The 144,179-nt window shown below is 36.6% G+C and overlaps 1 pseudogene; it reads right to left on the bottom strand.

Annotated features, from left to right (window-relative positions):
- Nucleotides 1–34,566: 34,566 nt before the first annotated feature.
- On the bottom strand, nucleotides 34,567–127,050 carry LOC124959198 (zinc finger protein 708-like; annotated as a pseudogene).
- Nucleotides 127,051–144,179: the final 17,129 nt, after the last annotated feature.

Raw genomic sequence — 144,179 nt, 5'->3', positions numbered from 1 at the left:
TTTTGGTCACATCGTTGGTGAAGAGGTTGATTAACATAAGCATACCCAGGTGATTTATCATTGGCCATATCCAATTAAGTCCATGCACACAACATGTGCACAGGTGTTCCCAAGTGCTCCTGATCATGCCTGCTCATTTTGACCTTTGCCATGATTGGGCAGCTAGCTCCTCTCCTAATCTTCATATAATTGGCATCAGCCCTACCCTTCACCTCCTGGAGGGGATATAAGTGGCTCTCCTCGAGCACTGGGGTTCGGAGTTTGGAGTTCAGAGTTCAAGTTCGAGTTTGAGTTTGAGGTTGGAGGTCCCAACTTCCAGGTTCCAGGTTCCAGGTTGGAAAGCCAGGGTTCCTGAGTTTCCTGATTCAACAATAAACCGTTCCAAATTCAAGAGCCTCACTACTCATTTGTCCCCTGCACCAAATTGATGCTGTTGGATGGTGTCAATTTATATTTCTTTTTTTGAGAAATATCTTTAATTTATTTGCCCATTTATTAATAAGCTTATTTGGTTTTGGGGTGTAAAGTTTTGGTGTAAGTTTTTTTTTTTTTTTTTAGTGTAAAGTCTTTAAATATTCTAGATATTAATTAACAGAAGAGTAACTAGCAAAGATTTTCACCCATTCTTTAGTTCTCTTTTCACATCCCTAATTGTTTCCTTTGCTGGGCAGAAGACTTTTAATTTGATGCTGTCCTATTTATTAACTCTTGGCATTATTTCCTGAGCTTTTGGGGTTCTATTTAGAAAGTCATTGCCTGTGCCTATAAGCTGTAGTGTTGACTCTGTTTTATTCTAGGAGTTGCATAGTTTTTTGAACACACAGCCCTTTTAACATGTGCCATGCCACTAGCTACACCACTCTACCCCAATTTTGTTGAGGAATTTGTTGTTGAATTTCGTTTTTGTTCTCATGAAACTGGTCTAGTTTTCCTTTGTTGTAAAATCTAACTTGGGTATTTTGCTGATGCTTTCCTCAAAGGATGAGTTTGGAAGCATTCCCTCTGCTTCTGTTTCTTGGTAGACATTGTATAAATTGATATTTCTTTATTGAATATTTAATAGAACTCACCAGTAAAACCATCTGAATTTGATGTTTTCTTTTTGGAAGATACTGTTATTTCACTGTCTTTAACATACATGTACAGGTCTATTTAGGTTATTTCTTCTTGTATGCATTTAAGGTAGATTGTGTCTTTTAAAGAATCAATCTAAATTAAATTTGTAGACATAGTGCTGTGTGTGGTATTCTTATTTTTACTGTAAATGTCCATGAGATCATTAGTTTTGAGTCCTGTTTTATTTGTGATGTAATTTGTGACTCCTCTCTTCTTGGTTAGTGTGGTGACAGGTTTTTCAACTTTTATTGATCTTGAAAAAGAAGTTTTGGGTTTCATTTTTTTTCTTTCATCTGTTGGTTTTCCATTTCATTGATTTCCCTTTTTAAAATTTTTATATTTTATAGTTGTAGATGAACAGAATGCCTTTATTTTATTTTGTTTTATTATTTTTATGTGGTGCTAAGTTTTGAACCCAGTACTTCACACATGCCAGGCAAGTGCTCTGCTACTGAGCTACAGCCCCAGCCTCATTTCATTGGTTTCTGATCTTTTAATTCTATCTACTTGGTGTAGGTTTATTTTGTCCTTCTATAGTTTCTCAAAGTAGAAGTTTAGATTTTGATTTTATATCTTTTTAAATTGATGCATTTATTGCTAAAAATGGTCCACATCCTTGCTTTCATGGCACCTCTCCAGTTTTGGAAAGTTGTATTTTTATTTTTATTTAATTCAAAGTATTTTTAATTTCTCTTGAAACTTCTTTTTTGACATGTTATTGATGCTCAATTTCCAAATAGTTTGGATTTTTTCCAGTGAATATTTTTGTTAATGATTTCAAGTTTAATTCCATTTTGATTTGCATGTTTTCTATTCTTTTAAGTGACCTCTTTTTCTTTTTTATGTGATGCAGGATAGCAAACCCAAGGGCCTTATGCTTGCTAGCCAAGTGCTCTACCATTGAACCATAACACGGGCCCTAGCACATAGTCTTTCTTAGTAAATATTCCATGTAAGCTTCTGAAGAATGTGTATTTTACTCTTGATGTATGAAGTGGTCTATAAAACTTATTTATCTTACTCTAGATTTCATTGTAAAATTACCATTTGGTTCTTTTTTATAATTGCTTCTTTACTGAGAATGTCTGTTTTCACTTAAGAGTGTCTGTCCTTACTTCTTGGAATATTGTCATAATATCTTCTTTAAAGTCTGTTTTGACACATGAGTCATTTGATAACCTCTCCCTCCTCTGGTCAAAGAGAATTGTTTTGCGACTTTGGTATGTGTGTGCCATTGGCAGTTCTACTTCATTGAACCATTGTAATCCCAGGCTGGGATATAGGAGAGACAGAAAAAAATTCCACATGGATGTCACACCAGATTTCCCATCTGGTTCTAAGACACCTAAGTCTGCTATATTTTTCCACATTTCAGAGCTTCTTACAGACTTGCTCTGCATAGTTCAGTCCAGGCATCTTGTAGGTTTGGGGAGAGAAAGGCTGAAGTGTGCTTATTATATTTTTCCAGAAGTCCAAGTCTGCACTTTCTTGTAAAACAGGTTATGTGATCCTTTTTGTAAGTCAGTGTTTTTATAAGAAATAGCAACTTTTTTATTTTAAATAATTTATTTTTAATTTTTTCAGACTGCATTTTGATTCATTGTGCACAAATGGGTACATCATTTCATTTCTATGGTTGTACATGACGTAGATTCCCTACCATTCATGTATTCATACATGTACATAGGATAATAATGTCTGTCACATTGTATCATTTTTATATCCCCCTCCCTGTCAAAACATAAAGTCTACATAAACTAAAGTTCCATTATTCTCTCATTCCCCCCTATGACCTCTATTATATATCATTTTCCACTTGTCAGGGGAAACATTTGACCTTTGGTTTTTTGGGATTGACTTATTTCACTTAGCATGATATTCTCCAATTCCATTCACTTATTTGCATATGCCATAATATATTATTCTTTATGACTGAATAGTATTCCATTGTGTATATATACCACAATTTCTTTTTCCATTCATCTGTTGAAGGGCATCTAGGTTGTTTCCACAATCTAGCTATTGTGAATTGAGCTACTATGAACATTGATGTGGCTGTGTTACTGTAGTATCCTAATTTTAAGTCCTTTGGGTATAGACCAAGGAGTGGGAAAACTGGGTCAAAAATGGGGTCCATTCCAATTTTCTGAGAATTCTCCACACTGCTTTCCAGAGTGGCTACACCAATTGGCAACTCAATCAGCAGTGTAAAAGTGTGCCTTTTTCCCCACATCCACATCCACATCTATTATTGTTTGTGTTCTTGATAATAGTCATTCTAATTGGAGTAAGATGAAATCTTAGATTTGTTTTAATTTGCATTTATCTAATTACTAGAGATGTTGAACACTTTTTCATATATTTATTAATCACCTATATGTCTTCCTCTGGGAAGTGTCTGTCCAGTTCGTTGGCCCATTTATTGATTGGGTTCTTTGTGTTTTTGTTGTAACTTTTTATAAGTTCTTTATAAATTTTGGAGATAAGTGCTGTATCTGAAGTACGTGTAGAAAAGATTTTCTCCCATTCTGTAGGCTCTCTTTTCACATTATTGATTGTATCCTTTGCTGAGAAAAATTGTTTTAGTTTGATCACACTCCATTTATTGATTCTTTCTTTGATTTCTTGTGCTTTGGGAGTCTTGTTAAGGAAGTCTGATCCTAAGCCAACATGATGAAGATTTGGGTCTACATTGTCTTCTATTTGGTGCAGCATCTCTGGTCTAATTCCTAAGTCCTTGATCCATTTTGAATTGAGTTTTGTGCAGGATGAGATAAGATGTTTAATTTCATTTTACTGCTTATGGATTTATAGTTTTGCCAGCACCATTTGTTGATCAGGCTACCTTTTTTCCATCGTATGTTTTTACCTTTTTTGTCTAGTATGAGGTGACTGCATTTACATGGGTTTATCTCTGTGTCTTCTCTACCATTGGTCTGCCTATCTATTTTGTTGCCAATAACATTCCATTTTTGTTACTATTGCTTTGTGATGTAGTTTAAGGTCTGGTATTGTGATAGCTCCTTTTTTGTGGTGCTGGAGAATAGAAACCTGGGCCTTGTGCATGTGAGGTATAAGTCAGTATTTAATGGCATAATATTTTGTTTCTTCCTCTGTGGAGAAATCCCAGAGTGAGGAAATAACTAGCACAACTGACAGTGTGTATACAGGTGGGACTGACGTGACTGCAGCATTTTTCTGTAAATCTGAATAACCTGATTCTATTACCAAACCTATTAGTTCATCATCTGTTTCCTCTGGAACTGTGAACAATCCTGTAGATTTGTCTACTAGAAAGAAACTTGATACAGAATCTACAAACCAAGGTGAAACTTAATGTGTGTCTATAATCATGTATTACATAAAAGTACACCTGTATGTTTGAGAAGATAGATTTTAAAGATATGAAGGGGCATAAGATATCAGCAATACTAAGAAGGAAAGTCATACTGCCTTACCAACAAAGAAAATAAACAAGTATCTTTATTGTTAGACCTGTGGTTAAAGGGATTGCACAGTATTGTGACTCTTGACTTGTTTCCCTGAACATAAAAGATGAGAGTTTACTTACATGGTGACTCTCTTCATGATAATATTTTTTAGTATGGTTTAATAGTATTGCTCAAGATTTTATTCCTTTTTTATAAGCCTAAATGCTTGCTAAATTATTCAATTATAGTAACTAATGTTTGATATTGCTTTCTTCCCATTTTTTCATTCTAATTATTTATTTTTTTGAGGTGGAAGAAGTGTCTCTTAAAATTGTATTACTTTATAATATATGATACATAAGTTTTTCCCCAAAAGGAGGTCTAAATAAGTCACAAATATTGCATTTATAGACACTTTAGAGTTTTACTATGGTAAAAGAGGAAGGTAATTGCACACCTAAAATCTCTACATTTTCAAATTAGTAAGGCATAGTGATTTCAGAGATCATATAGAATTCAGATAACCCCAAACTTGTGATCAATTGAAATGAGACATTTGGTTTTTGTGAGATTTTTATAATACAGAACAAAAAACATTTTTATACAGATGTTTTCTAAAATCCTCCCCTCCATTTCTTGATTTAGCAAATTTTCATAACATACTTTACAAAGAAGAAACTGAATGATTGTGTAATTTAGTTTAATAGTTCACCACCTCATTATTTTTTTGGCATGCATTTGGTGTATTATTGTATTCATTGTGAATAGTACCTGTAAACATGATGTTACTTAAGAAGCTCAAAATTGGATGTAAAATTTACCAAAATATACAACTTATGAAAATATAGAAGCTAAACCTTCTTACCCTTTAGTATGAAAAGTCTTGTCCTTTTTTCAGTCCTGAGGTAATCTTTTATGCTTAGAGCATCTTAAGTGAAAGAGTAAATTGTTCTTTTTCTTTTGTCAGTGGAAAGTAAAACAGTTTCATTTGGATTTGGAAGTGGTAGAGGACTGTCATTTGCAGATTTGGCTTCCAGTAATTCTGGGGATTTTGCTTTTGGTCCTAAAGGTAAGATTAAGAAGTTATTTTAATCATCATGTTAACAGAACAAGATGCAACTTAAAGAACCAGTCCTTTGTTACAGTGTTGTCACTAAAGTAACATGGCCACATTCATTAAGTATTCTCATAATGAAGGACTTCTCTGATTGATTGATTGTACTGTAGATTAAACCCAGGGGTCCTCTATCACTAAGTGTACATTGCCCACCCCTTTATAAAATTTTATTTTGAGACAGGGTTTTATTAAGTTGCTGAGTCTGTCCTTAAACCTGTAATTCTCCTGCCTCAGCATTCCCAATCACTGGGATTACAGATCTGCAAGACCACACCCTGATTAATTATATTATTAATAATAAAACCATAAGAATTTTTAAAATTTTGTATAAATTATTCTAACGATCTTCCCTGTCCTTAAATGTAGAACTATCTTTCACTTTTTGAATAATTCTGACTTTGGTAATGTTATTCTTTTAACTATGTGTACTTTTAGATTTGATTTGTTGATATTTTAAGAAGTAGGAATCTACTTTTTTTCCCCCTTCTTAGAGGTGCTAGGGACTGACCCCAGGACCTCACACATGGTAGTCAAGCCCTCTACCACTAAATTATATCTCCATCCCTGAATCTCCATTTTTTTTTTTTTGGTGTGGGAAAAAAATATTTATTAAATTCATACAAAAATGCCTTCTATTATAGGATATATCATGATGTTTGCTAGTACTATTAAGAACTCTATTAATGGTAATGTATTTTTCACTGTATTTTTAGTTGTTTCATGGACTAATATACAACCATCCCAAAATATTTTTATGCACAAAAAAACAAAACTATACTGTTTTACTTTTAACAATAGGGTTATTCACATTTTTTTATACAACTCATTTTTTCTTTTGCCTTTAGCAGTATATAGTAAAAATCTATTTTGCAAGTGTGTGCATATATTTACTTTTTTAACTTATTTTTATTGTACACAGATGGGATACATAATGTTTCTCTGTGCATGAAGTAAACGCATACCATTTGTGTAGTCACACATTTATATAGGGTAATGGTGTTTGATTCATTATGTTCTTTTTTTCCTTCCCTCCCATCCCTCTTTTCCTACTATAGAGTCCCTCCCTCCTGGATTCTACATCCCTCTCACTCCCCACTATGTGTCATCATCCGAATAGCAGTGAGATTATTCATCCTTTGGTTTTTGAGATTGGCTTATCTCACTTAGCATGATATTCTCCAATTTCATCCATTTCCCTGCAAATGCCATAGTTTTATTATTCTTTATACTTGAGTAATATTCCATTATATACATATACCACAGTTTTTCTTATCCATTCATCAATTGAAGGGCATCTAGGTTGGTTCCACAGTCTGACTATTGAGCAGCAATGAACAATGATGTGGCTGTATCTCTGTAGTATGCTGATTGTAAGTCCATTGGATATAGGCCAAGGAGTGGGATACCTGGGTCAAATGGTGCTTCCATTTCATGTTTTCTAAGGAATCTCCACACTGCTTTCCAGAGTGGGTGCACTAATTTGCACCTCCACCAGCAATGTATGAGTGTACCTATTTCCCCACATCCTCACCAACACCTATTGTTACATGTATTCTTGATGATCACCATCAAGATGGAATCTTATGGTGGTTTTGATTTGCATTTCTCTTATTACTAGAGATGTTGAACATTTTTTCATATATCTCTTCATTGTTTGTAGCTCTTCTTCTATAAAGTTTCTATTCATTTCCTGAGCCCATTTGTTGATTGGATTATTTGTATTCTTGGTGTAGAGTGTTTTGTGTTCTTTATATATTCTGGAAATTAGTGCTCTATCTGAAGTATGTGGGCAAAAATTTTCTCCCACACAATGGAATATTAATCAGCCATAAAAATAATAAAATTATGGCATTTGCAGACAATTTGATGAAATTGGAGAATATCATGCTAAGATAAGCCAATCCTAAAAAAACAAAGGACAAATGATCTCGCTGCTAAGTGGATGATGACACATAATGGGCAGTGGGAGGGGGCAAGAATCGAGGAAGGAGGGACTGTATAGAGGGAAGCGAGGGTTGGGAGGGGGGGGAAGAAAAAATAACAATGAATCAAACACCAATATCCTATGTAGATGTATGATTACACAAATGGTATGCCTTTACATCATGTGCAACCACAGAAACAACATGTATCTCATTTGTTTACAATAAAAATAAAAAAAATCTGAAGGTAAGTTTTGCTGTATATAAGATTCTTGGTTGCCATCCATTTTCTTTCAGGGTTTGAAAAATGTTCCATGACATTCTAGCTTTTAGAGTCTAGATTGAAAAATGTGTTGATATCCATATTGGTTTCCCCCTGAATGTAATTTGATTCTTTTCTCTTGCAGCTTATAAAATTCTGTCTTCATTTTGTATATTAGGTATTTTCATTAAAATGTTCCTTGGTGTGGGTCTGTTGTAATTTTGTGTATTTGGAGTCCTATAATCCCCTTGCACTAGATTTTCATTTTCATTCTTCAGATTTGGGACATTTTCTGATATTATTTCATTGAATAGATTGTTCATCCTTTGTTATGTTTCTCTGTGCCTTCCTCAATCCCAATAATTCTTAAATTTGACCTTTCCTTGATATCCCAAAATTCTTGTAGATTCTTTTCATGATTTCTTACCATCTTCTCTGTTTGGTCAACTTTGTTTTCAAGATTAAATATTTTTTCTTCAATATCTGTGGTTCTGTGTTCCAGGTGTTCTCTCCTATTGGTTACGCTTTCTATGGAGTTTTTAATTTGGCTTATTGTTTACTTCATTTCAAGGATTTATGTTTGATTTTTTTTAATATCTCTAACTCTTTATTGAAATGTACTTTTGCTTCCCATATTTGCTCTTTTAACTGTTGAGTGGTGTGATCACTCAATGCCTGCATTTGCTCTTTCATCTCCTCGTTTGCTTCCCTTATCATTTTAATCATGTACATTCTGAGCTCCCTTTCTGACATTTCTTCTGCCATGCTTTTATGGGATTTTATCGATGTAACATCTAGATTTTTTGGGACATTTTCTTCCCTTGTTTTCTCATAATGATCAGATATCAGTGGAATGCTGTCATATTGCAGATTTCCTCTATTGGCTTATAGTGTCCCTGAAGACTTCCAGTGTATCTCCTCCTAGACTTCAGTATCCTGAAATCTTGGAGGAACTTGATAATTCAGTGCTCCATGAGGAAGCTGCCTCTCTAGGGGTGATGGCCTTCAGGTGGGGAATATTCCCTACTAGTGGGCAGAAGCACCTCCACTTGTTGACCAATGGCCAACCAAAGGGGAACTACACTGCGGGCAGAGGCTCGGCTTGTTTGGGCCTGTGTCTCTTGTTCTACTGCCTTTGTGGGAAAGCCTCACCCAGCAGCGAATATTCATCTGGTGGGGATGTCTTGCTGGTGAACTCTCCTCCTAGAAGTTCCCCACAATCCAGAACTACTGCCTGGGATAGGAAGCCCTCCTCTGCACTGTTCCCAGGGGCTTGGACCTACCTTCTGGGTCCAGGAGCCTTGCCCTGCACCAAAGCTTCTCTTTGGGTGCACCCTCCTCATAGAATCTGCCCACAGTCCTGGAACATTTGTTCCACCCCTAAGCATCTGTGCAGTTCTTCCTCCGAGCAGCTGCCTAACCTCCTGGGGTCCTTCACTCCAAGTCCAAGCATCTCGCTGTGTGGTTTCTCCTCTGAGAAGTCACCTAAAATCACAGGAATTTCACTCTTTGCCCAAGCATCTTGCTGAGCGGCCCTCCTCTACAATGCTCCAGGTTGTCCAAGTTCACCGCTCCAGCAGGGGTGGCAGGGAGTGTCTCATTGGGCAACTCTATTTCACAACGTTCCCTGCATTCCAGTACTACTGCCCATCTGGGATGCCTCCCCAATGAGAGAGACTCACCAGCAGCTTTAAGTTGGTTCCGAGTCTCTCAAAACCTCATTGTCTTTAATCCTGAGTCCTGGAGTGACTTGAAATGCAGTCACCCTCTAGTCTTTCATCTTGAAACTCCCTCTAATGGATTTCAATGACTTTCTGGGGAGCAGATCCTTTGCATGGTTCCTCTTTGTTCCCAAGAGCTGCTGCTTTTATCTTGAAGTGCTCTCTTGTGCCACCAGTTTGTGTATTGTTCTTGTACTATTGTTAATGTGCACATTAATAAGAGCTGAGTAATAAGAGCTTAAAAGTTTTGCAGAGGAGCAGGGTCATCAAACAGCTTTCACTAGGAGGTTATAATTCGGTTGTCAATGACAGTATGTTGGTTTGCATTTGGATGAATAAGCAAAAAATGTAAATGTTTTCCAGCAACAGAAGAAACATTCCATTCAAACTGTATTATTGACACTGGGAGCATATTCTCAGAAGAATTTTGCAGTAGAAGAGTTTCTTAAATTGCTTTACAAATGGGTTTCAATGAGATGTTGTGAATTTATTATGCTTACAATCCCAGTGTGTTCTCAGATACTAGTCCTCCTATCTATGAGACCTCTTTTATTAGAGTAGTTTGTGTAATAGGAATTAGCTGATGTTTGAAGATACTGGCTGAAAACAGCTTACAAGAATTGAGGAGGAGTAGATCCACAAAGTAGCTTCAATGTAGAAGTTCTCACTATTCTCAATGTGTACCTTGTGTTTTGCATTGGAATCAATATCTCAAATTTTAACTGCTTACCAGAAAAGTCAGAGATTTTTTTTTTTCAAAACTCTCCTACCATTGTTAACTGGAAATGTCATCCAAAAAGGAAATTGTAGTTGAAGAGTGTTGCTAAAAATGTTTCAGTAATGAATGTTAATGATTCTTTTGGTAACAGATGCAGTGCATATTTCCACTTTACCTCAAAGGTGCTTTCCAGGAACAGAAGAATCCTTTCAATTCAAAGTGTGTAATGTGAAACTGAGAATTTATTCCCAGCAGAAATCTGTTGTTAAAGAATATCTAAAAAAATGTTTTACAAATGGATTTCAACTAGATCTTGTACATTTGATCATCCTTAGAGTCCTACTTTGCTTCCAGAGGATGGTGTGCATGTCTATGAGAACTTTCTCATTAGCCTAGATTGGATATAAGTATAGAACTGTGGTTTTAATGTGCTTTCTCAAAACAGGTTAGAAGTGCTGAAGAGCAGGAGTTGCAGCAACAGGATTCAACGTACACATACTCACTGTGTTCTCTATAAGAATATGATGTTTTGTGTCTGGATGAATTATCACAAAACATAAGTGCTTATCTTCAAGGAAAGTAAAGGTTTCAAATCACTTTCTGTGTACCAGTGGTAAATGAACATATATTCCAAAAGGGAAACTGCAGTTGAATAATGATGGCATAAAAAAATTACTACTGTATTTCAATGATTACTTGAGAAAACTGTACATCTTGCCTGGCTCCAAGATGATTTCAGTGACTGATCCTTGTAATTTCAAGAGCTTATTTGTTCTACCAGTTTGTGTATTACTAGTGAGCAGTGGTGTAAATGTGTATTCTAAAAAGAGCATAGAAGGAATGCAGAGGAGGAGAGTCAGTCAACAGCTTCAAACTGGAGGCATTAACTCTGTTCTCAATGAGAAAAGTTGGTTTACATTTGGAAAAATACATAGTTTGATTGTGCTTCCTCAAAACAACTTAGAAGTGCTGAAGAGCAGCAGATGCAGCAACTAGTTCCAATGTACACATACTCACTGTGTTCTCTATTTTAATATGATACTTTGGATAAGGAGGAATTATCAAAAAGCATATGCACTTACCAGCAAGTAAATGAAACATTTCCATTTACTGCCTTGTACCAGCAGTATCTTGCAGTACAGTCTATAGGGACAACTGAAGTTGAAAAGCGATTGCTAAAAATGTTTCATGAATGGATTCCAATGACCCCTTGGGGAACAGTTCTTCTTCATGGTCCAACTTTGATCCTAGGGTTTTGTGCTTTTACATATTAGAGCTCTCTTGTTCTACCAGTTTGTGTATTATTCATAAACTGTGGTTAATATGAACATTTGGAAGAATAAGTATAAAATGTAAGTGCTTTGGAGCAACAGAAAAAACAGTTTCAATTGAAAATGTATCATTGAAACTCGGAGTTAATTCCCTGCAGACAAATCCTGTTAAAGAATTTCTTACAAATGTTTCACAACTGGATTTCAATGAGATCTTGTGGATTTGTTCATTCTTGCAGTCCTAATTTGCTCCCAGAGGATGGGGCTCTTCTATAAGAGAGCTCTCTTGTTATCCCAGTTTGTGTATTTTCACAGAAATGTGTTTTGAATGTGCTGTCTCAAAATAGCATAGAAGTGCTAAGGAAGAGTAGTTTCAGCAAGTTGCTTCAATGTACAATACTCACTGTTTTCTTTGTTAGTATATGACAGTTTTTATTTGTATGAAATATCACAAAGCATAAGTGCTTATCATCAAGTAAGGAAAGGTTTCCAATCACTGCCTTTGTGGTAACCAGCAGTAAATTTAAATGGGCAATTGCAGTTGAAGAGTGAGTGCTGAAACTATAACAAATAAATTCCAATAAATCCTTGGGGAACAGATCCTCCACATGGCCCCAATTTTATCCCAGGGCTTGGTGCTTGTAGCTGCAAAAGCTCTCTTGGTATAGAGTTTGTGTATTTTTTATGAACTGTGGTTAAAATGTACACTGGGAAGGACTTAGAAGGTCTGCAGATGAGCAGGGTCAGGAAACAGCTTGAACTTGAAGGAACTCACTCTGTTCTCAGTGAGAATATCTTGGTGTGCATTTGTACGAATAAGCACTAAATGTAAGAGCTTTCCAGCAACAGAAGAAATGGTTTCAATTCAAACTGCATTATTGAAATCAGCACATTCCCAGAAGAAAACTTCAGTGGAAGAGTTTTCCTCAAATTTTCCCAAACGTATTTCAATGAAACTTTGTGAGTTTTATCACCCTTAGAGTCCCACGTGGCTCCCACAGGTCAATGCTCCTATCTACAAGAACTCTCTTTGTCAGACTCTCTTGTACAATAGGACTGAACTGATGTTTGGATGTGTGGACTCAAGACAGCTTTCAAGTGCTGAGAAGGAGCAGATCCAGCAAGTAGTTTCAATGCAAAGTCATTCACTCTTCTCAATGAGTACCTTGTGTTTTCCATTTGGATCAATTAGCTCAAAGCTTAGTTCCTTACCAGCAAGTTAAGAAAAACCCTCTGGCCAGAGCCTTCATACCATTGTAATCTGTAGCGTGTTCCAAAAGGGCAACTGCAGTTGTGAATATTTCAGAAATGGATTTCAATGACTCTTTGGGGAAAAAATCTTATGCAAGTTAAAACTTTGCAACATAAGTTATTTCCAGCAATAGAAGAAACCTTCATTTCAAATTTATCATTTGAACCTGGGAGTTCATTCCCAGAAGACAACTGCTTTAAAGAGTTTCTTAAAAAATTATTTCATAAAGGGTTTCAAGGACATCTTCTGAATTTGATCATCATTGCAGTCCCACTTGGCTCACAGAGGATGGGGTTCCTGTCTATGAGAGCTTTCTTGTTAGCCCAGTTTTTGTATTAGCACAGAATTATGTTTTGAATGTGCCTCAAAACAACTTAGAAGAGCTGATGAAAAGCAATTCCAGAAAAGTGCTTCAACATACATATTCACTGTGTTCTTTAGGAATGTATGATAATTTGTATTTGGATGAATATATCACAAAGAAGAGTTTTCCTAATTTGTTTCAAAAATAGATTTCAATGTGACTTTTGAATTTGATTATCATCCTTCTAGTCCCACTTGGAGCCCACATGTAAGTGCTCCTAAGTGCATGTAAGTGTACCAGTGCTCTCCTGTTTGACTATTGTGTGTAATAGGACTGAACTGATATTTGAATGTGCTGGGTGAAAAGAGCTTACAAGTGCTGTGATGCTTCAAGGTAGAAAACCTCACTGTACTCAATGAGTACCTTGTTTTCTCCATTCAGATCAATTAACAAAAAACTTCATTGTCCACCAGGAAGTTAAAAATTGTTTCCTGTCAGAGCCACCCTCAATTTGTTAACCATCATTATAATCCAAAAGGGCAACTGCACTTGAAGAGTGATTGCTGAAAATGTATCACTAATGGACTTCAAAGACTCTTTGGGGAACAGATCCTATGCATCATCCCAGGTAAACACTTACATGCTTTCCAGCTACAAAAAAAAAAAAAAAAAAAAAAAAAAAAAACTTTAAAAAGTGTATCCTTTGAAAGCAGGATTTCATTCCCAGCAGACAAATACTTATTATAGAATTACTTAAAAAGGGTTTTGAAATGGATTTCAAGAAGTTCTTTTGGATTTGATCATCTTTACCATCCCTCTTTCCCCCCAGATAATGGAGTTTCTATCAAGGGAAATTTCTTGTTAGTCCACTGTGCATATTTGCATGGAATGGCAGTTTCAATGTGCTGTCTCAAAATAGCATAGAAGTTCAGAGGAAGAGAGACTCTAGCACACTGCTTCAAACTACACCCTCAAAGGGTTTTTTACAAGTACATGGTAGCTTGTATAAGGATGAATTGTCACAAAGCATAAGAGCTTTCCAGCACAGAAAGAAAAGGTTTCCATTCAATGGTTTTATACTAGTAGGCACTGGAGATACATTTCCAATGGGTAACTGTAGTTGAATAGTGATGGCTGAAACAATTTTGTTAATGGATTTCAATCATTCCTTGGGAAGCCAGTTCCTATGCCTAAACCAATGTTGATCCCAGTGGTTAATGCTTGAAATTTCAAGAGCTTTATTTTTCCACCACTATGTGTATTTTCAGGAGCTGTGGTTTTAATGAGTAGTCTAAAAGAGTTTGAGGACTGCAGAGGAGCAAGGTCAGCAAAAACTTTAACCTAGAGGCCCCTACTCACTCAATTCTCAGAGAGATGTTCATTTCCATTTGAATGAATAAGCAGGAACTTTAACTGCTTTCCAGCAACAGAAAAAATGCTGATCCAATGGAAAAGCTGACCCCATCCAGGTGGCAGGTGATTCTGGAGGTAGAGAAAAAAATGACATTTGTCCTTCCTGCTCCCAAGTGAAAAGATTGGTTGAGAGTATTACAAGGAGTTCATTTTTTTGTCTATGACCATATGTAAATAAATGAGAAAACAGGCCTCAGATGAACATTTTAGACCACCTCTCAGCTGGACTCTCTCTCCAGAAAGCTGTCTATATACACACACTGCCACATTTTCACAGTATCATAAATAATCAAAGGGTTCTCCTCCAGGTGTCTGTTTTGTGGCACCAAGGATTCTTAAGAACTGGTTTCCTTTAAGTAGCAATGATGAGCTTTAGCAAATCCCAAGGCAGAATGAAAAAGAAAAAGCCCATTTTTACAAAATAGTTACTTAATCCTCTCTCATCAGGCACATTTTGATAACTTGTGAAAGGTTCTTGACATTCGACATTTAAAAAATTCTAAAATGCCAAAGCTTTAGAGTGAGCAGAAAACTATCCCAAGTATGTTTCAACTTGAATGTTTTTGTTTTTAAGACTAATGTATGTCAAAAGTTTTATTTCAAAATAAATGAATAAAGGGGGTTTCAAGATGGTGGACTACAGGGTGGCTGCATTTCATGTTGCTCCAGGACTCAGGATTCAAAAGAGGAGATATTGAGAGACTTGGAAACAATTAAAAGCTGCCGGGTGAGTCTCTCCCATTGGGGAGCTGTCCTGGATGGGGCGGTAGTCCTGGAATGCAGAGAACTTTGTGAAGTAGAGCTGCCCAATGAGACACCCCTCCCCCTGCTGGAGCAGTGAACTTGGACAACTGGGAGCATTGTAAAGGTGGCAGCTCAGCACAGTGCTTGGACTCGGAGCAACCACTGGAGCTCCAGGTGGCTGCCCAGAGGAGGAGCTGCATGGTGAGCTGTTTGGACTCAGAGCAACCACTCCTGAACACGAGGGGGCTACCCAGAGGAGGAGGAGGAGCATGGCGGGTCGCTTGGACTTGGAAGGACTGCACCAGAGCTTCAGGCAGCTGCCAGGAGGAGGAGGTGTGCGGCCGGTCCCTTGGACTCAGAGGGACTGCTTCTGAACACCCAGGGGGCTGCCTGGAGGAGGAAGAGGAGTACAGTGGGTCACTTGGACTCAGAGTAACTGCCCAGGGCTATGGGCAGTTGTCAGGGAGGAGGAGGCACACAGTGAGTTGCTTGGACTCCTAGCAACCGCACCAGAACACTGGGTGGATGCCCAGAGGAAGAGGTGTGTGGTGTGTTGCTGGGACTCGGAGCAATTGTACAGGGCTCCAGGTGGCTGCTCAGAGGAGGGGCTGAATAGCCAGGTTATTAGGTGCAGAGCAGGGTCCCAGGACCTAGGAGGCTTCTTGGTGGAAGAGTCGTACAGAGATATGCTTAGGGGTGGAGCGAAGGTTCCAGGACTGCAGGTAGATTCTCTGAGGAGAGGCAGCCTAAGGAGACTTGTCTGTGAAGGATGAGGCTCCCAGGCCCAGAAGGTATGTCCAGGACCCTGGGAACATTGCAGAGGAAGGCAGCCCAGCCCAGGTGGTAGTTGTGGATTGAGGAGAACCTTTAGGAGGGGAACTGAGTAGCGAGACCTCCAGACTCGGTGAGTCTTCCCTGCCGGGTGAGGTTTTCCCACAAGGATGGTAAAACCAAAGACACAGGCCCAAACAGGCCTTGCCTCAGTCCGCAGCCTAGTTCCCCTTTGCATGACCATTGGTCAACAAGTGGAGTTACCTCTGCCCACTAGTGGGGAATATACCCCACCTGAAGGCCACCAACACTAGAGAGGCAGCTTCCTTGTGGAGCACCACATTATCAACTTCCTCTAAGACTTCAGGCTACTGAAGGCTAAGAGGGGATACACTAGAAATCTTCAGGGACATTATAAGTCATTAGAGGAAATCTGCAAAAGCTTAGCGGTCCACGGATACCTGAACAATATGAGAAAACAAGGGAAGAAAATGCCCCAAACAAATCTAGATGTTACATCAATAAAATCCAATGACAGCATGGCAGAAGAAATGTCAGAAAGGGAGTTCAGAATGTACATAATTAAAATGATCAGGGAAGCAAACGATGAGATGAAAGAGCAAATGCAGGCATTGAATGAGGAGATGAAAGAGCAAATGCAGGCATTGAATGATCACACCAATTGACAGTTAAAAGAGCAAATACAGGAAGCAAAAGATCCTTTCAATAAAGAGTTAGAGATATTGAATAAAAAACCAAACAGAAATCCTTCAAATGAAGGAAACAATAAACCAAATTAAGAACTCCATAGAAAGCATAACCAATAGGATAGAACACCTGGAAGACAGAACCTCAGATATTGAAGACAAAATATTTAACCTTGAAAACAAAGTTGATTAAACAGAGAAGATGGTAAAAAATCATGAACAGAATCTCCAAGAACTATGGGATATCATGAAAAGGCCAAATTTAAGAATTATTGGGATTGAGGAAGGCTTAGAGAAACAAACCAAAGGATGAACAATCTATTTAATGTAATAATATCAGAAAATTTCCCAAATCTGAAGAATGAAATGGAAAATCAAGTTCAAGAGGCTTATAGGAATCCAAATACACAAAATTACAATGGACCCACACCAAGGAACATTATAATGAAAATACCTAACATACAAAATAAAGACAGAATTTTAAAGGTTGTGAGAGAAAAGAACCAAATTACATTCAGGGGGAAACCAATACGGATATCAGCACATTTTTCAATCCAGACCCTAAAAGACAGAAGGGCCTGGAACAACATTTTTCAAGCCCTGAAAGAAAATGGACGCCAACCAAGAATCTTATGCCCAGCAAAACTTACCTTCAAATTTGATGATGAAATAAAATCCTTCCATGATAAACAAAAGCTAAAAGAATTTACAAAAAGAAAGCTGGCAACACAGAATATTCTCAGCAAAATATTCCATGAGGAAGAGATGAAAAACAAAAAGCAAATCAGCAAAGGGAGGAATTATCCTAAAGGAATTGTCAAATAAAGGAGGAACCAAGTTGAGTCAAAAAAAAAAAAAAAAGAAAAAGAACCAAATGACCAGGAATACAAATCATATCTCAATAATAACCCTGAATGTTAATGGCCTGAATTCATCATTCAAAAGACATAGACTGGCAGATTGGATTAAAAAAAAATCCAACAATATGTTGCCTGCAAGAGACTCACCTCTGGAGAAAGATACCCATAGACTAAAGGTGAAAGGATGGGGAAAAGCATACCATGCACGTGGACTCAGCAAAAAAGCTGGAGTATTCAATCACATTTCAGATAATGTGCACTGCAAGCCAAAGTTAGAAGGGATAAAGAAGGACATTTCATACTGCTTAAGGGAAGCATAAATCAGCAAGAAATAACAATTGTAACATCTATGCCCCAAACAGTGGCTCATCCATGTATGTCAAACAAATCCTTCTCAATTTCAGAAACAAATTAGACCATAACACAATAATACTAGGTGATTTTATCATGCCTCTCTCACCACTGGACAGATATTCCAAACAAAAATTGAGAAAAGAAACCATAGATCTCAATAACACAATCAATAATTTAGACTTAACTGACATTTATAGAATATACCATCCAACCAAGAGCGAATACACTTTCTTCTCAGCAGCACATGGATCCTTCTCTAAAACAGACCATATATTATGCCACAAAGCTAATGTTAGCAAATACAAGAAGATGGAGACACTACATTGTGTTCTATCAGATCATAATGGACTGAAGTTAGAAATAAATGAAAGAGTGAAAAACAGAAACTACTCCAACACCTGGAGCTTAAACAGTATGCTATTAGATGATGAATGGATAACAGAAGATATTAGGAAGGAAATTAAAAAATTCTTAGAGGTAAATGAGATCAAAGAAACATCTTATCAAAATCTCTGGGACACTATGAAAGCAGTATTTAGAGGAAAATTTATTTCATGGAAAACATTCAATAACAGAAGTAAAACTCAACAAATAAATGACCTAATATTACAGCTCAAAGTCCAAGAAAAAAAAGAACAGACCAACACCAGAAGTAGTAGAAGACAGGAAATAGTTAAACTCAGAGCTGAAATCAACAAAATTGAAACAAGAGAAACAATACAAAAAATTGACAAAATAAATAGTTGTTTCTTTGAAAAAATAAACAAAATTGATAAACCTTTAGCCACATTAACAAAGAGAAGACGAGAGAAAACCCAAATCACTAAAATTCGGAATGAACAAGGAAATACCACAACAAACACGACTGAAATACAAAACATAATTAGAAGCTATTTTGAAAATATATACTCCAAAAAAATAGAAAATTTTGTAGACATCAACAGGTTTCTAGAGACATATGAATTGCCTAAACTGAACAAGGAGGACATACAGAATGTAAATAGACCAATTTCATGTAATGAAATAGAAGAAGTCATCAAAGGCCTACCAACAAAGAAAAGTCCAAGACCAGATGGGTTCTCAGCCGAGTTCTACAAAACCTTTAAAGAAGAGCTCATTCCAATACTTCTCAAAGAATTCCATAAAATAGAATAGGAGGGAACCCTCCCAAATTCATTCTATGAAGCCAATATTACCATGATACCTAAACCAGACAGAGACACATCGAGGAAAGAAAATTTCAGACCAATATCCTTAATGAACATCGATGCAAAAATTCTAAACAAAATTTTAGCAAATCACATACAAATAAATATTAAAAAGATAGTGCACCATGAACAGGTGGGTTTCATCCCAGGGATGCAAGGTTGGTTCAACATCAGGAAATCAATAAATGTAATTCACCATATCAATAGACTTAAAGTCAAGAATCACATGATTATTTCAATAGATGCAGAAAAAGCATTTGATAAAATTCAGCACCGCTTCATGCTCAAAACACTAGAAAAAATAGGGATAGTGGGAACATTGCTTAACATTGTAAAGGCCATCTATTCTAAGCCCATGGCTAATATCATTCTAAATGGTGAAAAACTGAAAGCATTCCCCCTAAAAACTGGAACAAGGCAGGGATGTCCTCTTTCACCTCTTCTATTCAATATCGTCCTTGAAACTCTAGACAGAGCAATTACACAGACCAAAGAAATTAAATGGATATGAATAGGAAAAGAAGAACTCAAACCATCCCTATTTGCTGATGATATGATTACATACTTAGAGGAACCAGGAAATTCCACCAGAAAACTTTTAGAACTCATAAGTGAATTCAGCAAAGTAGTGGAATATAAGATCAATGCACATAAATCTAACGCATTTTTATACATAAGTGATGAATCTTTGGAAAGAAAAATTAGAAAAACTACCCCATTCACAATAGCCTTGAAAAAATAAAATACTTGGAAATCAATCTCACAAAAGAGGTGAAAGACCTCTACAATGAGAACTGTAGAACACTAAAGAAAGAATTTAAAGAAAACCTTAGAGGATGGAAAGATCTCCCATGTTCTTGAATAGGAAGACTTAATATTGTCAAAATGGCCATACTACCAAAAGTACTATACAGATTCAATGCAATTCCAATTAAAATCCCAATGGTGTACCTTACAGAAATAGAGCAAGCAGTTATGAAATTCATCTGAAAGAATAAGAAACCGAGAATAGCTAAAGCAATCCTTAGCAGAAAGAGTGAAGCAGGGGTATCGCAATACCAGATCTTCAACTCTACTACAAAGGAATAGTAACAAAAACGGCATGGTATTGGTACCAAAATAGAAAGGTAGATCAATGGCACAGAATAGAGGACACGGACACAAACCCAAATAAATACAATTTTCTCTAACTAGACAAAGGGGCCAAAATATGAAATGGAGAAAAGAGAGCATCTTCAACAATGGTGCTGGGAGAATTGGAAATCCAAATGCAACAGAATGAAACTAAACCCATATCTCTCACCATGCACAAAACTAAACTGAAAATGGATTAAGGACCTCAGAATCAGACCAGAGACCCTGCAGATTACAGAAGAAAAAGTAGGTCCAGATCTTCAACATGTCGGCTTAGGACAAGACTTCCTCAACAGGACTCCCATAGCACAAGAAATAAAAACCAGAATCAATAACTGGGATAGATTCAAACTAAAAAGCTTTCTCTCAGCAAAGGAAACTATCAGCAAAGCAAAGAAAGAACCTATAGAGTGGGAGAAAATCTTTGCCAATCTTACTTCCGATAGAGCACTAATCTCCAGAATCTATTAGAACTCAAAAAACTCTACACCAAGAATGCAAATAGTCCAGTCGACAAATGGGCTAAGGAAATGAATAGACACTTCATAGAAGAATATCTACAAACAATCCACAAACATATGGAAAAATGTTCAACATCTCTAGTAATAAGAGAATGCAAATCAAAACCACCCTAAGATTCCATCTCACCCCAATTAGAATGGTGATTATCAAGAATACAAGCAATGACAGGTGTTGGCGTGTATGTGGGGAGAAAGATACACTCATACATTGCTGGTGGGGCTGGAAATTAGTGCAGCCACTCTGGAAAGCAGTGTGGAGATTTCTTAGAAAACATGGAATGGAAGCACCATTTGACCTAGCTATCCCACTCCTTGGCCTATACCCAAAGGACTTAAAATCAGCATACTACAGAGATACAGCCACATCAATGTTCATAGCTGCTCAATTCACAATAACCAGTTTGTGGAACCAACATAGATGTCCTCCAATTGATGAATGGATAAAGAAACTGTTGTATATATATACAATGGAATATTACTCAGTCATAAAGAATGATAAAATTATGGCATTTGCCGGCAAATGGAGGAAATAGGAGAATATCATGCTAAGTGAGATAAGTCAATCTCAAAAAACCAAAGGAGGAATGATATCGCTAATAAGTGGATGATGACACATAATGGGGTTGGGAGGGGTTAATGTTAGGGTTAGAGTTAGGGTTTGGGAACGGGGCAAGAATGTAGGAAGGAAGGACTGTATAGAGGGAAAAGAAGGGTGGGAGGAGTAGGGGGAAGGGAATAATAACAATGAATCAAACAACATTACCGTATGTAAATTTATGATTACACAAATGGTATGCCTTTACATCATGTACAGAGAAACAACATGTATCCCATTTGTTTACAATAAAAAAATAAATGAAGAAAAATAAAATAAAATAAAAAGTTCCATGTCCTCATTTCTCCCAGAGTTCATTTTTATTTCTAGCCCATTTAAGCAGATGACTTCAGTACCATTCAAAAAAGAAACAATTCTTGATAAAAGGGAATATTGTCAATCTGCAACTTCCTAATTCTTTCTACAGATTCTATCAGTTCTCTTAAAGGAGACTCCAGTCCTGACATGATCACATGCTCCAGGTCAATTCTAAGGCCATAGAGAAAACTTTATGCCATAGAGAAATCTTTATGTGTTTATTTATTTGAGAGTAATACCATCAGTATTCCTGTTACAGTGTGTTTTCCAAGAGTCACAGCACTATTTAACCAGTACATTAGCTGGCAAGCACCTCCAGTTTTCCTGGCAGGCATGGTCCTTTATTTCAAATGATAAGATTTGTGTAGTAACTAATGAGCAGTCAAGGACTTCCCTGCTTTCTTCTCTTGCAGGAGTGTTTTGATGATCTGGAAGGGTAACTCATATACATCTGGAATGAAAGTCTGCTTCTGTGATCTCTGCCTAAGACCAAGCAGAGATGTGTGTGCCTGGAATCTGTAAGCAAGGTAAATAATTAGGTAAAGAAAAAAAGAAGCTCTCATTTAGGGGGGTTGCTGAAATTCCTTTTTCATTTGTATAGTTACAGAAATGCTCCTACTACCTTGGGTACCAATTCTATGAAGAGTTCTATGAGCACAATTTCTCTGATAGTTCCGACAATTCCAAACAGTGGCCGCTGGGACAGCATCCATCTTGGTCAACAGTGGGTGATGACTGCAAGTACTTCTCATCAAGTCATTAGAGAGTTCCTCAGCTGAAGTGAGCTTATCATGTGTTCATTGACACAACAAAATGATCAGTAGCTTCCTTATCTGACAAAACCCTAGACATCAGTGACCTAATAAATAAATACTTACCTCTCATTTTCTGGAAGTCCAGTGTGAATTTGGGTGCATTTCTCCATACAAAAGGCAGGTCCTAGGGTCTCTGCTGCAGGAGAAGAAAGTTGTGTAGTCAGCACCTGTCTCATAGTCCACAGGCCAGAATAAGTCACATGACCACAAAATGAATCCAGGGGTGGTTTGACTTTATTGGGTGGGAATATTAAATACTTGGTGACCATCAGTTTTCTCTGCCATAATGGGTATTAAAGTTTCACTCTTTTATGTATTTTCCAGCAGTTTTTCAACAAAACTCATGTATAGAAAATGAACTCGGAAGAAACCATGAAGTTCCTTCCTTCATGTTTTTCTTTCTTTCTTCCTTTTTCTATTTGCTGGTGCTGTACTTTAGCCCAGGATCTCACACATACTAGTAAGGACTTAAATTCTTAATTACATCTCCACACCACTACATGCTTTTTTATTGGTCCAGAAAGAAACACAGCCTTGCACAAATTATCCAGCTCAAATGTTGTGTATGGGATGGATTCTTAATTCTCCAAAGAGGTCTGTCAGAGAATGACAAATATCCTTACCCTAAAGAAAGTTACTCTACACAGCATTAAGTCTGAAAGAACACTTTTATTTGGCAAGTAACCAGAATTATTACTAGAAGTGGAAACTATGAATATATGCTAAGTAAGTTTTATTCTTGTTGGTTGTTAATTACATGTTTATTTTGTACCTGTGTTGAGGCAAGTTTGCCAGTCTCACCTGGGGGACACATAATGTCACACTGTTTCTTAGTTTATCCTCAACAAAAGGAAGATAATAGACTATTCCTCAGGTAGCAAAGAAATTGTTGAAAATAAAACAATCCTTGTACTATGGACAATTCTGTGTCTATCCATATCAAAATAAAAACAGGAAATATTTAGCAACCTCCTGAAGTCAGAAGTTTTTCTACTTCAGTAGGAAAGAAGTAGAGATATTTGAATGCTCAACTTGCTGTATCAACTTGTTTTGGATGACAAATGAGCAGGGAGGTGACATGAACACAAGTTTCAAGGTTATACAGAACCTTGGAGTAAGATGGATAGATAGGCATATTATACTTTCATCAACAAAAGTTTCAATTTACAAAAAAGAAAAAAAAGATAGAAAGAAGTAGAGGAAAAGAAATGGAGGAGAGAAAAACAGCTGGAAAAAAGGAAGGCAACAATAAAAGGGTGACCAAAAGAGAGGTAATAGGAAGAAAGGATAAAAAAAATATATTTTTTCTCACTCAGAGTGAGCAGCTTTCCAAAGCTGTGCACCGTTGTAAGGTGGTTGAACTTGTCATTAGTACCTTGGAAAATGTGTTGCCATCCAGTGCTCTAGATCCTTAGAGCATGTACAGGAGGGCCAGCAGATTTCCTGAGGTGGTATTGCAAAACTTTTTCTTCCTGTGTATGTCATGGGGAAAGGAAAGGGCTTAAAGTCTAGCACTCAGATGCCACCTGAAGTTCTTCCAAAATCTGTAGCCAAGACACTATCTTTTGTGAGTCACCAGTTTGTTGCCTGTGAGAGCCAATGCAAATTTCTGTTAACTTTTGGAGACTCACCTTCCTGGTACCCCTCTGCTCATGGTTCCACATAGTTGTTGCAATCCTTACTATATTGATATAAACATAAAATTTGACCATTCAATAATTTTCAAACAAATTCCCACAACATAAAATCTTCATGAACTTGTGTTTATGACTTGAGACCTTTGCTGAAAAATTGGGTCAGAGGCCAGCACATACAAGATAATGTCTTAAAAATCCATTTTATGAGGAGATATTATAGTTTCATGGGTAGAACTCAATGTTCTTAGATTGTCAATAATCCCTAAATTAATACACAGATTCAAGAAACTGTCAATTGAAATACTAGAGAATTATTTTTAGAAATGACATACTGATTCTAACATGCACAGGAAAATGCAAAGGGATTTCAATAGGAAAAGCATTTGAAAGAGGAAGAGAACTTAAATTGCTGTAGTTGAAGTCATGTTAGAAATCTGCAAGTAGGCAAGACAATGTAATATTGATGTAAAGAGATATGCAAATCAAAGGAAAGAATAGAATTTAGAGACAGACTCACACAGACATGTTCAGATGGTTTTGAAAATAAGCACAAAGTCAATGCAGTAGAAAGAGCTTTTCAAAAAATGGTGATGAATGACCATTAGTTATATGCAAAAGCACACTCTGATGACCATAAGCAGGGGCAGAGCCATCCAAAGCTAGAAATTCTTGCTGTAATACTGCAGAGCCAATGCAGCAAGATAAGCATACACACTCACTCTTCTTACACCCTTGCCAAGACTTGAGCCCTTACCCTCAGCCTGAAGAAAAACATTGTCTGACCTCACCATAGTTTTGAGAATGCTGTGTATGTGCCAGGACCAGAAATATGGTGGGTTGTGACCCAGGTAAACAGTGCCTGGTGCCACCCATTTCTCACTGAGGCAAGCCACTTTTTCAGGTTCCTGTGACTCCTCTCTGCTTTTTTTTTTCTGTTCTCACCTTTCCAGTGGCCCTAACTCTGCAGCTTCTTTCAGTTCCTTTAACTTTATTCCTACATTATGTGAAGCATGTCAGCTGTAAAGTGGCTCCTGCTGATGATGCTATTGTGTGAGAGATAGCCATGGTGGGATGGAACTGAACAGCTATGACCTGGAGAAAGAGGGGGAGGAACAAATGGGTCAGGTGGTCATGTTCAAGAGAGGGGATTGGAAGGACAGGTTCAGAATGGCAGACTGGATGGCAGGCTCATGATGGGCAGACAATGATCCTGAGCAAGATAGGGAAGAGAGAATAAAACATACCCCAAGCATATCATAATTCAAGATGTCTTGTTGAGGTGTTAAGAGAGGGTCAAGGCAAGATCTTGAAGAAATTTTCAGGAAAAATTTGGGGGAATTTCAGTGTTCTAACAATCAGAATCACATTTTGTTAAAGAACCCAGGTGGAGGCAAAGTTGAGCAATGACTCACCTTTTAAAGTTAATAGACATAATTTTTTTCAAAATATTTTGTTTGTGTTTTGAAGTTTTAATTACTTTTTAAAATATAAGTTAGAGTTTTGAAAGTTTTAAAGTTAAAATTTGAAAATGTAGTTTAACATTGCAAACATGATTTTGGAAGTTTCTGAAAAGTTCTTTTTTAACAGCACTTAAATTGGACATTGTGACTATTTAAAATTTTTAAATATGTGATGGTTATTTTATTAAAGATATTTTTGATACATATTGTGTATATATGTAGTCATATCATCCAAATATGAGCATACACATATGTGTGTATATATGCACACATAAATATTATTGCATATATGTGTTAAATGCACATGACCCAGCACCTGCAGCATACTTACTATGCTTTCCCTGCCTGCATGGGCAGATTCCCATTTGTACCACCAATCATGCTTGCATGCATCCCCCTGCAGTCCTAGGCACCCTTCAAGCCTAACCTATCTTAATATACTGCAGCCTCTGGCAGCCCTCACAGAGCCTGTCCACTGCTGTGTTTAGACAAAAACCCTCTTTACCTTAGGTGAACACAGGACATCCCTTACCCTCTAAAGAGATGCCCGCAGGCTCAGAGATCCTCAATAGAAATCCATATTTGCTGTAATCTGACACTATCTTACCTCTCCAGAGAATGCATGTGGGCAGATGTGTCTGTAACAACAGTAAAATGAGTGTTTGCTCAATGGGACTGAGTGATTTCTGAATTCTCAGGGCTTCTACACTTTCTAGTAATGTTCAAAGGAAAAACAGCAAGACTCAAGAATGTTTGCATGTCCACTGCATCAGTTCCATTGCTGACAACTCTGGTCGGTTGCCACATTTCTTCCTTGAGATGGTGGTAAAAGGAGCAAACTGTTGAGGTTGACACTGATGACTTCAAATGCAAAAATGAGTAAAGTGCAAGCACCTTTGGGGAACAGAAGGTCAGAAGCTGAGAAGCAAAGGGATGGGAAGCAGATAATACAAGAGTGACACTGTGCAAGCACAATGCTAAATAGTATCACTTGAGTATACTTTGTCTATTTTCAAATCTCCAAAATAAAAAAAAAAATCAAAAGGGAAGTCTTAATGCAGGTTTTTCTCCCTTCCTATGATTCTTCAACTTGTTGTGAAATGATATTCCTTCGGCAAGTGCATTGATAGTCAATTAAGCAAACTTTGTTAGCAGTTTTCTTTGTACAGCATGTGGGGATTGTTGATTTGGGCCCTTTGATTTTTGTGTATTCAACAATTTATGCATATGCTCAAATGACAGCACTCACTGTGCTTTACAAGTTACCTTTAGAGTGGTAAGTCCAGCAAGGCATGGTGGTGCATGCCTGTAATTCCAGCAGTTTGGGAGATTAAGCAGGAGAATCACAAGTTCAAAGATATTCTCAGCAACTTAGCAAGGCCCTAAGCAACTTATGGAGACCCTGTCTCAAAATAAAAAATTTAAAAAGCATTGAAGATGTTGCTCAGTGGTTAAGCATCTCTGGGTTCAAACCCTGGTACCATAAATAAACAAATGAGTAAATAAATAAGAGTTAAGCCCAGGCCCAGAGATTAGAAACTTTCAAAGGCAACACCTTTTTGCAACTTTTGAAACAGTAAATTAGGGATGCTCATGGACAAACACATGTAGTCCTCTGGGTCTATGGAAAGGTGCTGTGAATCTCCCTTAAGATTATTTAAATATTTAGGTGTTGGTTTTGCCTTGACTACATCCCATTCCTTTTTGACAACTAACTGGTAAACACAGGAAAGTTGTTAGGTGTATTAGAAATATTCTAAAAGTGGATATGGTTAGTGATTCTCAGAGTGAATGGGAAAAAAAAACTTGTTTGCCTGAATACTTAAGATTTGTATGTGGTAGGGCTGGGTTTAAAGACAGGGTAGCACATGACAGTAATTGCAGTGAGGAAGAAGAAGTGCAAGTCTGAGACTGGTATTAGCTACTTAGAAAGATTGTTTCTCAGCATAAGGACTAAAAATGTGAGAGAGGTAGCTCAGTGATATAGCAGATCTAAGTTCCATCCCCAGTACAAAAAAGAAAAGTAAAAGAAAAAAAAGATAATTTGTGCTCTTTATTTTGATACTCTTTTGCATGTTTCAAATTTGGACTTAAAAAATACCACAAATATTCTGTGTTACCCTCCTAGGTAAAATATAGATGGGATAATCACATTTACTGTTCTTTACCTGTTGTCATTTCTGCTTGGTAGCATTCCTCCTCCATCAAAAGTGAATAATGATGATAAAATTCTTATAAGCAGACAACTGGGTTCAAGACTTACCATAATGAAGGTTACTTCCTAGTTCATTTGGGAAACTAAAATTCTTCTTTATGAAAGCAAGAAAAAACAGGGGTAGCATAACAGATACAAAACATGAAGAATTTTTGTGCTTTTCTTTTTTATAAAGTGAGAGGTTTATGCTATATTACACAATCATAGTGGAGCAAATAAAGGAAATATGTGTCCTTCACATTTTTAAAAGAGATGTAACATTTTATTTCAAATATGTCATACTGACTAGAATTTATGGTGGCATTTGGGTTTATGGTGACTAAGATTGAAACAAATACCAATGGGAAAAAAAAATACAAAACCATTTGGAGAGACTGATCTGTTCCATAAAATACATAAACTTCAACCTTTATTAATTATAAAATTATAGAGATTTTAGAAATTACAAAATTTATTAAAAGGTTTCTGGTGAATTTCTATACAAATATCATCAGTTTTTAAAATTAAAGTTCTTCATAAGTATAGTCTTGGGAAATATATTTTTCTTAAAAGTGATTTTGATCTATACTTGTGCTATGTAAAAAATTATCTAAAAGGTAATTGTGTACCTAAATGTAAAACCTAAAATTATACAACTACTAAAAGAAAAGAGAGTAAACTATCTTTGTGGTCCTGTGTTATACAAAGATTTTTTGACTATGATACAAAAAGCACTGTCTTCATAATAAAAATGATAAGTGGGACTTCATCAACATTAATAATTCTTTCTTTATAAAACATGTCAAGCCACAGACTGAAAAGACATTTCTGCATAGAAAAAAATGTGGATTTCTATCCAAATATTTAATAACTCTCAAAGTGCAACAAAGCCATGATAAAATATGAAAATTATTTTAAAGAATATTTTATTTAAAAAGATGTGGACACATTTATTGAAGAAAAGATAATGTCTTCTACAAATAGTGCTGGGAAAATTGGAAATCCATATGTAGCAAACTAAAATTAAATCCCTTTATCTCAACCTGCACAAAAATAAATTCAAAGTGGATCAAAGATCTAGACACTAAAACAGAGAGCCTGTGCTTATTAGAAGAAAAAGTAAGCCCAAATCTTCATCATGTCAGTTTAGGACCTGAGTTCCTTAACAAGACTCCTAAAATGCAAAAAGTAAAATCAAGAATCAATAAATGGGACAAATTCAAACTAAAAAGCTTCATCTCAGCAAAGAAAACATAATGAGAAGAGGGAGCCTATAAAATGGCAGAAAATCTTTGCCAGCTGCATCTCACACACAGCATTAAACTCTAGGATATATAAAGAACTCAAAAAACTTAACACAAAAACAAGCCAACAAACCAATAACCCAGTCAACCAATGGTCTAAAGGAACTGAACAGACACTTCTCAGAAGATGAAATATGATCGGTCAACAAGTTTATGAAAAAGTGTGCAAAATCTCTAGCAATCAGAAGAATGCAAATAAAAACTACTCAAAGATTCCATCGAATTCCAGTCAGAATTGCAATTATCAAGAATCCAACCATTAATAAATGTTGGTGAAGATGTGGGAGAAAATCTTCACTCATACATTCTTGGTGGAACTGCAGATTGCTGCAACCATTATGGAAAACAGTATGGAGATTCCTGAGAAAACTTGTAATGGACCCACCATTTGACCCAGTTATCCTGCTCCTTGATTTATAAACCAAGGATAAAAAATCATACTATAATGATGCAGCCACATCAATATTTACAGCACCTCAATTCACAAAAGCTAAACTGTGGAACCAGATACCCTTTAACAGATAAATGGATAAGAAAGTGTGGTATATACACATAATGAAATGATTCAGTCTCAAAGAAAAATTAAATTATGGCATTTGCCAGGAAGTGGATGGAACTGAAGAATATCATGCTAAGGGAAATAAGTCAATCTCCCAAAATTAAAGGCTGAATATTTTCTCTGATATGTGAATGCTAATTGACAATAATGGAGAAGGGGCTAGGGAAGAATAGAGGTACTTTGGATTAGGCAGAAGGGAGTGAAAGAAGGGGAGGTGGTATGGGGGAGGAAGGATAGTAGAATGCATTGGATGTTATTACCCTATGCACATATATGATTACACAGCTAGTGTGCTTCTATGCTGTGTACAACCAGAATGAGATATGTATATGTATATGTATGATGTATATGTATGATTTGTCAAATGTTTCTACTGTCATTTATAACTATTTGGAACAGATTTTAAAAGAATCTCTTTAAAAATTTAATATATGGGGGGAAATAAGCACATGAAATGATGGTCAACATCATGTGACATTAGGTAAATGCAAATAAAAAAATGATGAGATGCTTATCGATGGGTGAGTTGATTAGCATATTTTTATATATGCATACAAGAAAATACTCAACAATAAAATGGAATAAGAAATTGATACATACTAAAGCAAATTAATCTCATACTAAAAACCATCAGAGTAAAACTACATGATTTTGTTTATATAAAATTGTAAAAAGTAAGTGAATGCATAATGACAAACAAAAGATGAATGATTGCTATGTGGGCAGGTGGTGCAGGATTATTTCAACTTATCTACACTTTACATATGTATAGTTTATTTTTTGTAAATTGTTCTTCAGTGAAGCTATTTGTAAATATTTATTCTAGATTTTCCTGTTCTTGAAGTCCTATTTTTGGCTTACCAACCTCCAGGAGTTCTCTTAGTTCCTCTTCACCTTGATTGTTCTGTTCTCTTATCTGAACTACAGAATTCGAGAGTCATTCCATGATAAGCAATTCTGCTCTTGCCTGGAAGTATCAGCTTGTGACTTCAGCTCAAATTTGAACATCTGACACTTATCTCTCAGAACTTTAGAAATTCTAGAGCCAAAGCATATGAATTCAGAAATCTATGTATTTTCCCACTATTAGGTGGGTGATTTAGCAAGTTGCTCATTTTTTCTACACTCACATCACCTCATTTAAAAAATGATGAAGTTGATAAAAACCCATGTTATGCAACTTGCTGTAAGGGTTAAATGAATTAAAAAGGAAAATAAGTAGCATATATGGGGCATTTGGTAAGTATTTTATATTATCTATTATTATTACTCAATGATTAAAAGCATTTTCCCATGTTGTAGCATGTATCAGTAGTGTATTTCTTTTCATGTAATCGTCTCTTAACTTTTATTCAGTTTGTCAACTGTTTATACCTAAAGAATAATTTTCTTTTGCCTAATTTAAAAATGGTATAATATACATAAGATTAATTTTAATAATAATTTTACTGTATAATTCAATGACAGTAATTAAATTTACATTGTTTTGCATTTCATTACCACTATCCATCTCCAAAACTTAATTACCCCAAACTAAAATCATGCAGAGTTCAGTTTCTAAACACTTACTTCCAATATTTCTCTTCCCCCAGTTTTTGATAACCAGCATTCTATTTTCTCTATACATAAATTTGTCTATTCCTGATATCTCATTTAATTTGAACAGATAGAGTTTGTCCTTTGGTCTCTGACTTCTTTTGCTTAGTTAAATATTTCAAGAATTAACCATGTTTAAGTTTGTATTAGGACTTTATTACTTATTAGGGTTAATAATATTAAATTTCATGGCTGGACCATGAAATGACATGTTGCCACAGGGATACCTACCAAGGGATACATAACTGTTAGTATAAGCAGTCAGAAGGCAGTATCATCAGGATCCCTCAAGTGACTAGGTATGGAAAATCCACACAGAGGTACCACCATGTGCAAAATGAGAAAGCTCCATGGGGGGGATACACATAGAGGTAAGAACATACCACTGCTAGATAAGCATCCAGACTGTAAACAAATAAAAACAGGTGATATGAAGGTGGGGGTTAGTTGCTGATCACTATTCCTCCCTGTCTTTGAGGACTGGCAGCTCCCTCCCACGAAAATGAACAAATGCCATTTTTTGCTTATGTGATTGGTGAAGATAAATAGTATCCATTTTGGTGACAGCAAAGTGAAATGTACATTATTGGAATACAATTAAGCAATATCTATCAAGTTTAAATAAAATCACCCTTAACCCAGGACATCAGTTTTATAAAAATATGATGAACACAGGATTCATGTAAAAGAATTCCCAAAGAAGTTTAGTTTACTGCTGATTCTACCTTCCCACTTCTCTCAGCTCACTTGGCATTACCTGAAGATCTGAGCAGCCATATACTCAAAGCATGACACAAAAGACCTGGCACATGGGTTTCAAACCTCAGCAGCCCTCAGTCCTTCATTTGTCCCTCACAAATGACCTCTCACTGAAAATGACCTCAAATTTCCTACTAAAAATTTACCTCTAATCCTGTCAAGTAACCTTTCTTCTTATTTCCTGGAAATATGTCATCAAATATTCTGCAGTGTTCTCACTCATTCACAAACATTTGTGGCCTCTGTCTCCAATATTGAACCCAACATGTTCCCAGTTTGATATATCACAGTATGGTATGTAGCATCATGTTGGTATCATGGGGAAGAGAAAAAATCATGTGGAGGCACAAAACCCAAGACTAGATAGGGGCATACATTTGATATTCCATCAAGGATATTCAAAGGTAACACAGGCACATGGGCAGGGAAGATCTTTAATATTTTTCTTAACTCTTTATTATTGAATCTTTCCCTCTGAACCTCATAAAGTTAAAATTCTTACAAGTAAACTGAAAAAAAAGTTTCTGTGTGTAATGACATGGAGTGGAGACAAGAATGAAAGTTGGAGCCATACACATTGAAATGAAGGAGAACAGTTGTGATGGCCACATAGTTCTCTTGCCCAAAAGTTATTATTAGATTGCAACACTTATATATCCAAATTAATTTAAATAAAATCAGTGTTGGTGGGTGTTTTTTTGACCCACAAGACTAATACATGAAGGGAATACGGGATAAGGTTTTTGTTTTTGGTGTTTGAACAGGACTTACAGTCCAGAGGTTCATTTGAATAAAACTTGTTTTTGTGTGGTGGCATGTGCTACTGTACATGTAAGACATAAAAAGGGACAGTTTTAGGTTGTAACGTCTAATAAGAACTGAGTTGTACATAAGTTTTGGGAGACCATGCCATACACTATCTGTCCTATAATCTAAAAAGTATAATAGCCCTTATAAATTATAAAGTAGAATAAAAGAGGTCTTTAAAGTCAAAATATAACTATTAAAAAATTGTGGGAGGTGTAAAAGTTTACATAATTTTGAACTTGTTTCTGGTTTGATTTTCTTGTGGGGTCTCCAAAACTGAAAAGTTCATCTTAGAGTATGCTGTTTTTCTAAATTTTTTGGAGGTAATTTTTCTCTTCAGGGGTTGCTCTTAGAGAGTTTATGAGGAATACTTGCCTTCCTCAGTCTTTTTTCTCTACCAGAATTGACAAGAGCCCGGACAGGTCAGTGTCCTGTTGACCACATCACTTCCCATGTAAATGCTGAGAATATCTCCCTCTTCAATGACTCCTTTAAACAAAATAGGCACTTAGGTTCCTTGTGTTTGTGGTGTTCATAATCCCCCTGAATGGGAGATTTTATGACTTTCCAGAATTATGCAATCTTCAGAAGTACTGTCATCCTATAAAGCAAAATGTGAAAGTTTTAATTCAGGATATAAAAATATGAGGCTTATTTTCATTATCTCTACAGCCTTCTTAAAAATGTCTTATTTCCATAAATACAAACAGAAAAAAGTATAAAGATCAGATTTATGCAAATTATACTTTCCAAATAAGATTGATAAAAATGTGCAAAATAATTGAGATATTACAGTACTATTTACCAAATAGTATGTTTTGCAGCAATATATATCTTTTTTGAGTGGAATACTATGATACTTGTGAGATAATGACATAATTCAACACATGAGAGTATTAACATATTACAATTAACACATTCACTTATACTTATTAACATATTGTATACATAATGTGAATATAGGTAAAAGTGCCCTGTAAACTGGGCATGGTGGCTCATGTCTGTAATTCCAGCAAATTGAGATGCTGAGGAAAGAGTTTCACAAGTTCAGAGTCAGTCTCAGAAACTTAAGTATGGTTTTTAGCAAATTAGCAACACTCTGTCTCAAAATTTGAAAAAGGGGGGAGGGACCCAGGGAATGTGGCTCCATGGTTAAGTATCCCTAAATTCAATCCGCAGTACAAAAAATAAAGTTTAAAACATTGCAATTTAGTAAAAAAATAAAATAAAATAAAACCTCAAAAATAGATCTCTTAGAGTTCTTTCCTCCAGTATTAAAAAATGAGAATATTTAGTAATTTTGATTTATAAGAAATGTATATTCTTCCAAAGATGAGCTATCTACACTAAGGATGTATGATTTTTATGACAATTTTGTATATATACCCCATCAATTAATATTGTTTAATAAATTTTAAGCCAAAGTTACAGGCAACTACTCATTTTCTATATTTAAATGATCTCTTTTACTTATCCTCTTATACATCAAGGTATGAGACATAGAAAAGACCTTTACTTCTTTTATATTTGTTAAGGTTTTTACTGTAAATAAAATAAGGTACTGAGTAAGGGATTATCAATTGTTGGAGATATTGTCACACCGTCATAGGTTTTTCATTTGGATAATTCTCTTTGCTACTATTTTTCTGGTTTGGAATAAATTTTGACTCATCCTTACAGTAACGGTACAATGTTCTCATTTGTCCAGCTTCTCTCCAGTATGAATTCTCTGATGCCTAATAAGGTATAATTTTTGATTAAAAACTTTGTCACATTCTTCACATTCACATGGCTTTTCTTCAGTATGAATTCTACTGTGGTAAGTAAGGCTAGTTTTTCGATTAAAAGCTTTGCCACATTCTTTACATTTGTAGGACTTCTCTATGGTATGGATTCTCTGGTGGCGAATAAGTCTTGATTTTTTATTAAAAGCTTTGTCACATTCTGTACATTTGCAGGGCTTCTGTCCTGTATGAATTCTGCTATGGTAAATAAGGCTTGATTTTTCACTAAAAACTTTGTCACATTCTTCACATTTGTAGGGCTTCTCTCCAGTATGTGTTCTCTGGTGGCGAGTAAGGCTTCATTTTTGATTAAAAGCTTTGCCACATTCTTTACATGTGTAGGGCTTCTCCCCAGTATGAATTCTCTGGTGGTCAATAAGGTGTGATTTTGCCTTAAAAGCTTTGTCACATTCTTCACATTAGTAGGGCTTCTCTCCAGTATGAATTCTGCTGTGGTGAATAAGATGTGCTTTTATACTAAAAGCTTTGTCACATTCTGTGCATTTGAAGGTCTTCTCTCCAGTATGAATTAATCTGTGGTGAATAAGGTTTGATTTTTCACTAAAAACTTTGTCACATTTTTTTACATTTGTAGGGCTTCTTGCCAGTATGTGTTCTCTGGTGGTGAGTAAGGTCTGACTTTTGATTAAAAACTTTGCCACATTCTTTACATGTGTAGGGCTTCTCCCCAGTATTAATTCTATGGTGGTCAATAAGGTGTGATTTTGCCTTAAAAGTTTTGTCACATTCTTCACATTTGTAGGGCTTCTCTCCAGTATGAATTTTGCTGTTGTGAATAAGATGTGCTTTTTTACTAGAAGCTTTGTCACATTCTGTGCATTTGCAGGTCTTCTCTCCAGTATGAATTATGCTGTGGTGAATAAGGTTTGATTTTTCACTAAAAACTTTGTCACATTTTTTATATTCATAGTGCTTCTCTCCAGTATGTGTTCTCTGGTGGCAAGTAAGGCTTGATTTTTGATTAAAAACTTTGCTACATTCTTTACATTTGTAGGGCTTCTCCCCAGTATTGATTCTCTGGTGGTCAATAATGTGTGTTTTTTTATTAAAAGCTTTGTCACATTCTTTACATTTATAGGACTTCTCCCCAGTACGAATTCTGTGGTGGTGTGTAAGGGCAGACTTTTGATAATATGATTTCTGATGTTCATTTTCAGTTGCAGTTTTCAATATTTTCCTTTGTTTTAAATAGTCAAGGTCACAATTTCCATATTTTCCATTTATCATTTTTTGAAATATATGTTATATGCCCTGGTCAGGTGAAAATTCTTGGGTATGATGAGAAGTCATGGCTGCAATAAGTCAAAATAAAAATTATTTTGCTTACTAGACTGGGATGAATTTATTTTGTCTACATTGCATACATAAAGTATGAAATCATAGCAATGTCAGGACATCATCAGGCTAGCAGTTTAGTAAATCCAAGGTCATTATTACTCCAGAAATATATAATTAATTAAAAATGTACAGAAAAATTAACATTGTAAAAATTACCCAAACTATTGTACAGATCACAGTAATCAAGATGAGTATCTTACTAATGAGAGTAATACAGTGGAGGGAAGAAAATAAGTTACTTTTATCTACCACAGACTTTTCTCCTCTGTAACATTGCATTGTTGAAAAGGAAAACTCTACCAGCTACATTCACTCTCAGTAGCATATGGGAAATAAGAAACATACACAAACAATTGTGGCTTTCTTGAAGAACATATGAAATCTGCTTACTGTCTATCATGACACAGGGACCTGAAAATAACATAGATTTTTAGATGATAATACCACATATATTCAACAAAGGTAAAGAGGCTATGGATTCTTAAGAAGATACATGGAAATTTTTTTAATTTTAAAAATGCACTTATATCCAGAAGATTCTCCATGAAAAAAAGTTTGAGAGGCAATAAAAACATTGCACAGCCTATGTCCATATTACTTGGATGAAGTCAACACATGGCAATCAAGACTAAGAATTTTTTTTATTTTCTGTGTATTATTTGCTGATTGGTTTCATTGACAAATTGAACTTTGTGTATTTACTAAGTGTATTTACTTTGTGTATTAACTTTGTGTATTTATCATGATATATATATGATGAAATAACTAAATGAAATGAATTAACACATGCATATTTCATACAATTATCAGTTTTGTGCTTATAAAGTTTTGCATTCAGTCTTTTAATATTTATCAGGAACATAATTCACTACACTCACCATGTGGTACAACAAAACCCTTGACCTTCTTTTACCCATTAATATAAAAATTTGTAGACTCTAACAAAATGCCAACAGTCAACAAAACACAGGACCTGGTGACAACAATTTTACTCCCTGAATTTCTGTCTTCCACATGTGAGTCAAATGTTCCTAATAACTGACTTTCTGTGTCTGCCTTATTTCACTTAATGCAGTCTTGCACATTCACACTATGTCAATTTAAATGATATATTTCTTTTTTAGCTAAATTTAATAGTGTCTAAATATCACAGTTTTACTCATTTGATCATTGATGAGCACACAGTTGAGTTCATATCTTGAATATTGAGAACAATGTTTGTACTGAGCACAATAGTGAATCTCTTTCTTCAACTGTGCTTATTAATCTCTTATTGATACATATTTAACACTGGCATTTCTGGATCACAAGGTCATTTTTATGTGTGGTGCTTGGGTTTAAGCCCAATGGTGCTATACCACTGAACTACAGCACAAGTCCTTTGAAAATTGTTTGAGACATGGTGTTTCAAAATTTCTGTGACTTGCCTCCAACTTGTAATCCTTTTTAATGGCCCCCAGTTAGCTGGGATTGCAAGCAAGTACCAGTGTACTTGCCATTTCATTCTTTATTTAAAAACTTCCATACTTTTTCCAGAATAACTATATAATCCACTGTTGACTGGTTTATTAATGGAAAAATCAATTAAAAATACTACAGCATAAAAAGATAAAGGAAAGCATGGCTTAATCAAAGTAATACAATGAAATATTAATAACTGAACATCAGCATAGGGGGTTACAAATTACCCAAAGAGCAATAAATAACCATTTGAAGGAAGTTTCAAGAGCTAAATTCAGACAAAAATTGTTAATATAAACAAGCAGAAATTGTTTATGTAAAGAATTTCTTAAGGAAAATTTTCTAAAAGAGGCATTCATGGTGTGCAAAACTGTAATTCAAGCAACATGGGAGAGGCTGGGCAAAGAGGATTATAAGTACCTATAGAATATATAAAGAATTGGGAGAGGAATGAAAGATTGCCACTATGAAAAGCAATGAACCACAAGTTAAAACAGTAAGCAAAGTAAGAAAAACAATTATAAGAAATACAGAATATAACTTACAACTTGGAATAGTGAGTTCACTTTCAAAACTTATTGGATTATGAATGTATTATTACAGAACACAGATCAAAACAAAAAACTTGACTAACAGAATTAAATCTAAAAGAGGGAACTACCAAGTCAATTCCAGTAGAGAGTATGGCCCTCTGGTACCTTCCAGTTCAAAGCCAGCAGATGACCTGAGAGTCATAGAGAAAGACTTTGGTCTTTGCTGTGCAGACCGCTGGAACTCCCATTGGGTCAGCCTACTGGTTTGCCCATGGTGTGAAATGTGAAGGACTGGCAAGTCTCTCCCCCTGTGTTGATGACCTAATGGAAGCATTTTTGGGGGACTTTGCCATGTGGGCTGCACCAGGATGGCACCTGGTGGCCAGTTGGAGGTTGCTTTGATCACATCAATGGTGAGGAGGTTGGTTAACATAAGCACACTCAGGTCATTTATCATTGGCCATATTCAATTAAGTCCATGCACACAATGAATGCACAGGTGTTCCTGAGTGCTCCTACTCATGCCTGCTCATTCTAACCTTTGCTGTGATAGGACAGCTGGCTCCTCACCTGATCTCAACTGGTGGCCCCACCCTCTGCCTCCTGGAGGGAATATAAGTGGGCAGTAAGCAGAGGGCAAGGAGAAGCAGCAGTAAGCAGAAGCGGCAGTAAGCAGAAGCGGCAGAAAATAGGAGCAGCTGTAAGCAGCAGCAGCTAGCAGAGAGAAGAACCAGCGGTAAGCAGAAGCAGCAGTAAGAAGCAGCTAGCAGAGAGAAGAACCAGTGGTAAGCAGAAGCAGCAGTAAGAAGAAGCAGCTAGGAGAAGTAGCCACTAGCAGAGAAAAGCAGAAGCTACCAGAGAAAGGCAGCATCTAGCAGAGAAGAAAAGCAGCTAGCAGTAAGAAGCAGTAGGCAGCAACTGAAGGCAGATCGTAGAGTGGAGAATTACGAACACACCTCTAGGTTGCACCCTTTAGTTCACAGGATGCAGGATGCACCTCTAAGAAGAAACAGATCTCTGATAAGCATAGAAAGCCTGTCTTTCTCTAAAAGTTTCTCTAAGCAAAGTTTCTCTTCCTCTAAGCAAAGTCTCTCTTCCTGATAAGCAAAGTTTCTCTTCCTCTAAGCAAAGTCTCTCTTCCTGATAAGCAATATCTCTTCCACTAAGCAAAGCCTATCTTTGTCTCAAAGTCTCTCTTCCTCTATACATTAGTGAATATAGGATAAGTAGTTTATTTCCAGTCCACCTCCGATAAATACCCATGCAATTGTTGTTGCCACAGGCAGTGACAAGCATTGACCAGTTGGACACCAGACCCAGGACTTCTGGATTGCCAAGTCTCCTGGCCCAGTCCTGCCCATCCTAACCAAAGTAGGTGCTAGAAAATGGCACCTTTGGATGGCAGGTCATGGTGTGGTGAGAAGAATGGCACTGATCAAATACATGGTGGCCAGCAGGGGATTTGAGGGCCCAAGAAGGCAAGTGAATGCTGCAAAATTTTGCCAATAAGTATAGGCTAGGGGCCTCTGTGATTGCTCTGTGCAAGCTCCTGGAGACATATTGTCCTGACAAGGCAAACAAAGAACCATCCTGGAAAGTGAGTGAAGCCCTGAGGCTGGATGAATGGAAAGGTGAGCACCCTCATGCAGTTGTTTGGTCTACCAAAGAGAGAAACTGTAAGAAAAAGTCCATCACCTTCATAAAGATTTACTGCCTAATTATAGATAAAGGCCTGTGTATATAATATGAAAAAGCTGCTCTGGAAATGACTTTGAAATGGAGCTGTTAAACCACTTCTAGTAGTAACAATTGTCCATGTTCATTCAGTGGGTTAGAGAACACAGAGAAAACTTTGTGAGAAGAAAATGTTCTGTGCCAGATTGTTTATGCACAAAACACATTTTTTAATATTATAACCATTGTTACGTGTGTGCACTTTACTCCTCACTACATTACATATACTTGACAATGCTAACTACTTTACTGAAATATCTGGACTTTCTAGATGTTTTAAAGTGCTTGATATATGCAAAAAGTAGAAGTGGTAAATTACAACACATTTGGTCATTTTTTAATTTAAATATCTATGTAATTTTTTTCATGGGGGCAGTCGCCAAACCCCCTATTGAGTAATATACACTGTGTGCTGGTCTTCTGGATCACCATATCAGTGTGCATACAATGAGGCAAGAGTAACCATTGTACCTATGTCTAAGGGTTTCATTTCATTTTGCTGTGTATTTAGTGTACATACAAGAAAAATGATCCTTAATATACATTTAGTTTTTCTAGATGTTGAGAGGTTTTCAAGAGGATGCCAGTTTATGACTAAAATATAAACTGGTAAACAAAGTTTGTAGGTTTCATGCTAAAATTCCAAGGAAGGATTGTCTTCCAAAAATTTGAGCATTATAGCACATTGCATTCATTGATGAAGGGCCAAAATGTTCATATTTTGAAGAAATTTTCAAATTATAGCTATTGTTACATATGTGCAGTTTATTCAAGACCCTCAGGTACATAGTAAACAAATTGAGTCCTTAATTGAAACATATAGTCTATCTAGATGATTAAAAATGATCAGTGTATGCTAAATGTAGAGGTTGGAAAATATTACTTCATAAGGTTGAATATTCTCTCTGATATGTGGATGCAAACACACAATATGGTGGAGAAGAGAAGAATAAAAGTTCATTGGATTAGACAAAAGAGAATAAAGGAAAGGGAGGGAGAATGGAAATAAGACAATAGAATGAATCAGACATAAATTTCTTATGTTCATATATGAATACAAAACCAGTGTAACTCCACATTGTGTGCAACCACAGAATGGGAAGTTATATTCTATGTATGGATAATATGTCAAAATACATTCTGCTGTCATGCATATCTAGAAAAGCACACAAAATATTTAAAATAGAAAAATAACAAATCTAAAAGAAATGCAACTCTATGTAATCTACAGGGAACTCTAAATATGAGGAAAAAAATAGAATGAAAACAAAAGAATGTAAGAGTATTATATACAAAAGTGAAGTGGCCAAAAGAAAGTTAGCAGGGTCAATTTTTGATACAGAAAACTATAAGGGTAAAGGTGAGCAGACTGAGAGGCAAGCACACAGGACAGCGTACAGCATGAAATGGCTTCCATGTGAGAAAGCCAGTTTTATCTTATTAGCTACTCCAGGGTTATATCAGGTTACAATAGTGTAGTTAGCTTTCCATATGTACAGGTCATATAACTTATTTGCTTCTCAGAGTCCACTAGTGCCATATGTTTTTATAATGGCTAGAGAGAGGAGTTGCAGAATGTTCCTAAGTAAGGAAAACAGAAGACTTTTATTACCTGAGGAGTGTGCTCACTCAAATGTTTATGCTTCTCTGTACTTTTCTATGGCCTGAACCTCTACAACTCCCCTTTTATGTTTTGTATGGCCTTTTGAATAGACACGATTTGTCTTTTGTTTAAGGAGGGTGGAGGAAGAAAGTAAGGCAAATAATGGCAAAAACAAGCACAACAAAATAAGACAAATACCAGTAAAAATCCTCCAATGAAAAGTTGCTCAATCCATGTAAAATTTGGTACTCATAAGGTTAACCACTCTAATAAATCTCAACCTCCATTATCTTGCACCTTCTTTACAATGTCTTTAAAATTATCCTATTCTTTCTGAATGGAGTTGTTATTATGAGTTAAATTGAAACAACACATATTATTAATTTCATGGCATCCCTTATGATATAACAATAGCAAATAATCAATAGCAACCCTATAATCAAGAACAACTTGATGGATACAAATTTGGAAGAATTAACAATTTCCAATAAGCAGACCAAATATTATAATGAGTACAAGAAGCCAAAGTGAAACAGTTTTCTGTACATTGGCACCACCAACAGGGATACAACAAAGAAATAACACAATCATAGTCATGAGAGTTGTGGAATTTTGGGTAAGTTTTGCAAACAGAACTGTAACCAAATTTTCTGGGGTACATTCTGAACACATCTGGGCTAACAATTTTTGGGCAGATGTTTTTAAACTTTTTATATTTCCCCAAGTCACTAGATGATTAGAAGTCTGGGGGCCCCTTGGGTTTCTTGTTCTTATTGACGTTTCCTTTTTTGAATTAGGATCTTCATCATCCATGATCAAATGAAAATTGAGAATCAGATTGTGAAGTCCTTGATGTCAACTGATGATGATTGACAGGACTCACACACATAGTAGGAATCCAGGAAGAACCTGTAGGAGTAAGAACAGCAGCATATCCTTTCCCCCATGTAATCAAGGGTGCAAGGGGGAAGACCTCAATAGTTTACAAATATCTGTGGTATGGTATATTAGGGGTAAAGTATCTGTTCAAGGCACAGGAACAATGATGCGTATTATCTTCATATTGTACATTAAGAGCATTCATTTTGAACCAGGTAATATTGACATGAGTGAGGCTAATTCCTATTTTTGTTTTTGCTTTAAAAGACATATTTTAAGCACACAGTGTGTACATTCAACTAAGGCCTGTCTGGTAGGATTGTGGGGAATTCCATGGGTTGGAATTATATTCCACTGATTAAAAAATTGAGCAAAGGAACTAAAAGTATAATCAGGGGTAGGCATTTTCAGTTTTTAAATGATGTGATTTACCCATGTTGGCATTGCAGAGGAAGAAATAAGAGAGACAGACTGAGACCTTCTCTGAACAATGTGCACTGGCCCATATAAGACCTGAGAATGTATCTAAGAAACATGTAAGAAATAATGAGGTGGAAGGGAGGAAAATGAGTTACATTCATATGCCAAAGAGCATTAGAATGTAAACCTCAAGGGTTTACAGTTTCCCAAGTAGGCAAACAAATCTGTGTACAATGAGAAGAACTATTAATGATTAAATGGGCCTGTTGAGAGGAAACTGTAAAGGTTTTGTTAAAAAGTGAGCATTTTGATGGAAGAAATTTTGCAATTCCACAGCATGTAAAAGAGAGAAATAGAAAAATACAGTCTTTTAGATGTATTACACATAAGGAAAAATCCTGAGGGATTAGATATAGGGTTAGGCAATCCACATTGAAGCGAACCCATCAGTTGTATAATTTCTCTTAAATCTTGTAATAATTTTTATTTCCCTGATTTCTTCCTTTATGATAAATATGGGCATATTCCATGGACTGTTAGAAGGTTCAATATGTCCCAACTGTAACTACTCTTGAATAAGGGCCTCAGCAGTTGCCACATTTTTCTTAGACAATGGCCATTGTTTCACTCAGACAGGAGTGGTGACATTCCATTTTAATGGTAAGGTGGTCAGAACTACAAAGGACCCTACAGAAAAGGTAATTCAGCAAACATTTGTAACTTGTGTAAGATGTCTCTACCCCATACAGGAAACAGAACTGCCACAATGTACTGTTGTTTGTGAGTAATAATGTGCTGTGGGTTGGAAAGTGCAGAACATCACAACCATAGACACCTTTTAGATACCTCTTCATTATTGTCTCCTATGCCCCAAACTGGGGTGGCCCTTTATAAGGGCCATGCACAACATCATATTGAAAAGGGTATAACTGTAACATCCATACTGGTGTCCAGTAACCCTGTAATTAATTGCTCATTTAAACACAGGGTTAATTTTGGTCCATTTATAGTAATAGGTAAACATGTTCCAATGACGGTAGAACCAAATCCTGCATTTTATCTTTTATTTAGGTGTTATGCAATATTATAAGGAATCACAATTATTTGAGTAATGGAGGATCTTTTGGGGTGATTCAAGGGCAAACCTGAATGTATAGTATAATAGTATACTCAGAATAAATTAATCCAGTAATTATAAATTTTCTTTCTTTAATACTGTGAGAGCAGAGCAAAATTAATCTTTGAGTAGAGGTCCTTGAATTTGGGTAACAATTTTACAAACTTCCTCAGGGAGACATATTTGAGCATCCTCAATAATAATCAAATCTATCCCAAAACTCCCTCTAGTGGCATGAAAGGATTTGTGGATGGAGCTTTTGTTGAATCAGAAACATTTGTAAAAGAGACATGCAACTGCAGGTGTAAAGGGTTCCCTGTCCTTTCATCCTGGATCAGGGGTAGACCCGTAATTAGGTTTTCTGACACATCTGTTTTAGATCTGTATTGATTTAGCCCAATGAAGTCCTTCATGACAGATTGACATTTTTTATTAGGCCACTTTTGTGTCCTTTTTTTTTTCTCTTACAAATATTTTGAAGATAAATTTATCATTGGGGGATTTAAAGCAGTGGCCAGTAAAGTCACTTGGTGAGTTTCAGTTACAACATTCTGACATGCCTTTATTAAATCAGAAAGCATAGTAGCCACTTTATGGTAAAAAGATTTCACCAGTTCTTTTCAATCTTGGTTGACATTTCCATAAGATAATTGTGTGGTTGGAATATTGGCAAACTCCAAATTGTATATTTGTCTTTTGATAGCTTTAGTCAGTCAGGTAACAAAATTAATAAAAGGCTCCTCTGAGGCTTTTGAATTACAACAAAGGACTTGGAAGAATCCTGAGTGTCTGGGATCCTTTCTCCATGCTTTACAAACTAAGGTTCTAATTTGGGCAATGGTGGCTACAGGCAACTGAGTTTGTTGTTATAATGTTCCTCTTTGACCCATGCCAAATGAGTCATCATAATAAATATTGGCATTTCCCTGAGCATTATTCTAAGTTTGAACATGGGATAAAGAAGAGGATTCTTGTGGAAACAATATTTTGGACAGGAGAAGTAACCATCTTCACCAATGCTTTCCAATCACTAGGAACCAAGGCACAACCCATTCCCAGCCCCTCTATCATACTGAGCATGAAATTACTATTAATTCCACTCTCCAACACTGTCCTTTTTAATTATTTAAACACAGTAAAAAGAAATTGTTCATATTCTGGATATTTAGCATCATTTTAATCTAATGGAACTGTCAATGTGTGAATTTCTCACTCAGCAGCTGTCTGCCTGAGACATTCAGATAAATGAGACCAGACTGGGAGAGGAGAAGGAGGAGGAAGGGGAGGAGAAGGAAAAACTTCAGTCATAGAGACTACCAGAGAAGTTGGCAGCAACTGTCAAGGCTATTTTTGAGATAGCATCATGACACAAATATGAAGCTTGTAACACGGGTATAGGAGCCCACAGTCACTCATGCAGCATTTTTACCTATATTTTACCAATATTGGGTCTTAAGGATCAGTGTTCCAAATGCTATGGACAGGAAGAATCTATTTCAGAGAGAAAGTGGCAAAATCAGCATCAGTTACAGTATGTTTAGCCTCACAAAGCAAATAAGAAAGTTCACTCCAATGTGTTGCTGCCCACAGCAACAATCCTGCGAATATTTGATACCGCCTGCAGCAACAATCTTCTGGGTATGTATCGGAGTTGGACTGGAAATAAACTACTTTTATTCCTGAGCTGCTTCCTTGCTTGCTTGCTTGTTCCCTAGCTTATAGAGGAAGAGAGGTTTGCTTGATTTTAGAGGAAGAGAGGCTTTGAGAGGAAGAAAAGGCTTTTCTTAGGAGAGAGAGAGGCTTTGCTTAGAGGAAGAGATGCTATGCTTATCAGAGAGGCTACACTTTCAGAGATGCTACTTCTTAGAGTTCTGCTGCTGCTTCTTAAGAGCTGCGTCCTGCATCCTGCATCCTAAAGGTATGTGCTAGAGGTGCATGCTAAAGGCACGTCCTAGAGGTGTGTGCTAGAGGGGCATGCTATCAGAGGTGCTTCTTAGGGGTGCATTCTTAGTTCTCCATTCTGTGATCTGCAATCTGCATCCTGTGACCTAGAGGAATTCCTTCATTCTGTGATCTGCAACCTGTGACCTAGAGGAATTCTCCTCCAAGGTGAAGAGAATGTCTTATATACCTAAGGCAGCCAATCAGCTTAAGATTAGCACAATTGAAGCATGCCCTACAGTACCAATCAAGAAAGAATGAGGAACATCTGTTGACCACTAGCACAAAGGAGACATTAACTAATTAGGTGAAGGTAGATCACGCCATGTTAACACTAATTATGCTCCACCTCTTGGCTCAACACCAGCCACCATATTAGGGCTATCCAAACATGTCTCTGCATATCCCCCTTTTTAGTTTTAAAAAGACAAAGAAAAGTAATGACTGCCTGATAGCTATCACTACATCTGGATCAACTGTGCCTGTCTTAGTTGTCCATATGTCCTACTGACATTCTTACCTGTCATCGGATAACCAAGGAGCTTATCATCTTGGCTCCTGTCTTAGGTTGATATGTCAGCCACACATGACTTTCCCGTCTTTGACTACCAGCTGTCCATTTGAGACAACCAAGCTGTTCCAGCTTCTAAGGCAGCAAGTGCATTTACAATAATCTTATCCCTTTGTTGGTGTAGGTGCATCATACACATGCACTAAAATGCTAACATAAACAGACATATGAATAAATCTAAGTTTCCCAAAACTGGGGTCATATGTAGCATCCATTTGTCATAAATGACCAGGCAAAAAGACTTTTACCAACATGAGGGACTAGAGAATGTGTTACACAGGATGAAAACAAGCAGCTTGCTTTTCTGAGGAAAAGATGAAAACTGTCTGAGTGGCCAAATCAGCCCCATGATTACCCTCATGTAAAGGATCAGGTAAGCTGGTGTAAGCTCTAATATGTCCAACAAACAAGGGCTCCCCATGTTCCCACAAAAGCCCCTGCACTTGCAAAAACAATTTGAATGCTGGAGTATAAGGGGCCACAGGTCCAGCCACTCCAATCTGGGAATTGCCTGAGCAATGCAATCGCTATCATCAAAAAAATCTGTTGCTCCTTAAACTCTACAAGGGCTATGACAACTGCTTCCATTTCCAATTGAGCCAATTTTTGAGATGTATGATAGTATCTTGGTGAATAACTACTGCAGCAGTACCATTAGAAGAAACATTCAGGGTCTTAGAAATAGGTTGTTTTTTTATGGGTAGAAAGGATTATGATGAGGAACAATCTGAATTTGACATTGTTCCCCTCTAAAGTTCTGTACATTTGCGGGCCCTGTGCTCCATTTTTTAAATGATTTTGTAAAATCTTGCCCTCAACATCAGTAACTAATCTGCACTGGTTAGCCCAATGTTTTCTTTTTCTGCACTTTGGGCAAAGACCTGGGGCATGAAGTGTAACAGATTTTACTCTAGTCATCTCTTGTCTTTTGTTAGGGCATTGTCCCTTTGCTGCTGTGTATATCTATACATACACTCCAGGATCATATTGATTTTGTGTGCTTATTGAAGCATATTGGACTTCTCCTATTAGCATTTCAACATTTCTACCAGGAAACCTTGCTACTGTGTTTCTGCAAGGAGTTTCAACAGCTATTTCCTGCCACTGAGCTCTCCAATTCAGATATTGTCCTCCAGATAACACTGCTCTGCATAGCTGTTTCCAATCAGTCTTAACTGCCTCTTTAAAGTTTTTCTAATGGTTGATGGTATCTCTATTTTGGTCCTCAAATACAGGCAGGTTCCATGAATTTTGGGGTTCTTTGTATTAGATTCAGCTCTCTCCTACCTTTTTCCCTTGTTAAGTTTTCACTACCACTCAGTTATTCCTTTTTGGGGTTCTTTGTATTAGATTTAGCTCTTTCATACTTTTTTACCTTGTTCTGAGTAATTGTTTTCTAAGTCACTATGCTCTTTTTCCCATTGTGACACCTTGAGCAGCCTTTCCTCTATAAACCCTGGGCTTATTATTACTAGAGTTTGAATATATGATTGTCCAGTGGTTTCCTTCGCTGTTGTGTCTTTTTTGACCTTTAGCAACTTTTCAATATTAACTCACTTATTTTCTAGTTCCTCCACAGTATCTCCTTCCTCCTCAGAACCTCCTTCCTGCTCTTGGCTACTCCTCCTCCTCAATCTCTCTTAGCACTTCTCCTTCTTGTAATATATTTTTATGCCTTTTTGAATTATCCTTTCAGACTGATTCTGTGATATTTCCAAACCCATCTTTTGCTGCTAAATAAGTTTGATACAGGATGAACAAAGACCACACTAACAGTAGTACAAACACACAAACAATACAAAATACATGCACTCTGGAGCTGCTTCATCGTCATGTCATTACCTTTTAATACATCTTTTTTAACCTTAAACATTTGGGTCTTTGAATTTTCCAACCCCATTTTTTCTTACTATCCCTCGCCCTTAACTGCTCTGACCAGAGACTTCCGCAAAGCTCCTACTTTCCCTCGCCATGTTTCTGCGAGGTTCCTACTTTCCCTCACCCTATTCCTGTGAGGTTCCTCAGTTTACCCACTGTGTCAATTTTCCTTTCCCTGTACGGGCCACTATTTGTTGCCACCTGCAGCAATAATCCCGCAGATATTTGTTACCACCTGCAGCAAAAATCTCGTGGGTATTTATCAGAGGTAGACTGGAAATAAACTACTACTATTCCTAAACTGCTTCCTTGCTTGCTTGCTTGTTCCCTAGTTTATAGAGGAAGAGAGGCTTGCTTGATTTTAGAGGAAGAGAGGCTTTGAGAGGAAGAAAAGGCTTTGCTTAGGAGAGAGAGAGGCTTTGCTTAGAGGAAGAGATGCTACGCTTATCAGAGAGGCTACACTTTCAGAGATGCTACTTCTTAGAGTTCTGCTGCTTCTTCTTAGAGGTGCATCCTACATCCTGCGTCCTAAAGGTGTGTGCTAGAGGTGCATTCTACCAGAGGTGCTTCTTAGGGGTGTGTTCTTAGTTCTCTGTTCTGCGATCTGCAATCTTCATCCTGTGACCTAGAGGAATTCTTTCATTCTGCGATATGCAACCTGTGACCTAGAGGAATTCTCCTTCGAGGTGAAGAGAATGACTTATATATCTAAGGCAGCCAATCAGTTTAGGATTAGCACAATTGAAGCATGCCCCACGGTACCAATCAAGAAAGAATAAGGAACATCTGTTGAGCACTAGAACAAAGGAGACATTAATTAATTAGGCAAAGGTAGATCATGCCATGTTAACACTAATTATGGGCCACCTCTTGGCTCAACACCAGCCACCATCTTAGGGCTATCCAAACATGTCTCCGCACCAATGATGACATTGAAGATCAGACAGGGAATTCCCCATAACTTACCAGTGAGATCTGTACCAGTTGATAAGAGATTCATGTCAAAGCCTATTCCAGGTGGCAAGCTACCCCTTCTCCCATCAATACATCTAGAAGCATTCCTGTTTAGGGCATGAACTGCAAGGGTAAAGGTAAGAAAATAAAGAGGCTAGCACACAGGATGACCTACAGCATAAAATGGCTCCCACATGGGAGAGCCAGTTTTGTTTCAATAGTTACTCCAGAGTTACATCAGGTTACATTGGTGCAGTTAGATATATGCATGTGTAGATCATATAACTTGTTTGCTTCTCAGAGTCAACTAGTACCAAATATTTTTATAAAGGCTAAAGGAGAGTGGAATTGCAGAATATTCCTAAGTGAGGAAAACAGAGGGCATTTATCACCCAAAAGGTGTTTTCACTTAAAGGCTTATACTTCTCCTTACTTTGTATGACCTGAACCTCTATAGAAAATAGTTTAAAACGTGAAGTTATATGAGATAAAACATATTTTAAACTCAAAAAACTTAGAAAAGAGCTGAAGTAGAATATTATATAAAGATAAATATACCTTACCTTAAAATAATTCAATAAGAATAGTCATATTTTCAACTCACATCATACTTCCCAGATATAAAAAGGTAAGTTTGAGAAAAGTAAGTACATATATAAAAAGAAATGCTATAATACTAGGAGACACCAATTCCAACTTACTGTAAAGAAAAAGTCAAACACAATGGTTATCACAAAACAAAAGATTTCAAATAATAATTTAAGCTGGGACAACTGGGATCATCGTAGAGGAGGCGGCTCAGCATAGCGCTTGGACTTGAGCAGCTGCTGGGGCTACGGGTGGCTGCCCGGGGAGGAGCTGCGTGGCGAGCTGTTTGGACCCAGAGTGACCGCTTCCGAACACCGGGGGGTTGCCCGGAGGAGGAGGAGAGGCCCGGTGGGTCGCTTGGGTCTAGGAGTGACTGCATCAGAGCCACGGGCGGTTGCCAGAGGAGGAGCTGCATGGTGAGCTGTTTGAACTCAGAGTGGGCACTCCTGAGTGCCGGGGGACTGCCCGGAGGAAGAGGAGGAGCACGGCGGGACGCTTGGTCTGGGAGTGACTGCATCAGAACCACAGGCGGTTGCCAGAAGAGGAGCTGCGAGGTGAACTGTTTGAACCCAGAGCGAGCACTACTGAGTGCCGAGAGGTTGCCCGGAGGAGGAGGAGGAGTGCGTCGTGTTGCTTGACCTGGGAGTGACTGCATCAGAGCTGCGGGCGGTTGCAAAAGGAGGAGCTGCGTGACGAGCTGTTTGAACTCGGAGCAGCTGCTCCAGAACACTGGTGGCCTGCCTGGAGGAGGAGAGCGGTGGGACGCTTAGCCTGGGAGTGACTGCATAAGAACCACAGCCGGTTGCCAGAGGAGGAGGCGAGTGGTGAGCTGATTGGACTAAAAGCAACCGCTCCTGAACACCGGTGGCCTGCCTGGAGGAGGAGCATGGTGAGTCACCTGGGCTCGGAGCCACCGTTCCTGAACACCTGGGGGGCTACCCCAAGGAGGAGGAGAAGGAACAGGGCGGGTCACTTGGACTTGGAGTGACTGCCTAGGGCTACGGGTGGTTGGCGGGAGGAGGAGACCCGAAGTGAGTTGTTTGTATTCCTAGTGACTGCGTCGGAAACCGGGCGGCTGTCCGGAGGAGGAGGTGTGTGGCGGGTCTCTGTGTCTCGGAGCTATTGTATGGGGCTCCAGGTGGTGGCTCAGTGGAGGGGCTGCATAGCCAGGCGATTGGTGCAGAGCAGGGTCCCAGGAGCTAGGTGGCTTCTTGCTGGAAGAGCCGCACAGAGACACGCCTAGGGGCGGAGCGAAGTTTCCAGGGCGGCGGGCAGATTCTCTGGGAGAGGCAGCCTAAGGAGACTCGCCTGCGAAGGGTGAGGCTCCCAGGCCCAGGACGCAGGTCCGGGCCCCTGGGATCGTTGCAGAAGAAGACAGCCCAGCCCAGGTGGTAGTTGTAGATTGAGGGGAACCTCTAGGAGGGCAACTGACTAGCGAGACGTCCCCACCGAGTGACTCTTCCCGGCCGGGGGAGGTTTTCCCACAGGGACAGTAAAGCCAGAGACATAGGCACAAACAGGCCTTGCCTCAGCCCACAGTCTACTTCCCCATTGGATGACCATTGGTCAACAAGTGGAGGCACCTCCGCCCACTAGCAGGGAATATACGCCACCTGAGGGTTACCACACCTAGAGAGGCAGCTTCTTCGTGGAGCTCTGCATTATCAACCTCCTCCAAGACTTCAGGCTACTGAAGGATAAGAGGGGATATACTAGCAATCTTCAGGGACATTATAAGTTGATAGAGGAAATCTGCAATATCTTAATGACCCACTGATCCCTGAACAATATGAGAAAACAAGGGAAGAAAATGCCCCAAACAAATATAGATGTTACATCAATAAAATCCAACGACAGCATGGCAGAAGAAATGACAGAAAGGGAGTTCAGAATGTACATAATTAAAATGATTAGGGAAGCAAACGATGAGATGAAAGAGCAAATGCAGGCATTGAACGATCGCACCAATCGACAGTTAACAGAGCAAATTCAGGAAGCAAAAGATCATTTCAATAAAGAGTTAGAGATATTGAAAAAAAAACCAAACAGAAATCCTTGAAATGAAGGAAACAATAAACCAAATTAAGAACTCCATAGAAAGCATAACCAATAGGATAGAACAGCTGGAAGACAGAACTTCAGATATTGAAGACAAAATATTTAACCTCAAAAACAAAGTTGAACAAACAGAGAAGATGGTGAGAAATCATGAACAGAATCTGCAAGAACTATGGGATATCATGAAAAGGCCAAATTTGAGAATTATTGGGATTGAGGAAGGCTTAGAGAAACAAACCAAAGGAATGAACAATTTATTTGAAGAAATAATATCAGAAAATTTCCCAAATCTGAAGAATGAAATGGAAAATCAAGTCCAAGAGGCTTATAGGACTCCAAATACACAAAATTACAACAGACCCACACCAAGGCACATTATAATGAAAATACCTAACATACAAAATAAAGACAGAATCTTAAAGGCTGTGAGAGAAAAGAACCAAATTACATTCAGAGGGAAGCCAATACGGATATCAGCAGATTTTTCAATCCAGACCCTAAAAGCTAGAAGGGCCTGGAACAACATTTTTCAAGCTCTGAAAGAAAATGGATGCCAACCAAGAATCTTATACCCAGCAAAACTTACCTTCAAATTTGACGATGAAATAAGATCATTCTACGATAAACAAAAGCTAAAAGAATTTACAAAAAGAAAGCCAGCATTACAGAACATTCTCAGCAAAATATTTCATGAGGAAGAGATAAAAAACAAAGAAGCAAATCAGCAAAGGGAGGAATTATCCTAAAGGAACTGTCAAATAAAGGAGGAACCAAGATGTGTCAAAATTTTAAATATGAACCAAATGACTGGGAATACAAATCATATCTCAATAATAACCCTGAATGTTAATGGCCTGAATTCATCAATCAAAAGACATAGACTGGCAGATTGGATTAAAAAGAAAGATCCAACAATATGTTGCCTGCAAGAGACTCACCTCATAGAAAGAGATACCCATAGAATAAAGGTGAAAGGATGGGGAAAAACATACCATGCACATGGGCTCAGCAAAAAAGCTGGAGTATCCATCCTCATTTCAGATAATGTGGACTTCAAGCCAATGTTAGTTAGAAGGGATAAAGAAGGACATTTCATACTGCTTAAGGGAAGCATAAATCAGCAAGATATAACAATCATAAACATGTATGCCCCAAACAGTGGCTCATCCATGTATGTTAAACAAATCCTTCTCAATTTTAGAAACCAAATAGACCATAACACAATAATACTAGGTGATTTTAACACGCCTCTTTCACCACTGGACAGATCTTCCAAACAAAAATTGAACAAAGAAACCATAGATCTCAATAACACAATCAATAATTTAGACTTAACAGACATTTATAGAATATACCATCCAACCAAGAGCGAATACACTTTCTTCTCAGCAGCACATGGATCCTTCTCTAAAATAGACCATATATTATGCCACAAAGCTAATGTCAGCAAATACAAGAAGATAGAGACACTACCTTGTATTCTATCAGATCATAATGGATTGAAGTTACAAATTAATGAAAGAGTAAAAAACAGAAACTACTCCAACACCTGGAGATTAAACAATATGCTACTATATGATGAATGAATAACAGAAGATATTAGGAAGGAAATTAAAAAATTCTTAGAGGTAAACGAGAACAAAGAAACAACATATCAAAATCTCTGGGACACTATGAAAGCGGTACTTAGAGGAAGATTTATTTCATGGAGCGCATTTAATAAAAGAAGTAAAACACAAAAAATAAATGACCTAACACTACAACTCAAAGCCCTAGAAAAAGAAGAACAGACCAACACCAAAAGTAGTAGAAGACAGGAAATAGTTAAACTGAGAGCTGAAATTAACGAAATTGAAACGAAAGAAACAATACAAAAAATTGACAAAATAAACAGTTGGTTCTTCAAAAAAATAAACAAAATTGATAAACCTTTAGCCACACTAACAAAGAGAAGATGAGAGAAAACCCAAATCACTAAAATTCGGAATGAACAAGGAAATATCACAACAGACACGACCGAAATACAAAACATAATTAGAAGCTATTTTGAAAATCTATACTCCAACAAAATAGAAAATTTCGAAGACATCAACAGGTTTCTAGAGACATATGAATTGCCTAAACTGAACGAGGAGGACATACACAATTTAAATAGACCAATTTCAAGTAATGAAATAGAAGAAGTCATCAAAAGCCTACCAACAAAGAAAAGTCCAGGACCAGATGGGTTCTCAGCCGAGTTCTACAAAACTTTTAAAGAAGAACTCATTCCAATACTTCTCAAAGTATTCCAGAAAATAGAAGAGGAGGGAACTCTCCCAAACTCATTCTATGAATCCAATATTACCCTGATTTCTAAACCAGACAGAGACACATCGAGGAAAGAAAATTTCAGACCAATATCCTTAATGAACATCGACGCAAAAATTCTAAACAAAATTTTAGCAAATCGCATACAAAAACATATTAAAAAGATAGTGCACCATGATCAAGTGGGTTTCATCCCAGGGATGCAAGGTTGGTTCAACATCAGAAAATCAATAAATGTCATTCACCATATCAATAGACTTAAAGTCAAGAATCACATGATTATTTCGATAGATGCAGAAAAAGCATTTGATAAAATACAGCACCCCTTCATGCTCAAAACACTAGAAAAAATAGGGATAGTGGGAACATTCCTTAACATTGTAAAGGCCATCTACGCTAAACCCATTGCTAATATCATTCTAAATGGTGAAAAACTGAAAGCATTCCCTCTAAAAACTGGAACAAGGCAGGGATGCCCTCTTTCACCACTTCTATTCAATATCATCCTTGAAACTCTAGCCAGAGCAATTAGACAGACCAAAGAAATTAAAGGGATACGAATAGGAAAAGAAGAGCTCAAACTATCCCTATTTGCTGATGATATGATGGTATACTTAGAGGAACCAGGAAATTCCACCAGAAAACTTTTAGATCTCATAAGTGAATTCAGTAAAGTAGCGGGATATAAGATCAATGCACATAAATCGAAGGCATTTTTATATATAAGCGATGAATCTTCAGAAAGAGAAATTAGGAAAACTACCCCATTCACAATAGCTTCGAAAAAAATAAAGTATTTGGGAATCAATCTCACAAAAGAGGTGAAAGACCTCTACAATGAGAACTACAGAACACTAAAGAAAGAAATTCAAGAAAACCTTAGAAGATTGAAAGATCTCCCATGTTCTTGGATAGGAAGAATTAATATTGTCAAAATGGCCATACTACCAAAAGTGCTATACAGATTCAATGCAATTCCAATTAAAATCCCAATGATGTACCTTACAGAAATAGAGCAAGCAATTATGAAATTCATCTGGAAGAATAAAAAACCCAGAATAGCTAAAGCAATCCTTGGCAGAAAGAGTGAAGCAGGGGGTATCACAATACCAGATCTTCAACTCTACTGCAAAGCAATAGTAACAAAAACGGCATGGTATTGGTACCAAAATAGAAAGGTGGATCAATGGTACAGAATAGAGGACACGGACACAAACCCAAATAAATACAATTTTCTCATACTAGACAAAGGTTCCAACAACATGCAATGGAGAAAAGATATCCTCTTCAACAAATGGTGCTGGGAGAATTGGAAATCCATATGCAACAGAATGAAACTAAACCCATATCTCTCACCATGCACAAAACTAAACTCAAAATGGATTAAGGATCTCGGAATCAGACCAGAGACCTTGCATCTTATAGAAGAAAAATTAGGTCCAGAGCTTCAACATGTCAGCTTAGGACCAGACTTCCTCAACTGGACTCCCATAGCACAAGAAATAAAAGCAAGAATTAATAACTGGGATAGATTCAAACTAAAAAGCTTTCTCTCAGCAAAGGAAACAATCAGCAATGCAAAGAAAGAGCCTACAGAGTGGGAGAAAATCTTTGCCAATCATACTTCAGATAGAGCGCTAATCTCCAGAATCTATAAAGAACTCAAAAAACTCTACACCAAGAATGTAAATAATCCAATCGACAAATGGGCTAAGGAAATGAATAGACACTTCACAGAAGAAGATATACAAGCAATCAACAAACATATGGAAAAATGTTCAACATCTCTAGTAATAAGAGAAATGCAAATCAAAACCACCCTAAGATTCCATCTCACCCCAATTAGAATGGCAATTATCAAGAATACAACCAACAACAGGTGTTGGCGAGGATGTGGGGAGAAAGGTACACTCTTACATTGCTGGTGGGGCTGCAAATTAGTGCAGCCACTCTGGAAAGCAGTGTGGAGATTCCTTAGAAAACTTGGAATGGAACCACCATTTGACCCAGCTATCCCACTCCTTGGCCTATACCCAAAGGACTTAAAATCAGCATATTACAGAGATACAGCCACATCAATGTTCATAGCTGCTCAGCTCACAATAGCCAGATTGTGGAACCAACCTAGATGTCCTTCAATTGATGAATGGATAAAGAAACTCTGGTATATATACAATGGAATATTACTCAGCCATAAAGAATGATAAAATTATGGCATTTGCAGGCAAATGGATGAAACTGGAGAATATCATGCTAAGTGAGATAAGCCAATCTCAAAAAACCAAAGGAAGAATGATATCACTAATAAGTGGATGATGACACATAATAGGGGGTGGGAAGGGTTAGTGTTGGGGTTGGAGTTGGGTTTAGGGAGGGGGGCAGGAATGGAGGAAGGAAGAACTGTATAGATGGAGGGTAAGGGTGGGAGGGGAGGGGGGGAAGGAAAAAAATGGCAGAATGAATCAAACAACATTACCCTATGTAGATTTATGATTACACAAATGGTATGCCTTTACGCCATGTACAGACAGAGAAACAACATATATCCCATTTGTTTACAATTTTATAATAAAAAATAAAAAAATAAAAAAATAAAAAAAATAAAAAAAAAAAAAAGAACTGAGCTTGGCCATCACTTTGATGTTGGCCTTGTGATATGCTGAGCAGAGAACCTTGTCACTGTGCCAGGATGCAGAACAGTAAGTTAATAAATGGTTGTTGTTTTAAAAAAATAAATAAATAAAAAAAAATAATTTAAGCCAATTTGATTTATATGCTAAATGTCCTCAGTAGCAAATGGAATATTAAACTGGACAGATTAACTGGTAAGAAACAAAACAAAGGTTTATACATATAAAAATATTTAAATTATTTTGTAAAAATTATAGAATACCAGTAGAAATCAAAAGTAGAAATGATGCTCAAAATTCCATGAATATTCTTGAACACTGTCTTGTTCCAGAATTTAATATTTTTTTTTGTAATGGGGATTGAACTCAGGGGTATTCAGTCATTGAGTCACATCCCCAGGCTTGTTTTGTATTTTATTTAGAGACAGGGTCTCACTGAGTTGCTTAGTGACTCACTTTTGATGAGAATGACTTTGAACCCATGATTCTCCAGTCTCCGCCTCCTGAGCTACTGGGATTACAGGCATGTGCCACCAAAACAAAATTAAAAGACCTTTGTAAGTTCAAAGTTATCAAGAGACTCCATGTAAATATCTATCAAACTTCCAATGTTATTTTTTGAAAAAAAAAAAAAGAAAGAAAGGAAAACATAGTCTAGCAATTTTATGGAATCTCGAAATTGTATTAATATCTCAAAAATATTCAAAATATACAATTGGGAAAGTAAACTTTCATAACTTAAAAACATTAAAATTCACAATATTCAATAGGTAATACTGACATCAAGTTAGAAAGATAGGCATATTGAATTCTGAGCATAATAAGCCCTTACATACATAGCAAATTGGGATATATTTGCACATCAATATTTGTTACAGTATTATTCAACAGAGCTGACAAGATGAATCAAATCATATATTCCTTGAAATGAGTGGAGGAGGCAATTTGGAATATAGAATCTACAGAATATTTTTAAATTAAAAGTTATACATTTTTGAAAAAAACTATATTCAATATAAATGTACAGTACAATATATTAACTGAAATAAATCTATCAAAAACAAGACCATGGCAGAATTCTAATATAAGATACATAAACAAAACAAACAAACGAAAAAAAAAAACAAACAAAAACACACAGAAAGCTTTCTGAACAGAAAGGAGAATTACATAAATGATGGGAGCAGAAATGAACCTTCATTTACACAGGAATTGATTTACTGATTTTTGAGAGGTAAACTTTCTACAGATATGTTACATAACAATTTGAATTTACATTACTGAACACTATATTTGATATGTTAGAGAAAGCAACTTTTGTGGTTTTGATCAGAATTAAAAATTTAAAACAATACAAAAAAGATAAAAAGAATTTAAAAAGTGTTTGAAAGCTACTTTAAAGGGCTATGGTTTTCACCCTATAAATGAGAACAAACTCATTAATATGTAGATAAAGGACAGGCATGTAATACCACTACTAAGAAGTCTGAGGCAGAAAGATTGCAATTTCAAGGCCATCCTCAATAACTTAGTGAGAATCTCTCTCCAAATATAAATAGAAAGGGGCTGGGGATGTAGTTTATTATTAGAGCACCTGGATTCTATCCCCATTACATTACCATATAGAAAATTTACATTACTATGTACATAGGTGGGATGAAAAACCAATCCAGAAAAAATATAAAAATCATTTAAAAAGGTGTAATATTTACACAAGTAAAACCACTTACAATTTTGACAATAGAAACACAGATCATGCATATCTTAATTTCAACGTACATTGTTCTAATTTGTGAAGTAAGGAAAATTGCCATCTAATTATAAAATATAGATTAAACTAAAACAGAATTAAGTGATGTGAGAAAACTTTCTCTACAACATGAAATTTACTCTGAAAGAAAAAGAAAAAGAAAATTTAACCAACAATTTTATATATAAAGACAGATGTATTATTTTATAAACCTTTTAACATTACTACAATTTGCAACTCTGACTATAGACCCCAAAGAGAATTCATTGTGAATCTTGAATTTTATTTCACAGAAAATGCATTGTAAGTTTTCACAAAGATTTCTGAGAAGGGAATTTTAATGAATAAATACATAAGTAATATTATAGAAAATTTTTATGATATTAATTTATTACAATGGTTTGACCTAGATTTCTCCAAAAATGTGACCAGATTTCCTAGAGACCCACAAATAATGGAAGATCTTTTGGATCATGCTGACATTCTCAAACAAAGGGGTGTTTTTGTGTTTTATTTGAATGACCAGGCACATCACTGGAGAAAAAAGGGAAACTTTAAAGACTCTGAAAACATGATAAAAATGGGGCAGTACATGTTCAATGATAATGAGAAATAAACCTAAATTGCTGAAAAATCTTTTCAGCTACATAATTTCTCCACCAACATTTTGAAGTTTGACTTTCTCCTTGACCTTTGGGTCTGTCAACTGGAACCACTGCTTTGTGTAGGCCACAATATTTCACATCACTGAATTATTTTACGCACCACTCATCTAAAGTGGAGGATATATAACACATCAAGAAAGGGAGAGATTAAAGACTAAAAGGAATGTCATTAACATTTTATCGGTACCAAAAATGCCCATTTTTCTTGAAAACACAAGTATAAAACTCATTCTTACAGAGAAGTTCCCAGAAGATATTCTGAAGGGGAAGTAAATTAAAAAAATAATAATATATCAAGAATATGTAAGGAAAGTTATGCTTACCCAGGAAGACCAAGTTTCTGTAGTTCTCTAACATCACATTTCTATGTAAATTTTTCTGAGCAGGCTCCAGGCATTCCCACTCCTCTTCAGTGGAATCAACAGTCACATCCCTGAATGTCAACAGTTCCTGAAATAGAAACAGGTAAATAAATAGCACATTGACCATATGATCACTCAGTGTTTGAAATAAGAGTTAGAAAGACCCTCATGTGGCTTGGGTAAAGGAAAAATAACAGAATGAGACAAAATTCATTACCCTATATACATGTATGATTACACAAATGGTGCGATTCTACCTTGTGTATAAACAGAGAAACAACAGTTGTATGCCATTTGTGTACAATGAATCAAAATAAATTTTAAAAAAGACCCTCATGTAGGTGATGACTTTATTAAGATATTTTTATGTAGGTGATGACTTTATTAAGATATTTTTAAGCACAGTGATATTATCTACCGAAACTGCATATATCTCTCATAGTAGAAAGTTATGGTGATTAAGAAAGGGAATTCCCAAATTTTAATTATATAACAATGAATCAGAGATTCATTAAAATGTAAAATCTGATTTAGTAGTTCTGGGATGGGGTTGGGTTTTCTGAATATGTTACAAGCTCTCTAGTGATTTCAATTCCAGTGGCATAAGATAAAATTTTGAAGTGCAATAAGGTAGACCACTAAAGGAAACATTTACTAGTGAATTTAATTCAAATATTTTGTGGTATTTTATGTATGCTATTAAAATATCAAATAGCAGCAATGATCCTGTTTGGATTTTGTTTTGTTTTGTTTTGTTTTTAATTCAAATTTATTTTCAAAATATAAAAATTACACATATTCATGCAATTAAAAGTTTTGATACATGTGTATATTATATGATCTTTATAAGAGGATAATCATACTTAGATTTTCAAAGAACTGTTTTTTTCTTAAAAATATTGGTTCTAAGTTCTACATGGCAGTAGAATTTATTTTGATAAAATTATACAAGCAACAGATATGTCTTAGTCTAATTAGGATCCTATTTTTGTAGGTGGGCATGATGGTGGGATTCACTAAGATATATTTTATATGTGTACATAGAAAAATTATGCCTGATTTATTCTCTTTCCTAATTCTGTCCCCCTTCCTCCTTTTGTTCAGCCTTGTATACTTTACTAAACTTCTCTTCTTATCCTCCCCCACTTTATGTGGTTTATCTCTCACATAATCAGCAAAAACACTCCACCTTTGGTTTTTGGGGATTGCCTTATTTCACTTAGCATATTATTCTCCAGATCCATCCTTTCCCTGCAAAAATCATAAAGTCATTCTTCCTTATGGTGGATTAATATTCCATTGTGTATATGCACCACAATTTCTTAACCATAGATCTGTTGAAGAGCACCTAGACTGGTTTCATAGCTTAACTATTGTGAATTATGCTCCTATAAACATTAATGTGACTGTTTCACTGTAGTTTGCTGATTTTAAATCCTTTGGATATATACTGAGGAGTGGGATAATTGGGTTAAATCATGGTTCCATTCTTTGAGGAATCTCCATACTGCTTTCCAGAGGAGTTGAAACAATCTGCAATCCCACCAACAATACATGACCATCCCATTTTCCTCATGAATATTGTTACTAGTATTCTTGATATTTGCCATTCTGTCTGCAGTGTGATGGAATCTCAGGGTACTTTTAATTTGTTTTTATCTAATATCTAGAGATGTTGAACATTTTTTCACATATTTGTTGATCATATTTATTCTTTTGGGAGGGGTCTCTTCAGTTTATTTTGCTACTTTTTTAATTTTTAAAAATTTTTTGTTCTTTTTTTTAGGTGTTAAGCTTTCTGAATTCTTTGCTTGTCCTAGACATTAACAACATATGCAGGTGGGAAAGATTTTCTCCCATTCTGTAGGTTCTCTCTTCATGCTATTGATCATTTCTTTTGCTGTGAAGAAAGCGGTTCCTGTGCCAATATGTTGGAATGTTAGGTCTACATTTTCTTCTAGCATGTACAGAAATTCTGGTAAAATTTCTAGGTCTTTGATCTACTGAGAGTTGATTTTTGTGTAGGGTGAGAAATAGAAATTAATTTTCATTCTATTACATGTGGACTTCCATTTTACCAGCAACATTGGTTGAAGAGGCTATCTTTTCTCCAGTGTGCATTTGAGCACTTTCGTTTAACATGAGGTAACTGTATTTATGTGAGTTTTTCTGTGTCTTCTATTAAGTTCAATTGGCTTTCTTTCCTACATTGGTGCCAATACTATTTTTTTTTTTTTTGTTACCATACCTTTGCAGTATAATATAAGGCCTGGTATTGTGATGTTTCAGGCTTTGTACTCCTTGCCAAGAATTTTTTAGCTATTCTGGGCCTCTTATTTTCACTAATAAATTTCATGACTTCCTCTTTTCTATGAAGACATCATAGAAATTTTTTTTTTTTTTTTTGTGGTCCTGGATATGGAACTCAGGGCCTTGTGCTTAAAAGGCAAGCATTCTACCAACTGAGCTGTATCTCCAGCCCTCATAGAAATTTTAATGAGGATTCCTTTGAATCGTGTATAGCACTTTTGGTAGTGAAGTCATTTTGACTATACTGATTCTCCTATCCAAGAAAATGGGAGATGTTTCCATCTTCTACACTTTTTCCCCAATTTCTTTCTTAATGTCCTGTAGTTTTTATTGTAGAGATCTCTTTTTTATTTTTTTAAATTCATTTTTATTGTAAACAAATGGGATACATGTTGTTTCTGCTTGTACATGGAGTAACAGCATACCATTTGCATAATCATACATTCACATAGGGTAATGAAGTTTGATTCATTCTGTTATTTTTTCCTTCACCCCACCCCTCCCACCCCCCCTTTTCCCTCTATATAGTACCTCCTTCCTCCATTCTTGCCCCCTTCCCACCTCCCATTATGTGTCATCATCTGCTTATCAGTGAGATTATTCATCTCTTGGATTTCTGAGATTGGCTTATCTCACTTAGCATGATATTCTCCAATTTCATCCATTTGCCTGCAAATGCCAAAATTTTATCATTCTTTATAGCTCAGTAATATTTCATTGTATATATATATATATATATATATATATATATATATATATATATCACAGTTTCTTTATCCATTCATCAATTGAAGGACATCTAGGTTGATTCCACAGTCTGGCTATTGTGAATTGAGCAGCTATGAACATTGATGTGGCTGTATCTCTGTAGTATGCTGATTTTAAGTCCTTTGGGTATAGGCCAAGGAGTGGGATAGCTGGGTCAAATGGTGGGTCCATTCCAAGTTTTCTGAGGAATCTCCACACTGCTTTCAGAGTGGCTGCACTAATTTGCAGCCCCACCAGAAGTGTATGAGTGTACCTTTTTCTCCACATCCTCGCCAACACCTATTGTTGCTTGTATTCTTGATAATCGCCATTCTAATTGTGGTGAGATGGAATCTTAGTGCAGTTTTCATTTGCATTTCTCTTATTACTAAAGATGATGAACATTTTTTCAAATGTTTGTTGATTGCTTGTAGATCTTCTTCTGTGAAGCATCTGTTTATTTCCTTAGCCCATTTGTTGATTGGATTATTTGTTTTCTTGGTGTAGAGTTTTTTGAGTTCTTTATATATTCTGGAAATTATTTCACTATCTGAAGGATGAGTGGCAAAGATTTTCTCCCACTCTGTAGACTCTCTCTTCACATTGCTGATAGTTTTCTTTACTGAGAGAAAGCTTTTTAGTTTGAATCTATCCCAGTTATTGATTCTTGCTTTTATTTCTTGTGCTATGGGAATCCTGTTAAGGAAGACTGATCCTAAGCTAACAAGTTGAAGATTTGGACCTACTTTTTCTTCTATAAGATTCAGGGTCTCTGGTCTGATTTCAAAGTCCTTGATCCATTGTGAGATGATTTTTGTGCAGGGTGAGAGATAGGGGTTTAATTTCAGTCTGTTGCATATGAATTTCCAGTTTTCCCAGCACCATTGTTTGAAACTATATTTTCTCCATTGCATATTTTTGGCACCTTTGTCTAGTATGAGAAAATTGTATTTATTTGGGTTTTTGTCTGTGTCCTCTAATCTGTACCACTGATCTACCTGTCTATTTTGGTGCCAATACCATGCCGTTTTTGTTTCTATTGCTTTGTAGTATAGTTGAAGTTCTGGTATTGCAATACCACCTGTTTTATTCTTCCTGCTAAGGATTACTTTAGCTATTCTGGGTTTCTTATTCTTCCAGATGAATTTCATGATTGCTTGCTCTATTTCTGTAAGGTACATCATTGGGATTTTACTTGGAATTTCATTGAATCTGTATAGCAGTTTTGGTAGTATGGCCATTTTGACAATATCAATTCTTCCTATCCAAGAACATGGGAGATCTTTCCATCTTCTAAGGTCTTCCTCAATTTCTTTCTTCAATGTTTTGTAGTTTTCATTGTAGAGATCTTTTACCTCTTTGGTTAGATTAATTCCCAAGTATTTTATTTTTTTTGAGGCTATTGCAAATGGAGTTGTTTTCCTCATTTCCCTTTCAAGTGTTTCATTGCTTGTGTATAAAAATGCTTTAGATTTATGCATGTTGATTTTTTAGCCTGCTATTTTGCTGAGTTCATTGATGAGGTCTAGAAGTTTTCTGGAGGAGGTTTTTGGATACTCTAAATATAGAATCATGTCATCAGCAAATAGTGAGAGCTTAAGTTCCTCTTTTCCTATTCGTATCTCTTTAATTTCTTTGGTCTGTCTAAGTGCTCTGGTGAGAGTTTCGAGGACAAATGTTGAATAGAAGTGGTGAAAGAGGACGTCCCTGTCTTGTTCCCATTTTTAAAGGGAATGGTTTCAGTTTTTCTCCATTAAGAATGATGTTGGCCATGGACTTAGCATAAATAGCCTTCACAATGTTCAGGTATGTTCCTACTATTCCTATTTTTTCTAGTGTTTTGAGCATGAAGGGGTGTTTTATTTTGTTGAACGCTTTTTCTGCGACAATTTAAATAACCATTTGATTCTTATCCTTAAGTCTACTGACATGATGGATTACGTTTATTGATTTACAGATGTTAAAACGTCCTTGCATTCCAGGACTGAATCCCACTTGATCATGGTGCACAATTTTTTAATATGTTTTTGGATACAGTTTGCCAATTTTTTGATAAGGATCTTTGCATCTATATTCATCAAGGATGTTGGTCTAAAATTTTCTTTCCTTGATGTGTCTTTGCCTGGTTTGGGTATGAGGGTGATATTAGCTTCATAGAATGATTTTGGTAGGGTACCCTCCTTTTCTATTTCCTGGAATACTTTGAGAAGTATTGGAATGAGTTCTTCTTTGAAGGTCTTGTAGAACTTGACTGAGAATCCATCTTGTCCTGGGCTTTTCTTGCATGTTAGATTTTTAATGTCTTCTTCTGTTTCATTGCTTGATATTGATCTGTTTAAATTGTATATGTCCTCCTTGTTCAGTTTGGGAGGAGCGTATGTGTCTAGAAATTTGTCAATGTCTTCGGTAGTTACTGTTTTTTTGGAATACAATTTTTCAAAGTAGCTTCTCATTCTGTTCTGTATCTCAGTGGTCTGTCATGATATTTCCTTTTTCATCATGAATTTTAGTAATTTGAGTTTTCTTTCTCATTCTCTTTGTCAGTGTGGCTAAGGGTTTGTCTATTTTGTTTACTTTCTCAAAGAACCAAGTTTTAGTTTTGCCAATTTTTTTAAATGTTTCTTTTGTTTCAATTTCATTGATTTCAGCTCTGATTTTAATTATTTCCTGTCTTCTACTAATTTTGCTATTATTCTGTTCTTTTTCTAGGGCTTTGAGCTGCAATGTTAGGTCATTTACTTGTTGACTTTTCATTCTTTTCTGGAATGCACTCCATGCAATGAATTTTCTTCTTAGTACTGCTTTCATAGTGTCCAAGAGATTTTGATATGTTGTATCATCATTCTCATCGACCTCTAAGAATTTTTTTATCTCCTCCCTGATGTTTTTTGCTATCCATGTTTCATTCAATAGCATATTATTTATTCTCCAGTGCTGGAGTAATTTCTGTTTTTTAATTTTGTCATTTATTTCTACTCTCAGTCCATTATCATCTGATAGAACACAAGGCAATATCTCTATTTTTTTGCATTTCCTAAGGGCTGCTTTGTGGCATAATTTATGGTCTGTGTTCGAGAAGGTTCCATGTGCTGCTGAGAAGAAAGTGAATCTGCTCATTGGTAGATGGAATATTCTATATATGTCTATTAAGTCTAGATTATTGATTGTGTTATTGATTTTTATGGTTTCTTTGGTTGGTTTTTGTTTGGAAGATTTATCTAGTGGTGACAGCAGTGAATTGAACTCACCGAGAATTATTGTGCTGTCATCTATGTGATTCCTGAAATTGAGAAGGATTTGTTTGATGTACAGGGATGCACCATTGTTTGGGGCATAAATATTTAGTATTGTTATGCCTTCCTGATTTATGGTTCCCTTAAGCAGTATGAAATGTCCTTCTTTACCCTTCTGACTATCTTTGGCTTGAAGTCCACTTTATCTGATATAAGGATGGAAACTCCCACTTTTTACTGAGTCCATGTGCGTGGTAGTTTATTTCCCATCCTTTCACCTTTAGTCTGTGGTTGTCTCTTTTTATGAGATGAGTCTTGGAGGCAGCATATTGTTGGGTCTTCCTTTTTATTCCATTTTGCCAGTCTATGTCTTTTGATTGATGAGTTGAGGCCATTAACATTCAGGGTTATTATTAAGATATGATTTGTATTCCCAGTCATTTGGCTTATATTTGGTTTTTAAGTTGGCTTGCTTTCTCCTTTGAGTGGTTTTTCTCTAAAGTAGTTCCTCCCTTTGCTGACTTCCATTGTTGTTTTTCATTTTCCCCTCATGGAATATTTTGTTGAGAACATTCTGTAGTGCAGGCTTTCTATTTGTAAATTCTTTTAACTTTTGTTTATCATGGAAGGATTTTATTTCATCTTCAAATCTGAAGGTTAGTCTTGCTGGGCATAGGATTCTTGGCTGGCAACCATGTTCTTTCAGAGCTTGAAATATTTTGTTCCAGGCCCTTCTAGCTTTTAGAGTCTGGGTTGAGAAGTTGGCTGTTATCTGTATTGGTCTCTCCCTATACGTAATCTGATGTTTTTCTCTCGTGACCTTCAAACTCCTATCTTTATTTTGAATGTTAGGCATTTTTATTATAATGTGCCTTGGTGTGGATCTGTTGTGATTTTGTGCATTTGGTGTCCTCCAAGTCTCTTGTATTTGATTTTCCATTTCATTCTTCAGGTTTGGGAAATTTTCTGATATCATTTCATTGAATAGGTTGTTCATTCCTTTGGTTTGTATCTCTATGCCTTCCTCATTCCCAATAATTCTTAAATTTGGTCTTTTTATGATGTCCTATAGTTCTTGGAGATTGTGTTCATGATTTCTTACCATCTTCTCTGTTTGGGCAACGTTATTTTCAAGATTACATATTTTGTCTTCATTGTCTGAGGTTCTGTTTTCCAAGTGGTCTAGTCTCTTGGTGATGCTTTCCATTGAGTTTTTTATTTGGTTTATTGTTTCCTTCATTTGAAGGATTTCCATTTTTTTTTAAGAATCTATCTCTTTGTTGAAATGATCTTTTGCTTCCTGCACTTTTTCGTTCAGCTTATTGGTATTATCTTTCATTGCCTGCATTTGCTCTCTTATCTCATCCTTTGCATCGTGAATCATCTTAATCATGTATAATCTGAAGTCCTTTTCTGACATTTAAACATACTGTCATTTGATTCTATTAATATAGAATCTAGATTTGTTTGGTTCATTTTCTTCCCTTGTTTTTTCATGTTGTTTATGTATCTTCCCCTCTAGCAGTGCAGATCTGGGGTATTGCAGTTTTCCCCTATAGGCTTATAGTGGCCCTATAAGTTTCCCAAACCCTTTATTTAAGGGGAGATCAATATTAGCAGTGCCCAATTCAGACACTATGCAATTCTATACCAAATAGCCCCTTGAACTTCAAGCCTCCAACAGGCATCTCAGGATGGGTTTTGCTCCACCTAAAGATCAGAGCTATGGCTTCCAGGATTATCTAAGATGGCCACTCTGGCTTCAAAACATGTTGTCAAATGGGGAGATGCAGCTCAGGATATGGCCGTGGTCAGCAGGAGGTCCTGGAGGTGGGATGCGGTTGGTCAGGCAGGGTTCCTGGAGTTCGGGTGGGTTTGGTGTGGTTTTTTGATCCTGGAGACTGGTTGCAATCAGTCAGTCTGGGGTTCTGGTGATAGTGCACAGTCAGTTGGTGTGGAGGTCCTGGCAGCAGGGAGCAGTGAGTCGATGTGAGGGTCCCAGAGGCAGGGAGTGATCAGTGGGGCTGAGGGATACTGGAGACTGGGCTTAGTTAGTCCAGCCAGGGGTCCTACAGGGCCTGGCTGTAGTCTCAAAATGGCAGCAGCCACGTGTAATCAAACCTGTAGGCACTGTAACAGTGTACTTTCAGGCAACAGCAGGCAGCTGGTGCTCTACTGGTGGTCGGCGATCAGTTTGCTGTCTGTTGTTGGACGATCGAGAGGTGAATCTCATGCATTGGGTGATTGATAGGTGTAAGGCAGGCGATGGACAGGTGAGAGGAAGGCAAATGGCAGATGATAGGTGTCTGACAGTGAGCAATCTGCACTCAAAAAACGTGTTGATATTCTGGAAGACTGCAGGTGATCACAGCAGACAAATGGGGTAAACTGCAGGGAATCAATAAGCAGCAATATTTGCCTTCCCAAGAAACAGATATCCTCTGCTTTAAACTGGAGTTACAGAGCAACAAGGAACGCAGTCTCCCTCTAGTCCACCATCTTGGATCCCCTAGAGATCTCTTTAATTAGGTTGATTTCTAAATTTTTCATCTTCTGGAGGCTATTCTGAATTTTAAAGTTTTTCTAATTTCTCTTAACGCTGATTAACCATTGTCATACAGAAATGCAATCAACTTAAAGTATTAATTTTGTATGCTGCTACTTTTCTAAATTTATCCATGAGTTCTATAAATTTGTTCATGGATGTTTTTGGGACTTCAACATATTGAATTATCTTATTGGCAAAAAGAGATTGTTTGAGCTTTTCTTTTCCTATTTGTATCCCTTCATTTCATTCTTTTGCTCAGGCTAAAATTTGAAGGAGTACATTGAATAGGAGTGAAAAATAGAAGTGATCCTTGTCTTGTTCCCATTTTTAAAGGGAATCATTTAGTTTTTCTGTTCAGAATAATGATTACCTTGGGTTTGTCATATATAGATTTTACAATGGTGAGGTAAGCTCATTTTATCCCTAGTTTTTTCAGTGTTCTAAACATGAGCAAACGTTGTAAATTGGCAAATGTCTTTTCTGCATCTATTGAGATAATTATGGGTTCTTGTCTTTTTTTATGATGTGTTAGATTTATTTACTTCTGTATGTTGAACCAAACTTGCATCCCTGTGATAAAACCCAGTTGACCATGGTGAACTATCTATTTAATGTGTTGTTATGTGCATTTTTCTTTTTGGGTACCAGAGATTGAACCCAGGGGCACTTAAACACTAACACATACCCAACCCTATTTTGTATTTTACTGAAATAGGGTTAACTCTGTTTCTTAGCACCTCACTTTTGCTGAGACTGGCTTTGAACTCACAATCCTCCTGCCTCAGCCTCACAAGTCACTGGATTACAGGCATGTGCCAGTGGATCCAAATATTTGCCTGTATTTTATTAAGAATTTTTTTGCATCTTTGTTCATGAAGCATACATGAAAAAATGAATGATAAAGTAACAAGCAAAAACTACTCATATGCCTGGAGACAAAATAATATGCTATTGAACAATGCAATGATAACAGAAGACATCAGAGAAGAAATTTAAAAATTATTAGAGGTAAATGAGAAAAAAGACACAACATATCAAAATCTCTGGGACACTCTGAAAGCAATACTAAGAGGAAAGCTGACTGCATTAAGCTCAAACATTAAAAATATAAAGTCAATGACTAAATCACCTAACATTACATCAAAACCCTAGAAAAAGAACAGCTCAAAACCAAAAATAGTAGAAGACAGGAAATAATTAAAATCAGAGCTGAAATCAATGAAATTGAAACAAGAGAAACAATTCAAAAATTGACAAAACAAAAAGTTTGTTTCTTGAAAAAGTAAACAAAATTGATAAACCACAAGCCACACTAGCAAAGAGGAGAGAGAAAACTCAAATTATAGAATTTATGATGAAAAAGGAAAGATCATGAGACACCATTGAAACACATGATATAATTAGAAGGTACTTTGAAAATCTATACTCCAACAAAATAAAAAATATCAAACACATTGGAAAAATTTTAGAGACATATGATCCTCCCAAACTGAATCAGGAAGATGTGCATAATTTAAACAGATCAATTTCAAGTACCAAAATAGAAGAAATCATCAGAAGCCTACCAACCAAGAAAAGCCCAGGACCAGATGGATTTACATTTGAAGTCTATAAGACCTTTAAAGAAAAACTAATACCAATACTCCTCAAAGTATTCCAGGAAATAGAAAAGAAGGGAACCCTTCCAAATTCATTCCATGAGGCTAGTATCACTCTGACACCAAAACCAGACAAAGATTCATCAAAGAAAGAAAACTTTAGACCAATATCCCTGATGAACATAGATACAAAGATCCTTAACAAAATACTGGCAAATCACCAACAAAACTATATTAAAAGGATAATGCACCATGATCAAGTGGGGTTTATCCCAGTGATGCAAGGTTGGTTAAACATTCAGAAATCAATAAATGAAATTCATCACATCAATGGACTTAAAGTTAAGAAACACATGCACATTTTAATAGAAACTGAGAAATTATTTGATAAAATACATCACCTCTTCATGCTTAAAACACTAGAAAAAATAGGAAGAGTAGGAACATACCTCAATATTGTAAAGGCTATCTATGCTAAACCCATGGTCAACATTATTCTTTTTTATTTTTTTTTTTGTGGTACTAGGGATTTGAACCCAGGGCCTTGTGCTTGCAAGGCAAGCACTCAACCAACTGAACTATATCCCCAGCCCACCAACATCATTCTTAATGGAGAAAAACTGAAAGCATTCTTTCTAAAAACTGGAAAAGAAAGGGATGCCATCTTTCACCACTTCTATTCAACATCATCCTTGAAACACTAGCCACAGCAATTAAAGCAACTCCTTACTCCCTGGCGAGTGAGCAAGATCAAGGCTCAAAGGCGGTTTCAAAGGTTCAGGATGATAAACCTGACCACCATCAGGGATTGGTTAACAACAGTTCTGCAAACGTGATCAGCTCATGCTTGCCATATAGTCCAATGGGACTCTCGCCTGCGTGAACCCCCCTGCCTTGCTGACCTTTAAGCTGATTGGTTCCTGCCTAGCCCCCACCCTACATAAAAGCTGTAGGATTTCCTCAATAAATGAGTTCCTGCTGTGATGGGTGTCTCTGATGCATCTGATTGTCCTCTGCCTGGAGGGCTGGGAGCTGGGCCATCAGTCGGCCCTACCTATCCTGATGTGACCTTGTTGGGGAGTGTCCCCTTCCCTTGCCACTGGTCGAGAAGGGCAAGGGGGCTTAAGACCCCGATATTTGGTGCCCAATATCAGGCCCCTCAAGGCTGAACCACAGCCAAAGCGAAGAGGCAGTTTTGAAACCAAAGAGGCAGTTTTGAAACTGAAAGTACCTGCAGATCGGGCCAAGCGAGTTCCGAGGTAAGGCATCCCTGAAAAGATGGGGCATACACACACCACACATGGTGACCCTGTGCACTCAGCTCTTAGACTCATGCTGAAGAGTAGGGGCCTTGAGTATTCTGATACACAGGCGGAAAAAGCCTGGGACACCTTCACTGGGGTGGCCCCTTGGCTTCCCTGCTGCTGATCTTTTTGACTGGTCCACATGGGATCGTGTGGAACAACTTGTTAGAAAGAGGAAAATCAATTTAGGGGAGGGCCCCCCATTGGGAGTCTGCCCTACATTATCTGCCCTTAAGGCCTGCTTCTCTCCAGGACCTCCCAAAGGGGGCTCCAAGTTTCCCTGCAAAGAGCCGCCGCGTAAAGAACTGCCGGCTCCTCCCATTGCATCTCCTTCCAGAAACTTGCCACATAGTAAACAACATTGGGAGACCTTTAATGAGGAACCCAATCCATCTCCATCCGCTCCTCCTGAGGTTGAGGAACGACAAGGGCAGTCAGCCTCTACACATAGGGAGGGCCCACTACCACCCTGCTGAGGCTCATTGCTGCCATCTTGTATTCTGGGGCCACATCAGACTCCAATGAAAGCCCTCACTCTCCTCCCATCACATGGTGGAAAATCTTCCCGGTGGCCATTTTGTGATACTGGGCAAGAACTCACAGTATCACAGAAGGCCCCCTCCCTGTATGGCCTTCCTGGTAAATGTTAAAATGTTAGTTTGGGAAGGAATGACTACCGATCACAAATTGGCCTGTGCAGGGATGAAAGATTGCTCCATGGGAAGGTGGATTGTGGCTACCAAAGATATTGGCACACAGCTTCCGCAAGCGAGCGGGCAGATGGAAAGGGATTCCTTATCTTCAAGTCTCTTCTTTCTTGTGCTTCTCTGCTCTTCCTGCAAACTTGAACGCCTCCTTCTTCTCCCCCTCTTAATTCCTCCTCCTCCAACTTCACCCCACCCAGCCCACCTAGTCCTCCTGCCATGAGGTCCCACATATGACAGTGTGGAGGGAGTAACCAGCCCAACCATCAGTGGCATGTCCTAGTAAGGAGTATGATATAGTAGCCCCATTCCCCACAAGTATTGGGAGATAATTGTTTCACAATTTTCTGTGTCCAAACCTGAATTGATTACTAACCAGGAATAAGGGTTAAAATACCCTAGGCATCAAGTTTCTGCTAGAACATTTTAGCCCCTTTCAGATCCAGATCTCAGTCAAGGCTTACATTGAAATGTAAATAGAGAAAGCCTGAAGGCTCAGTAGGAGACTGGTCTCAAACCCCCCCCCAAAAAAAAAAAAAGAAAAGAAAAGAGCAAAAATTCTTACCTGAACTCCAGCAAAAGTAAATTTTATGGTGCTTTTACTAAAGTAATTAACGGCCATATCATTTTTCCAGGACTCTGTTTTTTTTGAATTCTATCAGTTCAATCTCTTTTATTCAACTAGTTTTTGAACATCTGTTACATTGCAATGGAGATTCACCTATAAAGTTTCAAGGCCTTTGATTTTTTGTTATGTGTATGTCGTGCTGTCTGATGTCAGGTTTTGTCTGTATCAAAACTGAGCGCTCCTAAAATTAAAATTTAAAAATGGATCCAAATATTTTTAATTCACGTGATTTAAAGAGGTTCAATTTAAATTGGGTAAACTATTAGAAGTAAAATGTCTTGAAAATAACTCACGAGTCTCTAGGTGGTCAAACTAATAAAATGTTGATGTTTGTAAAATGTCTAACATCAATTTTTCTAGGACTTTTCTTCAACAGGAAAGAGATGGCAAATACTGTTCAGGACACCTGTCTGATATCTTGGTTTTTACAAAATAAGTGAATTAGAGTTGACATGCATGGGATTACTCAAATGTGTTTGTAGAAAAAATTGTTTTGTGTCATCACTAAACTAAAAACAAGGTTACTAAGAGTTATGTCCTAACAGGTATAATTCTATATACAAAGGGTTCTAAAGGTTTCAACTGTGTTTCAATTAGAGTAGTATAAATAACAAAATATTTAATCTTATTAAAATGGAGTAATTTATATAAATTAAGAAATTTCATAAGAGTTGTTTTAGAAGGTGAACAAAAAGGGGTCAACAGGAAAGAGAAAATAAAAGGTTCTAAATATGGAAATATATTTAGTGAAAACAAAATGTTTCTGGGTAAGAAAGTGCTTGTGTGATGAAATACATGAGGGTCTAAATAAGTGCTAAGAAAGTCTGTAAAGGGCAAGTTTCAATAAGTTTGCATGTAACTAAGTTGGTTGTATGTATGTGACACAGTTAAAGCTATTTAAGGTTTTTTCCTAAGGTGAAATACTAATGTTCTGATATAAACCAAAGTTTAATCTATATGGTAAAATGACAAGGCTTTCTTAGAAACACTAATTTACTCTTAACTTTGTGTCTATTAAGTTTTATTCTTCAGAACAATTAGTCTTAAAAATTGGGGTTTATACAATTATGGTTAAGCAACTGTTAGAGTATTGAACTACATTACAGAGTCTAAATTTTTCTTTAAAAACTAAATTTGGTAATATAAAAGTGTAATTGTGAAATGGTCACTCTTTGTATGTTGAATGTGCTCATATTTTCCAGGTATACAAGTTTTTAAAACAGGGAATTTATCAAGCTGGTATTCTACAGATTAAACTTGTCTGTAATAGTAATTTTAAACTTAAAAAGAGTAAATTTTATTGGGGATTTATTTCTATCATTTAATGTTCTATTATAGGACCTGTCATCAATAGGGTATATGTAAAATTTGATAAATGTATTTCTGAAGGTTATTGAGAGCCTGATTTGTTTAAAGGTTAAACATAAAAACATTTTGTCACTTTGCCACACAAAAGGAAAGTTAAAATCTCTCAGCATTTCTTAAATTCATGTTTAGATACAATGTTAAATTGTGTTAACTAATGTTCATATAGACTCAGGATTCAATATAAGTAAACTTCTTAAAATGACATTTAAGAGTGTAATGCGCAGTAGCAAAAATGGGACAACAGTGATTAAGATTAGGGTCTCTGACTTCATAACTTTGGACAGTGAACTTCCTTGAGAGCTACACAGAACTCCTAACATTACGCTTTGCAGCTCTACCATCTTAGATCTACAGGCTCAACTTGATTCCTTGGCCACTGTTGTCCTGCAAAATCGTCATGGTTTGGATCTTCTAAAGGTGAAGGAAGGAGGGCTTTGCCTGTTCCTTGGTGAAGAGTGCTGTTTCTCTGCCAACCGCTCTGGCATTGTACAAGATAAAATCAAAAACCTACAAGAAGATCTGGAACGTCATAGGAGCAAGCTCCACTCAAATTTCCTCTGGACTGGGTTATAGGGGTGGCTCCCCTACCTCCTCCTGCTTAGGGGACCGCTAATCACCATTATCCTTGTGTTCACCTTTGGACCTTGCATAATCAATAAGCTTATCCATTTCCTGAAAAGCCAGGCTAAGTCTGTGCAGCTCATGGTGGTCTGACAGCATTATACCACCCTTCATAATGATGATTGGGAGCCCTATAGATCATGGATCACTCATATCAAGACACTGGGGTCTAAGTGTCTGTCCCTTAAGCCCTGCTCCTCCTGAGGGGCCCACCTGAAGTGCTAAGGTTGTAGTCAAAGAAGAATAAGATTCATGGGGAGCTCATACTGACCTAAGACAGGAAATGAGGGCTAGAGCCTCATTGTCCAATGATGGGTAAGGATGTTGCTCTGCCATGGACAACCTAAGGCAGGCACACCTTTAAGTAAGGCGGACCCCCAAACTGCTAGGGTGATGTTCCATGATGGGTAAGACCCTCCCAGGGGCAACCTAAGACAGACACACCTTTAATATAAAACCACAAAGGGGGATGTGTTGGGACTAATGACACGTTAACGAACTCAGGCTGACTCCTTACTCCCTGGCGAGTGAGCAAGATCAAGGCTCGAAGGCGGTTTCAAAGGTTCATGACGATAAACGGGACCACCATCAGAGATTGGTTAACAACAGTTCTGCAAACATGATCAGCTCATGCTTGCCATATAGTCCATTGGGACTCTCGCCTGCGTGAACCCCCCTGCCTTGCTGACCTTTAAGCTGATTGGTTCCCGCCTAGCCCCCACCCTACATAAAAGCTGTGGGATTTCCTCAATAAATGAGTTCCTGCTGTGACGGGTGTCTCTGATGCATCTGATTGTCCTCTGCCTGGAGGGCTGGGAGCGGGCCATCAGTTGGCCCTACCTATCCTGATGTGACCTTGTTGGGGAGTGTCCCCTTCCCTTGCCACTGGTCGAGAAGGGCAAGGGGGCTTAAGACCCAACATTGAACTAATAAATAAATTCAGCAAAGTAGCAGGATATAAAAACAATATGCATAAATTTAATGCATTTCTATTCATAAATAATGAATCCTCTGAAAGAGAAATTAGGAAAACCACTCCATTCACAATAGACTCAAAAAAATACTTGGGAAATAATCTAACAAAAGATGTGAAAGATCTCTACAATGAAACTACATAACACTAAAGAAAGAAATTGAAGAAAACCTTAGAAGATGGAAAGATCTCCCATGTTCTTGGATAGGCAGAATTAATATTGTCAAAATGGCCATTGTACCAAAGGTGCTATACAGATTCAAAGCAATTCCAATTAAAATTCCAATGACATTCTTCACAGAAATAGAGAAGGAAATCATGAATTTCATCTGGAAGAACAAGAGACCTTGAATAGCCAAAACAATCCTGAACAGAAATAGTGAAGCAGGAGGTATCACAATACCAGATATTAAGCTATATTACAGAGCAATAGTAACAAAAACAGCATGTTACTGGCACCTAAATATACAGGCTGACCAATGGTACAGAACAGAAGACACAGAGATGAATGAACACAAATAGACACCTCATACTAGACAAAGGAGCCAAAAATATATAATGGAGAAAAGATAGCCTGTTCAACAAATGATGCTGGCAAAATTGGAAATCCATTTCCAGTAAAATTAAATTAAACCTCTATCTCTCACCCTGCACAAAACTCAACTCAAAATTGACCAAGGACCTAGGAATTAGACCACAGACCCTGCATCTAATAGAAGACAAAATAGACCCAAATCTTCATTGTGTTGGCTTAGTATCAGACTTTCTCAACAAGACTCCCATAGCACAAGTAATCAAAGAAAGAATCAATAAATGGGATGGATTCAAACTAAAAAGCCTTTTCTCAGCAAAGGATACAATCAAAAATGTGAAGAGAGAGCCTACAGAGTGGGAGAAAATCTTTTCCACATGCAGTGCAGATAGAACACTTACCTCCAAAATTTATAAAAAACTTACAAAACTTTACACCAAATATACAAAGAACCCAATCAATAAATGGGCCAAGGAACTGGTCAGACACTTTAAAGAAGACATACAAGCAATTAATAAATATATGAAAAATGTTCAACATCTATAGTAATTAGAGAAATGCAAATTTAAAAAACTTTAAGATTTCATCTTACTACAATTAGAATGACTATTATCAAGAACACAAACAATAATAGATGTTGGCATAGATGTGGGGAAAAAGGCACACTTTTACATTGCTGGTGGAGTTGAAAATTGTTACAATAACTCTAGAAAGCAGTGTGGAGAATCCTAAGAAAACTTGGAACGGACTCACCTTTTGACCCAGTTATCCCACTCCTCAGTTTATACCCAAAGGACTTAAAATTAGCATACTACAGTAACATAGTCAAATCAATGTTCATAGCAGCTCAATTCACAATAGCTAGACTGTGGAACCAACCTAGATGCCCTTGAACAGAAGAATGGATAAAGAAACTGTGGTATATATATGCAATGGAACATTAGTCAGCCAAAAAGAAGAATAATATGGCATTTACAATAAATGGATAGAATTGGAGAATATCATGCTAAGTGAAATAACCCAATCCCAAAAAACAAAGGCCAAATGTTTTCCCTGATAAGTGGAGGATGATATATAATGGAGGTGGGGTTGTGGGGAGTGAGAGATGAATGGAGAAACTCTGGGTTGTTAGAAGGAAATGAGAGGGGAGTATAAAAGATGGTGAAATGTGACAGACATCATTGCCCTTTTTTCATATATGATTGCAAGAATGGTATGAGTCTACATTGTGTACAACCATGGAGACAAAAAGATGTACCCCATTTGTGTATGGCGAATCAAGGTGCTGTCTGTAAAAAAAATATTAAATAAATAATTTTTAAAAACAGCAACCTTTAACAATAAGGCTATAAATGAGAAGAAACAAAAGTATGTGTGTTCATGTTTTTGAATTAATCAGTACATATTCAAATAAAAGAAAACACCAAAACAATAAACTTTCTTCTTGAGGTATAAACTGAGCATGGGAATATGGAATGTGGGCTGTCATGGCCTTCCTTTTTATTGTGTTGCTCACCAAGTTGCCAACTGGTGTTTAAGACTTCTAAACTTCCCTTCTTGGGTGATTGGTAAGGGGTGGAATAGGAGGACCTGTTCATTTCACTCTCAGGGTATGGTGCCCATTGGGTTCTGTGATTGAAGTTTTCATGCCTGGAGTTCCTGGTTGCAAGGGCTTAAGTTCTAGTGGGATTCCAGTAGGTTTGTTGTGTAGTGAGTTGCTGGCAGTGTTCAATAAATATACTTCTAAATTGTGGTAGATATCAATCTGTGATGGGCTGGGCAGGTCAGATGGTGAAATGGAGGGTTGGGTGGATTAGCCTGTGGGCCAGATGGAAAAGCAGGTGGTTTGGTCAGGCAGGCCTGGCAGGGAACTGGCTATGAGTCAGACAGTCAAGCTGCAGGACTATGAGGTCAAGGGGGGGGCAGGGTGTGAGGTCAGGTGTTAGGGGGTCAGGAGACTGGGGGCAGAGGGACAGAGGTCCAGGGCAAGTTGGGATCACAGGGACCAATCAGACAGGGTTATGTCAGACAACCAGTAGGTACCAGGAACAGGAAGGGCACCAGATTGGGTAGGTGCTGGTGATTGGGCAGATGCCAGACCAGGTGGGTTCCAAGGATAGACAGTGTAAAGGATCAGTCAGGCAGGTGAGTAGAAAGTCAAGTGTTCTGACACCCACCATATCAACTTCCTGATTTATTGTAGGTGGTCGTATGAGTTCCTGTGAACTACAGAACTCACTTGGAAAGAATTGGTTCTCTCTAGTCACTTAAACTTGAGTTCACCAGAGCAAAATGCTCCCAGTTCCTGATTTTTCCTGGGTTTTTAGGCTCAGTTAAGTCTTTATTAGACTCAGGTAGGTTTACTCAGACCTAGCCGTAAACTCCCAGATATGGGTTCCCACCTTCCATTGGCACAGCTGTAGTGTATACTCAAGATGGCTCCTGGTTTGGATGCCAATGGTAATTGATAAACATGGTGACCTTTTTTTAGACCCATTTAAAGAGTTGAACAGTCTCTGATTCAGTTAAGGCAGAGCAACCTTCCAGTCTTTTTACTCTAAGCAGTATTTTCACTGCTTGATTTCTGGTTAACTGAGCAGAAAGAAATTCTGCCTCACTATAATACACCATCTTCCCTGCATCAACATCAATCCTTTATGATCATTTCAAATGTATCCATATCACTCTAAAAGTTTTCATATCTTAACTCATAAAACCAAAAATAAGATGATAGCAGAAATAGTATTCACCTTTTATGATATTCTATGAAGCATACAGTAAATAATAGAGCTCAAGTTTTACCCAAGTTTATTTGATCTGGAATTCAGAGAAAAATAAACACTAAGGTCAAAAGAAACTGTAAATGTTAAAAGACTTATCAGAGCAGGGCAATTATTCTAAATGTGAAGAGTAATGGAAACATGTTAAGAAAACAACAAAATCAAAATAGTCAAATGATATTTATATTTCATGTGTACATACATAAAAATGTCAACTTTTTATTCATTAAAGCAAAAAGTTTTTATGTAATGAAAAAACTATTCAATATTTTAAAACTTATAAATCAATTTGGGATAGAGATTTAAAAAACACTACTAAGTCAGGCACAGTGGTACATACTGTAATCCCAGATGTTGGGAGGCTGATGCAGAAGGATTGTAAATTTAATCCCACCCTCAGCATCATAGCAAGGCCCTAAGCAACTTAGTGGGACTCTGCCCCAAAATAAAAATCAAAAATAAAAAGTGCTGGGGATGTGGTTAAGTGGTTAATCTCCCCTAGATACAATCCCTGGCTTAAAAAAAAAAAAAGTAAATAAGTTTGTATGGGTCAAAGTGACCCTGAGGAAGATAATCAATAATATCTCAAACAAGGTTTTATTTAACATGCTGATAACTTCATTCCCAACTCCCTGAAGAAACAGTATTCCCTGAAGTGTTAATAGAGATAAAGTCTTTGTGGACAGTTTCTTAAAAGATGGTAAAAGATGGATTTAGTTGGCTTTGCCAAATACCCTGCACTACCAAAATCCTGTCTGTTTAAAAAAAGAAATAAAATACACCCACTGATAAATACTAATTCAGACAAGATCTGAGAGCTAAAAAGAACATGGAGTCAGATATTTATTCCACAGTACCTCATCTATATTCCTTACTAATGACAATAGTAGGCAACTAAGGCTGGTTCACCATGCTGAATTTAAGAAATGATTTTTTTGCATCTCTCTGATAAGGAATTCCTAATCACTACTTTTGAGTGATAGGACTTCAATACAAAGTAACCTTCCAGTGTTGCTGTGTTGTTCTCCATCGGGGATTTAAAAATCTTTTGTAATTTGTTTAATGAAAGTCCATCAAAACTGCTAGCTATGAGGATTATGGCTGGTTAAAGAAATCTTTTCACAGATGAGGATGATCGACTTATAGTCAATCCCTACTATGAATTCAGATTTGCAAATTCTATATTGCTGCATTAAACAACCTACCTCATGTAGATGAGATGTCCACTAAAGTTACTGCATTTTGTAAATAAATCACCTATCTGGGATTACAGATTAGACAATATACCTGAATTTTGATATCAGATGTAAAGCAGGTTATCTTTAGCCTTACAGAAGTCAGGAACCTGAAACAGGTACATGGGTTTCTGGAAATGTCAGTATTATGGTTTAGATATTAGTTGTTCCCCAAAAGTTCATGCATGAGACAATGCAAGAAGGTTTAGATGTAAAATGATTAGGTTGTGAGAGTTTTACCTATTCAGTACATTAATCCTCTGGTAGGGCCTGAGTGGTAACTGTAGCCGAGTAGGGTATGACAGGAGGAGGTAGGTCCCTGGGGGCGTGTCTTTGGGGTTTATATTTTTCCTTGATGAATACAGCACTCTCTTCTTCTTGGAACCATGTCCCCAGGTGCATTCATCCACCACACTCTCCTTCCATGGTGTTCTGACTCTTCCCAGGCCCTGCGGAATGGAGTTAGCCATCTCTGCACTGAGATATCTAAAACTGTAAGGCCCAAAATAAACTTTTCATTCCCTAAAATTGCTCTTAAACAGAACTTTAGTCACATCAATGAAAAATCTGACTAAAACAGTCAGATACTGCCATATTTAGACACATAATTTTGAACTAATAGGTAAAATTCTATATGAGCCCTTAAAAGGAACAAATAAAACATTAGACTTGTACACCAGAATTCCAAACTGCCTTTGAGAAGTAAAAACAAAGCCTCATGGCAGACCCTGCTCTAAACCCTCCTGATACATAAAAGTTAAGAATCTATATAAATGAGAAACAAGGTCCAGTCCTTGAAGTTCTTTTACACACATTGAAGACAAACTGTGATCAGTAACTTATGTGTCAGAACAGATTTACCACATAGTAAAATGTGGGTCCTCCTTCCTTTGGGGTGTGATTGCCACTTGTGATTTACCACAAGAAGTTGAGAAACCCACTGCCAATTCATTAGTGCATTTGTACATCGTCAAGTCCTGTCCTACTGAAACAGAAGGGTGGATGTTAGCTGACTACTGGGAGTGTAAGGAGATTCCAGATCATCCCATTTGACATTTCAAATGTCAACTGCAGGAGAAATCATGCATACCTTAAATCAAGGAATCCTATTTCCAGCAGATGATAATTGACAAATGCAACATGATGACTCAGAGATCTTGGAGACTCTTTAGCAAGTTGGGTATGCTTGATTAGTCTATCACTGAGATAAACTGGAACCTCTTTACTGATAGAAGCAAGTTCATGGTCAATGACCAGTGGATAGCTGGACTATGTAGTTATGGCACAACAGATAATAAAAACTGACATTTTGCTTCTAAAAACATCAGCCCAGAAAGCCATTATTTCTCTGACAAAAGCTCTGAATGACCAAAGGAAAGGAAGCAAGCATTTATATTGACTCAAAATATACCTTCAATTTGGTACATGCACATAGATTTACCTGGAAAGAGGACTCATCCCAGCTAAGAATGAAGACATTAAACATGCCCTTGAAAATATTGTCAGTAATATAAACTGTGTCCACATGAAAGGAGATGGCAATCATGCACTGGCCTCCTGTAAGATGATTGATATCTATGTAATCAAAAGAAATCAGCTGCTGATGGGGCAAGCAAAAGTGTAAAAAATACCATAGTTCTTATCAGAACCTTAATACCTCAACATGCATCAAACCAATTACAAACATTTTTCGTACTGAGGAGAATATTCAAAGGGATAAAGAATGGAGTTTTGGCTTCTGGGAGAACACTGCCACATGCTAATAGAAATCCCATGAGCACATATCTTTTGCCTGAGGCACTGGACTGCTCTGGATAAAATATTTTCAGGAAAGTGTTCATGAAGAGAAGTTATCTTGGTCAACTTCATCAAGTCCCACTTGTGAGGGCCATGCTTCCAATGGACTATTAAACAAGTGATTTAAAACTGTGATTGATTTTTGCCCTCAAAACAATTTCAAAGGCTAATAGGCAGGTCATCATTAAAAGAAAGACAGTATGTAAAAATATAGACTATTGATGATTGACAAGTAGATTTTACCCAAATTCCCTGTCATAAGAATCTTTAAATATTTGCTTGTACTGGTAAACACTTTCTGTGTGAGTCAGCTTATTCTACCAGGATATAAAAGACTTCAGAAATAACTGGAGTCCTCTAAAAGGAGTTGTTCCTAAGATATGGGCTCCCCCTCCAAGCAAAGTAGCTTTGGACTCTCTTTCATTGTAGAAGTGATCCGATGATTTAGCAAAACTTTGCATGTCCAGTGAAAGTGATATGTATTCTCAATACAATCAATATCATTGATTACATTACATTGTACAATACAAACAATATCATTTTCTAGGCTCAAATGTTGGCTTTAGTTTATGACTCTTTTTGACAAAATCCACCTGAATCTTGCCTCTTAGGAAACATTTTTATATCTTTCAAATACTACTGAAAAAGTACATAGATTTGGAAAACACACTATGAAACAGGGTAACTCTGGGTAGAAAATAGTGACCAGAAATTCTACAGAACATATTTCTCCAAATATAAATTCCTTCCATGAGTCAGGATTCTCCTATTATGACCCTCCCTGTTTTCATGACCCATTCTGGTTCAGTGTAAAATACAGGCAAGGAGCTACACTAAGAGGATGCCAAATCACTCAATGATAATTATTCAGGCACAGGATAATACAAGAAGGGTGCTGGTTACCAGTCTACTCTAAAAATGTGAGCCAGAAAAAGATAAAATATTAATGTGTATCTGTGTTGAAATGGAATTCCATTTAGTACCTGACCTTAGAAAAGCCCAGGAACTCACAACCAGTTCTGGCTGCTTCCATCCACCCTTATTCCATTTTACACCAAACCTAACCCTGAAGAGTTACCATTTTCTGGCTTCTGCTATGTTTAGGCAACCTCTCTATAAATCCTCCATCACGTGACATCAGAGTGACAGAGTCTATGACAAAGCTACCCAGACATCAGGGAACCTGAAGATGGATTCAGAGCTTTTCTGGAGCCACAGATGAAAATCCTCCAGATTCTGAATTCCACCCCCTATTATCTGCCTATGAATCTTATTAGGTAATTATCATCTCTCCAACCTGAATGGACAAAGTTCCAGGCTCAGATTCCTTTAGCCCAGAGTGGCAGGTGAGGAAATTAAAACTCTGGCTGCAATATATAAGATTGATCAGTTCTTGGCTACAACCCTTTTCAGAAAGAGAATTAAAGTCACATCAATTTACCAATAACATTATCAAAAATCTTTATTTACACATGTAAATAATAGTTAACATTACTTTCAATTTTTAGGTTTTATAACTCTCATGTTCTGGTTGTGTGTATGTGAGTGAGTGAGTGTGTGTGTGTGTGTGTGTGTGTGCATGTTTAAACCCAGGACCACTTTGTCACTGAGCTGTATTTCAGTTCTTATTAAAATTTATTTTGGTCTCACTAAGTTGCTAAGGCTGACCTCAAATGTGATTCCCCTGCCTCATGAACTCAAATGACTGAGATTACAGGCATACACCACAACATCCAGCTCATCCTCTTGTAATTTGAAGAAGCAGCCTGATCTCTACAAAGAAGAAAGCCCACAACAGCAGCACTGTCCATTAAAATCAAATATGAACCACATGTGAAACCTTGAATTTTTAGTGGTCACGTAAGTGAAATCAATTGTAATAATTTATTTAACACAACATACTGAAACATTTTCATTTTAATACATGACCAATATAAAATTATTATTAATTGAACATATTTTAGCACTAAACATTCACAACTCCCTCTGTGTTTTAATTTTCCAGAACATCTCAATGCACACGCCACATTTAGGTGTGTGGCACCCTCAGTGGCAAAATACTGCCAAAAATGCAAATGCAGATTTGTGGGTTCTGATACCCATGAATTCAGGGAAGTGAATGACCTGAAACATTTTTTGAAAAATCACAGCTGAGGAAACATGACTTCCCTCCTCAAATCTCTTTTGTCCCAAGTGGGGAAGAGATGGTACCTTGAGAAAAGTAAGTCTCCAAAGGTAGTGCACTGCTTCCCAACTGCTGTTTGGCACTGGCACATCCCCTTGCAGACATCATGTGGTGAATAACAGATGTTGTGGTCCAAGAAGAAATTAATCCCATGTGAACTTCAGATCTGCTCTTACATTGAACACCAAGTTTGATGTGAAGGGAATAGATTAAAGACAAACATTTTGCATTTTAGCCTTGACCCTAATCTTAGGCTATGGTTGTTTCATCATTTGCTGTGCAGTCCTGTGAGAATTTAAGCACTGTCAACATGTTTTCATGTCTCCATGTATTTTCATGTAACTCAAAATGATCTAAAAAAAAAGTACATATTAACTCAGAGGAACAGAAACTTAGTACCTATTACATGTCTACTGCTTGTAAATCAGAATTCCATTATTCTTGGCATCCTGTTTACAATGTGTGTGTTGTTAGACATCTTTTAAGCATAACAAGCTACCCCCAAGCATAGTAGTTTATGATTTAAATTGTCAGATCATGATGAAGACAAATTTAGGCTGGGTTTACCTAGGCTCTTCTTCTTGTGTCTGCTGGGCTCCATCAGGCATATGTTCTGTTACTTGACTTTGTGTCTCAACTTCTGGGAGAGAGTTGGATGTCCCCTGGGGCATTTTTATTCTCCTCTACATGGTATCTTATTTTCATAAGTCTTTATGGAGTTGGTAGAGTTTGGAAAGGAAAAGAAAAAGCTTTCAAACATTTCAGACCTAGGCATAAAACTGGTACACTCTCATGTTCACTGTGTAATATTGGCCAAGTATATAAACCATTCTAGATCCTAAGCTTGGGAATAAAATTCTGTGTGTAAGTGAAAACTGTAAAAGAACACAATGCAAGGGCTGGGGAGCATGAATAACTGGAGATGTTTTTGCAATCTTTCATTCTGCTTTTTTTCAGATAGTTTATATTATTTTTCAAATTTGGAAAAATTTATAACACTGTATCTACTAAAAGCCTAGTCTGGGATGAAATTCAAAATCACTATTGCTTGATTCCAAAACTCAAATAACTTTCCTAGACCACAATAGTTGTGCAGGTGCTCTACAACAAGAAAATAAAGTAAATCTTCTGTAATGAATGCAGGATTCTTTTTAGATTTATATACCCTGTTTACTTATTATCAGGAATATTCACAAAAGAACACTTCAACTGTTTTAGAAATCTTGGAATAATATTAATAAATAGCTTAGAACTATGTTTAAGAAATGAAATCTCAGTGACTTTTTTAAAATATTTTTTTCATGGACTAAATTGGAAAATGTGTTTACTGCACTCTACAGTGTTTGCATTTCTCTTTAGTATTTGTAAGTTATTTATCACTTTTAACATAGACTAACTGAAAACATTGTGCCTAAAAAAAACCTTTTAATGTGAAAGCAAATGCCCAAGACACATATGCTGAGAGGACATTTCCTCCAGCTACAATTTAACCTAACACTTGAGTACTATGGAAGTCATCTTTTGATTTTAACAGTGTAAAGCACCCTTGGAACCAAGTTTTTAATGTATCAACCTTGGGGGAAGATCTATCCAAACTGTAGCACCTGCATTACCTAATTTCTACCATTTTCACAAAGTCATCTTTGAGAGACTATTTTTTCTCATTGAACTTATATTTACTGAGATTACACTATTTAATCTATTTACTCTATTTACACTACTTAATTACACTATTTATAGGGCACTCTTGTTAGTACTCTGCTCATGAAGAGCATCATTGAGGTTAAAGATTTTACTGGGAAACAATTCAATCCAAAAGAAAGTCAAACTGGGTACAGTGGTGCATGCTGTAATCCCAGAAACTCAGGAGGCTGAGGTGGGAGAAATACAAGTTAGACACTAGTGTCATAACTTAGTGAAATTCTGTCTCACAATGAAAACAAAAACTAAAAGGTCTGGAGATGCAGCTCAATGGTAAAGGACTCTTGAAGCTCATACCTGTACTGAGAAAAAAATAAAAACAATCCCACTTACCAAACAGAGGCCAAAATGAAATGAAAGCAGAAAGATGTCACCTCCAGGGTTAAGACAAAAATAAACACCTTTCGATATTAAAATCCATAAGATGAGTAAACATGCCCTACTTTAAAACAAAAACCAAATTTTTACTGTTATTCTAAAATACTCAATTTTGGACAAATCAATCATATTTAATATTTGCATCGATATATGCTTTTCATGCAAAACACACACACAAAGCATTCATGTTAAGTTTCATAAATTTTCCCAAAGTAACAAAGGAGTAAAATGAGTCTTGCTCAGAATACATGAATAATCAGTTGCTTCTATCATAATCCAAGAAACAACTAAGATCTTAAGAATAAATATAGATCAGATATTTATATTTATATTTATACAAATGGCTAATTACCTAAAATTTTAAAATACATAAAAGAGTGACTAGTACAATATAACAGTCACCTAGATTCGACATCTTCTAATTATGCTACTTTTATTTTTTCTATGTTCCTGTCCACTCCCCAGCCAAGCTCCAATTTATTTATTTTTTAGTTAGTTCATAAGGAAACATATTGAATATAACAAATATTGACTGTGCAGATTTGACAAATACACCTATAAAATGTTATTGCTTTTAAGCATAGAATATTTACAATATCCCAAGAAAAATTCTTGTGGATATTCCCAGTCAACATTTTTCTGCCTCAGTTGAAATTTATGATTATGATTTTTTGAACCCTAGGTTCATTGTGCCTATAATCACACAATACACATGAGTTTAGGTCCAGTTGTTTCAGTACACAATGTTTATGAGATTCCACCAGAGTATGTGTTTCAACAATATGCTCCTTTGTATTGCTGAGCAATACCATGTAGAAGCAGGACAATTTGTTGATCCGCTTCAGTAATAAAAAATATCTGGGTTATTTTCTGTTTTGCACTATTAGGACTACAGTGTTTGTGCATATTTTTAAAGAAATATCTGTTGTGTTCAGTTTAATTTCTTACCAGTATTTAAATGTGGCAAGATTTTGAGTTTTACTAGTTGCTCTAAAGATTACAATATGCAAAAAATACAAATAAAAAAATAAAGATTACAATATGCATCTTAACAAATTGCAATTTGCATACAGATACTATAGCATAAATTTTATAACAAATATATAAAAATCTTAGGCTGTTTTTCTCTCCTATCTTCTTGTTCAAGAATTGGTTTGTATTTGTGCATTATAACTTCCACAATAAAGTGTTATAATTTTTACTTAAAATAATTATACTTTTTTTCAGTAAAATTGAAAGAATTGTATTAATGAATGTTTAAAAGGACTCACATTTAAGCTACACAATGTAATGTTTACATCTGTTTCACCCATAAGTTTTGTATTCATCAGTGAATACTGCCTCCAAAAGTTGTTAGTATAATTATGTGTAATATGATTCTATATACTGTATCTATTAATATAGAATATTTTGTAGGATTTTTACCTACAGCCAAGTTTAAACAACAACTTGTATGGTGCTATGATGGTAGTTAAATGATGTGGTACTTGTTTGGAATGTGCCCTGTGTTTGATTATTAGAAGCACAAAATCAAATGCAATAGTTTCCAGTAAGGACATGACAATGTACAGACATTCCTACAGATATCTGGTGAATTTACTCTAAATCATCTTCATGGAAAACTACAGAATTCAATGGGCTGCTCTTTTGTCATATGTAATAGAAACTTTGTTCTTTAAAATGTGAAATGTTCTATTAGAATTATTCTTACTAATAATTCTTGTTAATTTCTAATATCATTAAGTTAAAGCAATCAGGTCCTATCACATATCTTAGTGACCCTAGTGACCCTAATGAATCTTATAACCTCAGGCATAATATTTTTTTGAAGTTTCATTAAGAGTTTAAAAGAATACAATTTAAAAATAGATCAAGGGAAGAAAATTTGATGTCTAGAAATAAACCACGTGCCTGAGGACAATTTATTTTTCACAGAGTTTTCAAGATAATTTAATAGAGAAAGGACAGTCTCTTCCATAAATAATCTTAAGGTAAATGGTTACTTAAATGCAAAGGATTGAGATTTATATAATCTCAAAATAAAACATTTAAAAATAATTTTTTAGTTATCAATGGATCTTTTATTTCACCCATTTATATATGGTGCCATTTTAATAGCTAAAACTAAATTTAAAGAAAGCTGAATTAAATATTCATGAATTCATATTTGGCAATGGAGCCTTAGGCTACAAAAATAAATGCAAGACAAGTGTTTAATCTTTACTACAATAATATTTCTGTGCAAAATAGTACATTTTTATGGACATAAGTAGATAATTTTAACAGTTTTACTTTGAAGAGTTGTCTCAACAAATTTTTAGCCTGAGCTGAAGACCAGTCATTTCCCCTTTTTGAGAAGATGAATAGAGCTAAACACACAACACTTCTGTTTTAGCCTTTCACACTAGAGTGCCTCTGTGCCCCCTCCATATTCACCCAACTGTCAGAGACCACACCATTAAGGACAACTTGCACATTCCAGAGCCCCCAAATTTTTTTTTACCTATTCAATCAATGTGGCTCCATAAACTTTTGTTGACCTGATACAAACTGAAAGATATAAAGTGCCTCCCAGGGATCAAGAGTGTGATAACTATTGCCTGGATAAGCCCTGTGAGCTCCTGTGTGTCAGCACATTTTTCTCTTCAGAGCTATAAGTAACAGATTGTTAGACCTCCTATCTACCTAAAAGTTGTGTATTGTGTGCTGTAAACAAAGAAGTGTTAAAATATACAAAAATAAAATCTAAAACTGTGACAAAACAGAAACAATATCAAGCTATGAAAAATTGAATATTCCATACATTTCTGGGAGAATGTAAAATGGTGCAATGGTGCTGTGGAAAGCATCTCCTTGTATTCTAAGCAATAAATACACAAATGACAGCAAAATAACACTGAATTACATAATTAATCAGAATTCATCCCAGACATATACAGAAATAACTGAAATCATAGTTAGAAAACAATTTGCACATGAATATTTAAAGTTGAATTATTCAAAATAACCAAAGGTGAAAACAACCCATATATCTAACAGCAGATTAACTGATAACTTCCAGGCATCGTGGTACAACCTAGAATCCCAGAAACTCTAGAGGGTAGGCAGGGGAATTTCAAGTTTGAGCAAGTTTATGGAGTCCCTGATTCAAACAAATAAGCACAAACTTTGGAGATGTTGCTCAGTGGCAGAGTATACCTGGATTTATCCACAGTACTGCAAAGTCATAAAAATAACCATGAGAGATAACTAAAATTTGACATGTCTACATGATAGAATTGTATTCATCAAAAGTTTAATTAGAATACTAAAACACATAACATAAATGGCCTTGAAAGCATTAAATTCAGGGAAAGAAATTAGAGGAACTTGCCACATACTGCGTAGGTCAAATTATTTTAAATATTAAGACAAAGCAAATATATTGAAAAAAACTGCATCTTAGTCACTCCAGGGCCTGAGAGAAGGAGAAATTGGGAATGGTTGTTGAAAACACTGGTTGTTTTATATATAAAAACGTCTGGTTCAATTTTATAACTATGTACTTGTAATTGTTTTACAACATTGTACATACACTAAATGGTAATAAATTATACCCTTAAAATTGGTTATAATGGTCAAATTAATTTTTAAATTATTTTTACAGACTGAATTTTGATTCATTGTACATAAACAGGGTACAACTTTCAATTTCTATGGTTGTACACAATGTAGATTTACACCATTCATGTAATCACTTACATACATAAGGTAATACCATTTTATTCTATTATCTTTCCATCCCCCACTCCCTCCCAACCCACTTTCCTCTACACCATGCAAAGTTCATTCATTCTTCTCTTCCCCCTGCCATCCCCCCTCATTATATATCATCATCCACTTATCAGAGAAAATATTCAGCCTTTGGTTTTTTGGACTTGGCCTATTTCACTTAGCATGATATTTTCCAACTTCATTCATTTACCAGCAAATGCCATAAATTTATTTTTCCTTATGGCCAAGTAATATTCCATTGTGTATGTATATCACAGTTTCTTTAAACATTCATCAATTGAAGGGCAACTCAGTTGGTTCCACAATTTAGCTATTGTTCGTTTAACTGCTATGAACATTTGTGTGGCTGCATCACTATAGTATGTTGATTTTAAGTTATTTGGGTATAAACCAAGGACTGGGATAGATGGGTCATATGGTGGGTACATTCCAAGTTTTCTGAGGAACCTCCATACAGCTTTCCAGAGTGGTTGCACCAATTTGCAACTCCACCAGCAATGTATGAGTGTGCCTTTTTCCCCTCATCCATGCCAACACTTACTGCTTTTGTTCTTGATAATAGACATTCTAATTAAAGTTAGATGAAATATTAGGGTGGTTTTAATTAGCATTTCTCTAATTACAATGGATGAAGAGCACTTTTTTATAAATTTATTGATCACCTGTATATCTTCTGTGAAGTGAGCGCCCATTTCCTTAGCCCCATTCATTGATTGGGTTCTTTGTATTTTAGGTGTAAAGTTTTTAAATTTTTTATAAGCTTTGAGATTAGTGCTCTGTCTAAAGTGTGTGTGGAAAAGATTCTTCCCCACTCTGTAGGCTTTCTTTTCACATTATTGATTGTTTCCTTTGCTGGGAAAAAGCTTTGTAGTTTGAATCTATCCCATTTATTGATTCTTGTTTTTATTTCTTGTGCTATGGGTGTCTTGTTAAGGAAGTCTGGTCCTAAGCCAAGGTGATGGAGATTTGGGCCTACTTTTTTTTTTCTATTTGGTGAAGGGTCTTGGTCCTAATTCCTCAATTTAATTTTATGCATATTTCACCAGAATGAAAAAGTCACATTTGTATGTAGGCACAGAACAGTCAAATTCACTGCCAATAAAAAAGGGGAAACAAAAATGCAAATGATATTTTTTATAATTAATAATCTTCTTTTCCATATTTAGAAAGTTTGCATTAATATGCCATAGTAATATATATTTGATCATCAGTGAAGTGTTATTCTTTTCTTTTTATGACTGATTTATATTTTTCAGAGAAAAAGTCTAAATGAATAGTGGATATCTGTCAAGTGTTCCTTATACTTACATAACTAAATATAGTTAAAACTATATTTTGATATATTCACATTGATATTTATATTAGCATAATGCACAGTAGCCAAATTATGGAAGTAGTTCAGATTCTCATTAATAGATGAATGAATTAAGAAAATGTCACACACTCTCACACACACAGAAACACACACAGAGGAGTTTTATTCTGCCATAAAGATTTAATTATGACATTTTCTCATAAATGGATGGAAATGGAGAACATTATACAAAGTGAAATAAATCAGACTCAAAATCAAGGGTCAAATGTTTTCTTTCATGTGTGGCACATAGAGCAAAACAAGAGGAAAGTGGGGAATTGTGTTTCATAAAGATATAGGGAAGGTTAGAAGGAGGTTGAGAAAGAGGGAGAAGGGGCAGGAAAAGAGATAAAAGGTGGAATGAATTTAGCAAATAATGTTATGTGCAATATAAACATAACAACATAAATTACACCTTCAGTTATATGTAGAAAGCATCAATTCAAAATAAATAAATGAATGAAAGAAAGATTAGTAGAGGAAGGAAAAAATTGGGGGGAAGGATGGAAAGGGAAAAGAAGGCAATGAGAATTAAAAGAGAGAAATTAAATTGAACCATCCATGATTTTGTCAAAATAAACCCAATTACTTTGTATAACTATACTGCTCTAATTTTAAAAAGTCTATTCTTTTTAATTTTTTTTTTGGTGGGTATTAACCCTGGGTTTTTGCACACACAAGGCAACTTCTCTACCACTGACTCACATCCCCAGCACAAATGTATGTTCCTAATCTTGATTATTTCTTCTTGGAAGACCATCAAATATCACTCTTTCTCATATTTATTGTTTTATTGTTTTATACCATGTATTATTGTTAAATGATCTTTTCTCACATGTTATATCATCATCATCATTATATTGTTATTAATAATTATGTCCAATACACATGCTAAGAATTCCATATGATCTACCAAAACCTTGTACTGTTTTACAAATGTCTTCTACAACTGCCTGTGTATCTAACCCAAAAGCAAACTATTCAGTCCTCTGGACTATATAGTCTCCTCACTTTTGCACTGGCACCAGCTCAGGGTTGACAATATCTCTTATCTACACTGGTATATAAGCCCTGCATTTGTATCTACCACATGTAGACACAGATTGTGCTAGAAAAAACAAAAACACAGAAAACAAATTTATCTGACATTCCTGTATTCATACAGAAGCAACTGTACAAAGGGAAAAACACCTACATGAGAAATGAGCCACACTGACAATCAGTAATAGGAAAACAAAACCTAAAAAATAAGTGGAACATAAACAAGATATCTCACATGTTATTTTTAGATTGTACTTATAAATATTATAGATATATGCTTATTAGAAAATCCAAATTAGGCAGTCATCTGATTGTTTTATTACCAACTCCATTATTTTCAAATCCAACTCCCAGTTTTCCAGTTTTTATTCCAAGTTCATTATGATCATATTAAAATGATTCAAAATTATCAGATTTACATTTCAATTACAAAACCTCCCCTAATTTTAGAGGAAAAAAAGATTTGCAATTAAATCATACTGTAGATAAAATGGACACAAGTATCTATAAGACAGTTTGAGTAGCAATAGCTGACCATACTTTATTTTTACCTGCTCGTGGAACTCTCGCCAAAATAGATCATATTTATGGCCACAAATAAAGTCCTCACAAGGCATGTGGAACCAATGCCTTGAATCTTATCAGATCATTACACCCTGAAATCAACAACAAGAAAAATTAAACATAATACACAATCACATGGAGATTAAATAATACACTTTCAAGTGTATGACATAAAACAAATCAGGGCAGAAATTTTTAAAATCTTAGAATCAAACAATAGAAATAAAATATGCTGGGGGTTTTCAAGATGGCGGACTAGAGGGTGGCTGCATTTCATGTTGCTCCAGGACTCAGAATTCAAAAGAGGAGATAGTGAGTGACTTGGGACCAACTCAAAGCCGTCGGGTGAGTCTCTCCCATTGGGGAGGTGTCCCAGATGGGGTGGTAACCCTGGAAGGCAGGGAACTTTGTGAAGTAGAGTTGCCCGGCGAGACATCCCTCCCCCCACTGGAGCGGTAAACACGGACAGCAGGGAACTTTGCAGAGGAGATCGTGCAGTACAATGCTTGGTTTGGAGCAACCTGCTGGGGCTCTGGCGGCTGCCAGAGGAAGAGCTGGGCTGCGAGCTGTTTGGACTCAGCAACCTCCTGAACAATGGGGGTGGGGGGCTGTCCTGAGGAGGTGGAGGTGCGCAGTGAATTGCTTGGTCTCCAAGCACCCACACAAAACACCGGGTGGCTGCCTGGAGGAAGAGGCGAGCGGCAGGTCACTGGGGCTTGGAGCATATGTACGAGGCTCCAGGTGGCTGCTCAGAGGAGGAGTCGCATAGCCAGGCGATTAGGTGCAAAGCACGGTTCAGGGACCTAGGCGCCTTTTGTTGAAAGAGCTACACAGAGACAAGCTGAGGGGTGGAGCGAAGATTCCAGGACTGCGGGCAGCTTCTCTGAGGAGGGGCAACCTAAGGAACTCATCTGCAAAGGGCAGTGCTCCCAGGCCCAGGAGGTAGGTCCGGGCCCCTGGGAACGTTGCCTGGGAAGGCTGCCCTGCCCAGACGGTAGTTGTGGACTGAGAGGAACCTCTAGGAGGGGAACTGACCAGCGAGACCTCCCCACCAGGTGAGTCTTCCACGCCAGGTGAGGTTTTCCCACAAGGACGGTAAAACCAGAGACACAGGCCCAAACAGCCCTTGCCTCAGCCCGCAGCCTAGTTCCCCTTTGGATGACCATTGGTCAACAAGTAGAGGCACCTCTGCCCACTATCAGGGAATATACCCCACCTGAAGACCACCACCCCTAGAGAGGCAGCTTCCTTGGGGAGCACCGCAGTATCAACTTCCTCTAAGACTTCAGGCTACTGAAGGATAAGAGGGGATACACTAGTAATCTTCAGGGACATTATAAGTCAATAGAGGAAATCTGCAACATCTCAGCAGTCCACTGATACCTGAATGACATGAGTAAACAAGGGAAGAAAATGCCTCAAACAAATCTGGATGTTACATCAATAAAATCCAATGACAGCATGGCAGAAGAAATGTCAGAAAGGGAGTTCAGAATGTACATAATTATCATGATAAGAGAAGCAAACGATGAAATGAAAGAGCAAAAGCAGGCATTGAATGAATGCACCAATCGACAGTTAAAAGAGCAAATACAGAAAGCAAAAGACCATTTCAATAAAGAGTTAGAGATATTGAAAAGAAACCAAACAGAAATTCTTGAAATGAAGGAAACAATAAACCAAATTAAGAACTCCATAGAAAGCACAACCAATAGGATAGAACACATGGAACACAGAACCTCAGATATTGAAGACAAACTATTTAAAGTTGAAAACAAAGTTGAACAACAGAGAAGATGGTAAGAAATCATGAACAGAATCTCCAAGAACTATGGGATACCATGAAAAGGACAAATCTGAGAATTTTGGGATTGAGGAAGGCTTACAGAAACAAACCAAAGGAATGAACAATCTATTCAATGAAATAATTTCAGAAAATTTTCCAAATCTGAAGAATGAAATGGAAAATCAAGTTCAAGAGGCTTATAGGACTCCAAATACACAAAATTACAACAGACCCACACCAAGGCACATTATAATGAAAATACCTAACATACAAAATAGAGACAGAATTTTAAAGGCTGTGAGAGAAAAGAACCAAATTACATTCAGGGGGAAACCAATACGGATATCAGCAGATTTTTCAATCCAGACCTTAAAAGCTAGAAGGGCCTGGAATAACATTTTTCAAGCCCTAAAAGAAAATGGATGCCAACCAAGAATCTTATACCCAGCAAAACTTATCTTCAGATTTGATGATGAAATAAAATCCTTCCATGATAAACAAAAGATAAAAGAATATACAAAAAGAAAGTGAGAATTACAGAACATTCTCAGCAAAATATTCCATGAGGAAGAGATGAAAAACAAAGAAGCAAATCAGCAAAGGGAGGAACTATCCTAAAGGAACTCTCAAATAAAGAGGAACCAAGTCGTGTCAAAAATAAACAAATAAATGAATAAAATGAGTCAAATGACCAGGAATACAAATCATACCTCAATAATAACCCTGAATATTAGTAGCCTGAATTCATCAATCAAAAGACATAGATGGCCAGATTGAATTAAAAAGAAAGATCCAACAATATGTTGCCTGCAAGAGACTCATCTCATAGAAAGAGATACCCATAGACTAAAGGGGAAAGGATGGGAAAAAACATACCATGCACATGGACCCAGCAAAAAACTGGGGTATCCAACCACATTTGAGATAATGTGGACTTCAAGCCAAAGTTAGTCAGAAGGGATAAAGAAGGACATAAGGGACCCATAAATCAGCAAGACATAACAATCATAAATATCTATGCCCCAAACAGTGGCTCACCCATGTATGTCAAACAAATCCTTCTCAATCTCAGAAACCAAATAGACCATAATACAATAACACTAGGTGATTTTAACACGCCTCTCTCACCACTGGACAGATCTTCCAAAAAAAATTGAAAAAAGAAACAATAGAACTCAATTACACAATCAATAATTTAGACTTAACAGACATTTATAGAATATACCATCCAACCAAGAGCGAATACACTTTCTGCTCAGCAGCACATGGATCCTTCTCTAAAATAGAACATATATTATGCCACAAAGCTAATGTTAGCAAATACAAGAAGATAGAGACACTTCCTTGTATTTTATAAGATCATAATGGATTGAAATTAGAAATAAATGAAAGAGTAAAAAACAGAAATTACTCCAAAACCTGGAGATTAAACAATATGCTATTATATGATGAATGGATAACAGAAGATATTAGGAAGGAAATTAAAAAAATTCTTAGAGGTAAATGAGAACAAAGAAACATCATATCAAAATCTCTGGGACACTATGAAAGCAGTACTTAGAGGAAAATTTATTTCATGAAGTGCAAGCGCACTCAATAAAAGAAGTAAAACTCAACAAATTAATGACCTAACACTACAGCTCAAAGCCCTTGAAAAAGAAGAACAGACCAAGACCAAAAGTAGTAGAAGACAGGAAATAGTTAAACTCAGAGCTGAAATCAACAAAATTGAAACAAAAGAAACAATACAGAAAATTGACAAAATAAATAGTTGGTTCTTCAAAAAAATGAACAAAATTGATAAACCTTTAGCCACACTAACAAAGAGAAGACGAGAGAAAACCCAAATCACCAAAATTCGGAATGAACAAGGAAATATCACAACAGACACGATTGAAATTCAAAACATAATTAGAAGCTATTTTGAAAATCTATACTCCAACAAAATAGAAAATTTCAAAGATATCAACAAGTTTCTAGAGACATATGAATTGCCTAAACTAAAGGAGGAGGACATACACAATTTAAATAGACCAATTTCAAGTAATGAAATAGATGAAGTCATCAAAAGCCTACCAACAAAGAAAAGTCCAGGACCTGATGGGTTCTCAGCCGAGTTCTACAAAACCTTTAAAGAAGAGCTTATTCCAATAATTTTCAAAGTATTCCATGAAATAGAAGAGGAGGGAACTCTCCCAAACTCATTATTTGAAGCCAATATCACCCTGATACCTAAACTAGACAGACACATCGAGGAAAGAAAATTTTAGACCAACATCCTTAATGAACATCGACAAAAAATTCTGAACAAAATTTTAGCAAATCGCATACAAAAACATATTAAAAAGATAGTGCACCATGATCAAGTGGGTTTCATCCCAGGGATGCAAGGTTGGTTCAACATCAGGAAATCAATAAATGTCATTCACCGTATCAACAGACTTAAAGTCAAGAACCACATGATTATTTCAAAAGATGCAGAAAAAGCATTTGATAAAATACAGCACCCCTTCATGCTCAAAACACTAGAAAAATTAGGGATAGTGGGAACGTTCCTTAACATTGTAAAGGCCATCTATGCTAAACCCATGGCTAATATCATTCTAAATGGTGAAAAATTGAAAGCATTCCCCCTAAAAACTGGAAGAAGGCAGGGATGCCCTCTTTCACCACTCCTATTCAATATCATCCTTGAAACTCTAGCCAGAGCAATTAGACAGACCAAAGAAATTAAAGGAATATGAATAGGAAAAGAAGAACTCAAACTATCCCTATTTGCTAATGATATGATTATATACTTAGAGGAAACAGAAAATTCCACCAGAAAACTCTTAGAACTCATAAGTGAATTTAGTAAAGTAGCAGGATATAAGATCAATGCTCATAAATCTAATGCATTTTTATACATAAGTGATGAATCTTCAGAAAGAGAAGTTAGGAAAACTACCCCATTCACAATAGCCTCGAAAAAAATAAAATACTTGGGAATCAATCTCACAAAAGAGGTGAAAGACCTCTACAATGAGAACTACAGAACACTAAAGAAATAAATTAAAGAACACCTTAGAAGATGGAAAGATCTCCCATGTTCCTGGATAGGCAGAATTAATATTGTCAAAATGGCCATAGTACGAAAAGTGCTATACAGATTCATTGCAATTCCAATTAAAATTCCAATGATGTACCTTACAGAAATAGAAAAGCAATCATGAAATTCATCTGGAAGAATAAGAAACCCAGAACAGCTAAAGCAATCCTTCGCAGGAAAAATGAAGCAGGGGGTATTGCAATACCACAACTTCAACTATACTACAAAGCAATAGTAACAAAAACGGCATGGTATTGGTACCAAAATAGACAGGTAGATCAATGGTACAGAATAGAGGACACGGACACAAACCCAAATAAATATAATTTTCTCATACTAGAAAAAGGGGCCAAAAATATGCAATGGAGAAAAGATAGCCTCTTCAACAAATGGTGCTGGGAAAATTGGATATCCATATGCAACAGAATGAAACTAAATCAATATCTCTCACCGTGCATGAAACTAAACTCAAAATGGATTAAGAACCTCAGAATCAGACCAGAGACCCTGCATCTTATAGAAGAAAAAGTAGGTCCAGATCTTCAACATGTTGGCTTAGGACAAGACTTCCTCAACAGGACTCCCATAGCACAAGAAATAAAAGCAAGAATCAACAACTGGGATAGATTCAAACTAAAAAGCTTTCTCTCAGCAAAGGAAACTATCAGTAATGCGAAGAAAGAGCCTACAGAGTGGGAGAAAATCTTTGCCAATCATACTTCAGATAGAGCACTAATCTCCAGAATCTATAAAGAACTCAACAAACTCAACACCAAGACTACAAATAACCCAATCGACAAACGGTCTAAGGAAATGAACAGACACTTCACAGAAGAAGACCTACAAGCAATCAACAAACATATGGAAAAATGTTCAACATCTCTAGTAATAAGAGAAATGTGAATCAAAACCACCCTAAGATTCCATCTCACCCCAATTAGAATGGCGATTATCAATAATACAAGCAACAACAGGTGTTGGCGAGGATGTGGGGAAAAAGGTGCACTCATACATTGCTGGTGGGGTTAAAATTAGTGCAGCCACTCTGGAAAGCAGTATGGAGATTCCTTAGAAAACTTGGAATGGAACTACCATTTGACCCAGCTATCCCACTCCTTGGCCTATACCCAAAGGACTTAAAATCAGCATACTACAGAGATACAGCCACATCAATGTTCATGGCTGCTCAATTCACCATAGCCAGATTGTGGAACCAACCTAGATGCCCTTCAGTTGATGAATGGATAAAGAAACTGTGGCATATATATATAATGGAATATTACTCAGCAATAAAGAATGATAAAATTATGGCATTTGCAGGCAAGTGGATGAAGTTGGAGAATATCATGCTAAGTGAGATAAGCCAATCTCAAAGAACCAAAGGAAGAATGATCTCGCTGATTAGTGGATGATGATACATAATAGGGCATGGGAGTTGTTAGTTTTAGGGTTAGAGTTAGGGTTAGGGAGGGGGGCAAGAATGCAGGAATGAAGGATTGTATAGAGGGAAAAGAGGGTTGGGAGGGGTGGGGGGAAGGGAAAAAAAAGAAATAAAATATGCCAGAATTTTGGGAACACTGTGAAGGCACTGCTAAAAGGGAAATGCAAATATATGTTCCTACATAAAATACCAGAAAAATCCAAATCAAGTATCCTAGTAATCCATCTCACAGACTTATAACATTTTCATTACTTGAATGCAACAATAAACTAAAGACATCTATAGATTAAATAAAGTCACCTACACATTCAATACAATCTTCAACAAAATACCCATATTGTTCTATAACTAGAAAAAACAATCCTAAAAATTATATGGAATAATAAAAGACTCAGAAAAGCAAGTAATTCTATAAACTATAAACATGAAAGCCTCACAATACCTGACTTAAATTAATGCTACAGAGTCATAATAACAAAAGCAGTGTGGTTCTGGGACAAAAACAGGCCCAGTAACAAATGAAACAGAATAGGATCTACAGAGGCCAATGAACCTTGCTTCATCTAATTACTGATTAAGATTCCCAAACATACATTTGAGAGTATTCTTTACCAAATTACACTGGGAAAATGGGATATCCATATGTAAACATCAACTCAAAATGTATTGAAGTCCTATGAATAAGCCCAGGAATGTAAAAAACTGCTAGAATAAAATCTACAACATTTAAGAGTAGGATGTCACTTCCTCAAAAATGCTCACATATCTTAGCATGGTATCAAGAACAAATACTGACATGGCATCAAAATGAAAATGCTTTTGAATGGCAAAGGAAAAAAATTAACAGCATGAGGAAACAACATACTGCATGAGTGAATTTTTTTGCCATTTAGTACTCTAACAAATGACTGATATCTAAATACATGATTAATTTAAAAAATCTCAACATGAAAATAAAACTGAATAACCCATTCATTAACTTAGTGAATAAACAGAAACTTCTCAAAAAAAAAGTCCAAATGTCCAACAACTATGTAAAAAATTTCATCATCAGGGCTGGGGATATAGTTCAGTTGGTAGAGTACTTGCCTTGCATGCAAAAGGCCCTGGGTTCAATTCCCAGTACCAAAAAAGAAAAAAAAATTCAGCATCTTTAGCCATCAGGGAAAGGTAAATCAAAACTCTACTGTGATTTCATCTACTGTGATTTCATTTCACATCTCATTTGCCATCACAAATACTAGCAAGCATGCACAGAAAAGGGAACACTTGTACAATGTTGTTGATAAAGTCATGATGAATACTTCCTGAGGAAACTAATAATAGAACTATCATATGACACAGCTAATGTATATCACTCTTTACTAGCTAATTGAATAAAAATCAGCATACATTATAGATCCATTCCTGGGTTTACAACAGCACAATTCACTATCAGTAAGTCATGAAATCTGTCTGCGTTTGGTTAACAGACAAAAAGATAAAGAAAAGATGGTATAAACATACAATAGAACTTTATTCAGCAAAAGTCAGCTGTTCGCAGGAAAATGAATGCAATTGGAGAGCATTATGTTGAGACAAATAAGATTGACTCAGAACAGTAAATGTTGTGCATTTTATCTCATATGCAAAAGCAACAGAGAAAAAAGAAAAAAGGTATCTCATGAAAATAAAAGATACAGCATTAAGATAAAGGAAAGGAATTGAGAGAGGACGTGGGGAAAGCCTGTGGCATGACATTGATCTAAATACATTATGCACATCTAGAAATATGCCAGAACAAAACTCACTACTTTGTATAATGAATAGGCAACAATTAAACAATGTTTTAAAATTCCACTGATTCCTACTATTTTGCCTCAATTATGATTTCTATTTCAAGGTGGTAATCCAAAGTTGAAAATCACAGAAACCAGAGAAATGGCATAAAGAACCAAGGAACTGTACTTTTCTGAAGCCAGATAATGTGATTTTTATTATTTTCCTGTCTAATTCCACAAAGTGCAATTATGATGTGGTATTATGGTTAAGATATGAGATTTTCCTTAAAAGCTTAATGTGAGATAATATAAGACTGCTCAGTGGTAAAATAATTAGTTTATGAGCATTGAAAACCAATCATTGGGTTAATCCTTTGATCTGGATCTAGGGTGTGGTAACTTTAAGAAGGTACATAGTGAGTAGAGGAAGTAGTTCCCTGGGGCCTGCTTTCAGCTTTATACATTATCCCTGGTGAATAGGGTCATTTCCGTGCTTCATGGCTGTCATATCTTGACCTGATTTCCTCTGTCACACCCTTCCCTCCTGATGTTTTGCCTTACCTTAGATCCAAAACTATGGAGTCAGTGACTAGAATGAACCTGTGAAACCATGAGCCCAAATAAACATTTTCCCTTCTAAGATGTTCTTGTCAGGTCCTTTGGTCACAGTAATGCAAAGCTGACTAAAACACAGGGAATCCTGAACAAGTGACTATTTATTTAATAGTAATATAAATTTGAATGGTGTGTCTGGCTTGCTGTGTTCAGAAGTAGTAGATTAGATTAATAGGAAAATATATCTGATTTTTAAATGATTTTTAAATGAATAGCTTACAAACACAGAAAATAATACAAACTATCAAAGGAAGAACACACTAACAACATCCTAAAATAAATTCCAAAGTATAATGCAGAAAAATCATACATAAAAATGGTGAACAGTTTCTGAGTTAATTTTGTAGGTGTAGAGAATTGCCAAAAAGAATTGTACCTAAACATGAAACAAGAAAAATAAATTAAAAAAAAAAACTGGAGATAACTGAGATATATTTTCTGAGCCCTATCAAAGCACAACTACCACAAGACAACTGAGGATACAAGAGTCTGTGCAAAACACAAGCCAGAAGTATTTGATGTATCACTGAAAACTATATAAACTAGTCAAATTAAACTGATACTTTTCAGCTAGTCCTGAAGTACACATGTGGTTGACTGAGTGAGAATGTGAAATACATGAGTCTGCAATTGTATGTTCCTCATGATCATGCATGCTTTTTCTCAGTAATCCCACAAAATATGTCAAGGAAAATGTGGTAGTACCTTGAGAATTCTTCACACATGGTGCTGATGTAGAGACTACTATTTCACTGTGGCAGTGAAAGAGTCATCTTTTACATACTTCCTACAGAGCAAAAAATTCTTAACATTCAGAGAAATAACATCAAAACCTAGGCCAAAGAGTACTTGAAGAAAATTCTCTAAAGCTGAGTGTGGAAATAAGGCTATTGCCTGAATCTCTGCAAACTTCCACCTCTCAGCAATAAACAAAAGCTCTAATGTACAAAACACTGTTTAAAATACACTCCAGGTTGTGTAACAAACAAGCCTAAATCCTTTTAACCACTTGCAGAGGGGCTGGGAATGCATTCTTACCCCAGTGCTGCATCTGCAGGAGGGGCAGGAATATATCTGAAGTTCAATACCTGACACCCACTGAGATACACTTGAATAAAAAGCAAGAGACAGAAAGAACATCTATGGTAGGACAGCTGCAACAAATCAGGGAAGTAGAAGAAAGTTATCATGAAAAGATTCAAATTCTGTCATGTTCAGCAGATATTATTTGTGGTGACAAATGTCAATCCCAGCCTAATTCTTCTCTAGTTTGACCCAGACACCCTCACTTTGGGCATGGGGATTACTGCTCATCGGTAACCTTAAAAATATTTAAATTCAATATCCTACATGACATATTTTGCTTGCAATGTACATTTTTCATAAAAGTAACAACTTTTACTTCAATATTAATGTCATTATTTGATTTCCTTTGCATTTGCTTATGATAATTAGTGTCAGTTGACCATTTTCTACAAAATGGCTTTAGGATTGGCATCAACTCATGTTTAATCTGCAGCTCCACTGTGGAATATTGATTTTTACCAAAATTAAACTGTTGATCATTGAATATTAGCTACTTTCCATTTGTTTCCATATTTTTTTGCATTTGATTTTCACCTTTTCTTTTTACTTTACAGTGGACAGGTTTTAAATTTACTTTATTGCTTTTATTTCCAGCATTTATTTTTCCTGCATTTGTAAATGGATTTGTGTCTCAATTTTGACATTGTTCATTGCTAGGGAAATTTGCATAATTTTACACTGACCTTTTAATCTATGTACTGAATAAACTAATGTAGTTCTAATGTTTTGTTAGTGTGTGAAAGTTCCTTGGAAACATTTTATAAAGGATAATATCTGCATAGGCTTTTTATTCTTTGAGCTACAATATTCATGTTCAATATTCTCAGAATCATATTTAGAAGTCAGAAAATTAAACTATTTTTTCCTTTTTTCAAAATTAAGTTGTGAAGCACTTAGATTTTTACCATTAAATATGATAACTGAAGATAGCTGTTGGATACCTTTTAGGAGGCTGAAAAAGAGTTTTCCTCTGGTTCTAATTTACCATAGGTTTTACCATAAATTTCCATGGGATTTTTCACAACCTTTCTCTATCAAAATGATTTTTGGAAACTTACTATATTATGACATAGTGATAAATTTGAGATGCCCCTCTTAATCATGAGGTCCAGTTTTCCTTTTAATGCTGTTACCTTCATTGTGCTAGTGTTTTGCGTATCTTAGTCAATATCCATAATGGAAGATGGCCTGTAATCTTCTTTCCTGTGATATCATATCTGGGAAACCTGGTCTTATAGAAAGAATTGGTAAGATTCCAGTGTTCTATATTTAGAGGTGATCATAAACTATTGTTAATGATTTTTTATTGAAAGATTGATTTATCTCACCAGTGCCAGTGAAGGCAACTTTTTATTTTTTACATTATGCTTACTTTTTGTTAGTTGCTTGAATTTTGGACCTAGGTTTTTACTCTGTTGCTCAGGTTGATCTCAAATTCCTGGGTTTAAATCACTCTGCTTTATCCTCACAAGCTGAGAGTTCTGGTATCAACTCCCATGACCAGTTTTTCAGGTTATTTTGAGAATATTTGTAATCAAATTAAATTTTATTTTGTAAGTCTTTTATGATATATTTCTTCACATCTAGATCTACTAGTGTATTCTATATATTCTTGAAGTTATTTTCAAAACTCATGGCTATCTAGTAATTTATCTTTAAGTTCTTATTTTCCAGTTTCTAGACTTTCTTGGCACTTAAGATGGAATAATGAGAAAGAATAATGTGGGGAAATGAAGACTTGGTAGTTTATGAATGTCTCAGGATGCCCTATGCAGGATAGAGAATATACACTATTCAGCACTCATACTTCTGTGAGATAAATGAGAAGCTAAAGTAAATTATAAATTTGATTAGCATTTTTCTGGTAATTGAAGATTCTGAGCACCTTCTATATAATTTTATACATTTGTTTGATTTTTAAGAAAATGTCTACTTAGGCATTTTACTATATTTAAATTGAGTTTTCTTTTTTTATGAGTTGTATGATTTTTTTATATTTTGAATATGAAACTCAGTTATGTGACTAGCAAATAATTTCTTCAATCCATGGTGTACTTTACATTTAATTGATTGATTCCTTAGATATATAAGTGCATTTTAGTTTTATATAGTCTCACTTGCTTATTTTTGCTTTTCTTGTATATTCTTTGTCTTATCTAAAATTACTACCAATACCAATGTCAAAGAATTTTTCCTATTTTCTTGTGGAAGATTTAGGGTTTCAGGTTATATCACAATGAGATATAAACACATGCTCTTAGGATGGCTTGTTATGAAAATCAAAGTAGGAAACATGGAATGCAGAAAATGTGCAGAACAGAAGAATCTTGTACTCATTTGTTGGTTTTGTTTTGTTTTTTTGTGGTGCTGGGGATTGAACTCAGGGACTTGTGCTTGTGAGGCAAGCACTCTACCAACTGAGCTATCTCCCCAGCTCTCTTGTACTCATTTGTAAGAAATATAAACTTGAACAGACATCACAGAAAACATTATGGGAGTATTTTAAAAAATGGAAAAATAGATGTGCCATATAACTCAGATATTTTGCTGAGCATGTGCCTGTATTAATCAGGGCCCTTCAGAAAAACAAAATAAAATATATAAATGTATAAGTGTACACATAAGTGGATGTTTTAGATTGATTCACATGATCATGAGATAAATAGTACCAAAACTCCTACCTGAAGTTGGAAACTGGTAACAGCTAAATTCAAGCAACTGGAAGTCTCACAATCTAAGGAGGTTAATGAAACAGTTATGGTACCAGACACAGGACTGGAAAACTCCTCTAGAGCCAGTGATTGAAGCCCACTGTCAAAAACTAAAAAATCTGAAGTCAAATGCTCACAGGTGACACATCATAAAAAAGCACCCTTTCAAGAAGATTAGATTACAAGCCAGTGACATGTTCCTCTTCTGCCTTTTTAAAAACTAAACCTGTTGTTTGGTACTTCACATTCATTACAGGTCTTCCCCACTGCTTTTTTGACCCAATCTTCTGGAAACACTCTAACAGACACACTTACAGGTGTTCTATACCAATTTTCTAGATATATCTCAATCTGCTCAAGGTGTAATTAACCATTATAATAATTAAAGGAGATGAAACACATCTTTAGAAATATATAAACTACCAAGGTTATTGCAACACTATCCTCAATAGTCATTTCATAAAAACAACCTAAGTGTCCATCAAAGAATACACACATATACATACACATACATTTAATTGTGTATATACAAAAAATATATAAACATACATATAAAATCATTTTCAGTTTTTTAAAATTATTTTGAGACATGATCTTTCAAAATGTAAAGTGTCTAAATAGGATGTTGAGGCTGACATCAAACTAGTGGTTCTCTTTCCTCAACCTCCCAAGTCCCTGGGATTACAAAAGGCATGTGCCACCACACCTGGCTTATCACTCAGCTTTTAAAGAAGAATGGTTTTGAAGGCAAAAGTTGAAGGAAAACCTTAGTAATTTTTCAAGATGCTGTCTTAAAAGTGAAAAATAAAAATGGGTGGGGATATATTTCAGTAATAAAGCAACTCAATTCAAATCCTAGTAACAAAAGAATATCCTGCCATCTGTAATATATGGATGAAGCTAAGTTAAATTATCCAGACATAGAAACATGCATTGCATACTCTATGTATGGAATCTGAAAAAAAAGTAAAGATGAATGCATAGAAAGAGAATGGTGGTTATCTATAGAGGACTATAGATACAAATATTTTATCATATACTGGAAATTTCCATAGTAGGATTTTAGGTGTTTTACAGAATGATGTAATTATTTGAGATGATGGGTTTTATTAGCACATATCATTTGTATACATTAATGTGATTCAGTGTGATATTGTTCCATGTACCTACATGTATTCTTCAACCCTTAATCCTCCAGCACCATTCCCATCAATAGTAATCAATTTTCCACTTTCACATAAATTTCATTTTAGTTATCATATAAGAGACAATGTGGTAATTTTCTTTGTGTTTTTCTTCACTTAGCATTACATCATCAATATCCATCTATTTTGCTTAATATTACAGGATTTTAGTTTTATTTATCGTGGGGTAGTTCACCATAGTAAATATATAACATATCTCATGGATATATCAAATTGCTTACCTTTATTACTGATTTTTTGTCTTTATATGTATTGCTAAACACTGATATACAATTAAATTCACACAACAAAAGAAACCGTAACAAAGAATAAAGAATACTAGGAAACTATTGTTTTTGGCCTGATTTTATCAAATAAAAAGAAGCAATCAAATTCTTTAAAAAGTAAAATCATTTCACTATTTAACTTAAAATTTTATAAACAAAATAATAATATGCTAATTCTCTTTAAATCTGTTACACTAAACTAATCTGGAAGTTTTCTGTAAATTATATTTCACAGAAAATCAGTTTTTGTGAAAATAGTAATATAAAACATTAAGGTGATAGGAAATATGTGATTCATAATCTTTGTGCATTTATACTTTTAATTTTCCAATTATTTGGCCCAAAACTTCCAAGTTTACCTCATCCATCTTTCTAAGACCAAATATTTAGTTCTTTGCATGTGAGAGAAAAAGGGAAATTGAAACAGAGATGGCCCTGAACTTTGCCATTCCTTTGATGATTTCTGCCACAAGCTAGGCAAGTTCTTCCCATGTTGATCCCCAGTGTACCACTGAAACGCATTTCTCTTAAAGGAAAGTGCATCTTGAGAAGAGTTGTGGGCATAAATAGTAGAATGAGGGTGAGGTGAAAGAAAAGTGATGTTTGTTGGTATGTGTATGGGGTGTGATATTTTTAACTTCTGACCAAGTCCTATTCATGATCATTTTTAAAAAATGCATCCACAACATAGTTTACATTCTTGTATATCTTTTATTATCCTACAATTATACCTCAGGGACTCTATTCTTCATACCCAGGTAGATCAGCATTTATTTTCTCAGAGTACACTTACTGACATTTTGAAATACCTATTTTCCTAGACTTAAGGATAATTCTAGATCTTCCACAAACAAGACATGTATCCTAGTTTTCAATATTCAAGATTTCACATCTTTCTAAAAATTGTTCCCAAGTATTTGTCTTTGATATTATTGTCACTAGAGTTGTTTTCTTTTTTATCTTTAGTTTATTTTTATGTGGTGCTCAGGATTGAACCCAGGGCCTCACACATGCTAGGCAAGTGCTCTACCACTGAGCCACAACTTCAGTCCCTAGAATTGTTTTAATTTCACATTTCAATATTCATTTTCTTATGCACATAAACAACTGATTTATCTTTTATCTTCTTTTCTGAGTTTACTTGTAGCTTATGATAGGTTTCAGTAAATTGCTATCTTGAAAGTATCAAGTTTGAAAATACTTCTAACTCATACCTCATTTGGAAAAAAAACAAAACTGAGATCATAAGAGACACAAGAAAGTTGCAAATCTTTTAATTTGACAAAGTCAAATGTATTGGTGAGAATCCAGTTCCTAAAAGCCATAAATCTAGAGAATAAAACCCTAGACTGCCTCAAGCATGTTACCAGACACAAGAGATGAAAGAAACACTTGCCAGCAAACTCTCCCTTTCTACATCTAGTAAAAGATAGAATTAGAAAAGGAATCCACCAATCTCCTAAATAAAAAACAAATGTTATCAGAAAATTCATGTCAAAATCAGACCCTTCACTTATGTAGATCATTGCATATAAAAAAGTCACATTTATGAGACATAATCTAATCCAAAGAGAAAAATGTTTCTCAGGGAAAAACACATAAATAACATTCTAAAGAAGCTGCAATTAAAGAAAGAAACAGAGCATATTAATTCTTCATATTAAAGAAGTTATCTGACCAAGGTGTTGCTGTCTTTGACAATAAGATAGTAATCTTCAATCATATTTTGCTAAAGATTTGCTCAGCTTTGAAAAATATTACTTAGCTTCAACACTTGTCACATTAGCCTTTGGTCAAATGATTAATTTAAATGGCAGAAAGGAAAATGTTCTACTGCATCTGAAAGAAATTATGACAAATATAATTGCTTAAAAATAGAAATTTATTATTTTACTATTCCAAATGTGTTAGATATCTTGACAATGGGCTAATATCACAGTGTCAGCCACACTCCTTCCAGAGACTGTAGAAAAACATTATTCTAGCTTCTAGTGACTGCTGGCATTGCTCAGTAATAAAAGCTTCTCCTTATTTTGTTTTGATGTAGCCCTCAAATGTAAGACAAATTCACCTTGCCTAGAACATTATGGCAGAACAACAGCTGCCCTCAGACCTCAGAGTCTAGCCCTACAGCATGAGATGGCAGATTTCCCATAAGCTTATGCTTGCAAAAAATATTTGCCAGGATTTCAGAGAGTGCAGTTCCAAGCACAGAAAAAAAAAAAAAGAGAAACAGGGGACCCTAGGTCTGCAAACTGAAGCAGGACAGGAAAAACACCCACAAAATATTGTGAGATGGGGAGAGATCTGCATAGGAAACTGCCTCCAAAATACTTAACAGAAAATTTAGAGATCCTTAAATACAAAAAAGTTCATGGAACACAGTCAAACCCAGAAATAGAGCTGAGGACACAGCCCTGTTTAAATACCATGTATGACCCATGTGGAAATTACCCAGTTACATATAGCCTTGAAGCACCCCAATTACTATTATCTTCACCTTTTGTGCATATTCCTGGTCATCAACTATAGTAAAAGTGGGTCCTGGTATTTACCTAAAAAGTTACCTGATTGTATTACTTCCTCCCTTCCAAGATTTCACCCTGTAGATTTCTAGGGTTTTACCTCTGTGAGTTCTACTTTTGTCAATTTAAATCAACATATCTCCAATGTTCAAAGGTAAGATCTAAAGTGGAAGATGTTTTTAGTGAGCATTTCCAGTAAAGTGCTTATAGTGCAAAATATATACATTATAGATTTCTTTGGGGGAAAATACATCTCAACTGAGTAATGCACAGATGAGAAATTTAAAAGATTTCATAAAGGAGTAAGCATTTAAATAACAAATAAACATATGAATCTGAGTACAAAGTGATGTTTTTTTACAGGAAGTTAATATTCAAGTCAACATGGGCTGGTGTTGTTGCTCAATGGTAAGTGCTTGCCTAGCACATGTAAGGCACTGGTTCCATCCTCAGCACCACATAAAAATAAATAAATAAAATAAAGTTATTGTGTCCATCTACAACTAAAAACACCTTTTAAAATTTCAAGCAAACAGAGACTATTTTATACTGACCAGCAAGGAAAAAAACAATCACACACATGCAAAAAAGGCTAGTGGTCCCAGAGATGCTAAGTGATTAGAATTGTTGAGCCTGCTGTGGCAAGGTAAAACATAAAGCCACTTTGGAAAAAGGTGTGGTGCCATCTACTCAGACATAAAATACGGAACATTAATTCTACCCTAGACAGAAGTGGAAAAAAAAATTCTATGAGAATGCTCTAACTGGCCCCCACCACTGCTGCCTTTACTACTGGGGAAAGTTCTTCCAGTTACCATCACACTGTGAAGTCCAGGACTCTTCAATCTGGACACAGTGAAACAGTTTTCACACAGTCTAAACATGGCCCATCTCAGAGAAAAACATGAGGCAGTGGTCTATTTAATGCCAGAGATCTCAAGAATAATAAGAAGAAAATGAAGGATAAGGAAAGCTGGAAAAGTAAAAAAAAAAAAAAAAAAAAAAAAAGAAGAAGAAGAAGTGGTAGAAAGCATGAGAAGAGGACTGAGAAGGAAAAAGAAGCTGCTGAGGATGGAGAGGGGAATAAGTAGCAGGAAGAAGAAGAGAAAAAATATAAAGTGAATTCCAATTGGTAGAAATAAGAAATTGGTGTGACAGAAGAAAAACACTTCCAATGGGTTTGGAATGGGATGTCTCTTTGGAAGTGAGAGTGTGAGAAAACCAAGGTGTGAACATTTTACCTGCTTGTAGCTTGAAGAACTGCACCAAAGATGCTATTCTTTTTACACTCCAGCTTTCTTATTTCTACCTGTCTAGATGCTTACACTCCCTGATCATTCTACCATTGTTACACCTTCTGGCCTGCTCCATTTGAGCTTCCCACTTGTCCCCAATTGCCCTTCTCCCCTTCCTTGTTCTTTTCTCCCTCCTACCACTTACACTCTGGTAGCCTCTCTTAGTAGTGCCCAGTCTCACATTCTGCCCCAGCCCTCTCCTTCTTCATCTCTAGATTTACCTTACATCCTCTCCAACCAGAAAACAGCAGGCAGGTTGGGGAGATAGCTCAGCTGGTAAAGTGCTTGCCACCCAAGCACAAGGCCCTGAGTTTGATCTCCAGTACTGAAAAAAAAAAAAAAAAAACAGCAGGCTGGGCCGGGTCAGGGTTAGAAGCAAGCTCACAACTTCCCCCTTCTCCTCCCTTTTTTGTATCAATAAATTAAGAGGGATAAACACTTCTGTTTTATTGTTTGCTGTTTTTTTTTTTTAAAGAATAAATAGTACTATATAGAAAATCAAAAGAGCACTTACCATTGGGGATTATGGAGAGGTATTAAGAGGAAAAGAGCATAAAGAGATTGTCAGGGCATCATTTAATGTTCTATTTTTTAATTGTCAGGGCATCATTTAATGTTCTATTTCTTAATGTATTTCTTAATGCAGTAGTACATTTTCTTTGTGGTAATTCAAGGATCTCTATAATTTTGATATTTGCCTGTTCTTGCTGTGTTCAAAAAGATCAAATTTATTATATAAAAGGTTGTGAGGGAAATCAAAGGGAGAATTTAAAAGAAAACTCGGGAAAACACTGTAGTAATGACTATAAAAATTTTATTGATTGTGGTGATGGTTTCATGGGTATGTACAAATGACAGAAAACAAAATTATAGGCCTAAGATATATACAGGTTGATAGTGCCAATTAAGCCTCCATAAAGGCTGTAAAAAAGTGGAATGCCTCTAAAACTGAGGTTAAAAAGGAAACATAAATACATAAATTAGTAAGCCACAAAATGACTAAGAATTTACTAGCACATCATCCATCTCAATAGTTTGGAAAAGTAAATTTTATAAAGATAAGAGTAGAGGAAAGAAAATCCTAAGCAAAAGAGCAAAATTAGAAGATATTGAAATTGAACATACTAAAAAGACAATCACCAATATCAATGTTGGTACTTTTAAAAAGCAAATGAGCCAGGTGTAGTGCACACCTGTAATCCCAGTGACTCAGGAGGCTGAGTCAGGAGGATATCAAGTTTACATCAAGCTTCAGTACATTAGCAAGTCACTTAGAAACTCAGTGTGACCCTGACTCTAAATTAAATATAAAAAAATGGCTGGGGATGTGGTTCAGTGGTTAAGTACCCCTAGGTTCAATGCACAGTACCAAATAAATATTGAAAAGCAAATAAAATTGAAAAGCTCTGGTAAATTCAACAAGTAAAACTTATATCAATTATATGTTATGTAATTGCACAAATATGTATATATATAATGATGTCTCACTTGATGGTAATACATTATGGAAAATTCATTCAAAGATGATTCTGCCATTTTCCAAATATCTGAGTGTAATGACAAGAATCTAGATGGTACAAACTACAACATGGCTAAGCTATTTGCTGTACAGGAAGTCTACCACTGACCAAAACACATGATGCCACACATGATTAATGTTATGAAGTTATAGTAGTCAGTGACCACATGATGAAATGAATAAATGGTGGAATGCAAGACAAAAATCTTAAGATTTTTCCCTTGCCATTGAGACAGTGAAAAATCATAGAGATTGCAGTACCAGGAAAAATAAAAATGGAATTCTTTCCAAAAAAGTAGCTAGTATGTTGGGACATCTGTGTGATAATAGAAATGCTATCATCCCCCTTAACTCATGCCACATAAAAAATCATTTTCACATGCCAAATACTAAATATAAGAATTATGAATAAATAATATTAAAATATAAAAGAAAATATAAAGTATTCAAAAGTTGACATAAGAAAGAGTGAGATAGGATGCATGTGGTGGTGCACATCTGAAATATCCAGTACTCTGGAGACTAAGGCAGGAGGATCATAATTTTAAGGTCAACCCAAGCAACCAAGCAAAACCCTGTCTGAAAATAAAATTTAAAAAAGAGTTAAGAATATAGCTCAGTAATAGGACTTCCTGGTTTCAATCCCCAATCTTTCAAAAGGGAAAAAGAACAACAAATATCAGTTATTTCCTTCCAAAGTTACACAAAATAATATTTAAATTTATAAATTTTATAATGCTAGAATAAAAATTTTATTCATCAAATGATTCCATTAAATGGTACAAGAACTGACAGTGAAAGAAACTATTTGCCTCACATGTCAGACTGCAAAAGCAAGCAAGAGACTAGAACAGCCACTTTAAATAGAAGATATCTAAGTCTTCAATAATCATAAAAACCCAACATCTTTAGAAATATGGTAATGTAAAATAAAATCACATCATATACACAAAACTATATAGTATTGATGAACATGTGAATAAATGCATTCTCATAAATGGAGATGGAGATTATGCTGTTTTTATCCATTTGTAGAAACTATTTTGCTATTGAACATACATGTTACAGCCCCACCACACAGACAGTAAAATTAGAGCACATATGAGGATATAGCCATAATCCTCCAGAGTTGAAACCCAGGGGCATGATTAAAGAGGATGTACAAGTTAGGAAGAAATAAATTATAAACTGTGGGAAATAATGTTTTCTAGAAGACAGACACATTTTTTGTTATATTACATCCAGTTTGACAAATACTATAAAACACCATGTATGTTTTATATAGATGCCACATAAATGTTGCATTTCACATATAAACATATTTAAAAAGGAAATGTGCAGAATTTGAGAAAATAAAAATACAGAGAAGCACATAAAAGAATCAATTATACATCCTATGGATAGATGATAAAATACAACATTATAAAGATGACAATTTTCCCAAAGTAAAACTATAAAAATACTCTGACAAAATTTCACCATGCTTTACTTTTGAACTTTTTTTTTGAGACAGGATCTCTATGAATTGCTTAGCACCTCACTTTTGCTGAGGTTGACTTTGAACTCGCATTCCTCCTGCCTCAGTCTCCCAAGTCACTTAGATTACAGGCATGCACCACAGCACCCAGTCATGCTTTAATTTTAATTAATAAAGAAATGAAAGCAAAAACTTCTAAAATTCTCCTGGAAGGCTAAATATACTTGAAATTAACCAAGAACTCTCCAAAATATGAGATCAAAAGCACCAGCTAGGGCTGGGGATATAGCTCAGTTGGTAGAGTGTTTGTCTCAAAAGCACAAGGCCCCTGGGTTCAATCCCCAGCACTGCAAAAAAAAAAAAAAAAAAAGCGCAGGCTATCATTACCTGAAACTAATATATATTGTAAAATTATAATATTTATTGCAGTGTTTTAAAGACCAAGAAATCATAATACAGAAAATTCCCTAGTTAAATCCATATGTATGTACATATCATTTTTTATTGTTAAGTGTAATAAAAGTACCTACATTAATTCAACTATATCAAGAAAAGTATTTAAGGTGAATAAATGATACAACTCAACCAGAAGGTAGATGTTAGAACTAGAGTCACAGATCACTTGTAGGGTTTGTGTGCAGATTGTTTGACACTGGAATTATGATGCAGCACCCCCAAAAAGCAGATATTTAGAGGGGTGATTTTAAGGGCTGGGGAGATAGCTCAGTTGGTAAAGTGCTTGCTTTGCAGCACCGCAAAAAAAAAAAAAAAAAAAAAAAAAGAGGGGTGATTTTAAATGTATACCAGAATATGAGCCTCCTGACTCCCTCCATTCATGGATACACCAAATTAATATTATGAGTCCCTGTTAAGGTTATAAATAAATTAGAGGTATAGACATTGGACAACAACAGCAACAATAAAAAATCTACCATCAGATAAGTTGAAAAAGTTAGCTTTAGCCTTCCTTGAGGAATGTACCATATAACTGGGACAGAATACCCAAATCCAGTGTTTCCCTCAGTAGGGGAAGACTGGGGTCATAAATATAGCATATTAACTTTAAATTGTCTGTAGTTCAAATTTTAATTATCTTGTGTACACAGAAGAAAAGACTAGATACACATGAGTATCAAGACCAGAGATAAAGGGTGGTTTGTCTATGGCCATGCCAAATTCATGACGAAGAGGAGTTAAGTTGTAAGGTTCCAGTTTATCCTAAAGGATTTGCCAACATACTCTGCAAACTGCTGTGCTAACAGTTGAGCTTCTAACTAGCAGGCATCAAAGAGTTAACGGGAAACAGAGTCCATAACTGGCAGACCAAGAGGTAGTTCAGCACTTTCCTCTCCCACAGCTCACCTCACTAATAACTGCAGGCCTAATTCTTTCTGTAAGAAATTTGTCCCAACCTCAATTTTTTACATTCAATGGACTACATCCTAAACTTCCAAGCTTTGGGAGTAAGGGCAACTGACATATGCATATCTCCCTAAATCACAAAGGAGTGGTTTCACATTGGTGTGCAAACCTACCACAAATGAAGAAAAAGACTTCAAAGCACAGATTCCTGTTTATTTCTAAAATAGTTTTACATCACCTTCTTCCACTGAGTATAAGGCAGCCTGGATTCTAAATACTTGCATCAGGAATTTTGTGTGACGGTGAAATATAAGACCTGCAGCCTGAGCACAACTGTTAGAGAATAACTAATATCCATTTATATGGATATGGTAGAAACACTTTCACACTGTGCTAGAATATGAATTTAGTAGTCATTTTTTTAAAGCATTGGAAGTTTAAAGATCTTTAAAAACTAACATGATAATAATTTCTCGGTGCATTTCTAAAGTGTCCAGAGCCGTCTGGCCATGCCCCCGCCTTGCCACATGTTGAGCTAAGATGGCGTCTAACAGATGCTGGCAGGGCGTGCCTCTCCTGCACATGTAACTCTCAGACAATACTATGTGTGTATTGGGCTAGATTACATGGTGCTTCATGACAGGCCAAGTATGTTTTCTTGTTCGAGCCCTGGCACATGGACAAGTTTTGCCTTTGCGTGCTTTCCCCTGATTGGCTTTTGTATTTGATATTAACTGGGTTTATTCCCCTAATAAATGAGACTTGATCAGGCTTTTGTCTTGTCTCCATTTCTCGTGTCTCTTGTCTCTCCCAATCTCCTCTCCCACCTCCAGGTTCCCGTTGCAGTCCTGCGGGTTGGGACACCAAAGTAGTTGAAATCCGTATGTTAAATTGTTGCATTCTCATCTTCATTGTAGCAGTATTCACAGTAGCCCAGATAAGGAAAAAACTGAAGTGCCTTTTGGCACACAAGAAGATTTCTCCCAGCTTTAGGGCACTCAGCTACTTCCCTGAGAAACTATACCCCCTAAATTTAGACTGCTCTATAACAGGATAAGACCCAAATACTGATATTCACTAGACTCTCAAGAGACAGTTGATGTGCCAGTTGTGGGATCCTCCTATCAGACAGCTCTGAAACACAGTGCCATAAAACTATCAGAGAAGAGAATTAGAGCCCTCTGACAAATTCCACAAGGGGTACTCTCAACACAAAGTTTTCTGGCCTTGGAGAGACAAAGGGAGAATAAAAACACATATTTTTTCAAAGGTCAAGTGATTCTTCTCTCCTTTTCTACATGTGTAATGCTCATAAACAAACAATGAACCTTTGGTTTTGATTTTTTTTTCCTATGGTACTGGGGATTTTACACAGGGGCATGTTTAATCTGAGCTATATAACTCAGCCCTTGTTTTAAAATGTTCAGACAGGTCTTTCTAACTTGCCCATGGTCTACCTAAATTCCTGACCTTGAAATTGCAATCTTCCTGACTTAGTCACCTGAGTGTCTGGAATTATAGGCATGTGCCACTGCACCCAGTCAGAGAACAAATTCTTTAAAAAGTTCCACCCAGTTCTTTGTAAAACATTATAAAACTACTGTGTTCATTTGAAACATAATATGGGAAAATAATTGATTATATTTAGAAGAGGGGAAGTTGTCATTAGGATTGTGGAGATGGAGCTGTAATTTTAGGATTTTGTTGATATATATATAACAGTTTAGGTTGGAAGACAGGGTTCTGAATTTGATATTTTGCTTCCCATATATTTAGAACATTCAGAAGGATCCAGGCAGGTTGGCACACATCTGTAATCCCAGGAACTGAGGAGACTGGGGCACAAGTTCAAGGGCAGACTCATCAACTTCTCAAAATAAAAAGTACCAGGGATGTAGCTCAGTGGTAAAGGACCTCTGGATTCAATCCACAGTACCACATTTACCCCAAGAAAGTAAGAAAAGAAAGCTCAGGAGGAAGAAAGAACTAAAAGCCCTATAGACCACAGCCCCTCTTATGCATGAAAACAATACATCAAGTTTTGAATCTGATGATCATCCTGCTTCACAATCCATCACACTATCTGTGAAGGTGCTGGAATGCTGCCACATATGTGCTCAGATAAGACTTCAGATAGGGCCTGCAGATATTCTGCAGGGATAGGACAGGACTTCAAGAGTCTACTGCTGACATATGCCCCATTTGACTGTCCAGTGGGGATTCAGTGCTGACCTGCCCCAGAGGAGAACCCAGGGCTGCAGACTAGAGACTACCACAGGGATTCCAGTCTGCAATTGCCAGTGCCCACCATAATCATTGCAGCCAGTTTCAATCAGCCTCATCCCTCAGTTTCAGGATGCCACAGCACACTCACCTTTTACTGGCTTTTGAGGGGACCTGTTTTCTTTCTATCAGATCTTCTAGCACCTGCATGGTAGGTCAAACCAGGTCCCCTGAACATAAAAGAAGGAGCCTAGAGATGGATAACAACACTGACAGGCTCCAGAGGCAAAAGGCACACCAGATGGTCAAAGCCTGCTCCTCTTTACTGCCCATGTGCTAGATGAGACAATGCTTACCTACGGGCTCTGGAATGGACAGGGCTTATGTTTTAACATCATCAATCTGAGTCTAGTGAGTTTTCTATGTAAGAGGAAGTGACATCAAATGCCTAAATGAATGAGGTCACAATGCACAATGGCAGATTCTTGCTGTAGCTTTTTTCTTTTGAGGTACTGGAAATTAAAATCCAGAACCTCAGGCTGCAGCTAATTTAAAGCACCGTCTTCTTAGAGAAGTGGGGTCCATTCCAGTCAGTAAGACATTTGCATTTAACCTTACATATAAGGTCTTTTCAATTTGTGGATTATATATGTCTATATATTATTTATGGTTGGAAATAGTAAAGTGACAATCCTATAAAATTTTATTTAACTTCCCTGCTCTCTTATGTGAGAAAACAGATTGAACATTAAACTGGGAAGGAATCCCCTAAGGCAGTAATAGTCAATGAAAATATATAAGTTTCAAGGGTAATTAAAAATTTTCTAGTATTCACATAAAAAATAAGTAGTAGAAATTGAGTTAATAACATAACCTAACATATCCATTATGTGAATATTAACATTATGTGACCAATAAAATATTACTAGTGAAGTATATGTATTTTTGGAACAGCACTCTCTAAAATTATGTCAAGCCTCCAGAATATCTCAGTTCACAGAACCATATTTAAAATTTGAAAGTTATAATTCCCCTGACCTCAGGAGGTTCTGACCACTCTTTTATAAGTTATAAGTAAAGGATTCATTTCCTTGCAGTAGTTGTGGCTCATGTGTTCAGATACAAAGCTTGGAGATTAACATTTAAATGCATTAAAGGCAAACTTCTTTTGCAATTTGGAATTAGACCTATTGTCCAGTCTATGACATTTTTTTCTTCCTATGATGAAAGCCTCTCAATAAGCAAGTGGGCTTGGAATTGAGATGAATTGTGTTGCCAGGCATTGTGGCACACACCTGTAATCTCAGTAGTTTGGGAAGCTGAGGTAGGAGGATTGCAAGTTCAAAGTCAGCCTCAGAAACTCAGCAAGGCCCTGTTACTAAATTAAAACATAAAATGTGCTGGGGATGTGACTCAGTGGTTAAGTGCCTGTTCAATCCCCAGTATACACGCACACACACACACACACACACACACACACACACACGCACACACACAAAGCATGTAATTTAAAAGCCCAAATACAAATACCTCCACTATACCACATAACTCATACAATTTTTCTTGTTAATTTAGGACTTGGTTACTGACACTTGTTCAAAAAAGGATTGTGTATGTGTGTGTGTACATACTAACACATACATATGTATACATATGTGTATATATATTTTGCTTGCTTCCTGCTATCTGGAATGGAATGGACCATGACCAGCATGACCAGCATTGGGTGGGAAAAAGTCTACTTCTGGAAACTTTCTTGTTAAAAATCTCTGCTTTCAGGGCAGTATCTCTCCTGTTTTTTGAACCTGAAAAGAAAAGAAATATTGGTAAGGAATTGTATTCCTCACCTAAAAGAAATGCAGGCAAGAGATTTGTCTGCACCTATGTCCATGTATATGTGTGTATATATATATATATATATATATATATATGCTTATATTTTATATATGTATATTTATATGTATATATAATATGCACATTTCATATACCTGATTGGTAATGGGACTCCCTCTCCAGGACCTGGGGAAATTCTGGTTCAGTTTGTAAAAAGGACAGATAGCAACCAGAAGTAATCTGAACCCTTCTTTACCAATTAGCAAATAATACAGGTTTCTAAATCATTTTCTAAACATAGCTGAACATGGGCAATAGAGGCATGGAGCAGAGAACACTTTTACTGGGGACACAGAGTAAAAACAAGACAAGGAGAAACAAAATTAGTTGCACCACCTTGAACCACCAGAGAATTGAAACCTGGAATTCAGACAAGGAAGATTCAACCTTTTATATTTGGGAATGTGGATGACATGGGTTCCTATATACATGTATTAGTAGCCACCATAAGAGCATTATCCATCTGTGTCCTCTAAAATTATTCTCATTGTAGAGATGAGACAATTCAGGTTTCTGGACATTAAATGGCAACTTGGCAGCACCCCAAAACTACCCAGAGACAGAATTGTATGAAATCCCTTCAAAGTTCCCCAGAGGCTGGTTTGCTCCTGGCATAGGGGATGTCAATCTGGAGAAATATTATTTTTTTCTCCATTTTGAAGAGAGTGCCTACAGAAGACATCCCAGGGGTAACAAAAATATTTTCCCTTGTCTCATATTAAGAAATTCTTCAGAAACAGCTCTCAACCCAGATTCTTTATGAGGGTAAATGCTTGTAGGTTACAAGGTGCAAAAAAGCACAACACAGGCCCAGAGTCTGAGTATGACTCAGGAAAGAAATAAATCTATAAGGTTTATAAGAAATTGAAAAGAAAAATTATGTAACTATTTCTAAAATAATAAATGTCCTTTTGTTGCTATTGTCACAACTTATCATTGAGTAAACAATCATTTATGAATATTTCTAGGAATTGCCAGTTCTTATCCCATATGATTTTGTATTAAACTCCAAAATTCAGATAATAGAATGCATGATTCACTGTCAAAAACTTTAAAAAAAAAAACCTTCAAGGAAGAAGAGTGGATGTTTTACTGAATGCACCATCCAACAATTTACTTACAAATGATTTTGAGAAAATATATTCATTTTCCTACAGCCATAGGGAAGACAGATTTTCCTTATTTTTTTCTGTTAGAATTTCCAAAGATAGACCCTAGAATTCAATTTGAAATAACCTCCAAAATAAAGCAGAAAAGAAACCTACATTACTTACTCAGGGGAAAAGAAAAAGGCAACGTTGGGAACATGAGGTGGAAAGAGGTTTATGTTGCCTCTGTGAGAGGTTCTCAGGACCTGAACCTAGATACTGTGGTTAGAACACTAACCGCACTTAGCCCTATCACTGTAATAACCTAGTCCCCTTTCATCCTCAGCCACATTTTGTTCCTCTTGCTTTTTCTGTCAGTGACCTTTAAGCCCATTGGTTAAAAATCCCTGCACATGTTGTAAGCCCACTGGGTCCAACAACACTCAGCGATATTCTGCCAGGATACTGCTTGAGGATATAAGCCTACCATGTTACAAAAAAGTAGATCAAGTTCTCTGAAACTGATCTCCAGAAGTCTTTCTTCAACTCCATTGCCACACCCACCTCAACTGTTTGGTGGACCAAGAGACCCCACAAGGCAAATAATTTTTAAAATACTTAATACCCTTTTTATTTCCTTGAAATCAAATTCTATCTGCCTTTTTGGATTCATTTTCTTATATTTGATGCCAGAAACTACAAAGAAATGCAAACAAGAGTCTTGAACTGCCAATTTATACAGGGAATATCTAAATGTTCAATAATCATAAAATGTTCAACATCTTTATAAATTAGAGAAATATAAAATAAAATTTTGTCATAGACAAAATCAAATAGTATTGATGAGGATAATAAAACAAAAGAATGCTCATAAACTTGAGAAGAGTTTAAGTTATCTAATTGTGGAAACTGTTTTGCTATTGAAGATATATGATACTCCCCATCACAGAGACTTACTGAAATGACAGCGTATGTGACTATGATGACATGTAAAAACACAATAGTATTCATTCAAACACTTGTAACCCAGTGGGATGGTACATCTTGGAAGAGAAAATAATAACCTGAGGGAACACTGGTCACTAAGGGCCAGTCACATTTTGGTCATAGTATATCCACTTTTTAAAATAGTATAGATCACCATGTTTAATTTTATGTAGGTGTAATATGCACTGATATTTCACATGTATGCATGTTCAGAAAGAATGTACATGGATTTGGACTGGGGATATAGTTCAGTTGGTAGACTGCTTGCCTTGCAAGCACAAGGCCCTGGGTTCAAATCCCCAGCACCATAAAACAAACAAACAAAAAAATGAATGTACATAGATTTAATAAGAAAATGAAAATCATCAGATGCTCACAAAAGACTCAATAACACATCCCATGTGTATATGATAAAACTCATCATCACAAAAATGAAAATTTTCCCCAAAATTAAAATGCAATATATTCCCACCAAATTTGCTATGTAAATAAATAAATATACCACAGTGAATTCTACCTTTATGTGTATCTATAAAGCCATAATTAAAAAACTATAAATAAATGGAAGAAAGGGAAAGGTAGGAGAAGGAAAGGGAAACTACTGGGTACTAAAGTGGAGCAAATTATATTCTGCACTTGTATGATTATGTCAAAATGAACCCAAATATTACGGATAACTATACTGCAATAATGCATTAAGTTCTAAAATTCATCCACAAAGTTGTACATAACATTAGTCAAGAAATTTTTCAATTGTAAGAGAAAAAGAAATACTTATCATATCTGACATTCGTGTATATTATGAAACTATACTATTACAATAAGGAATCACAATATAAACAAAATCCATATATAAATCCATACATATGTAAAAATTATATACTTCATTGCAATATAAAAGTCTAGATAAATCAAACCATAACAAGGCCAATCTCAGCAACTTAGCTAGATTCTTTATCAGAACAAAAATAAAAAGTACCAAGGATATAGCTCAGTGTTAAAGTATCCCTCGGTCCAACTTCCAGTAAAAAAAAAAAAAAAATAAAATAAAAAAAGGAAGTGAAGAAAAACAAAGTAAAAATGAATAATAAGTTAGCTCAGGAGGAAGCAAACTTCCTATAGACCACAGCTCCTCTCCTGCAGGGAAATGATATGGGGATTTGTTTATGATAATTGTCCCACAGGTCAATCACCAGCATCTGGGAAGACTGGCCCCGAGTCCCTGTCTGCTAGCTCCTGTTCCTGCCAGAGCCAGACCTGCGGTTCCAACAGTTCCCTCCCCCAGTCTTCCTCCCCAGGTTCCTGATGCCACTGCACACTCACCATTTCCTGGTGCCTAGGACCCAGGTCTGTCCCTAGGGATCTTCAGCACCTGCAGAGTAGAGCAGAACGTGACTACAAAGGATGAGAGTGAGGACTGGAGCCAAATGGCAAAAATGGCAGACTCAGGAGCAAAATGCCCCTGGCCAGATTGTGGAATCCCACCCCTCCTCCCTGGTTGCACACAGGATTGGATAGTTCTCACTAACTGCTCCTGATTGGACAGGGCTTCAGACCATACCTCCTGAGTCTGACTCCAGTGAGCCTTTTTTTTTTTTTTTGAATGACAGGGAGTATTATCCAATCCTAGCATTAATAAAGCCAGAATGACAGGTTTGTTGGTTGCAGCTTTTTTCTTTTTTTCTTTAGAGATCAGGGAATTGCACCTCAGAGCCTCAGGCTGCTGCTGTTTTAAGGCAAGGTTTTCTTCCTGAAGTGGGATCTAGTCCAGCCAGCAGAACATTTGCTTTTAACCTTGCAAATAAGATCATTTCAGTTTTTGGATTATATCCTGTTTATCATTCATAAATGAAAATAATATAATAACAATTACTATAAAATTCCATTTAACTTTTCTGCTTTCTGTTCTTGTTTAGGAGAAAGACTGATCTTTGAACTGGGAAGTAACCCCCTAAAACAACAATGTCCAAAGGAAACAACAGGGAAGGCACAAGAATAATTAAAATATTTCTAATATTCACATTAATAAACAGTTGAAATTAATATTAATAACATAACCTAGCATATCCAGAATATTATCTCTGACTAATAAAATACTACTAATGAAGTATATGTGTTTTGAGAACTACACCCTCAAGTTTGACTCTATCATAACCCAGTTGACAGTAGCTATATTCCAGATTTGAGAGCTATGAGTCCAATGACATCAGGGACTTAAAGGGCCTGGTCTATCTCTTTATATGCTAGAGTTGATGGATAGGGTTTTCTACTAATATTTCTCCTCAGACTCCATAAGTAGGAGAAACAATGTCCTGAGTGGGAGCAGGAACCTGCAACCAGAAAGTGTCCAAAAGTAGATCATTCTTTCCCACTTCATTCTGGTCATAGGTTCTTTCCCATTGCAGATATCAGACGGCATAAAAAAGAAGATGGGGGAGCCCAGGAGGTTAAAGTCACATAGCCTGCAATCTTCCACAGTCTTGACTCTATGGTTTAAATACATTAAATGCAAACTTATTTAACAATTTGGACTTAGACCTGATGACCAGACTGTGACATCTCTTTCCTCTGGTGGACAAACTTTCACAACTATTAAGCAGGTGGGCTGGGACTCATGATGAGCTGTGTCTGACTCCAAAACCAAAATACCTCCACCATATCAGAAGGCTTTTGCAATTTCTTATTCTCATCAAAAAAGCAGGATTTGTGATATACATATATAAAATTCAGTCCTATATATTATATAACTCAGCAGAATATTCTCATATATCTGTGTCATCTTGGGGTTTCCATTCCAGGATGCAGGGAATCTTGCTTCAGTTTATATGGGCAAACACCAGTTAGAAATTAACTCAACACCCCTTTACATATCAAAATATAGGTTGATATTATTAATAAGGGTTTATTAATTATAGAACAGGTTGATCTAGAGGAATGTAAAGGAACACAAAGCCCTATGATTTCAAAACAAAGAGGGACATGGTCTATAGAGGCATGCAGCACATTTTTTTTTTAATTGAGAGTATACAACAAAAGGGAGGCCAAGACTGGAGAGATATATAATTATTAGCAGTACCATAAAACTTTAGAGAATTGGAATCTGGATTTCAGACCAGGAGGAGTTGACATATTGTATTTGGGCTTGTGGATGACATGAGTGCCCATGATGAAATTTTAAGATTTAAGTTTCTGAAAGAAAATTAATAAGGTGTCAGATAATAGTTAAGCAGTATCTACACAGTAACTTCAAAGTGTTTTGTCAGCTGTGGAAACACAGCACCTACCTAAATCAAAAGCCCCATGAAGACATTATCCAACGGAGTCCTCTGAAAACATACAATAGTAGAAATGAGAAAACACAGATTTCTAGGTACGAAATGGCTTCTCAGCAGCATGTGTCTTTACTGAGAACTGCACAGGGCAGAAATGTATCAAATTTATTCTAAGCTGAATTCATTCATTCATTCAAAGTCTGGTTTGCTCCTGATATAGAGGATTTCCATCTACAGAAATATTATTTTTCTCTATTTTAAAGAGAGAGCCTAGAGAAGTCATCCCAGGTGGTCCCATTGACTTGAGAGATTAATGTTTTTCCTATTTTTACTTTAAGAATCTTTAGAATCAGAGCTATGTCAACCCAGGTTCCTCATTGGGCAAATGTTTGAAGACGTCAGGGAGCAAGAAAGTCCAACACAGGGCCCAAAATGTGAGTATGTCTTAGGGAAGAAAAAAATCTAAATGGCTGATAAATCATCTGAAAGGCAACTCGAGCTTTTCAGTTTGGAAACTGCAAAAAAAAAAAAATGGAACAGAGATTTTGTTTCCCACATGAACAAGAGATTAACCAAGAAAAGTAATTTTTAAATGCCAACACCCAGATAATCCTGGATGCAGAGAAGTAGCTACAACCAGACATTCTGTGGCAATGTAACTTCAGCAACCCTTCTGTGATGTAATCTGACTGTAGCTATTAAAATGTTACATGTGATTATACCTTCACTCAGTATTCCCTTTCCCAGGAGTGTCTTCACCAGAAGACTAGTTTGTTATTAGCTGAATTGTGCCTCTCCCCAAATCTCATATATTAATGTTCCAAATACCTAGTGCCTCAGACTGATTCTACTTAAATATATGTTTCCTAAAGACATGATTAATTTAATCCAGTTAATTGGTGTAATGTATAATCCAATTCACTTTGTCTCCTTTAAAAAGCAGCAATAAAGACACAATTAGCATAGAAAATGTCATGCAAACATAGAGACAAAAAATGGCAATATAGATGTCAAAGAGTGGACCTCAAAGGAAATCATTCCAGCAAGCATTTTGATATACAGATTCTGGAATTAACACAAATAAATGTATGTTTAACCCCATCTGTGGCATTCTTGTATCAGTCCAATGATACTGATGCAGTTTACTAGGACACATACACACTGTTCCTGCATCATGGCAGAATGAAGAAACAATTGAATCACATCATATTCCACAAGCATTGAAAGACTGAACTGCTGCAAAAAATGACATTACTTACTGGAATATTAAAGGCATGTGAGAACAATCTCCTTACCCGATAGGACTATAGAGTTTTTTTTTTGTGTTATGGTAATCATGTAAAATATGTAGACTACTTTTACCTCATTTGTTTGTGTACCCCTCACTCATGTTTAGGCCAATACATTCCTGTTGAAGGTGTTAGTGTTTAAGTCTTGTAAAAGAACTAGAAGTACAGCAGAGATGACTGGTATATGGGTTACCTCTGGCAGGTAGCACCAGAAAAGAAATATTCAGAACCCAGTAATCATTAAAAACAATGTGGAATTATTTTCTCTGTTATTTCTACAAGTATGTAATCTGAAGATTTACACCTACTAGGTTGCCGGGGTTGGGGGGTGATACAGTCTAGATTTCTTTAGGGATGGGAATATAGGTCATTCAAGTGGTAAAAACCTGGAACAGGGTTTATGGAGTCCCCATACTTGGGTATTTGTCCTGTACCTATCTTGACCATCTCGAATTCCTGCCTGTGGAGACTCTTCTCCAGAAATCTCATCTATCTTTAGACCAGAGATATCATTGTTGGCTGTGTGGTTCACATGTTCTTTCCCCAAGGAGACAGAATTAAGAAGTAGCTCCACAACAATCTGCATGGGGCTCTAAAAAGAGATTGTCATTCATATTGGACAATAATTAACTCTGGCCATCCTGGCCAACTCCATAGGGGACACTCCCATTGAAAATATTTATACCCAGTTATAGATGAATATATGCATAGGCCTTATACTGGTGACACTTGGTTACAGAATAAATACTTTGGATAAATATTTGAGTAGAAAAATCTAGTATCCAGTACTTAAATATCCCCCCTACTCATCATTTTTAGTAGTACAAACATGAAAGTTCTGCCACAGTATCAACATGGAATAATCTACTCCTATTTTTACAGGATTCATAATACACCCTCACACACACACACAGACAGGGAAGGTCAAAGGACATCTCAGATATGATCCCAGATGAGAACTTGCCTTGATTGGTCACCTCTAGGCTCCTCTCTTTTATCTTTGGGTGCCTCCTGATAAGTGGCTATAAGGGTCTGGTGTGAGGGCTAAGTCAACATGTGAAAATATTCCCATGCTGGATCTTTTTGTGCCTAGAACCTTAGAAGGTTGGATACATCAGGAATAAATCCTGCTCTGTTACACATCTTTCTTCACATGAGTTAAACAAGGGACTTTCCCTAGAATGTGGGTGCCTGGTTACCAGAGTTCTAAGTTCTGTTGTCTTGTAATGCTAAGAAATTGTCAATTCTTCAATGTTTAAATACCTGGACCTCTTTCCATAATAAAACCTCACTAAAGTGTCCTTTGGGGTGCCGCCTCATCTTCTTCTAATTAATCCAAAATCACACAAACAGAAATGGCCTTTCAGTCCCTTGGGAATTTGTCAATGTGTTGCTCTACTTTGGTGGAGGCTCACAGCAGGCCTGGAGAAGACTTGGACTTGAATGGTTACATTAGAACCTTATTTTCCTCAAACTGAGATCAAGCTATATCTTGAGCCTGTATTCTGGCTGGAGGTAGAAAATCATGATCATTACAGAAGGGGCCTGTCAAGAGAGCTCAGAACAGTGTAAACCAAGCTTTGTGCCTGGGCATGCTAAGCTTGCTGGTGAGAAATATCTGCAGTGGCCACATGATGGCAGCCTTGCACAAACCAAGGTCAACCTGGGTGCTTTCCCTGGTTCCAGCCCAACCACTGGATCCCAGGCAGTGGGCGCTCACCTGCCTTCCTGCAAAACTGTCAAAGGCTCTGCCAAGGTGTGTATCCTTAATTGGAGCAAAACACTCTTCTCAAGGGAAAAACAACAGAATCACAAACTGCTCATCCTAGTCTACTTGCCTTCATGCAGAACTGATCTGTTTCAAAAGGAAGCTATGTGTGCTATCTTGCTCCCCAAGTTCCAAGTCACATAATACAAAGACTTATTGTTAATAGGGTCTCAAGGATCTCTAATAAAAAAAAATTGACTTTCATTGTGAGTCCAGGAAAGCTGATTGAAGATTTTCCTAATTTTGTAAATAAATGGATAGACATGCCAATAAATAAATAAATAAAAACTCTACCTAATCCACTAAAATGTGTCCTGCTTCTCTTTGCCCTAGAAAAATGTGGGAAGCCTTGAGATTTCCTGCTCCCTGAGATCCCTCCCTTGGATGAATGGAGATGGGGATGGAGTTCTCTCTGTTCCTCTGTTTAGCACCCTGAATATCTATCCACCTTCCTCTCAGTCCATGACACCTTTGGCAGCCTCTATTGCAGTAGAGATTCAGTTTTATCATCATGTACCTAAACACATTTCATCATCAGGCTGATTATAGCAATTTGGTTCCATGTTTCTTTTCAGTAATTATGAGTTCTGCTTGTCAATAACAGCATCCAAGGTATTTTGGTGAACAGTTTTGCTCCATTTACAAAATGGGAAAAGTATTTCTATTGTAGGATTGACTGAGAAACTTCAGGCACATTCCCAGGATTCCATGGATGTCAAGTAACAGTTGTTTAACATGGATGTGGGATGAGAAGGGAGAAGGTAGTCAGGAGCAGGACAGAAAATGCAATATATTGGGATTGGGAGCCCTACCTTCCCCCATGAAGTGTAGCCTAATATGATCCAGGCCTGTTCCTTGGGTTTTGGTGAGGGGGATAGGCCATTTCCTTGGCTAAGGCCAATTCCCTAAAGGCAATTTCCCTAGTGAAGTCAAGCTTAGACTGGTAACAAATATGCCCAAGATCCTCACAGCCATGGCATACCACATGTGTCTGGTAGTCACAACTTGAGGTCAGTACACACTTGTCTTATGCAGTCATCCCTTTCAGACACATTGGGCTAGGTGCTGTGCTAAAGACTGGCACAGACTCTTAGACAAGGAAGACATGGCCCATTCTCTCCTAGGATTTTCTGGCCAGTACAAGTAGAAGCACCAAAAAGAAGCAACGAAAGTAAAAAGACCAGGGCTCCAATTTTATCCTAGTGTTAACAAACAGTACATCAATATGTGGCCTTAAAGAGTACTTATGAAGGAACTCTCTGGTTGGGTCCTGCTGAGGCGGGCTGGGCAGGCAGCAAGGAGAGAGACAGAGAAAGAGACATAGGAAACTATCAGTGACTGGCAGCATGGTCTGGTGACCTTGAATTCCATTACAATGCTAGAGGAGCAAGAAGCAAAGGGTTCACTTGTGAATATTCATCCTGGATTGTAAACTTGAAGAGGTTAGGGCCAGGGCTCAATGCCCAAGCAGCATTGAAACATTCAGTTCCATTTGAATGTTGATTTCAAGTCTAAATATTTGGGAACAAAAACCCTCACAATGACTTGAATTCTGCAAAATTCAGTGCCATTCTTCTTGCATGGCACCTCTCATGAGTCTTTGAGTGGGGACAGGGAATATAATTGGATCATATCTTTCTATACTTCTACACACTGTCCCACAAGTTCACTAGTACCACCACCACACTTGTATATGCTTCAGACATTTTGCTCAAGAAATACAGCATCAGATAGCACAATAATAATCTCATCATACATGCAATTATTGTTTTACATTTGAACATTACCTGAGTCACTTAAACCATCCATATTTTTAGGCCATTATTCATAAGTCTGTTTGAAAGCTTGTAGAACAGCCATACACAGCCAAATTGTTCCTTTTCAATGTTTGGGTTCCTTCTAATTTTTAGCTATAATAAAAATAAACTGTAAAATATAAAGACCTTAGTCAAAAGAGTAAAACCAAAGAGTGATGGTAGAGGAAGTCTTTTTCATTGGAGAAGGATTTCTGTTCTCTCCCATTGTTATCTCTCAAGACCAGCCTTCCTTGGAATCCTGTTTCCTTATCACAAGTTCTGGCCTTGAATTGTTTGGACCTCTTTCTCCTTAGCCTCCTTGTGTCTCTCATGCCTACTCAGCTCTCCTCATGGTGTAATGGTGCTGAATCTGGGCAGCTGAGAAGAAGAACCGCCCCCCCGGTCATCCTCCACTAGCACTTGAAGAGGTACCAGAGGTGGCCAGACTGAAGCTCAGTTGAGGAACAGGACTGAGCAGCAGACAGCAGAGCAGCCACCTGTGAGAGAAAAGGGCTCAGGCCACTGCCCTGCCTCCTCTAAGACACAGTGACTCCATATTGCTTTCTGAAAATGATAAAATTTAATCCATCTGCAGCATCTGGTTTGAGGTTCCCAATCAACAGGATGGGAAGTCTCGAAGTCTTCAGGATGAGAGCTGGGTGGGGTAGAGCTGTTTAGATGATTTCTATGTCTATAGAATCATTAGTCTATCAGGTCATGTGTTTTATCTCCCAGGTGAGAGAATGTCATTGTGACTACATGAATATATGACAGAAACTAGATTATTCTAGATGAGAAGTCTGTCCTTGGAACTATGAACTTAATGTAATTTGTGTTGGAAACTTGTGCTAGGAGTCAGGGGACATTGATCCAGAAGTTGTGCAAGATATGGAGACAAGGGCCTTCAGAACTGGCTTCCTCCTCTGTATAGTGAGCATCTTCTCCCTCATGCTCTCAAAGACCCTCCTTCCTTTTGGAGTTGGTGGCTCCTCTGTCTTCCCATGGAGATTGGTCTCTGTCAGACATTTTAGCAGCAGCTGGACAGAAGGACAGGGGGCCAAATGTGACTGTGCTCAATCAAGAACTGCCTGGCTTCCTGGGGACACTGTGAAAACCTGGTTTCTTCTTCAGAGAGCACTTAAACAGTAATAATCACAGAAGCAGTAAATTAGGAGTTATGATATGACTGAATTATTAGGCAAAAAGGTGCTAGAAGACAACACAGCCTCTGAATATTATATGTTTGCAAGGGTTTGTGGTCAGAAATTAAGGATGCAGTTGTCAGAACAAGGAGCCTGGCAATAAGGCCACTTTTGGGGTAGAAAATCCTGGCCACCTTATTGTGAGGAGCTGTGACTTCCCTCACCATGCTCTTAGAGTGCTAGGGACACTGCAGGCATGCCTGGAATGTTATTTGTGGCAGAGGAGTACAGAGGTTATGTGTTTTCTGGTGTGACCTGCTAGATGTAATTCTCCAAACTGAGCCTGAATATCCTTCCACAGATATGGGGTGATTTTAAATGGTGAACAGATGGTGAGTATTTTATTTAGTATTTCTATTAGATTTTGAAATTAATTTTTATTTGAGGCAAGTAGTACTCATTTTGATTGACAATTGCCATTGTCAGTTGTGATTTTAAATATATTTTTGTAAGTATAACAGGTAAAGTGAATTAATAAAAATAAATAAACAAAAATAATATAAGAGCCAAAATTGCAAAGTTGACATGGAAATAAATATGTATGGAAACTTCTAGAAGACATGAGTAGGCAGGAATCTTCCCAAACTCAGCAACAAACTGACTGGTGCAGGGTCTTTGTGAGGTGCTGTCAGGGACTCTTCATCCTTCCTGCTTCCCCTCTTCCTTCTCTAGATCTGCAATATTCTTCTTGTACCTCAGAGAGACTAGCAATGATCTGGGAGGCCAAGATTGATTCAAAATACACTTTGGAGACTGGATTTGGCTTCTGGCTCTACCACTTTCAAGGCCAGTGGCCTTGGAAAGAAAGATTTACTCCCTCTGAGCCCTGGTCTCGTCATCAATGAAGTGGGGATTTTCTGGTCTCTGAGCTTTTGAACAGTGCCATGAGCTGAAAAAGACAGAGACTTACCAGATTTATGGAGTAGACAGTTTTTACCCTGCAAATCAGAGGGGAGTCTGCCCAGAGGATGTTATCTCTCTATAGTGTTTGTTTTCTCTTCTTCCAGAAGTAGCTCCTGATATTATCTGGTATCTCCCACTGCATTTCACCCCATGTGGGGTGAGTGGGGCAGGTGACAAGGCCTAAGAAGTCACAGCATAGAAGCCCCCTGAACAAGGAGGCATTTAGTCTCCCAAATTGACTTGAGTTGGCCCAGACAGATTAAGATGCCCACAAATGACTGGTAGAAAGTAAGCATGGAAAGCTTACTGTCATCTTTTGTCTACAGGGGAGACCATAAAATGGAATGGGAACTGAGAAAGAAAAAGACATTGGATCACTGACACCTGCTGTGCCTGCATTCAGAACGACCCACAGGGTTTTAACTTGTAAAAGAACACGACCCCCCCGCACACACACAAACACAATACCTTTGCCTATGTTAGAGTTGGTTTTCTGTCACTTGAAACCAAGAGTATTGATAGACCTATTGTTTTTCTCAATTCCCTTTTGTAGTAATGGAGGAAAAAGAGAATGATAGCAGGGAACAACAGAAGATTAAATCTCCAAAACAAATAACCCAATTAATAAATGTGCAAATAAACTAAACAGACACTTCTCAAAAGAAGAAATACAAATGACCAAGAAATATATGAAAAATTGTTCAACATCTTTACCAATTAGGAAATGGAAAATCAAAACTATATTGAGATTTTATCTCACACAATTCAGAATGGCAGTCATCAAAAATAAAAACAATAAATGTTGCAGAGGATGTGAAGAAAAATAAAAACTTTCATACAGTTGGGAGGAATGTAAGTTAATGCAACCACTATGGAAATGAGTATGGATGCTCCTCAAAAGACAGGATGTGAAACCACCATATGACCCAGCTGTACCGCTCTTCACTATTTATCCTGAAGAACTGAAGCCATGATGCTACAGTGGAACAAACATACATATCCATGTTTATAGCAACACATTTCACAATAGCCAAAATATAAAACCAGTCTATGTGTCCATCAATAGATGAATGGATACAGAAAATGTGGTATATATATACAATGCAGTTTTACACATCCATAAAGAAAACTGAACATAAGCCTTTGCAGGAAAATAGTTGAAACTAGAGACCATCATGTTAAGGGAAATAAGTCAAACCCAGAAGGTTAAGGGTTATATATCACATATGAAAGGTAAAGAGAAAAAAGAAAACAAAGAAGGGGGTAGATCTTCTAAAAATCAAAGGAAGATCAGTAGAGAAAAGGGACCAAGGGGTGGAATGTAGGGAGGGAGGAGGGAAGTGCTGGGGATTAATATTAGCCAAATTATATTGTTATATTGAATGCATGTATAAATATGTAACAACGAATTCTAGCATTATGTACAACTGAAACCAGTCTTCAAAATCAGGACTGGGTCCTTGTTCCTCCTCTGTTGAAAATTAAACACCCAAGAAATGCCAATGCAAGAAAAAAAGTTTTATTTAAAGAACAGAATAGAGAGAAAGAGAGACACAGAGAGAGAGACAGAGAGAGAGACAGAGAGAGAGAGCATGCTCTGGAAAGGAGTTCAGTGCTGATGCTCAAGGGAGTGGGGGTGAATTTTCCCTTTATAAATTTTAGGTTTTATTTTTTCTCATGTCCTCTTCTCCTCCTATCTTGCCTCTGTGACCAAAGATGATCAAAAGGGCAGGAAGATAGTCAACCAGGGGATGATTGCTTGTATTGGAGGATGTGATCCTTCCTCTCCCCCAGGGGCTGTTAGCAATCAGTTGATGGTTAGTGATATCTACCCATCTCCCTTTCTTTGGTAATCAACTATTTGTTTTTTGCCCTGGTCTCACAATGATAATGCACCAACAAAAAATATGACAAAAAAAATTTGTCTATACAAGCTTTGAGAATGACCTAATACTGGCCACATGATGGAGCATGACTTTAGACAGTCCCAGAGATTGTGTCTGCCTTCATGGACACCTCCCTATTCAAAGAAAGTTAAAAGTTTATATTTTGCTACTGGGCTGGACAGAATGTATTTATTTATTTTTCTTAGGACTTCAAAATAAAACATTTTCATGCAATATAGGCACTCTGCCTACTGTGTCTAATAGATAAGTTAACTCTGAAAGTGTTTGCTTTTTTTCTGTATTACATATAACATTTTTGTCAGTGAGCATACATTTGAAACCAAACATTTCTTTCTATTTTCAGGAAACCATTTTTCACTAGATCTACAGTGCATATTAAGAACCACATTAACTGAGGCATATTTCTTCAGTGAATAGAACAGGAATAGCCCTGTGGATTTCTGTTGGTGGGGTGTCAGAGCAACAATAACTTCTGATAGGCCAAATGTAGTTGCAGTTTTATTGTGCCAAACAGGATGGAAGGGAGGAGCTCAGAGCACTGCTCACCTTTGATTGGCTAAATCCAGTTTTCCTATTGGACCCAGCATTGACCAGAACCCATGTGCTGGATACTGCATGCAGGAAATGATCATCTTATGAAATCATGCTGGTTGTACAGCAAAGAGGCTTCCTCTTTGTACTGGTAAATCTCTAGCATGAAAGGCATCACTCATAAATCTTTGCAAAAAAGTAATAAAAAATTAAGTCTATCTTGTAGAATCACCTAAAACCTGGCCTCGGAGAATATGGATGATGAGAATCCTGGCATCATTGATCATTTGCAAGTTGCAGCGGGAAAAAAGGGCACTTGATGCTCAGAAATGGGTCCAAATTTGTCTCCTGGTAAACCTATCTGCTAGAGTGTGATAAGGGCAAAGACACTCCTAGTGTTTATCTCTATTCTTACATTTTCTACCTTTGACTCTTCCTGAAAGAGCTGCAGACTGAGGTCCCTGAAATCTTGACAGTGTATCTGGAGCAAGATCAATGCAGATCATGAGTATCTTCAAATGTTTAATGTTACAGAACTGGTGAATTCTGGGAAATTGAGACAGTGCAAAGACTCCCCTTCTAACCCCAATTCTTGTGATCAAGTCAGAAAGACTTCAGAAATGTCACTCAGAGTAATAGGCATGAGTTTATTGAAGGGATAGGACAAGGGAAAAGCACACTCTCAAGGAAGAGAGTGAGTCCTCTCAGAAATGAGAGAGACTATGTGCCTCTTCTGCACTCTAGTTTCAATAGAGGATCCTAGAGAAATTTCCAGAGTTCCAACAATGTCCACATCATGATTTTTGACTGAAAGCTTAATGATTTCAGACTGTCAAGTTCCCACTGCCACAACTCTAGGTGACTTTCACCCATGCTTATGGGTTCTCATTTAATTCTTAACCAAAAATTCTTACAGATTATATGATTAGAAGGAATTGTCTTTATCATCATGAGTTTTGGCATCTGGCCTGTGGAAAGAGTCAAGAAAATCTTCCTTCCTTATAAACATTATTTCAGGACTATATTTCTCCTGCAGAAAACAGGTAGTTTCCTGAAAAATATGACATATCCTGTCCACTTAGGCCTGGTAGGGTTGCAGGTAAATTGCTTCTTGAAAAAGAAAGCAAGTGGGGATCAGCACAGTGGGTCCACTTTATAAAATTACTTCTGAACTTCACGTTCTCACATCTGTCTCTCCCCTATCATTTAAGAAGAAACCATTCTAAGTTATGCTATGGTTGAATGGGTTTCTAAGAGTGGGTCCCAGACCAACTGAGTTTCACCAGAGAACTTGATAGCAATGCAGATTCTCAAGCCACACCCCAGACCTACAGAATCAGATGCAGGGATCCTAATTTTCATGATCCCTCCAGGTACACACTTGCAGCTGACCACCTGTTTTGGTCTTTCCTCCAAGAACACAATCTTTTTCACCACTTTGAAAAAAACAATTTTATGATGATCTCACTGACTGTCACAGCAGGCAGACAGACTTCCAGGGTTATTCAGTTCCAGCCTAGGAGTTCTGAAATATAAGAGGCTGTACAAGCTGTTTCCTAGCACCCAGGAGTCCAGAGAAGTCATTTGCAGTGTCCCCTTTAGGATCCCAAACCACACCCAAGCTTAAGAGTCAAAACCCTGTGAATGTTTTGACTTTTACTTCTCTTCCAGAGGTGGAAGCATTAGCTAATCTATTGCTTAAGAAGCTCTGAAAGCCCTGTCATTGTGCTGTGATGACAATTGGGAGGACTACAATTGAGAGGACCACGTTTTTCCTATATGGAAGATCCTGGGTCATGGTGTGCAGATCCCTGCAGTTTCCCCTCGAGACCACTAGATGGTGAGAGTGCACTTTTCTGCAAAAACTGAAGGGCACTCTGCAGTGGGCCTTCTGACTTCTCTGAACCCCATCAGAGTCCCTAAAATGCTGATGCTGAGGACAATTTTACTGTGGTGGCCAGGAACTGATATGAAGCCAGGGGCATTGATTGGAGGGAGCAATGACCTTGGTACTGCAGCAGGAAAATCCTTTAGAAATTTTACAGGTCCTAGTCCCCATGCACATTAGGCTGACCATGTTCCCATAGTTCTTAGTCGTGGAGATGACAGAGCTCTGGTCACAAGCTCTGATAATACCAATCAGTAGGAGGAGAGGTCATAAAGTCACAACAGGCCATTTTCTTTTCATGGGATGCTGGGGTCCAGCCCTAGCAGGAGTTCAGGGGTTCCACACCGGTAAACGGGGCGTGGGGAGACAGTGTCGGTGATGGATGGAGAATGAGAGACACAGACTCTAGTTCTGGTGCAATCAATCCCCCTTTATTCTGGGGAAGGCTGAGTTTATATACATTTTTCTTCAGGCTATAATGACAATCTTGTGGTTAATATTAAAGAAGTTTTCAAAGCACAGGCAGAAATTGTTTTTAACAAGGAACAGAAAATTATGAGAAAATAGTAACCTTACAGATTATCCTTACCTATTCACAATTGTTTTAAGAATATCTAACTACCTCGGTGAATTAATACAATATTTACTTCCTTAATATCTAAACTCTATGTGACCTAAGACTATTCTTAATATTCTCGTGGTTAAAAAAATAGACAAGTAATCTCATGTGACTATCTCTACTAGGTCCATCTGGTTAATATCTGAATTGCTGAGTTAAGTGGTACAGTAGGGCAGTGGTCCCAATGGTTATTGTGTGCCAACATTTATTATAGGGGTGACATATTCTTTGTAGGAAGGAAGGAATGTTTTGGAACCTTATTCTCTTACCTCACTACCACACATAAACAAAACCACTGTTAAAATTTAACCAGCCTGTTGGAGACAAAGGCAGATCTACAACTATTTTCTCCAGAGGCTTTCAGGGACTCATTGTACCATTGCAAAATTATTTTTAATTTTGTTAGTGGTAAAGACCCATTGTTTTTCAGATTGTAGGTAATATTTTCTGGAATTTTTGTTGTATTCCCTTCATCCCCCTAAGCAATCCATTCAGACTGAAATGAGTAATATATTATCAGAAAAACACAGCAGAGACAACACCATGCTCCGGAGCAAAACATCCGGCAATTCCTTTTAGGATGAGCCTTTGCAATCATCCTCCAGAGGATCTTTGTCAAGCACTGGATGGAATTCTGGATGCCCCCGCAGCTCCCCCTTTCTTATTTTGTAAAGTGAAGAGGCCTTCTTGAATTTTTATTTTCTTGACTAGTCTGAGGATTACTCGGAGGACGACTGGAAGACAAAGAATTAAAATAAAAATACATACTCCAATCAAGCCATATTGTAATATTGTATTTAGGAATGTACTATTAAATATAGTTGTTTTTATATTATGAAACATTTGGGAGGCCAAATTATCTGCTGGAACAACCGAGAGATGAGCCTGATCTCAACATTCTTATTTGTAGTTGTAAAGCATTGATATCTGGTGCTATATTAGTATTATTCCAAACTCCTCTAAGGTGAGTTTTAACTTGTTCCCAATTAGTATTATTATCAACCATTAAAGGAGTAATACAAATCCATTTATAATTAGCATGACATCTAGTAGTCATTCTAGTTTGAATATTTTGAATCTCATTTCCCATAAGGAGAATAGCTTCTTCAAGAGCATTAATTCTAGTTTCTAATTTTTTATCAATTTGTTCTTGTGCCACTAAAGCCACAGAGACATTATGAGATAAATCATTTACATGTGAAGCGGTATGAATTTCCTGTACAAGCGCTGTGGTCGAAAGAGCTAAGGAAGTGATTATACTGATTAAAGCTGTTATTCCTAGGATCAAAGCTGCAACAAATCTTTTTGGTCTTAAAAGTTCATTAACTGTTTTTAAATTTCAACACCTGGGTCATCATACCAAGATTCTGTAAGATTGACTGGCAATATAACATAATTAGGCTGATGTACAATTAAAAACACCTTTAAATATTTAGACATGGTTGAATTAATACAATTAGTAAGAACACAATCATGACAATAAATGTTATAAGCTTCCTTATTTTTAGTGATATTGAAATTATTTGTGGTAGACATAAGAATAGCATGAGGAGCATTTATACAAGCACGTACTGCAAAGTCATTAGGTTTACTTAACTTAGGTCTTTGTAGTAATACTACATTAGTAGCTGCTAATAGTTTATACAAGTCAGGAAAGTAAGAGAATTTACCATTTATAAGGTCACTCCGATAGATGGGTGTTACCCATCCAGGAGTAAACCATCTATGAATAGGCTCATTGGTATGAAAAGGGTTAAAATTAAAATGTACTGTTTTATTTCATCTTACCTTTAACCAAAGTTTATACTCAAAATCAGGAGAAGACACAGAATAATCTGTAATAGTAGTAGCAGAGCCTTGTGGCTTAAACTGTAATGCAGTATGATGAAAACCACATTCAAACCATTTTGGGAAATCTGTTTCTAAATTGAGTAGATTCCAAGAGCTGTCTTTACGACTGTTAAAGTCGTCACACGGTTTAAAAGGAGGCGGTAAAGCCACTGAAATATTTGTATCATTATAATTAGCACATCCAAGTGAGGTTATCTCTAGGGACCATATATCTCTTTCATTGTCTTCTTCTCCTGCAGAATCAGTAATATAAGTCCTATAACTTAAAGGGAGACATCCCAATGGCACATGTAGATTATCTGTACTAAAGCACATTGGTGTCTCTTCAGTAATTCCATGAAATGTAATTGTAAATGCTATTTTATGTGGTATTAAAGAATCTGAAATCCCTCCAAGTAGTTGAGGCTCATTAGTAAATACTTTAATATTAGATCTGCTCCAAGTAGTTGGATGCAGTAAGGGAGGATTTGGAAAATAGGTCCAGTAAGCTTTCCCTTCATTATCATAAGCATGAATAGGCAGTACCTGAGTCGAAATGAGAGCAATCAATGCAAAAAAACAAAGCCTCTGGGGTTTTAGGTTTTCCGGAGCTGTTCACCATGTGTTCAGCAGCGGCAGTCAGGCGTTTCACTTGTCCCCAAGTCGGCAGGTCTGAGTTGCGAGTTGCCGATGATTGTGCAAGATGAAACCGTCTCATCTTAAATACTAGCCCATTTTTGTCTGTCTGATTGGGTTGATAAGGGATCCAATACTCTTTGTTCTTCCTCCTTTGAATAGGGCTCATTGTAGTGATGTATCAATCTGTCTGGAATCCACAAAGGTGTTTCAGCATCCTGTGGAAATACACAAGCATAGCCTCGACCGGATGTCAGCAAGACATCAGGTCCTCTCCATTTACCAGATAATAAATCTTTCCATTTTACTAAACTTTGTTTTGACCTTTTACTTTCCCAATGTCTCATCATTGCAGTATTTCCCTCTTTGTCAGTATTTAGATGATTTAAAACAAATAAAGCATGTTGTAAAATATGATGTGGGGAAGAGTATTTAAGCTCTCCCTCTTTTAGTTTATTTATTCGTATTTTTAATCTTTGATGGCTCCTTTCTACTATTGCTTGTCCTTGTGGGTTATAAGGAATTCCTGTAGAATGAGAAATATTAAACCTGGAACAGAAATCTTTAAATGGTTTTGATGTATAAGCAGGAGCATTATCAGTTTTTAATTTTTTAGGCAGTCCTAAAACAGAAAAACAAAGGAATAAATGTTGAATCACATCCTTGTAGGCTTCCCCAGTTCTGGCTGAGGCCACAATAACATGAGAAAAGGTATCAACTGTAACATGAACATAAGACAATTTTCCAAATTCTGATATATGAGTTACATCCATTTGCCATAAGACATTAGGTAAAAGTCCTCGAGGATTAACTTCCATCTGTGGAGAAGGAATAAATTTAGGACAAATATGACAATTTTTAACAATAGTTCTAGCTTCTTCTCTAGAAATATGAAATTGTTTTTGTAAGGCAGATGAATTTTGATGATGATTTTTGGTGATATAATGGCTTCTTCTATAGCTGTTAAAATAAAATTTTTAGTTAAGTGATCAGCATGGGTATTCCCCTGAGCAAGGGGACCAGGTAATCCGGAATGTCCCCGAATATGACCTATAAAGAAATGTGAAGTTCTGTTATGAATTAGATATTGAAGTTCTTGTAACCTATGTATAATTTTAGAGGAAAAGGAGAGCATTGCTGTTTCTATGGTTGGAAACAGTTTAACAATGTATAGTGAGTCTGTGTACAAATTAAAGGTTGAGCAACAGTTTTGAAAGCATAAATGACTGCTTCTAATTCAGTTCTTTGTGCAGAAGTTTCTTGTGTCCATAGAACTGTAGGTTGAGAATTAATTATTGTAACTGCATTTCCATTTGATGACCCATCTGTAAATATTAACATAGCATTGTTAATTGGAGTTGAGGAGCACCATTTAGGAAATATTATTTCTGTTTGAAGTAAAAAATGTAGTAAAGGATTATTGGGCAAGTGGAAAGAAATTTTTCCTGTAAAATTTAGAAATGCAATAGCCCATTGATCATCAATTTGTAATAATTGGTCAAATTGTTCTCTTGTGTAAGGAATAATTATTTCATGCATTTCACAAGCAAACAATTCTTTACTTCTAAATCTGGCCTTTAATACCAAAGAAGCTACCATAGTAGGATAAGACATTAATATTTTCTTTCCTGATACTGGTAAGTGTATCCATTCAAGTGGATCATTTTGCCATAAACAACCTGTTGGAGTATGTTTCATTTTTAAGCACAATAAAAACCCAAGGCAAGTTATAATTAACTTGTTGCAAGTAATGTTTTTGAATTGCAGTTTCAACAACTTGTAAGGCTTGTTCTCCTTCTTTAGTTAATATTCTACTTGAGTTAGGATCTGAATCACCCTTTAGTATTTCAAACAAAGGTTTTAAATCATTAGTTGAGAGTTTTAAATAAGGTCTAATCCAATTTATATCTCCCAATAATTTTTGAAAATCATTTAACGTTAATAGTTTGTCTTTTCAAATTTGTAACTTTTGAGAGCTGACACAATCTGTTTTTATAGTTCTTCCTAGATAATTATAAGGAGGTTCCTGTTGAATTTTTTCAGGAGCCACTATCAGACCCCACCTCTGTAAATCTTTAATCAAATCCTGTAATATTATTTGTAACAAATGGCTTTGAGAATGTGCAATCAATATATCATCCATATAGTGAATCATATAGCAGTCTGGATACTTTTTTCTACAATTAATTAAGGCTTGATCTACAAATTTTGACATAATGTAGGACTATTTTTCATTCCTTGAGGTAATACTTTCCATTGAAATCTTTGATAAGGCCTTTGTAAGTTAGGCGATGGTAAGCTAAAAGCAAAACACCGTCTATCTAGTTTAGCTAAAAGGATAGTAAAGAAGCAATCTTGTAAATCAATGACTACAATATGATAGCCTTTAGGGACAGCCTCAGGAGAAGGACATTCTCCACTAGCTGCAGAGTATAAGGGGAAGTTGGTCCTAAATCTTTTACAGCTGTTTTTAGTTCTTTTAATATTTTAAAAGAGAGAGGCTCCCAATGAGGCTCTCCTCCCTCATCTATAGCCCATACTATGGGGCAACAAATACTAACATCTCCCTGTTTTTGTGCCTCACGAACAGCACCTAGAAATCCTACATTTTGGACTTTGCTTTTTATTTTATCTGGGGGTTTAGGAAGGGCCGGCACAACAGGAGCCACCAAAGGTGGATCCTCATTATGATATCTGAAAGCGGCTTCTTCCAAGTCCTCCTCATCAGACAGGGAGAGCTGATCAGGTAAACCTTTCTCCCTTTTGCCATCTTCATCATCGTCTGATTCACTTTCACTTTCACTCTGAGTTTCCTCTGTATATTTTTTAACCTGAGGCTGTCAGCAAAGGCTCCTTTTCTGACATTTCATCTGGTGATCTTACCCTTTTACTTAGCTGTTCACTTTCATGTCCAGGGTCTAAACAGTCCCTAAAAAGATTCCACAATGCAAAAGCATCCGTGGGGAATCTTTCATTGCCATATAATCTATGATGTGCATGCATAGCATCACCTACCTTTTTCTAGGTTTTAACATCTAAAGTACCTTGTTCAGGAAACCAAGGGGCACATTCTTGCACAAAATGAAAAAATCTTTTTAATTGAGCTGTTCTTACATGCGTTCCTCTTTTAGTTAATAAGTGCTTAGCAATATCAATAAATAATGCTCTTTCTTTGCTTTCACTACCTCCCATGGTAGCTGTTCTGTCTATCCCTGCCTATCCTTTCTCGGCCTTCTCTACTGAGGGGTCCACGGCACCCCAGGCAGGATCCCAGCTGTCTCTAAAAGGAAAGAAATTAATAATAAATGGGGAGTTTACCAGAGGCCCCCACGTTGGGCGCCACTTGCCGGGGTCCAGCCCTAGCAGGAGTTCATGGGTTCCACACCGGTAAACGGGGCATGGGGAGACAGCGTCGGCGATGGATGGAGAATGAGAGACACAGACTCTAGTTCTGGTGCAATCAATCCCCCTTTATTCTGGGGAAGGCTGAGTTTATATACATTTTTCTTCAGGCTATAATGACAATCTTGTGGTTAATATTAAAGAAGTTTTCAAAGCACAGGCAGAAATTGTTTTTAACAAGGAACAGAAAATTATGAGAAAACAGTAACCTTACAGATTATCCTTACCTATTCACAATTGTTTTAAGAATATCTAACTACCTCAGTGAATTAATACAATATTTACTTCCTTAATATCTAAACTCTATGTGACCTAAGACTATTCTTAATATTCTCGTGGTTAAAAAAATAGACAAGTAATCTCATGTGACTATCTCTACTAGGTCCATCTGGTTAATATCTGAATTGCTGAGTTAAGGGGTACAGTAGGGCAGTGGTCCCAATGGTTATTGTGTGCCAACATTTATTATAGGGGTGACATATTCTTTGTAGGAAGGAAGGAATGTTTTGGAACCTTATTCTCTTACCTCACTACCACACATAAACAAAACCACTGTTAAAATTTAACCAGCCTGTTGGAGACAAAGGCAGATCTACAACTATTTTCTCCAGAGGCTTTCAGGGACTCATTGTACAGTTGCAAAATTATTTTTAATTTTGTTAGTGGTAAAGACCCATTGTTTTTCAGATTGTAGGTAATATTTTCTGGAATTTTTGTTGTATTCCCTTCATCCCCTAAGCAATCCATTCAGACTGAAATGAGTAATATATTATCAGAAAAACACAGCAGAGACAACACCATGCTCCGGAGCAAAACATCCGGCAATTCCTTTTAGGATGAGCCTTTGCAATCATCCTCCAGAGGATCTTTGTCAAGCACTGGATGGAATTCCGGATGCCCCCGCAATGGGAAGTCTAATCTCATTGTAAGAACACCCAAGAAAGAAAAGATCTGACTTTTATGATGCTTTAAAGTGTTCATTGGAAAGGCAAATGAGAAAATGGGAAGAAAACTAGTCCAAGTCTAGTTCTACTCCAGATTATTGTGGGCTTTTGTCTGCTCCTGTGCCTCTTCTGTGACCCAAGTTTGCAGCCACCACCAAAGAAATTATGTGCATTAGAAATAGTGCTTGCACAATTTCCACTTTCCAGGTACAGCGACCTTCCTCCCCTCCCATCTCTTGCAGCCCTTCCTATTCCTCAGCACAAAGGATGGGGAAAGTCTAATAGAATAGAGAGAACTGGGTGGACTCCCATGACCCAGGCCCAGGGACTCAGGCTATGAATGCAATTGTTCTGGCTCATTTGAGAAGCTTTGCAAGTTTGGTGTTCTTGGAATGGTACCTTTCTTTTTTTTTTTAAATCTGGTATGTTAAGACTCACAGAAATAGATTTGACTCTTCAAGACTTCTACAGTTTCCATAAACAGTTGCATCAGGCCATATTGGAAGCACCAGTGTTGGTCAGGAGGCAGAGAGTGTGGAAGGTGAGGGAGAAGTTGGGAAAAAGACTCATTTAATTTGTTCAGGAAGAAAAGAGGAGGCAGCATAAGCACGTTTAGGATTAGTATGTTTCAATAATTTCAGTGGGCTCCAGTAGAAAAGGCCATTCCTTGTTCTCTGGGACCTGGACTTGGTATGAATAAGGCAATCAAATAGTGGCACAAGAGGTTGGAAGACCAATAGGGAGGAAATTGGTGGTGTGGGAACTGGATTGGTTTGTGTAAGGTGAATATGCTCGAGAGATGGCTGACTCTCTACGAATTAGCTATCTCCAGGAAGGTGTGTCCTGTGTTCAGTGGCATATGTCTGTAATCCAAGTGACTCAAGGAACTGAGGCAGGTGATCAGTCTGAGCCATTTTATAAGACTCTGCTTTAAAATAAAATTTAAAAAGGGGTTGGGATTTAGTTCAGTTTTGGGTGAGTTGTAGAATGCTCCTGGGTTCAATCTGAATAACCACCCCCAAT

Source organism: Sciurus carolinensis, chromosome 11 (assembly GCF_902686445.1).
Source record: "Sciurus carolinensis chromosome 11, mSciCar1.2, whole genome shotgun sequence".
Lineage (NCBI taxonomy): Eukaryota > Metazoa > Chordata > Mammalia > Rodentia > Sciuridae > Sciurus > Sciurus carolinensis.
Note: the sequence above shows the minus strand (reverse complement) of the source record. Positions and strands in the feature narration are given on the sequence as shown.